The sequence below is a fragment of the Oreochromis niloticus genome, linkage group LG4 (genome assembly GCF_001858045.2).
Source record: "Oreochromis niloticus isolate F11D_XX linkage group LG4, O_niloticus_UMD_NMBU, whole genome shotgun sequence".
NCBI classification, from domain to species: domain Eukaryota; kingdom Metazoa; phylum Chordata; class Actinopteri; order Cichliformes; family Cichlidae; genus Oreochromis; species Oreochromis niloticus.
In genome coordinates, this window is record NC_031969.2 from 9,096,813 (window position 1) to 9,236,497 (window position 139,685).

At 41.8% G+C, this 139,685-nt stretch overlaps 4 protein-coding genes and 1 long non-coding RNA gene across 13 annotated transcripts; 3 read left to right on the forward strand and 2 right to left on the reverse strand.

Moving 5' to 3' along the window:
- The first annotated feature begins 23,023 nt into the window (after nucleotides 1-23,023).
- Nucleotides 23,024-25,352, forward strand: pde6hb (phosphodiesterase 6H, cGMP-specific, cone, gamma, paralog b). Its single transcript, XM_003443098.2, has 3 exons — nucleotides 23,024-23,127; nucleotides 24,186-24,343; nucleotides 24,435-25,352. Exons 2-3 carry the CDS (start codon nucleotides 24,201-24,203, stop codon nucleotides 24,550-24,552), a joined length of 261 nt encoding a protein of 86 aa, XP_003443146.1. The 5' UTR covers nucleotides 23,024-23,127; nucleotides 24,186-24,200; the 3' UTR covers nucleotides 24,553-25,352.
- A 3,699-nt stretch (nucleotides 25,353-29,051) lies between these two features.
- Nucleotides 29,052-33,812, forward strand: LOC100692696 (retinoic acid-induced protein 3). The gene is made up of 4 exons (XM_003443188.5): nucleotides 29,052-29,378; nucleotides 30,025-31,225; nucleotides 32,188-32,243; nucleotides 32,386-33,812. Exons 2-4 carry the CDS (start codon nucleotides 30,094-30,096, stop codon nucleotides 32,473-32,475), a joined length of 1,278 nt encoding a protein of 425 aa, XP_003443236.1. The 5' UTR covers nucleotides 29,052-29,378; nucleotides 30,025-30,093; the 3' UTR covers nucleotides 32,476-33,812.
- Nucleotides 33,813-36,210: 2,398 nt separating this feature from the next.
- On the reverse strand, nucleotides 36,211-89,472 carry LOC100692969 (RNA binding protein fox-1 homolog 2). Of its 8 annotated transcripts, XM_013270158.3 has the most exons (14): nucleotides 88,685-89,470; nucleotides 88,372-88,582; nucleotides 77,351-77,401; nucleotides 62,747-62,950; nucleotides 60,328-60,501; nucleotides 59,877-59,930; nucleotides 59,536-59,628; nucleotides 49,178-49,265; nucleotides 47,611-47,667; nucleotides 47,143-47,290; nucleotides 45,999-46,041; nucleotides 41,762-41,862; nucleotides 40,746-40,821; nucleotides 36,211-39,696 (listed from the first exon to the last, which is right to left on the reverse strand). In XM_013270158.3, the coding sequence occupies exons 2-14, from the start codon at nucleotides 88,570-88,572 to the stop codon at nucleotides 39,652-39,654; spliced, it is 1,335 nt and encodes a 444-aa protein (XP_013125612.1). In that variant the 5' UTR covers nucleotides 88,573-88,582; nucleotides 88,685-89,470; the 3' UTR covers nucleotides 36,211-39,651. The 8 variants fall into 8 exon arrangements, 7 of the variants coding, with proteins under 7 accessions (XP_013125612.1, XP_013125609.1, XP_005468512.1 ...); XM_013270155.3 differs by lacking the exon at nucleotides 45,999-46,041 and adding an exon at nucleotides 45,519-45,561 and having other exon boundaries at nucleotides 88,372-89,472; XM_005468455.4 differs by having other exon boundaries at nucleotides 88,372-89,470.
- A 24,301-nt stretch (nucleotides 89,473-113,773) lies between these two features.
- On the forward strand, nucleotides 113,774-123,165 carry LOC102078367 (jupiter microtubule associated homolog 2). Of its 2 annotated transcripts, none has more exons than XR_002061955.2 (2): nucleotides 113,774-113,900; nucleotides 121,505-123,165. It is a non-coding gene; the product is annotated as a jupiter microtubule associated homolog 2 (long non-coding RNA). The 2 variants fall into 2 exon arrangements; XR_002061956.2 differs by lacking the exon at nucleotides 113,774-113,900 and adding an exon at nucleotides 118,022-118,189.
- A 4,476-nt stretch (nucleotides 123,166-127,641) lies between these two features.
- On the reverse strand, nucleotides 127,642-131,082 carry LOC100693775 (zinc finger HIT domain-containing protein 1). Its single transcript, XM_025906629.1, has 6 exons — nucleotides 130,169-131,082; nucleotides 129,158-129,229; nucleotides 129,021-129,037; nucleotides 128,750-128,874; nucleotides 128,495-128,639; nucleotides 127,642-128,076 (listed from the first exon to the last, which is right to left on the reverse strand). Exons 1-6 carry the CDS (start codon nucleotides 130,331-130,333, stop codon nucleotides 128,055-128,057), a joined length of 546 nt encoding a protein of 181 aa, XP_025762414.1. The 5' UTR covers nucleotides 130,334-131,082; the 3' UTR covers nucleotides 127,642-128,054.
- Nucleotides 131,083-139,685: the final 8,603 nt, after the last annotated feature.

Below are 139,685 nucleotides of genomic sequence, written 5' to 3' on the forward strand. Positions count from 1 at the left end.
CTTTATCTGTCCTTTTCACCCCAGCTTTCTATCTTTTCTCTTTCCCTTTGTGGTAGTAAGGCTCGGTTACTGTAATCACATGTATGCAGCCACTAACACAACAGGCCAAGCAGTAAACCAGTACTTCATCTGCAAAGGACTTGTGACACGCATGCAGCTACTGGCACAAAGGGTCGAGCACCCATAGCTGGACCTAACAACCTCTGCGGGTTCTTTCAGATGTACATTCCCCTAGCTGTTGTCTTATTTTACATGGACACGCTCAGTGAGGAAAAGTGTACAGCTTCATGCGGACTGTGTCCACAAATAAGGACATGCACTGATAAAATGTACCTCGTTGTAAGTGTGAGTATTGAGCAACACATGCTGCAGACATGACATCAGGGTTTAGAACTAATAACAGCTCCTTAAAACCCGAGTTTTTGTGAGTTCAGATGCTGATTTAACTTGCTGCACTTCAAAATGTTCTCATTCACCAAAGTAAGCAAACTGCAGAGTGTGTACTTTGGACTTTTACATTGTTAGAGGGCAGCTTCCTGTGAAGCACTTAAATAAAGCCTTGGGATTTCTTAAAATTATTATTATTTTTAATTGAAATAAATTCTAAAATCACAACATCACAATGAGCCACAGATGTCTGAGTTTGGTGCCATCTGGCAAAGGTTAGTGTGCTCACAATCACAGTGAACTAATCTGGTAAACATGAGCTAGTAAGCTAAAGTAATCCAGAGAGAGATTGTTCTAGCAAGCAGTGCCAAACCCACAAGCTTGTCATTTTTCTGTCTGGGGATAGGATAAGGGGGGAAAAAGTAATATGTTCTAACAATACTGTTAACGAAAAAGCCTCTAAAAGTTTTACTTCCACCATCAAAGCTTAATGTACAAATATTCGCCATAGAAGAGCCTTGGTTGAGGTCTTGTGTTGTGTCAGGAGTCAGGATGTCTAGCATTACAAAATTACCTTTAACAAAGAAGCAGGTTCAGAGACCTGAAATATGAAGCAAGAATAGGGACTTGGCGAGGTAACTTCAGGTTTGACCCTGAGCTTTCAGCGTTATGAAGGTGGTGAAAGATGATACTTCGTCTTGGTAACTCATATGGCAGACCTAACTTGCTGCAGAGCTGATATATTTCATATAAGAGATCAGCCATTCTTGGAAGAGCCCTCAGATCTCTGTGCACAGGCAGCAGGAGGGTCTGAAGTTTTTGTCTTTCTTTGAAGAGCATCAGTTAGAAAAACAGTGTGAGGAATGGCTGTGTGGGAAGTAGGGCTGTGGGGGGCACAGCATAAACTCAAAATGCACCTTTATAACTGTCAGATGAGAAAATAAACAAAGTCCAAAACACAACCTGAAAACAAAAACCAGGGAACATGGAGCAGGTGAGCACACAGCACTGCGGGACAACACGACACGGAGACAGTTTATACACAAGATAATGAGGCTATGGGGAAAACAGGTGGGAGACACAGCAGGAACAAATCAGGGATAGCAAAACAAGGGGAAGTTAAATAAAATACAAACCACACGAGACCGCCAAAATAAAACAGGAAATCAACTGCACCAAAACAAAGACTTAGACATTCAAATTTAACATGGAAAGAGAGAAAGACAACCAATCGTGAGCGCAAGGAAATCCAAACAACATTAAGGGAAAACCATGAACATAAACTACTTCCCAAAACTCCAAAAGGTATAATCAACTCTCAAAACTCTGAATCCAACACTGAGGGACCATAATAGAGAATCGTAGGAGGAGCTTTGCTGCAAGCAAGTTTTCATTTTTAAAAAATCTTTAATAGAGACATTATGTTAAAACAGCGCAGCTTTCTCTTTCCTTGCTCACCATTTAAGAGGCTGCAGCTGAAAGAATAAGACAAAAGTGATGTTATGCACATCAAACAACAGAACTTGTTCATTTAACATGTAAATCATAGCAGATCCATTTACTTCATGTCCTAACAAAAGAGCTACAACTGACAAGTCTGTTAACACAGTCACAGCAGTGGTAGTAGTAGTGCTTGGTTTAATTTAACCTGTTAATTTCTTAAAAATGTTTTTATATTATTTTATATTATGGTTTGAGTTTCTTTGTAAAAAGTGCCACTCTGCTGGCTTTAGATTTATCCGTGTCTGTGATTGGTCACATGCTGTCAACGCCTCCTCTTTCACACGAATGCAGGCGCAGCTTCACAGATCAGGAAACTCTGGGTTGAATTATTGACTTGAGAACAACCTTCGTGTGACTGCTGAGCCAGATACTAAGGTAAGTGAAGCCAGGAAAGGACGATACACACTGGGTGTGTAGCACTTGCTTTGTGCTACAGAAGTTGCAGAAAAAAAATGCAGCTCCTCCTGCAGCCACTTGAGGCTGGATCCAAAAGTGAGCTCAGTCCCCACAAACTCGACCAACTTTAGAGATGAAATGAACATGTTTGCACCATGTTATTAAAATATGATTTGGGTTTCTACAGCTCATTTATTTCATTATAACATTTCATTATATGAGAGTGATTTAAAAAAACAAAACAAAATACAAATTTAAACTTCATTAAGGGTTTAAGTTTTGTATTTTTAGTGGTGGAGGGCTTTGAGTGAAGGGAGGGTGCTCACTGTGCCGCTGGCTACCCGTCTGGCTTGAACTCAGTTAAACTTAAAGCACAGAACTTTTTAATGTGAATCAATCTGCAATAAAGTTATGTGACATATATGTCTGAGCTTTTCTGATGTAAAGAGAAAATGAATGGAAAACATTCATTTTTGAAAGCTGGGATCGTAGTCAACATGAGCAATATTTGTCTATCTAACTATTCACGTTGCTACAAGATGAGTCATGAGGTCTATACCCCTGGTTTCCTGTGTAGGTAGCGCTCTCCAGTCTCTCTGAGCTGTGGCTGAATGTTAGGCTTCCTTTATAATAAACACCAACATGGGTGGACGGTGTGCACTTCACTTTATTTATTCTGTCCAAGGCACATGCAGTGTTCAGTAGTCAGCCAAACCATAAACAGCAGCATGTCGAAACCAAACTTTTGCAAGAAGCTTTAACACGGAGCTGAAATGTTGCACATAAAATGATAAAGTGCTATAACTGATAATGAAATAATTGCCCCTGATGCATCTATCAGCGTGTACTTGGGGTCTTGTAGTCTTAAGAAGTACTTGCATGCTCACTAAGAGAAGAGAATACACTTTGTGAGTACCTGTCTATTTACCATTTACAGTGCCACAGTACATATTATAATCCATATCAATGCACAGCTTTATCTATGCATGTATTTATAAGTAAAGTAAGCATAGCTCAGATCCCCTGTGCACTGTTTACAAAGTGTAGATATTATTGTGCAGAGGAGTGCAAGTTCAGCCTGTCCACAAAACCACTTTATTTATTCATAGCTGACTGTGGTATGCATGAAAAATGTATAATGCTGAGCTTTGACCAAAAATGCAGCAGTGAGAAACTTTATTAATCTGTCCTCTTTAACCTCCCCTGAAACTAGAAGTGGTTTTCACCTGCCTGCTGTGCTGAACGGAGGGACTCTCTGAGTGAAGTCCATATGCCCCCTACTGGTGGAAGAGAGTAATTACCAGTACACAAATGTGACTCTTATCTTCCTGTGTATTTTCAGAGCGCATAAATAAAACAGATGTAATACAAAGAGCTAGTTGATTGAACTGCAGCTGAGTGAGTGAGCTCACCTGCTGGTTCTGCAAATCCTCAGTTAAACCTTTATTTACTTAGTGTTTCCTCTCTCCAGTATTTCTTTTAAAATAAGAAAGCCACCAAGTGATCGCCATGAGAACCTTTATTTTCGACTGATTTGTGTGAGTACTGCAAAAACCCAGTTCCCACACAGTACCAATATGGACGTTTCTCCTTCTGAATTGTCTTCTGAGACTATTCCTCAGAGTCTTTGTATGTCTCTGGACTTTTATGCTATTAGACTCAATGAGTGCCTCGCTGTTAGTCTGTCTCTCCGGAGCTTTCCTGACCTCTGCCTGACTGCCTGAGAGCTGCTTGCTAGGACTAGTAATGAGATATTAGCACTGACAGCGGTATCTGGGGTGGGGTGGAAAGTGCTATTCCCTCTTCTCCTGGAGCACCATTGCAAAAGTTTTTTGCCTCTCCCTCTCAAAGGGAATCGCAGCATCTCTTTCTCATATTTTCCTTTACACCTCTTTTCTTTGTTCAGTCTTTCCCTCTCTGCCCAAGCCTGCCTCGCCTTTCTCCTTAATTTTCTGTACATTTTCTTTCTCACAATATATTCTTTTTTGCTCCCATCCTTCTGCGTATTGCTGCAATTTGAGTGAAGGAGAGGTTCTAATCCATATGTAACCATAAATACTGGAGCAAAAATGTGTCTGGCTCTTTGATGTGTGGTGTAAATATGCAAATAAATGTCCCCAGTGGACACATTTGTGGAATAGAGTAATACAGGATGGATGGCCTGATGTAAAAGGTCCCGGCATTTTAAAAATAATTTAATATTAGATTGTGGAGTTGCATTTTTCACTTTAGACGACCAAAATACTCTGTGGGGAGTTGGCAGGAACAGATTTGATAAAGCCATAAGCAAAACTCCCACACTGAAGGAAACACAGGGCTGCTTGGAGCCACCTTTTCAGTGTCATTATGTAGGTGAGACAGTAATCTCAGCTGCTGCTGAAAATTTGTTGAATGTCAGTAGTTCACACTGCAGCAGAAAACAGGCTGCAGAGCTGCCTCAGATGTCTTCCTGCCTTCTCTGAGATTGAAAAAATACATGTTAATATTCTCTAGTAATCAAGTGTCAGTAAATATTTGGTTGACACTCCAACATAGAGTAACACAAATTGAATTCAGGTAACAAACACCATATGGGCAGAAGTATTTGGACACACACACATTACACCTGCAGCAGCTCCACTGGTATTAATATGGATATGCTCTCCCTTCTTGTTGCAGCTATAAAAGCTTCTACTCTTCTGAGAAGTCTTTCTACTAGATTTCCGAGGGCGACTTTCCCCCCCGGATTCATCCAATCTCACTTCTATTTCATCACAAAGATCTTTGATGGGGCTGAGGTCAAGACTGTGTCAAGTTCTTCCATCAACCTCATCCAATCTTGCCTTTATGGACCTTGTTTTGTGCAGTGGGGCACAAGGATGTTAGAACAGAAAATTGACTTCCCTAAACTATCTCCCTTACTTCTAAGTTGGGAGTAAAGAATAGTCCAAAATGTCTTGGTAAGAGGCAGCATTAAGATTTCTTTTCACTGAAAGTAAGGTGCCTCGGCGAACCCCAGAAATACAACCTCATTGCATTAGTGAATTCACTGACTGTTAGGCAGAATTATATATAATCTTCGGGGTAATCAGGGGAGTGGAAAGAGCTGTGGAAATGAGACACTGGTGTAATCAAGGCAATCAGGACAAGGCAAAAGGGGACGAAGTTAAACTCTAAGTAGACGGACAAACTCCATAAAAACAAACTGATGTTATATAACAAGAACCAAAGGCTCAAAATGCTAAGCCATAAACTGGGACCAAACTTTAATGATGAACAAACTGTTTTATGTTGGAGTGTGTCAATATTTTGTATTTCTATACCAGCCAAATAAAATGGTATAATTTTGTTATTTTTGTATGACGGCGTTCTAGTTTTAGTTTCTGGGTGATGACGAGCAGTAGTAGTATTAGTATTTTAAATATAAGGGTAGTTTTGGCTGCTCCATTATTTCCCGAGGGGTCACCACAGCAGATGGAGCCACATATTAGATTTGGGGACCCCCTGAGGCTCTTTGTATTTCTACCCCATGTTGAACCGTCTATTTTTCACATGTAAGGCAAATTCTTTAACCACCTTTAGGGTTTTTTTTTTAATATATAGTGCTAATATTGTTTTGGATTTGGTTTTCAGATAAGATCCCCACTTTAAACAGCTTTATGACTTGACAACAAGAGATGTTATCAGAGCTGCTGAGTTGGAGAAGGACCATACCAAATGTGCTTTTCAGGGTCACTGGGTTTATTTTCCTGCAGCTCTGTTTTAGAGCCACAGCATGGAGTTGATTTTATAATCTTGCAGCAGTTCACAACATATAGACTCTATAATGTGTATACCTCAGCCTCCTGGGTTTTAATTACTGCCTAAAAGCAACCATCACATTGTTGCAGATTCCGTTAAGTATTAATGAGTACATTACCACACTGTGGGTTGGAAATGGGATGTTTAGCTAGCCGGGGGGTGAATACGGCCTTGTGCACACATGGTTCTGAATAATGAAAGTGAACAGATTGTGAATTTATGGGCTACAACTGAAGACATAAACATATAAATACACTTCAATCTCGTTCATTAGCAGTGCATCAAGCTATGTGGCAGAAAGCGGCACTGTAAGCCATCCAAACGTGCACGGTTGTTGAGCATTCATGTGTGACCGAGAGCAAGAGGGCAGATGCAAGCTCATGCACGCAAACATGTGTGGAAATGATTATTAATGAATCACAACATCTGCTTACTCACGAACCCCCCTCCAAAAAAAAAAACCTCCATAATTTTTTATCCATTAAAAAAAAATGTGGCTTTAATAAATTCCTTTTCACCCCAACCCAGAAATGAGTGCTGCATTCATCAGGGCTGCAGGCAAAGAGGAAACACAGGAAGCATGTGATGCAAAATGAAGCCGCAGGAAAACAGCTCTTCACATTGCGTGTGATAAACACGACCATGTGACGCTGCAGAATGTAAAATCACGTCAGCTCAGAGGGCTAATTTCCCCTCCGTTGGACTGCCATAGTAGTGTGAAGCCTCTGAACACTTGCTACACTGAGTGACCTTTCCCTTCCTTACTTCTCCCCTGTTCAACTCGCCTCTCCTACTTTCATCTCTTATTCTACATTCAAACACACACAATCCATTTTCTGTCTGTTCTACCCTTTTGCTCCCACCTTGCCCCCCCTTCTCTCGGTTGCTTTCTGCGCGTGAATTGATTTTCCAGGCAGTGTTGATCTTCAGTTTGAGATGTGTGTGATATGCAGGCAGTGAGGAATCCAATTACAGCAAAGGCATTCGTTCTCCTGATGTGCTGGGCCTCCTAACACACAGAGACACACGGTTTCCTTGAATGCAACCCTTATATTTCTGCTGCGGTGCAATGTGTGGGTACTGAAATTGACTCACATGGTGTCTGCATTTTCTTAAAAAAATTCATGTGTTTGTGCTGAGGTATGGTAGCTTACATACACACTGTAACAGACTGCTGTAAAAAATGCAGAAACTGTTCTTGGTGATGTTCTGACGCTCAATCTAACCAAGGGACAGCCACGGGGGCTGAAAAATTAAGGTAATGGCCAAAATGGACATCGCTGTTCCACCTAATCTTATTTTATAATCAGGCTAGAGATCAGCCACATATGAAGTACAAAGGTGGAGGAGGCGAGAACTCAAATGCCATTTAGGCAAACGTTAATTGTACCTTCAGACTCAGAATATCAAGGTCCATACCTTTGTTTTATGGTCTGACAATTGGTCGCCTTCACCAAAGAAACCTCATCTCCTGAACTGAAGTCACATTAAAATGTTAATAAATTTGCATTTATTCCTGACATTGTCACAATTACTTATTTTCAGACATTTCATCCTTTCTCCTGGGAGTCAGCTAAGCAACCACAGCTAGTGATAAGCTACCACGCATTAGGCTCAAGTGTCCTAATAGTCCTAAAACTCATGAACAGTTTGATTACATTCGTGATTTCGTCAACAGCTCACCTTACTATTGCTTTTGTGGATGAAAACTGAGCTTCACTGATTCATCGACTCGTATTGGACTCCTTTTGCAATGTTTTTTTAGCCTCTTCCTCTAAATAAATGTACCTAATTAGCTCGACTCGGCTTTTAGGGTTTTACATCAGGTGGTAGTACCTGGTACCAGGCCCTTTTTAGTACTTACTTAGCCCGTCTGAGTTGATCCAAAAATGTGACGTCAGCACATGCCACGGATTGCCCGGTCAGTGTCGTCACTCGATGAATCACGAGAGCGACTCTTTCGCAAAAACCAACTCCGTGGTCCCTGAGTTTGGCAAAAAGTCGTATGCCTGTTATTCGGTCTGTAATTGCCTCAACATCATCTATTGTTGTTTTGTTGTTGAATAGAGTTGAGTCGAGTCGAGCCGAGTAGGTACTAATGGAAAAGAAGCTATATTGACATCTGAGGTAAACAGCCCACACTCAGCGCGGGTGAATGCTGACCACAGTCCTTTGTCCCACAGCGGACACCACAGGTAGGATTATGCATTTGAATTTGGAGAGGAAAGAAAACAGAACTCAGTTGGATGCAGTCTACAAAATACTGACATCTAGTGGTGAGATTTTACACAGTAGAACTTTAAACCTCCATTCCTGTTACTGGCCACCAGGGTATGCAAACACAACCACGCCTACGGGATAACGGCGTGATAACGATTGACTTGACCGTTAACGTTTGGTGCTGACGTTATCGGCACAGTTGCTTCTTTTGCATCAGACTGGAAAAACACATTAAATCTTTGGAAAATTTTATATTCAACTATATGGACAAAAGTACTCGACTTACTACACAGTTTTGTCAGTGCAGACAACACAGAGTCGGCTTTTACGAATTGCGTGCCAGGTATTTGGCGCCCTGCTCTGTATCTTTACATGACAGTTTCTAAAAGAAGAATGGGAGGAGTTTTCAGTTATCAGCCCCTTCTCAGTTTGGATTCAGGTGACAGACACCCACTCTACTTTTAAGACTCGGGTCAAAATGTGTTTATATACCACTGCAGCATGCATGCAATTTAAATTTTTGCCTTCTCACTCCTATTGTCTTCACTCTTTGTATTTTCTCCTATTTCCCTGTGCTCGCTTTGTCTTTCCTTTTGTCTTCTTTTCTTTTTGTTTGATTGTTGGAGTTTTCTCCAGTAAACAGTGGCATCTTTATCTTACACTATACAGTTCCTTGAGGCAATTGTTGGTGCGATTTGGCACTACATAAATGAACCTGAAATGAAGTGAACACATCACACTAGGCATTGTAAGTAACAGTTTCCTGCTGGTAAATCTAGGTGCCAGCATTTTCCTGTAATTTAACCGTGTATAGGTGTGTGTCAGTGTGTGTGTGTTCCTGTTGCTGGGTTACTTTAGCATCAGTAGCCTCTGTTAATTACCACTAATACTAATTTCCATTGCTTTTGAGCCAATGGAGGCGTCATCCACCTACACTGTCCTGTCCTCTGTCATGACAACGTCACGCTCTCCCATTTGGTGATATCCAATTAGTCTCTCCCTCTGAGGAGAAAATGCTCCAATCTAATAAGTGTCCTTTCTTAATACCAGTGGAAGCCTTAAAGCCTAGATTACAGCCACAGCTCCCTCTGTTAGTCCCTCCCCTTTCAAACCTACTGCGCCTCACTGTCACTGTTTTGTCTCTCTATCTGGACCTCTCGCTTGTTTCTCTACGCCAACTCTGAGGAGTTGGCTCAACTAATATCACTTACGTGGGCATCCTAAAGTGTGAAGGAAGATTTGTTTTTTTCCTTTTGCTTTTCAGAGGGATGAAAAAAGCGAATGTTTCCCGAATCAGGTCGGGTGTCTTCTTAGCTCATGTGGTTATCTGTCTTTTGCAGGATTCACAGCAAATTTTGTTCTTAGGACTCATGCGCACAGTGCAGATGTGAAGCATAACATATAAATGAGTTTATATGCTTCTCACTACAGTTGAGTTAGTCTGCTGTGCCCAGAGGGAGTAATCAATTAAAATGTGAGTAATGAGGAAATAAGATGAAATATCAGGCATTCAGCATGGGCTTAGAGTGATGAAAAATGGCACAGGAGGCTGAAAAGCTTTTGAAGAAGACAAATGAAACAGGAATTTGGTATGTGCTCGCAAATTAAGGCCCATGCATCAGTAACCTAAGCATTTCTGTAATTCCCGTTTCTTCTGCTGTAATAATGATTTCAGATTTATCTTTAAATAAAGAGGAGGGCAGTGTAAAACTCAACATTTCTTCAATTTTGCATGCTCGCCCCGTTCTCCCACTCTGTTTCCTCCTGAGTGAAACTGCAGCTTTCTGCAGTGTCATGTTGGTTTGCAGGTTGTATATACAGTTCAGTGAAAATGCATTTGCCTCCCTCAATATTTCTTGTATATTTGTCACAGTTAAATGTTTCAGGTCATCAAACAAATTCTAACATTAGGCAAAAATAACACAAGTAAATATAAAATGCAGTTTTTACATGATGAGGGAAAAATGAATTCAATCCTGCCTGGCTCTGCTTTCTAAACCTAATAATTAGTTGTTATTCAGGCAAGCATGTTTCCCATCAATGTGGAGGAATTTTGGCTCCGGCTTCTTTGCAGAATTGTTTTATTTCATTCACACTTGGAAGGTTTTCCAGGATGAACTTCCTGTTTAAGGTCATGCCAAAGCATCTCAATACTATTGAGTCCAGACGGTGACTGGACCGTTCATCAAAACCCTTTTTAAAAAAAAGCCATTTAAAGGTGGACTTGCTGGTTTGTTTCTGAACAAAGTCCTGCTGCATAACCCAAATACACTTGAGCTTCAGTAAGCAAACTGGTTGTCAGACATCCTCCTTCAGCATTTTCTGGTAGAGAGCAGAATTAATGGCTCCATCAATTACAGGAAGTCGTCCTGAAGAAGCAAAGCATCATCAGTCCATCGCACTACCACCACCATGTTTCACCTTTGGTATGATGATCTTTTGGTAACATGGCGTCTTAGTTTTAGGCCAGATGTAACGGGACTCAAACTTTCAAAGAGGTTCAGCTTTTGTCTCGCTAGTCCACAGGATATTTTCCTAAAAAGTCTCAAGATGGTTGTTGACAAACATGTTTTCTAGAGAAGAGGCTTTCTCCTGGCAACTCTTCAAAGCAATCAGTCATTTTCTAACCTTTCGTTATCCAGTGATGAAAACTCTCTCCAGATACAATATTGGAAAGGCATCAGTATCTATAAAATAGATAAAAAGCCATCACATGGCTCCGGCTTTTTATGCCATTGATATTTGCTGTAACCCACCTGTTGTACCTTCATCAGATAAAATAAAACTGTACAGCATGCACATGTATCTGTGAATTCCTTTCTCACAAAGATGTTGTAACATTTAAGAGAAGTGAACAAAACAAAAAGTCATCTTTTTACAGCACCGCTGCAGTATTTTCTCTTTTCTGGCAATTATTTCCGATTCATCTGACATCAAAGCCGAGGTCCTGTCTGCACTCGCTTCCTCCGCTCTGCTCGTAGAGTATGTGATACTCTGTGTTCAGTTTCTGCCAGTAATTTGCTTTTCCTTCACCAAGATTGAATCCAATCATCCTCAGTGTCAGATCTCACAGTGAGGGCCTACACACAGAGAAAAATATTAACCATTAATGTGTGAATGGCTTTTGAAGCAACAGTAATGCAGGGGAAAACAACCATAAACACATGAAATCAACTATTCATCTTTTTTTTGTGCTCTTTTGTAAGTAACAAACTGGAGGTCCTGCTTCAGAAAGCAGGAATCAGCACATTTTATTGCAACATGAATCTTAATGTTTATTCATCTGTTTTACATTCTGCTTTTTCCCTAATGGCTGCAGGATAGCCAAGTCCACTGCCCTCTTTCTTCCCTAAATGTTTTCATTACTGCCTCAGATGAAATATGGCACATCATTAATTGCAGCTCCACATACTTGCTCCTGGACGTGTAAGAGCTGCTAAGTCTGCCAGACAGAAATAACAGGAGTTTATGGCAGGAAGGACCTTGACTCAGCTGTGAGCTGTTCTGCATTTATGCACCGTAATTCCAATTTTAAGACTCAGTGAAGGAGGAAAACAAGGAGACTTCTCTCATTGAGTGTACTATGCATGGGCACCAGAGAGTCAGAGGAATCACTGATTTTCCCCATAAGCCGGTAACACCATGCACCAATTTATAAACAACAAATTTCAGTATGTTGATGTCAGAAATCATAAAACTGCTTCATGGAGTAAAACATTTTTTCTTCACACAAATATAAGTCACTTTGTTACCAGCAGCCTGTCTCATTTAATTGAATCTATGAAAAAGGCCAAAGATACTGCAGTGTGACAGGCGTAAAGTAACATTTTTGTGCCAACAAGGTGCAAAAAGCTATCAGACAAATCTCTGAATGGTGTGCAATGGACAACAGGAAGACAAAAGAAGAAGTGCCAGACCTAAAAAACTACCAACAGCAGATGAACAGTATTTGAAATTCATGTTCCAAAGGCCCAATAATGGCGCTTCAGTTGGTCCATCTACTGTTCACTGACGTCTCATCAGAAATGATCTGAATGGAAGGCAAAGAGAGAAGAAAGACTACATGACAAGAAAACTGCAGGCTGTGTTAAAGATTAAAGGTGGTCCTACCAAATATTGACTTTCAAGCTAGTCAGAATTGTACAAACTGTACAAACCATTTATGTTTGCATCCAACTCCCTTTTTGTTTTTAGCAGAATATAAATAGATGAGGGGTTACTAAAGAGTTTTGTACTTCATTTGTACAAAGGAGAAACGGAAAACTTCAGGAATAGCTCTGGAAAATGTTTTCAGAAAGCTCTCATGACGACAAACCGACGTAAGCCCGAGTAATGAGATTCAGGTCAATCTGCCCATCAGAGATTTCTTCACAGTGTCCAGTTAGTTCAGCACAGTGGCTTCTTAAAGCGTTACATAAGAGTGTCACACAATGGAAACTTCTCAGTATCCTTGGAATAGACTCTAACAATCAACAGGTGGAACTCTGTGCTGAGTACTGAAATAAAACCCGTGAATGTTCACTGTAAAAACAAGAAACGAAGATCTGAAAATGGCCCTAAGTGATGAAAATACAGGGAGAGAGCATGCAGACCGAGACATAAGTACAGACAAGTTGACATTAAAATACTTTGACTTGCAAGGGACACCGAAATATTCTTTGAACGTTTATCCGTGAGGAGATACTCAGCAGTTGGAGTCATTTAAATGGAAATATGAAAAGAAACTGATAATTATGCAGAAAGGAATTCATTTATTCACTATAGGCAATTCTTTGTATTAAAGAAATGTCTTTGTTGCATGAACATTAAAAAAAAAAAAGGCTAAAACTGGAGGGATTTTGCACTTCAAAGCTTATAGGAGCATAGCAGATAGAAAATTGAAATGCATGATGTGTTTGCATGAAAGAAAAGTCCTTGGTTGTGTTTTAAATGAATTACTGTAAGCCAAGCTGTGGAATTTTAATCTATAAAGAGCTGGAGACTGAACTGGAATTAAATGAATTATGCAAAAAACACAGCAGCAAGCACATTTGGAAACATTTTAATATATAAATATAAGAGTAATAATAAAACAAAGTGACCTTTTTCATGAATAATCCAACCAATGGCACGTGTGAAAGCAGCCTTTAATCAAAAATGATAAATGTGGCGACAGGTAAAGAAAACACAAAGGTTGATGAGAACAAATGAAGACAAGAGAACAGAGGGAATGATTTCAGTATATGGAAAATATCAAAGGTGTGACAAATAAAACTGAATAACATGAATAAAATTAAACAGGAACACAATAAGGAAAAAAAACATAGAAAGTAATTTCAAAAGAGAAAACAGTGATAAGCACTGCTGGTTTCAAGTTGCAGAAAAAAGCTTGAAATTGCTCAGATTAAAAACTGAAATCAAACTTACTGCACATGTAAGTACCAACGTCGAGGTTTTGCAAAGATATAATACATCGATAATAAAGTTGAAGTCCAGGATTGTATGCATGCTCTCATAGGACTGGTGTTTAACAGTGTTTTGCACAACCATTTCTGCAAAAGAAATGAACTTTAGTAACCTATATCAACTGATGGTTACATGCAGGAAGGTTATAATATCCCATAAAATAAGTAATGGCTCAGCCACTCCTACAAAAAAACAAAAAAAAGTCAGGGTTGCCCACCGGCCAGATACAAGTGATACAGTCAGAATGTGTGAACACAGTGTGCAGCGGTATTGAGGTCAGAGGAGGCTGCTGCTGTCAATAATCAGCGTGAGCCAGTGCTGAGATGGGATTAAAAAGTGGTGCATGTGTAAAGTAGGTTATATTGAATCGGTTGTGCATCACTTGCTCTACAAGTGTCAACACCAATCCCGTGACTTCATATTCACCAGTAAACCAGACGGCCTCAGCTCTTTGCCCTTTTTCACATGAGCTCATGCTTGTTATGATGCGGTTCACGCGCAAGTCTATTATTTATCATGGAGAACTATTACGCACAAGTTTAAACCGATTTTTATATCTCTCCCCTTCAGGGCTTAAACGGCTGCTCTTTACACTTTCTGTTTTCGAGGCCAGTGAGGACATGTTTTTATAATAAAAGAAAAAACTTTTTGAATGAGCTGCTCCTGTGCTCTGTCACTCCTTATCTTATGCCTGCGATGATACAAGCTCAGTTTACTTACTCTAATTAGTGCAGATGAGGCCTAAGATTGCTCTACCTTTAAGGCTTAAAAAAATCTAAATGGACGTACGGTGGCCCTGAAAGGTCAAATGCACTGCACTGTAGAAAAATGCTGCAAAAGCACACAAAACACAGAGAAAGTGAGACAATAATGTGACAGCCCAGCTATTTTTTTTAAAGGCACATATTCCACACAGCCTTTACTTCAGTGTCTTGATGACATTAGGGTTGGATGTCTGTTAATGTTTTAAAATTCAATGACAAAAAGACTGAGGTGATGGTTTTTGGTAGCCCCACTGAGACCCCCAATGTCTATTTAGATTCCTTGGCCCAGTATGTTAAGCCAACTGTCAAAAACATGGGAGTCAAAGTGGACTGTGAACTGAAGCTTGACAGTCAGATTAAGGCAGTTGTAAAATCAAGCTTCTTTCAGCTCAGCTGGTTAAAATAAAGCCAATTCTTTTACGGCAGCACTTTGAGACAGTTATCAGCATCTTTGCTAGCACTCGGCTGGATTATTGTAATGCACTTTATATAGGGGTCAGCACATCATATATTACTCATCTACAGAGGGTGCAAAATGCTGCAGCTCGTCTTTTAACTGGCACCTTAAAGGTTGAGCAGATTTACCCTATTTTAGCTTCACTTCACTGGCTGTCCATTCATTTTAGGATTCATTTAAAAATTCTTTTATTTGCTTTTAAAGCCCTCCAGGGCCTAGCCCCATCTTATCTCTCTGAGCTGCTACAGCCTTATACTCCCACCAGCTCTCTCAGGTCAGCTGATCAGCTGCTGAATGTACCCAGGACTGAGCGTAAACTTAGAGATCGTGCTTTTGCTGTAGCAGCTCCCAAACTGTGGAACGATCTTCGTTTAGAGATCGGACAGGCTTCTTCCCTACCTGTTTTTAAATCACTCCTGAACCCGCCTCTTTACCCTGACACCGTGTGAGATGTTGGCGTTAGTTTTATTTTTGTTGTTTTTAGTTGATTCTATGCTGTTTTATCTTGTTTTTTAATATAGGGCTGTTTTATTTTTGATGTTTTATGTGTTTTATTTATTTATTTTTCCTGTTTTCTTTTATTCTATTGTTTTTAACTTATTTTCTGTACAGCACTTTGGCCCTGTGCTGGGTATTTTAAAGTGCTTTATAAATAAAATTGGATTGGAATTGGATTTTTTTCTTCCTTACAATACACTCGGTTTCTTTTAAGTGTGTCTCAGTGCGATCCTTCACAGCTGTTCCGTCACATATTGTGTCATCAGAAAGACATCAAAATATACAGTGAGATTTGTTTTTGTCTTCTATTGTGTTTTATTTTAATTCTATTGTGTTTTGTGTGCTTTTTCAGAATTTTTGTATTTGCTGGTATTTTCTTCATTTGTTTCACTTTTCAAGGCAACCGTATGGATGGGTAAAAAAAACCCAAACCCCAAAATAAAAACATATTTAAAAAACACTGTGTAATAATTGTTATGAAGGAAATTACTTTTTGTATCTATAAAGTTAGGCATTTTTACTTCCAGCGACTGACTCGCGTTTGGAACCGGCCTCTTGTTGCCAGTCAATGAACTGAAACTTACTGAGTGGGTTCTTGGAACATTTTTAACCCTCCACATAAAATTCTGCAGATTTAACTTTCTCCATCTATCTGTAACCACAAAACTAAACCATAGCTGCCAAGTGCCAACCAAGGCTGGGTATATTTCAGCCACTAGCAGACAGAGAGAGTTGACTGGAAGCCAAATGAATGTTAATATAGAGTCTCTTCCCTATTTCTTTAATTCTGTCTTTTAAAAATACTCATATTAAAAATAAAGTTTTGGGTTTTTTTGTGTAGAGGCGGGTGATAGAAGATGGTTCAAACTGTTTTTTTTGTCTGGAATTTAAACATAGAAATATGTCCTGGACACAAAGTGTAAGTTCAGCATTTCAGTGGCGTTTCAGACTGTGGTTTATTCCCGTCTAGACATTTTCGATTAAAAAAATGCACGCCTGGAATAGTTACTGATGGTCCCGGAGCTTTCTGTGTGGTGGGAACCAAACCTCCATACATCCCAAAGATCACATGTAGTGTACATCTGCGCTGTGTACATCCAAACTCGAGGCAGCCGAACACACACTGGAATTCAGAAGGATCATGAAAGAGCTGACCTGTCTGCTGAAGCCATAAATTTGACAACCTTTAAAATGCTGCCTGTGAAGTTTAACGTACTGCAAAGACTCACACACATGCACGCTGAAGTATTGAGTCATAATGCTGCCCCAGAGCTACTTTTCAGTTCCAAGCCTGTATGCTAATTTAATTAGTAGTCTTGGTATTAAGTGTTAGCAGTGAGTATTAGCATACAGACAAGAAAAGTGTGGACACTTGACACACTGACCTGTAAAAGAAATCAAACCTGTGTGTAGCTGCTCTATGGTTCAGTCTGGGTCACTGTTATTGCCTTTAACTGAGGAGTGGCTTGTTAATACCTGCCCTGATAATATAATGAGGCCACAGGTAAACAAGCTTAGATGAATTAGCTGTACTCACAGCAAGGCAAGTGTTGAAGAGCTGGTTACCAAATTATTTAACTTTGTGTGGAGAACAGGGATCATACCAACAAAATGGACTTTAGGAATAATTAAACTTGTATAGAAAATTACAGAGGAATTGCGCTCCTTATGTCTTTTGTTTATTTATGTAAATATTCAGTGTCTGACTTCTACTTTAACCACAGTGGGTTTTCTGGGAGAGCAAGCTGGTTACTCAACAATCTTTGTTTTACATAATGTAACTAGTTTGTATGTGCACTGTAAGAAAGACTGCACTGTGCTTTGATTTATTACAGAAAGAGCTTTTTAAATGAGCGGAAATAGGTTTATTAATAGGTTGTGTATAACTTATAACAAAATGCTTACTCATATGTGAGTAAGCATTTTGTTTGGACAATCACAATAATGGGTTTCGATAAGGTGATGATTTTATCTCCTTTGCTTTCTGGAATTATTTAAAATATACAATAAGTCGATATCATAAGGGGCTGTCATTGATTGGCTGAGGAATTTAGAGTGGACAGGAGTGATGATGGTGTGGAGGTCTATCTAAGACTCTTTGGGCTTCTGTATGCAGATGATACAGTTTCATATTTTGAAGCTTTTCATGTTAAATTTCTGAAGAAGTTAAATAAAAAGTCTTAAAATTAAGAAACATACCTGATCGCTCAACAGTGTCAAGCTATTATGTTTCATTATTTCTGTGCATTTAAAGTAAGATAAGATAATCATTTATCCTAAAAGTTGGAAAATTCCCAGGATACAGCAGCCAACAGTAGGTAAATTAAAACTTTCTATAGGACCTTTCAAGATAAACATCACAAGTGCAACAAAATACCAGAGCATGAAAAAAGGGAAAAAAACAAAACAATTTATGAGAAATAAATTAATATTATTTCTCATATTTTAACCTATTTTTAGTAAATTAGGTTATTTAACAATAAAACAGAATAAACAAAACAAGATAAAAATCGAAATGTGGAATAAAAAACTGTGAAAAATTCAAAAGAAAAAAGTGAAAACAAATCATCATCATTAAATACAAATAGAAAAAATGGTAGAAGACAATTTAAAAGGTGGAATGGCATAAGGAAATCAACAACAAAAATCAAAATAAAATAAATACGGTTTGAAAAGCAATAAAAATAAAAAACAAAAATTAATCAACACCACAGAAGCAGATGGGTAATCCAAGCAAATCAAGTCACTGGTAAAATAAAATAACTACCAAACTACCACAAAGAATAACCGAAGGGCAATGACATACATGCACTGAATGTATGTGTCTCAAAAAGGCGAAGATTTTAAAGAATATTAGAATATTACAGTCTTTGAACTCCCTCCAGGTCAGTGCTTCTGAGGATCTAACAGAGCTAATGTGGAGCAGTGGAGGAGTGAAATGCATGGCTTCATAGACAAATGAAAAGACCCTAAAATCTACTGTTTAATGTCCTAAATGAAACAAACCTGTGTTTCGCCACCTGTAGAGTAAGATCCACACTTACATTACACAGCACAGAAGTGCAGTCTGTGGTAAAGAGGCCAGGTCTGTCCTCCTTCCCTTCTTCACCCTACATACATTTAAAGAAGCTTAGCCATTGTCGTGTCCTCCTTTAGGAGCAGGTGCATGCATTGGTGCAACTGATCATTGCACTGGATGTGATCACCCCCATATTCAGACCATTTAAAAAAAAATTCTGAGAGTGCCCTTTACATTGGTTACTAAATCTAATCTTTAATAACTGTGAGTAACTATGAGTATTGAAAATGTGTCTTTGGATTTATGTCATTTCAATGACAATTCGCTGTTATGTTTTGTTTTTCTTTTTAGTCATGCCAGCAGGCTGTATTAGAGGAGGCTGTGTTGTTAGTCATCAGCTCATCATTCGTCATCACTGGATCGATCGCTGTTTACGGTCCCCAAATGATTCATTCAACTGACACTGGTCATTTTTTGAGACCCTAAGAGGGCATGGAAACATTTTGAGGTTGTGTTTTATTAAATTGAACACAACAAAAAGCATCATGTCCAATATTTATTTATTTTTGTGTGTGTGTTTTTACACAGACATAGATGCTCCTTGAAATAACTAAATTTATGAGTAATTAATGAAGTTAGCTGTGTTGTGTTACATGTGTTATAGTGGGAAAACCATCCCTCTGGAGACATATCAAATGGATGTTGTGAAAATGAGAGGAAATACATTTTCCAAAGGAAAAACACAATCAGGTCTGTGTGTGTGTGTATGTGTGTGTGTATGTGTGTTTACCTGTTTAGATATCTTTGTGAGGACCAGAAACTGGCATACCTGTGGGGACCAACAGTGAGGACACACACGCCGGTCCACGAGTTTGAAGGCATTTTTGAGGCTCAAAATGTGGTTTTAATGTCAGGGTTACAATTAGGTTATGGTTAGGTTTAGGGTAAGGGTTATGGTTAGACATTCATTTTTGATGGTTAGGGTTAGGGTAAGCAGCTAGGGAAAGCATTATGTCAATTAGATGTCCTCACTAAGATAGCTAAACGTGTGTGTGTGTGTGTGTGTGTGTGTGTGTGTGTGTGTGTGTGTGTGTGTGCCTCAGACAACCTCAGCATGTAATCTTTCTTCTTTGTGTCACTGTGATGTTTTTTATGCAGAAATGTGGAAACAGCCAGATCTTCAGACTTGCACTGGTTACATGTATCAGGTTATAACAGGCAGCGTTACAGCAATTATTGCGAGCTTTTCTCTTCATTGTCCCTGAGCTCTATATTTACAAATAAGGCACAGTGTAATCTATAATCTTTTAATACATGAAATCTCTGTCTGTCTGTCAGTTAACTCATCAAATCCCTGATGAGTTGTTGCTCAACGATGAGCAATCAAACTTGGCACACCAATACACCTCACCCCCCTGGTTCTTATTAGAGAAGATATTATGATGTAATAATGTTGCAGAGCAACCACCTAATAGAGACTAAAATGACCCATTTGTAGTTTCTGCGACTGTAAAAGTTTCTAAAAGCCTCATATTAGTTTAATTTCCCCACAATAACATCTGGTTTAAAGTGTTGGATAGACTTATTTTTAATGTACAAATTTACACACCAGGTTTACAGTATCCATATTACATTACATTGTGAGTTTTTCAAAAGTTTAATGTCAGACAAAATAATTAAAAAACTGTATAACTGCATATGCGCATAAGTATTTGGATTTCAAACCATGTGAATCAGTCCAGACCACAAAAATCTGCTTTTTTCCAGCATTTTTGTGAGGTGCATGTTATTAATATGTACAGGTAAACCATAAGGCCTATGATTTTTTAAACTGTTTTCAGGGTGAGCAAGCTTAACAGTTTGCTAATAGCATTCAACAGGACAAACAACACTGTAGCATTAGCATGTAAATGACTAGTGTTATTAATAACAGGCATATGATAAAAGATGAAGGCGTCAGCAAAGAGTGATGGATAGTGAGAGAATGAGCGAGCGCCACTGCTTGCATAAAATTCAATTAATTGCTGATTTGAGGTAATCCATACAAAAGAACATATTGTCAATATTTTAGCATGCCTCAAGACTTCATCAATCATGTTCTCATTTCTTATTGAGAGCTCCCCTGGTTCCTCTGTGAGTGCACAGGATGAAAGTCTGATCTGCTGAGCCGGCTCTCAGTTTACATGTTAAAATATACTTTTTTTTCTCCTGCCATCAGCCCTGTGAGGTTCATATTTGTGACTTTGTTTCGACAGCTGGTGAATGGATCATGGTGAAGATTGTCCCCTTCAGACTGAGACGACTCCTTGACCTTCTGAGCTTGTCAAAAACTGGTGACAACCTCGCCTATTTTTAATATTTATGCTAATGTTACTCCACTGATAGCTTAAACTAGTAAACATACCTGCTTCACAACCCAGTCACCTCAGAACTGTGTGCTTGTTATTCACCTTATAAACCTTCAGCTTTATGTGTATTTGTGCAGCCTAAATGGTGCCATTTTGGCTCAGTTGTGTGAAGCTTGGACATTTTTCCCATGTCATGTTTGTTCTGATGAACAGAATCAGAAATATTTGAAATATCCATCCATCCATCTTCTTCCGCTAATCCGGGGCCAGGTTGAGGGGGCAGCAGCCCAAGCAGAGAAGCACAGACCTCCCTCTCCCCAGACACCTCCTCCAGCCTGTCCGGGGGAACACCAAGGCATATTCCTGTAATAATCTACAGAAAGACCTGAACTCGTCAGAACTGCTTAGTACAAGATAATTAAAGTCCATTTTAAAGAATCAACAAGGTAGTTTCTCCTGATCAGTGCGACTGCTCTTAAACACATCTCGATGACTGCTAATGATCTGGATGTTGTGTTCACTGTCTTGTATTGTGTGTTGCTGCTCTTTTCCAGGTCTCTCTGATTTTTTCCCCTTTTATTTAATGAAAAGATTTTCAATTTCAATCAGATTTTTACTTGTTTTTGGATAAATATAGGAGTGTATGTCTGTGTGGTTACATACCTCTTGATTTTAAGTTAAATTTGCAGAAATTAGACGATGTCTTCCTATGTTTTGAGATGTGGTTGTGTTGTGTCTTTCTCTTATTTTATCCCACTTCCAAACACTCTTATCTGGGATCCAACCTTTAGATCAACACTTTCCACACACAGCCCGTATGGAAAAGAGAGAGAAAGTTTCTCTCTCCCTCAAACAGTAAATATTTATATGTTATATATATAAGTCTCTCAAGACTTACACATCTTGTGTTATGATTTATTCATGCAAGTTTTTTCTTATGTGAAAGTTTTCATGAGCAAATCTAAAGTATTAAATCCACTGTGGACGTTCTTTTCCAGATGAGTGAGGCTGAATTAATAAAGCGGGCCATTTAAATGTTAATAGCTTAGAGAAGTGTAGATTAAGAATTGCAGTTTTTCCTGTCATTTTCCTCCCTCGGGATATTGGAATAATAAAAAAAAGATATCAGGTAGCCACCCAGCGAGGCTCAGTTTAACATTTCCTCTTATTTCATCTCCACTCTGTAGAAAAAAATATTCAGAAGCATGAAGTCGAAGGTTGCTCATCTTGCTCTTTATCGAGTTCTAGATTTTTTTATGTTCATTAAATAGAAAAGAACTGGCAGGAGGGAGGTCTTTTGTTTTTTATTGGTGTTAATGAGTTCATTTACTGTTCAAGTGGACCTCCCACGCTGCTGCAGGTCTCTGAGAGTGAAGCTGCCAAACCCACGCTGTGAAGGTTAGGACTGAAACGGTTGTGTAGTTTACTCTGATTCCAGGAAAACCTGTTAAACCAAACATGGCTACAGAAACTTAATGTGTAAACATGCTGTCATTTTCCACGCTGACATTATCAAATTCCCACAATAAAACTGAAAGGCACTTCTTTTGCTTAAATCTTAATGCCGTTATGCTGTTTGACATCATGTGTAATTAAAGGTAAATAGTTGAGTTTACTATGATACTTCTTGGTATGATAGAAGCATCATTGGATAGTCTAGAAAGGCTGGATCTTTGACTTTGGGCCTGATTCAATAAGTGGTTTTAAACAGTGTAAAGAAAAAAGCTGCTTATGTAATAGTCATTTGTTGTTTTTTCAAATTTCACACCTCTCATATTAAAGTTGGTTTTAGTGTATTTGAGCTGTTGGTATGGTTAAATTTCCTCAAGGTCGTGTTGCTCTTTGTTTACTTGTGTAGCTGCACAGACCAACATGTGAAAACAACGTCTCACATGGACCTGAAACGCGACCGGCTGTCTTCTCACGACAAAGCTAAATGCAGGCGTGCTGGGGTTTAGAGGGATAAGTGAGATAAAGATCCTTCCAGATTGATCTTTGACTGTCTGTCCCAGCAGGCTGCACCACCTCCATCCCATGGCAGGTAGGACAGCAGTGGGGCGGGGCCAATGGGAACAAGGGCGCTGAGAATCAGGGACAGAGGCGGGGAGGGTGGGGAGCAGAAGATCCTGGATGGGTGGAGAAGTTTGGCTGACCTTCTCTGGTGACCATGTGACTGGAAAAAGGCTGATGTGGGGATTAGAATTAATGGTATAAAAGTGCAACACAGACGACACACTTCACTTACTCAAGGAGCAGAGAGAAGCAGAGAGAAGCAGCTCAGAGCAGCGACTGGGATATCTGTGACTGCAGGTAAGTGCAAACTCTGCTGCTGCAACTTTATTGACTTTGTTTAGTGATCAAACTGCCAGGGTGGCGCTATAATGTAACATATTATAAGCACAAAAGTAGCAGTAGAGATTGTACATGGATAACTGACAGCTGGAAATGATAATTTAGTGTGATGATAATGTCTCTGCTAAAATTGTAAACGAATACAAGGAAAGTAGGAAGAAATGGACGGTAAGACAACAAGGCAATGAAAAAATAAAATCTACATCTATTCTGGGCTAACAAAGACACACTGGATTTGCAAAAAGTCTTTTATAAAAGCAAGTCTTTAAAGACATGAAACTTGATGGGGAGGACACGCGTTTGCAATTTCTAAAGCCCAGTTAAAAGAGGATTGACTTCAGGGGCAACAATCAAAGCAAACAGATGGTCGTGAGCCTGCTGGGCAGCGTCTCTACATCACCGTTCAGCTGAAAGATCAGGAGAGCCTCTGCATCCACAGGCTGTCTGTATCTGCTGGTCCTGATGCAGGTGGTGCATAACTTCGAGTTACATAACATCACAAGCCAGGGTGTTCTTCCACCTCTGTCAGAATGCCTTAACAGTGTTAGCAGTCAGAGGAAAGGGGGGCTCAGAAAGGACACGGCTTAAGATGAGAGCAAAGGGAACAGGCAGGGATGTTTTGTGCAAGGGGTTTTCAAGAAGATGCAGTGAAGACAACAGCATGATGTGATCTGACAATAGCAGCCTCACTTATTCAGCCAAAACAACAACAAGATTATCAAAGTTAAGACAAACTTATTTTCAAGTCTGTCAGATGGATGAAAGAGCAAATGGAAGAGTTGAAGGTCAAGAATGAAGGTCTTCCCCTTATTGCACATGTCATTCTTGCTGTCCAAGAAGGGCAATTAGTCCACTGTGGATTACAGTGGGATTAGAGCTAATCTGTCTGTAAAGCTAATCTGTGTAATCTCCATGGCTTGGCACTGAGCGCTGGAAGCAAACAGGATTAGCACGAGGGCAGCAGGAGGCAGTGAACTGTTTGCGAGGCTTTATCGTAAATGTCTTTCTGCCTTCAGAGATCCACAGTAGAAATGAACGCCAGCCCCCCAGCAGGAAGCGCCCTGGCCCCCAGTGGAGCCACAGGCCCCACTACGCCCAAGAAGGGGCCACCCAAGTTCAAGCAGAGGCAGACACGCACATTCAAGAGCAAGGCCCCCAGGCCAGGCCAGAAGGGGTAAAATACAGTTTTTATTATATTTAAATGTATAGATTAGGGAACAGATCAGGACTTTGGACGCTCACCTCTTTGTTTCCTCTTTCTCCAGCTTTGGTGATGATATCCCTGGCATGGAGGGTCTTGGCACAGACTTCACAGTGGTGTGCCCATGGGAAGCCTTCGGCGACATGGAGCTCAGCGACTTGGCCAAATACGGCATCATTTAAACCCGCTGCCTCCAGCCTTCCTCACCTGCCTGCACCTCTCCTCTGTCTAATCCTTTCCACCTGGCCTTCTCTCCACCTCAGCTTGGCACGTCGTGATAAGGCTGCCAGCAAACCCCCTAATGCCCTCTCGTCTATCTACCTCTTGCTTTGCGCCACTAAGTGGATGGAAAGCATAATGATGTTCTTATTTTTATATTATTATATGATACTGTTTACAGTATATATACTTGAAATGAAAAGACGAGAAAACCATCTCCACCTACCTTTTTCCTTTACCCTTCATCCACCTAGCGTAGTCTCCTCCTGACTCCTCACCCCTCCTCATGTGGACTTCCCTGCCTCCCTGTGCCACTCCCGACCCACAGCAATGGATGCAAGCACTAGTCAACGCTAGCTTGTATTTGCTTCTAGCTGCCTGTTGAAATGTAAATAATTTGTTCTAAGCGTTAAACCTTTTTACCTTATCTTCCATCTTACCTTTTGTACTTCCTCCCTCTTTTGTTTTGCATTGTATTTTCTACTCCTTGTGCACAAGGTTGTTGTAAACACCAAGGGATGCAGTGAGAGTGTGCAACATGCTGTGATGGTGAAAAACTACAATGCTCTTTCACGCGATCATTGAGGAGGAATTCCTTTTTGTCCTGCTCTCCATCTCTTTCTCTCCTTGCTGCTACCTGCACTTCCCTCCTTAGAGAAGTTAAAGGCATATATGTTTGTGTTTGCAAACACAATATTACGGAAGATGTATTGTGAACTGGTATGTCCTAATAGCTGAAATAAAAATCAGTTTATTTTCACTACTTTTACTACCCTCGTCTTTTTTTCTGAAAGACAGAGTAACATGGCATTTTTTTAAAATCAGTAAAAGAAAAATTGGAAAAATAATATCAAATCACTAATAAATCATAGACTGTACATAAATGATGGACCTGGCAGCAGACATCACCCACTGTTTTGAGAACTACTGCGATATAGCCTCGATCTAACCACTTTGACTGCAACCTAAAGCGTATCTTGCGTTATCACCCATTTCCTGCTGAATGGGAGCAACAATTTATAAAATGAATGACATATTGTATAAAACAAGGTTTAAACAAGCATTTATTGAAGAGATCAATTGAGGAGTGGGATTTTTTTCTCTTTTATACCTGGTAATCAGACTTCTTTTTATCAGCCAATAAGAAAGAATGCTACATCAATTTAAAATACTACAAAAGAAGGACATAAATAATGAGACATCCTGCTTTGAAGCCTCAAGATGAACATTTCTTTGTCACCATATTGGTAAACAGGAACGGTGGCTCTGACTATAAACACCATGCACCCATTGGCTGATGATTTCTGATTGACAGGTCAATGATATGTCTTCCTGCTAAACAGTTTAAAGTGGTTACGGTGGTCCCTCGCTATAACACGGTTCACCTTTCGCGGCCTCGCTGTTTCGCAGATTTTCTTTGTGCAATTTTGCATGCTTTTTTTTTTTTTTGCAAGTGCATTGTGTTCTGCGTCCTGATTGGCTGTAGACCACTGTCAATCAGTCTCCTCCGTGCCGTGTCTCCTGCACAGTGTAGAATGCGTTCAGCTTGTCCAACTTACATAAATCTTCAATCGCTAGCAGTCTGAAGTGCTGCACTGTATGTTTGTAAGTTTTCTCCCCAACAAACACAACAATGTCGATTAAACATTTTGCACCATCAAAGACGACCGCGGGTGCCTTTGGTTTCATCCTATAATACTGGGCTTATTTTTCTACGAAGGTTTGAACTTTGACAGTGTTTAAACAAGAGAGAAAAATGTGAAAATGTCGATGCCTGTCTGAGTGTATGAAGTGTGTAGTGTATAACAATAATAATAATAATAGTTGTAAAAAATAAAGCTGGCTACTTCACTGATTTCACCTATCAGGGGTTATTTTTAGAACGTAACTCCCGCGATAAATGAAGGACCACTGTATTACTTAAATTTTGTTATGTATTCTTAATATAGATATCAAACCTTATCAAACACTGTCGAGCACATCATTTTACAACAGTAACTAGAGTACACTGTTGGTATACAGTTTGAATCAGACCTATCTGATAGATTCCAGTTTTTTCATGTAAACAAGGAGTCCGACTTCTGTCCTGGCACCTCTTCTTTTTTTTTTAAACATTATACATGCTTTGTTTAGACAATATTATTAGGAAATGCTGCTTACATTTTTATTGCTATACAGATTACACAAATTAATTAGTTAAACTACAGGAATGTCTTAAAGATACAAAGGCCTGGATTACCTCGAAATCCCTGCTTCTAAATTCTGACAAAACTGAGGTTTTTCTACTCAGCCCTAAGAATCTAATGATGTCTAACCAGATACTTACTCTGGATGGCATTACCTCGGCCTGCAGTAACACTGCGAGGAATCTTGGGGTCATTTTTAATCAGGATATGCCCAACAATGTGCATATAAACAGGTATGTAGGACTGTTTTCTTTTATCTTTGCAGTATCTCTAAGATTAGAAACATCTTGTCTCAGGCTGGACTATTTGTTTCCTTATTTTCAGGCTGTTCTAAAACCTCGCTAAAAAGCCTCTAGTTGATCCAGAATATTGAAGTACTGATGCGGTAGTTTCTGTTTGTTCCTGCCTCTCTCTGCTCTCCTTTTTCATCCCTTCATCTGGTTGGAGCAGATGGCTGCCCCTCCCCCTCCCTGAGCCTGGTTCTGCCGGAGGTTTTTTCCTGTTAAAAGGGAGTTTTTCTTCTCGGTGTCTCCAAATGCTTGCCCATAGGGATCTTCTGCACATTGTGGTTTTTGCTCTAATATTGTAGGATCTTAACCTTACAATGTAAAGCACCCCGATGCAACTGTTGCTTTGAGTTGGTGCTATATAAATTAATTAATATAAGTTAAAGAAAAATAAAATGAAGAAAATGTATTGATGAAAAATAAATTATTGTAAAATCTTTGTCTCGCTTCATTTTCTCTCCTTGCTAGAGAACATGATCACAATACTCATTAGACTATTTTAGAGATCCCTTTAAACACTTGGTGTCCTTTAAAGCAACTTGCATGCTAAACATTATACAGTATACAAAATACATTGTATAACTAATGAAACTTATTTGCAGGCTATTAAAAACACTTGATGATGTTTTGCTTACAGACAGCAAGTCCCGAGTTAAAAGCAAATATTTGTGCTCTCACATGAAAAATGGTTATTTTATTTGTGTTTGCCAGGCAGAGTTTTTATGTACTCATTAGCACAGCTAGGAAGATTTTTGGTGTTACAGCCGTATCAAAGTCTGTAGATTACAAAAAACTGGGGTACAAATCCACCACCCATCACAAAATCTCACTGTATTTAGATAAAAAAAACTAAATGAAACATTAAAAAAACAGAGAAACTAATCAAAATAAATTAAAATTATCTACACTAGAAGACTTTTTAGGCTTTGGTGAATATGTTTATTGAGACTGGTATGACTACATGACAGTGAGTCAGCTCTTTCACAGTGTGACTGACTGTGTTTGAATTGTAATAACCACTCCAAACGTCTTCAAACTTGCTCCTGGCAAACATTAGACATCAAAATGCTACACCCAACAGACTCTAAAGTGAAACTCGCAAACAACCGAAACACAACTCAAAACAAACACCGTTGAGGATGTTGTGTAGAGTCTCACTGTAAACCTCGACAAGGTCGCAGTACAAGGAAACCTTTGGGTCACTAAACTTGGATTCGGATTCCTTGGACTAATAAAACTGGGAATATGCTCCATCATTGCTCTCCATCCAATGCGAGAGAGTTTAATCAGATTCAAGTTGGTGTAGAACCTAAAATACCAGGTTACCTTCTCAATGTATCAAGAAAGGCCCCAAAAAGTCTTAAAAACACAGTTTCTGTCAGCATCCTTCAACAATGTCGCTCTTCCCAGACAGCGGGGTTGCCGAGTGTCTAATATGCACACAGACACTCCATGTACAACATATTGGTGCCTTTGAAACGTTTATTTGAAGGAGACGTTTACATTGGCCAACACCCGTGTGCACACACCCTGCTCCTGCGACAAACCAGCTTACAAATGGAAAAAGCCCTTCTGGGCTTTAGAGCAAAGTTTAGTTGAAGAGCGATTTAAGCTTCAGCTGAACACACCCTTAAACAATGTGCGTGTGCAGGCATGAGTGGAGGTGTTACGTATGGGCTTGTAACAGTGAAAAGCGTTCTCTGTTCCTGATGCAACCCTACCTGTGGCAAACTCGCCAATTTCAAGTGTTATGGCGTTGATTTACTAGTAACCAAGGAGACTGCTGCTCCTGTTCTGTATCCAGGTGATGGCGGGATGAGTCAGGCGGGCTCGCCCTAACGCCCTCGATTCTTACCCCTGCTGAGCTGTGACCCTGCACCTCAGGTGAAACACATGACCACGTTATCAACAAATGGGATGCAAATTCTTATGGGAAATGAGATTCATAAATCTGGGAGGTGTGACTTCTCATCGCTTCCAGGTGTGCGGGAGCCCCACCTTAATCACAGGGAGGGACGCAGCGAAGCACAGCAGACGGGAGGGATCTAAAAGCCACAAATTTGTGGAGGTACAGGTTTCCAACCTTCTAAGCAAGTTGAAAACAATCCTCTCTAGTGGTGCTTTTGGACCTCGTCCTTTTTTCCCCCCTTCTCCCTTGTGCTCATTTCTTGCTGGCAGAGAAATGAGCACATCATCAAGATAAGCGGTGCACAACATCAACAAGAGTTTACCGCAGCTTGAACGTCAGACTGAGACTTGTTGAGCGTAATTCGGAGGAGGTGGAACTGCTCATACTTGCATCCCAGAGGATAAAAGGTAAGTGCATTCGATAAAGGTTGGGTCAGGCTTGAATCTATTTATATTTCGATTTGATGTCTAATAATAGACAAAATAATGTTCGGAAGGGGTAAAAATCACTCTAGCCCCCCCATCACTTGATGGGGCAAAGTTGAGGACCCGAGGCCTTTTTATCCTGTGCTAAAACTGCCGAAAAGGTCATATTTAAATCTCTGGTGCTGGAACAAAGACTCCACTGTGTAATGCGGGAAGTGCTCCTCAGCTATCACAAGTGACTATCTGACTGTCTCTCACCTCTAATCTTAACTGGTTATAACCGGCAATCGTGTTGTGTGACGGCGCTCGCTCCGTCTCCTTTTCTGTCCCGGCCTCGCCTCCATGTTGCAGCTGGTTTTACCTCCAAGCTTTGCCACGGCTCACTCACTTCCCTGCTTTGTTCTGGCATGTTTATACACTCCCTTCTCCTCCTGTTCTCTTCACTCGAGCTGCTGTCAAACCTCTTCTCCCTTTTGTCTCTTCCACGTTGTGACCTCTGTCATATTAGCTTCCATTTCTCCATGCTTGATTTGCAGACTTTTAATGCGTTTCGGACAAACTTCTCCTCCCGACTGACAGTTTTGCAGTCAAACATGCGTGAAATTTATTTTACTCTTTTTTGTTTCAGGATTAAAGACCTGCCACATCAAAGGACAGTTACACAAAGGAGGACCGAATCCTCGTGTGGATTACTATAATGAATATGGCCCTTTCATCCAAGAACCTGAAATCCCTTTCCCCCGTCCTGTTCCTCTTTTATGCCCCTCTCACCTGTCTGTGCCAGTCAGCCAACAGCACCTCAACCAGTACCACAACCACCACCACAACCATTTCCTCAAATGTTACATCCCTGGTCGGAGTCCCAGGCTGCCGCGACGGGCTGCATCCCATGTACAGGTATCTGTGTGACCGCCGGGCAGCATGGGGGATTGTGCTTGAGACCCTGGCCACTGCGGGCTTCCTGCTAAGTATAGGGCTCCTCTTAACCCTGCTGATCTGGTCCCTGTGTGCCTGCATCTCATCCCGCCATAATCGCAACAGCAACATCGGAGGCATGGTGGCCTCCATGTCCCTATTCCTGTTGGCCACGGCGGGGATCTTCGGCATCACCTTCTCTTTCATCATCAGTCTCACCCCCCAGACGTGCCCCACTAGGCTGTTCCTCTTTGGCGTGCTCTTCTCACTGGCCTTCTCCTGCCTGCTGGCTCGCTGCCTTGCTCTGTTGGGCTTCGCAGCAGCTCGAGGCTGGGGAGAGCCTGCTGTGGCTCTGGGGCTCTTCACTGTGCAAGTTATCATCGCCACAGAGTGGCTGATCATCGTGTTGGTCCGGGATAACAAGCGCTGCGAGTACAGCCAGGAGGAATTCGTTATGCTACTGATCTACGTCCTGTGCCTGCTGGCTATCAGCTTGATCCTTTCCCTGCACCTCCTGTGCCGCAATTATTGCACTTACAGCTACAGCTACACAGGACCCATCAACCAGCAAGGGAAGCTGCACAGTGGGCTGGTCTTCGTCACACTGCTTCTCTCTGCCTGCATCTGGGTGGTGTGGATCACTATGCTCACCAGGGGGAACCCCGAGCTGGGCCGTCGGCCAAATTGGGACGACCCAGTAATTAGCATTGCCTTGGTAGCAAATGGCTGGGTGTTACTGATTGGGCATGGGTTGTCCCAGGTCGCCTTCTTCTGCAATGGGGAGGTGAAGTCCAAGAATCTCCCTTTGAGCTTTGCAGGATGGACCAGCCCCAATGCTGATATGCCAGGACTAGCAAGCCAGAAGGAGGGGAAAGACAATGGAAGCTTTGAGAATGACTTGGAGAACAAGAGAGGTGAGATGCTGTTGTGTTGATTTAAAAAAGTGTGAATTACGGTTAGATGATTAGGGACATATAAAGATAATATGATTATTGAAATTATCTTTTGAAATCGATTATTTAAATTCTCACCACATTGTTAGCCATGTTTGGTTGACTAGCAATCCAAGAGATATCTCATTTTCTTTGACAAAGACCTAAAAATACCAGTAAATATTCATATATGTACAAAAGAGCTGGTAAACTAGAATTTTAGCATTTAAGGATTTATACTAAGTGATGTGTATGGAAGAATTCAGGATCGACCTGACAGCTTAAAAGATGCTCATCAGTACAAGCCTATTATTCTCAGGATTTTATAGGATATGATGATGATTTAATAACAGGCCACCTGGGATCCACTCGAATCGGCAATGATTATTTCTTTTTAATCAATTTAATGCCCCACTTTTTTGCATGAGTCACTCCTCATCAGGCTTCCTCTGATCATAACACAAAGGGCCACAAAGCAGGAACTACTCATTTAAAATCAATTGCACCAGTCAGCATTACTCATTACTTAGTGTTAGGTGTAAGTACTTCTTTATGTCTCCTTAAGTAACGTGATGTGTCCTAATCAAAATCTCAGTGGTTCCTTATAACTTCCTCATTAGTTTACTACTACTCCTTAGATTAGGAGCCAAATCAACATCATCTAACTAAAGTTTGCGTGCACCACAGGTCCATAAAGGATGTTGTTTCGTCTCCTTCCTGGTCTCATTTTAAAAGCGTAAAATCCAGGAAAAAACACAATAGATTGAATATGATCGATAAGGACACATTAACCAAATGGCTTTCCTCAAACATGAGGTAAAAAAGAACCCAACCTTAGAAAATGACTTCTGCTATCTGTCAGCTCAGCTCTCACTGTGCGCCTTTATGATGAACGCATATAATGGCTCTATAAGTAGCTGACTGTGTAACGCGTCTCCCTTCAGGCCGGAGAGCGGAGCAATCGCTGCGATCGCCCTACGAGTCGGGATTCTCCATGACGGTGAGTACTGAAGGATAAACCATCCGACTCCTGCCAGTCCAACATTCAACAGTGTGACCTTTTAACTACGTGACTGAACTATATTGTAGGATTAATTGGGCTTTATCGAGGGTATTAATTGCAGCGACGTTGTGTGTTTCAGGAAATCGACACTGACAAAGATTACACCATTCCTCGCCCTCAGACCACCAACTACAATGAACCCTACGATGAATATTATGGACGTGAATAAAACCTTATCTGAATAACGCCTTACACACACACTCGCGTAGCCCACCTCATGGCCTAATTTGTACTTTAACGTGCAAAATGTAAATATTTTTAGTATTATAAGAAATTGTGTTTTAAATTTGTTAGTAGGATTTAAAATAATATGCCCCCCCCAAAAAAGAGCAGGCTCGGCAGCATGACTCATCTGCTTGAGTTTCATCATCGAGGCTGGACGGGTTCAGATAGTCCAGCTTTGTTCTGGCAAACCCACGGGACGAATTCTCTACAGTGGGGCGTCTCAGTCACGGTGTGTGTGCTGCTACTCGGAGATGGCAGATAATAGCCCTGAGGTGACAGGAGGCGTGAAAGTGTCGCTCTGAAGGTGCCAAACTGCTGAGCGGAGCAGAGACATCCACGAAGGAACGAGAGGACAACTGAGAGGAACGAGAAGAGAGAACGAGGTGAGAAAGGAAAGGAAGGTGGGATCAGACGAAATGAGACAAGACAGGAGGAGATAGGACAGGAGACCAGTCAGCGCTGTGGGAGGGCTCGTGCCATCACTGATCAGCATCTTCATATTCAAAGTTACGTCACAGTTACACGTTTCTGCAAAACAACTGGAGTGATGTAGAAAGATACAACATAAGCATCTTTTTTTCCATAACACTTTAGAATACGGCCTGAGGCCAAGTGCGTAATTCCTCTGTGATTAAACGGAATGTCAATACTTTATTTGAAATTATGACGCAATTATATTTACCTACAAATACTTAAAGGTGGACACACAAGAATAAGGGGGTAACAAATCAGGGTTTTACAGGAAACGAAGAAAAACTTATACTGCGAGTAAAGCTAGTAGTCTGTAAGTAATTTTAGTAAATGTAAGCAGTGCACAAGGCATTATGAGTCGTGCACAGATTCTGCAAATGTGATGGTATTTGTTTTTCTTGTAAGGCAGAACAGTCCTTAACACATTTATGTTGGTAAAAGAAAAGCACAATCGAATAACAGAACATCCACCGTGCAAATCAACATAATGAATATTAAATAAACAGGCAAGAAAGGCAAGATTAATCCACTCCATAATACAGCCTGTGCTGAAAACTACAGCGTGTTTATGACGTATGATTGTTTTTGTTTGTTTTCTGTAAAAACCTAACTTGTTCTCACCTTATTCTAGTGTGCCTACCTCTAAGTATTTGTAGCTAAATGTAACTACATTGTAACTTTAAAAAAATGCACTAAAATTCCATTTAATTCCAGGAGAATTACGCTCTTAGTCGCATATTATAAAGTGTAACCTTTTTCATTTTACAAATGCTTGCATAATGTGTTCAATAAAAAAGACTTCTACATAAAGCCCTTTGTACTTTCAGAGGTCATTTTTTTAATGTCCCTTTAATAATTTGAATGCCTTCTTGCAGTAAACAAACACGTGTTTATGGGAGCCGCCACCAGGGGGCAACGTCGTACCAAGTCATAGTAGATGACTAGGTAGATGTAAAACCTTTTTAGTAGCAGCATACTATCATAGTCACTGTTTCATTTACAAGAGGCAGAATGTGCAATAAGAAATTCATCCCACTGTAATACACGGGAGAGAAGATGATTCAGTGTGCCATTTGTTTTTTTGCCCCCTCCCTTCCTCCCTCCGATGGCCTGCAGTGATTTGCCATCCACAAAAGGTCAGTCCCCCACTTCAAAAGATGCAATCTCTCACACACCTCCTCCTCTGTCAGACAGGCTTCTGCCTATTCTTCCAATTAGCCCAACTTCAATTACTCAGCGAGAGCATGCCATCAAATTGGCAATTGGCCTCTTGTGCATTAGTGCAATTAGCAGGGATATGAGGTTTCCTGCCACATCCAACCCATTTACGGCCATTAACTCTAGATGCAATTAAAGATTGTTCCAGTTTGTTTCCCCCTTGGCAGTGATGAGCAAGTTTGGAGGTGGTGGAAGAGCTTATCACACAGTAAATTTGGTCTGGAGGAGCAAAAACAAAAAGAAAAGAAAAGTCGAGTTAACTGCAACGCAGCACAGCTGAGCTGTGTTAAACGGTGGGCATGTGGCGCCTCCATCAATCATCCGGCTCACGCCCCGCAGAGGAGGCCACGTTTCTGGACGGTCTGAGGAGGGATTCTTTGTAAGCTTGTTATCTAAATATTGCAGCATTCAGTTGACTCCCCAACTTCTCATGTCTAATGAGAAACTCCCTTATCTCTGCTTGGTATAGGGTTTTTGTTCTATTTAAAGAAAGCTCGCTCCTGATTGGACAACTTCACTTTAGACAAACACTGCAAAGAAAATGATAAGACTGACACAATCATGGGAAGGAAATAACATAATGGCTGCCAGCTCAACAAATCCAGAACCCTATCTGAGAATGTGCTCTATCACCTCCTGATAACCGTGAGGTACGAGGGTCACTGCATCAAGAAGAAAAAACGGGAGTCAGTGAGTGCCTTTAATCTGACCCCCCCCCTCCTAGAATAAGCTGGCTTTTTTCTATAATAACTTTAGTATATAGAGTGCTGTGCAAAAGTCTTTGCCATCTCCTCTTTATATTTTGATCCTTGGAGCCAGACTTTGTCATTTATTAAAGTGCTCTTGAGCAAATAGTTCAAGCTTTCTGAGGATCTTTCAAAGTGTTTCTTTAGACAATGCCTGCCTTTTTCACAACAGGTCTGATGGAGTGATGGATCCAAATTTGACATTACTGGTCCAAATTGTTAATATCCAGAGAAGTCGTCAGGACAAATGTATAACACAGAGTGTCTACAGCTGGCCGTGGCTCTGACATGGTCAGCCAGCGGTGTTGGAGCTTATCAAAGCTGAAGGAAACTGTGGATGCAGAAAAGTGCCACGAGCTTTAGATCAAAATGTCTGATTGGCAACGGCTTCATTTTAAAGCATGACAATGATCCCAAACAGACTGCCAATGCAGTAAAAGCAGACCTGGATAGAGAAAAACACAGTGGAGCACCGTCAGTCATGGATTGGCCTCCCCCAGAGCCCGGACCTCAACATTACTGAAGCAGTGTGGGGTCATGTTGACAGAGAACAGAACAAAGCCAACATCCCAAGACGACCTTTGAATGTCCTTCAAGAAGCCTGGAGAACTATTCCTGAAGACTACTTAAAGAAATGACAAGAAAGCTGCCTGAGAGAGATCAGACTGTGTTGAATAAAGGTGCTCACACCAAATATCGACTTTCAAGCTTGTTAGAATCGTACAAACTCCGTTTTTGCCTTATAGACTGTAGTTAAATGTATGTTTTCACAAATCACTGCACCTATTTCGCATTTCCTAGCAAAATATTTTAAAAAAGGAATGAAGGACAGCTCAAAACTTTTGCACAGTACTGTATGCAATTCTCAAATTTGGTTGTTTGGGGAAGAAAAAAGCTCCTGGCTTCAGATTGTGATGCAGAGTGGATGTAAAGTTGATTCGGTTGCAGTTTTTAAACAGAGCTTAAATGTGTTTTTCAACCCTCAGCTTCATGCAGCTCTCTCCTGCACTTCAGAAATAATGCACAGCAAGCATCTCCAGTTTCCAACCCACCTCTGTGTACTTTAAGGAACTACAGCTCGGAAATTGTTCAGGATTTGCGTAGTTTCATTAAATACACTAAATTTACTGGAGGTCATGTGGGAGCAGAACTGAGTGATCGTATACGGAGCGAGAGGCAGGTATGAGTGCGGGGGCCTGCGACACTAAAGGCCAGAAAAGCTAATAACAAATCAAAGACGGGTATAAAAACCAAACAGTTTATTATTATATACATTCAATAATAATGAAGAGAATAAACAGAAGGCAGACACAAGAATGGCAAAATAAAACATTGTGAGAAAATACATGTCACTTACTTAATTTTTAAAAAAAAATCACTTGGATAAATGAGCCTTTGAGAGCATGTGACGGGGAGGAGGAAAGGGAAAAAACTTCACATGCAATTTAAACCCATTTATTAAACTGCTGTACAAAAACTCCCACTGGGTTGACTTCTTGAGTGCAGTGCAGGGAGTCGGGGTGTGGGGTGTGGGGTAGGGGGGCATCGGCAGCCAGCAGCTGAGGATGACTTTTTTTTCAGTCCGTGTCCCTCGAGCGCACCTGTGCGGTTACTTCGCAGCTTTTCAAAATAAGATTAACTCCCAATTAGAGGAGGCAAAAAACCAAAACAACAACAACAACAAACAAACAAACAAACAAACAAAAAAAAAAGAGCGAGCGAAAGCAGCTGCGCCGCGGTCACTGCTCAACAACGGCGCCGTGACTGCAGCTTGTTGCCAGCTGGATGAGCGAGGCGGAGAGCTTTCTAAATGAGCATCTCTGTGGGCAGGTTCATAATAATAACACTAACACGGCTCTGTGCAGAAGCTTTTCACCGGGGTGGACTAATGCTGTTATTCTTAACATTTTAAGGGTTTTAATCTTTTAAAAAAAAAAAACCACCGGGGGGGACAGACAGGTGATTACCACGAGGACCACACAGCAGAGAGCATAGATAACCCAGATTTACTGAAGTGGACTGGATTGACCCCCCCACCCTCCCCCACAATCCAGACACTGTGCAGAGCCTGAACCGAGAGCAGCCGTCACTCCTGTCACCCCGCATCACACATCATTCCAGGTTTCTCTCTCTTTCTTACTCCCCCCGCTGTGTAAACGCGCCACGCTCCACCTCGTCTTCCTCCTCCAGCACTGCGATTTGAGTTCATGCACAAAAAAAGAAAAGAAAGCCTCGACACCCTTCCTCTCTCGCAAAAAGCATGCATGCATAGCAACACTTGTGGTAATACTTGTAAGGAATAATAAGAAAAACAAGGAGGTAATGCTCATCAAAAATACTCATTGGACCCACTGCACACAGTTTCACAATCATACAAAAACAAAATAACCCCCCACCCACCCTGTCCTTGCACTGTACCACCCCCCTTCCCCCAAAGAAAGGAACAGAGTGAGAGGGAGAGACAGTGGGGGACGCTGTGATTCTGTCAGCTGATGATTAATGGCTCAGCTTCTCACCTTCACCATCACTGCCACAAAGTCCCTTCACTGACCGCCCACACATTGTTTCATTGTTGGGGGAAAAAAAAAAGGAAAAAAAAGGTGGACACTGCTGGGTCTCTGGACCCCTTTTGACATCGTGCTGCCCACCCCACCCTCCCCTCCTAATTTACTTTGTAATTTGGCCCTGCAGGAAAATGCACTTTGAAATATCCTCTCTGTCTACCTGCCTCTCTGTGCATCCCTCATGACTCCATCTGCTCTGATTTCCCTTGTCTGCAGCAAACACCTCTGCATCTGCACTGTGTGCTCATGTGTTAGTGCAACAAAAAAAAAAAAAAAAAAAGCTAATAAATGACACTTAAGACCAAATTAAACCCAGCAGCGTCATTATATTCTGCAGGTTGGATTAAAGGTGTATTCCCTGTCTTGCAGACATTGCTTTTATGACATTTCCCAGGGGTGCTGCTACAACGCTGTACAGCTTCAACCCACACATTTAAAAAAACATAAAAATACAGCTAAAGGCTAAAGTAAAGGCAGAAAAACACAAAAAATAAAAACAAAATACACAAGGACACACAAAAAAAAGAAATGTGCTTTCCTCTGAAAATCTTTGGAACCGAAAAAAAGGCAAATAATAGCAATAACGACAACAACCACGTGAGAGTAAATGCAGATGCAACACATACAGGTCCTGCTGTGCCTTCAGGTGCACCAGGAAAGCTTTGAAACTATTCAGAGTGAACCATCCCAGAGAGCATGATGAGGGACTTAAGAGTTACATAATGATGTGGAAACCTAGTGAAAACACTGCATATAAATAGAGACAAAACCGATAATGAATCCCGTCTCTGTGCTTCCCTGCACTCTCTCTGTTCTGCTGAGTCAAGATCAGACACCATTTCCCGAACGATGGTCAGGAGGGATCGGCGTCCGTTCGACTGACAGGTTATTAGTTTCCCAACGCGGGTGGTGCGCGGGTGCTGAAGCTAGTTCCACTCGTGTCCTGGGGATCTTTTCGATGTGATCGGCAGGAACGTCTGACGGTTTAGGAGATAGAAACGAGTCCTTTATTTCTCCTTTTGGAAGAAGCAGACTTGAGGACGAGGCCTTTAAAAAGACGGTCATGAGTCGCACTTGCAGTAATGACTGGAGTATGTGCAGGCGAGCATTAAGGACAAACAAACTGAAACTCACTGAGCCACGTGGTGTTTTTTGTTTGTTTTTCCCCCCATGATGACACGTCTGTGGCAGGCAAAACAAACGAGGTGCTGCAGAAAAAAAAAGATTGACTTTTTTTCCTTGTCTTTTTTAAACAGTTTCTTTGTGTTTCCTTTTACATTTGGCCGGGACGTTTTAAACGTTAGAAAAATGACCCCCCCCAAAAAAAGACATAAGTTCGAAGTTATTAAGAGAACAAAAAAAGTGGTTTCTGTCAGAAGTTTCCTCCAGCTGAAAGTTGAATGTTCCAGCGTGGCAAAAACAAGAATAGCTCCTACATCCTCTGCATTTGACTCTTTTTTTCAGTATTACATGATGCTAACATCAGAAGGATGTAGGGGGGAGCAGCTCTATATCAACGTAGTGTTTAAAAACAGAAGTACCTTTTTCTAGTATCATTTAGTGAAGTCTGACACTAAAGGAAAGTGTAGAGGAATCTATACTTGGTGTTAAATGTAAGAGTGTGTGTGTGGTTAGGTCTGACAGGGCAGTGGATAAACTGGAAGTTCGGATATTTTTAGGGACAAAAAAATTAAAAAAGATTTTGTAGTGTGCAGGATCTCATAGGAACAACAGCAGTCTGTCTCCTTCCACATCCTGTAGTGTTTTTTCTTAAAAAAACAAAAACAAAACAAACAAAAAAAGCATCCCAAACTGTGTCCTGTTGCTCCAGCTCCAGCTCTTTATACACGGGATACACTCCTGGCAGTTTTGTTGTTTTGGGGGTTTTTGTCATCGTTTCCATGTCAGTGATGGACACAAAAGTACAGGAACTGAGTTTGAGTTGATGATGTGGCAATGACTTCTCTCGCCACAAGACAAAAAAAAGGAAAAGAAAATAATAAAAGGGGTTGTTGCTATAATCTGCCTGCAGAAAAAAAATGGAGGGGAGCTCCTGCCAAGCAAAGAGCCTGAAAAAGGGTTTTGGACCAAAGTGAAATTCCTTGGATGTGATTTGTGGTTTTAGTAAGGAGCAAACCTACTGTATCCCGCCCGGTATAAACTGGCCTGAAAGACACAGAAGGGACAGCAGAGTCATGAAAGTAGACCTATACACATAATTTAAGAAGAAAAAAAAAGGAATGCTGAATGCATCTATAAAAAGCTGCTATTACACCGTTTACAAGAAACCTACTGACTGAACTAGAATTCACCCAAGACCACAAACGCCTCCATTTATTTGTTCTTCAAAAAAAAAAAAAAAAATCAGTGGCATAAATGTGGCGCAACATCTTGCAAAAAGATGGACGAGAAAAAGTCGAGTGAGGTCACGACGTAGGATTTTCAATTCATGATTAACACGGTCAAAAAAAACACAATACTATCATCAAAACTAGAATATACCACTCAAGTACTGTCAACACTAACATATGTTGATCCTCTCTTTAAAAATAAAACCCATTTTCTTGTTCACTTACACAGATGTTTGTCAAATATCACAGAATCACTGCATCGTGATAACTTCGTTATCTTATCCAAAACCCTTCAGTTGATCCAAAACACTGCAGTGACGAGAAAAGACACATAGTATTTGTCCTTCTCCTGACACACAAAGTCTTGAACAGTCAGGCCCCATCTCATTTTAAAGACGTCATACTATCGCATTTTCCCAGTGGAGCTCTTTGCTTTCATACTGCAGGCTAACTTGGTGTTTCTAGAGTTTCTAAAAGTAGAATTTGAGGCAAAGCCTCCAGCTTTCAGGCCCCTCTGCTGCTGAACCAGCTCCCAGTGTGGAGTTGGTAGACAGTGACCCTCTCTATTGTTAAGATTAGTCTTCAAACTTTCAGCCATGGTTGGATCAGGTGACCCTGAACCATCCCTCAGTCATGCCGCTGTAGGCTCAGACTGCTGGCTGACTGACGTCACCTTCATGCTCCCTCCACTTCCTTTAAACAGGGAGTTCTTCGTTCCAACAGTCACCTCATCAATAGGTTGTCATGAGCTGGTGCTACATAAACAAAACTGAACTGAACTGAACATAATGTGGCACTGAGTTATTCCATTATTCCCTCCCTACTATTCTACTTATGTTGTAGAGCTTGTGTCCGTTTACTCACCATGGCTCCCACGCCGTAAGCAGCAGCCGCCGGAGCTAAAGCGTGGTATGGATCTGTAGTGTACACCCGGCCATAACTAGCAACAAAAACACAAGATTACTTAACAAGGTCAAAAAACGTGTGGCAACTATGAACTTGTCTGTTGTCCCGTTTTGGAGAGCTTCCTTTCTAATCCCCCTTTGAACCCTAAGAGGCGCCCTTAATTTTGAAACTTAAACACACAGGTTTAAAATCCAAAGAAAGATTAAATGCACCTTTTGCAGTTGCTTCAACACAAACAGAAGTGGATGATGACTTTTTTATGCACAAAAATAAAACTGGTTGATGAGCATCTGTAGAAGAGCCCATTTTCAGTCATTTATCAAAGTTATTTCCTCATTGTGCTAAAAACCAGGCAATTGCAGCATTAATCCATCAAACACTTTAAAATCTATTTTATTTCTATCCAGCTAAAAGCTTCGCATAGGCCAACAGCACGTCAGCTAATGCAAATCAACGTCCTGCCATGCAATACCTGTGCGCTGCCTGACATTAACCAGCCAGCAGAATTCGATTAACTCTAATAAAATTAAATGAATGAAAAGCGGATGAGGGGAAAGTCCTAGCACAGTCAAATGATAATTCTTCATGTCAACATTTTGTTCTTTACCCTCCTTCATCTTTTCTGCCTCTCCTGTGCACATAAGGAGCCACACATTGTGCAAACATTGGCTTTAAAGTGCAAATGCTCCCCCCACCGCGTCCCAATGACAAAACCCCTCAGATACAACATTACATACAACTCTTGCCGGCTCTTACTGTTATCTTATCAAACTGTTATCCAACATAAGTGAACCTTAAATCCCCAAACTCTATTAAAAGTTTTCTCTCTTATCCCAAAAAAATAAATAAATAAAAAAGCCCCCAAAACACAATGAAGGATCAGAGCCTTTCAGAAGATCAACGCTTCACCTCGGGAGCTCTGCCGTAGAGTTTAGCGTGTCTGTGTATATTTGTGTGTCCTGCCTTGACCTCACCTGTCACTGTAGGCAGCAGCTGCAGCGGTTGCCCCGGTTACAGCCGCAGGCTGGGCGTAGCGATAGGCGGCGGCGGCGGCGGCAGCAGCCGGGTAGCCTCCCTGAGAGAGACACATACAGCAGAACTAACTCGCACGCCTCTGAGGAGGAAGATACCTGAGCTACGGTGTGTCAAGGAGGGGGGCGGGAGAGATGCAACAAACTGACATTTGGTTCAGAAGTTACGAATACTTTCTTCTGTGTATTCAGAACACAATTACTTTCTTAGCGTGTACGATAGATAAACATACAGTTTGTGTCAGTATATTGCATATGCATAGGGGGAAAAGGAGGAGGTGGTGGGGCGTGATGGAGGAAGTGTTTTATCAGTGAGACAGGGAGAGGAAATTGGACTGTCGAAGTCGAGTTAGATTGTATTATTACCGCTACGGGAGAGGGGGAGGTAAAAAACAAGTAGTGGAAGACAAAATGCTCACACAGCTGAGGCCATATAGAACCTCAGTGTCTTGGGAAGATTAAAGTAATGAACAGATACATCAAGAGGACTCCTACAGTTTTAAGGACACTAACGGATGCTAGTGTTGCATTTCCAGTGGTGATGGAGAGTATTTGCTTATGACAAAAACAATATTTGTTATTAGAGGTGTTTCTTTTGCATGGATTTAGAACAAAGACAACAGAGAGAAAGACTGAAAAAAGAAGGAAACAAAAAGGTCACACACACTGACACACCCACACAAGCCTAGACTGACACTAAAATCATCTCCTTGCACTGAGACTGCATGCATGACCCAAAATTACAATCCAGACCTCCTTAAAAAAAGAAAAACAAAAAAAAAAAGAAACAAAACAATCCCACTGCATTTGGACCTGATCAGAATGGAGAATATCCAAGCACAACAGAAACATCCCAGCATTCTCTGTGATGGCTACGAGACACGGAGCAGAGGGAGGCAGGTGGGGTACAAAATGTTTATTAGTGGGAGAGAGCAAGGCTTTCTGGGTAAGCGGAGGGAAAGAAGGAGCAGTAAAACAGCACGCCGGCATGCAGCAGCTGATCAGCACATGCTTCAATAATCATCCTGGGGGTGTGCAGTTAATTCAGGAAGAGACCATGTTCTCCATTTCAGCTTGAGCCCCCTCTGGGCAGAAGGCTTTCAGGGCATTTCATACCACTGACTAACGTTCACGGGACACTGCTGTGAAATCACAGGCTCAGATTTAGAAACAAAAAGAAAAGATTACAAAACAAGGGACTTCTAGTTTATGATAATCCAATATGGTGGCATCCAATTGGAAATATAGTTTGTGTTTTAGTTTTTGGAAAACGCAGTACAGTCAAAGGTTTAGACATACTTGTAAAAGACATCTATGGTATATTAAAGCAGTACTGGGGCAATTATTTCTGCAGCCAAGTTTAAATAAACGTTTTTAAATAAAGCTGATTACGTGAATGCATATATTAAAACAACCTTTCTGAAAAAAGTAGCACTAGAGTATCTGCATTCACCGCCTTATGAAAAAGGTGCAAAATACAATGATTTGTAAATCATTTACGGCTTATTTTCGATATAAAAAATGAATTATTGAAACTGAGGAATGTTGCACCATGTTGCATCACCTTGTCCTGTAAAAAAACTGTTTTGTGTCTGGACTGCAGGGAGGTCAGTTTAGCACCAGAGGGGTGTACTATGAACCATGATTAGTGGCTTAGTGGGCCATGTCGAGCTTCGAGTATGCTTTAAACTACATTCTGCACCATATACTGAGTAATTACTTGACAGATGTTGTACTTACTGAGCCACTAATCTACCTCGTTAGCTGTGAGATATTCCTTTAGTTGGTTTTCTAGGGTTACACAATTTTCCCAATCATTTGTTGTACCTGCTCCAAAACAAAACAGAAAAGTTTGGTGCCTAAAATTCAAAACTACAAATTTTTCAAACTACATTTCTCTGTGTCCTTTTAAGCATAAACGTTAAATCATTTACAAATCATTGCATTCTGTTTTTATTCACATTTTAGGTCAAACGTTCTAAAAAAAACGAGTGGTGACAGGTCAAAAAACAGAAGCAAGGACAACCAGATTTCTGCTTGGTGGTGATGTGGAGGGGGGAAATCTCAGCAAACCACTTCCTGCTGAGTTATGATCCGAATCTCTAGATTCAGCATAATTTTCACTGAGTAAATTAGAGGCCTCAGTAGATTAAAATAAACAATAAATAAAGGGACATTGCTACCATATGAGCATGCTCAGTCCTCACCTCATCCCTGTGGTTTCAAAACAACCTCATGAGACTGACTCGGGCTAACCTGTATTGTACAGTCATGTGAAAAGCAAAGTTTTTACTGGACTCTATGCAGTGCTGCGAAATGTTCACTGTAGTGCTTCTATTAAAGCCTGGATTATGAGCTGCTGGCCAAGTAGTCATACCGGTTATGCTTCTTGCAAGTGCGCGGCCTGGGCGCACGTGTAGTCGGTGTGTTGTGATGTAAATTATCCACGGACGAGTCTGCACAGGTCCTCACGCTAATCGTGTGATGATATTCAAGTTTGGGTCTATGCATTTGTGAAATAATGTTACATCCCAGTTATATTTGTTTTTGTGTGGACTGAAACATGTGCTTGTGAGTCCTCAAAAGTTAAACACAAATCACTCGTTTGTGCACGTTTGTAAACCTTTTGAGGCATATTTCTCTCCATATAGATTTTTGGCCATAATCCACAGCACCACGTTTTGTGAATTGGGTTTCTCGGGCACCGTGGAGTCCCCGAAGCACTCATCAACTCCTCTGTATACCAAAGTATTCTAGAGTCAAATGAGAGGCCATCTGACTGCTAAAGCTTGGCTCAAACGGATCATGGAGCAGGACAAGGAGCAAATCAGCAGAATGGCTGAAAAAAGAAAACTATGAGCAAAACGCCTGCAAATCTAAATGAATAAAAGCGACGTTGTGAAGAAAAACAGGCCAAAATTCCTCCACGACGATCTGAGAGCCTGATCTCAGTAAACAGCTGAGGGCACACAAGTTATTGCTAAAGTTGGTTCTGTAAGCCACTGAATCAGGCGGATTTCTTCACAGGACTGACCGAATGAAAACTTCTCTTTTCTACATGACTGTAGGCCACTGATACTTACTAAAAATACAGTCAGCTTTTGTAGTTTATTTTTGACCAGTCTGAGTTTTCCTTGTATCTACTGAGGGATCTAAAAAAGAACATTAAAAAAAAAACCCTCACTTGTTTTTCAAGTGACATAAAAAGTCGATTTCCTGCCATCTTAAATAAAAAGCAGCTGTAGAAATAATTGACGAGCCCAAACTGCAGTGATATAAGTGTGTCTGACAAGTGAATGCAAACATTTGACCACAACTTTTACAACTGTATGCATACTGTCATCTTTTCCAACAAGAGAACAAAGTAAGAGCAAGTGTCATTTTCCACCAAAACTAGCCAACCAGACAAAAGAGACCAGGTTCTCTTTTGAGCAGGAAAAAAAGCACTCCATACAATTTAGTACTTTTAGTTCAAAAACAAAACAAAACAAAGCTCTTTCCCACAATTGGAAAAACAAGAACAAAAAAGAAAAATCAGTGAGTTAGTAAAAGAACAAAGCAAAATTCAAAGCAGCGGTAATTTTTAAAACAACTAAAAGACAACATGTTCCAGATCAGATCAGAAGATGATTCATAAGATCAGAGGAGGTAGTACAGTAAAACAATGCACACTCAGGGTTTGGTGTTGAGTTGACCCTACCTGAGGCAATCTGGGACTAAGGACTGAGTCCTGAAACACTAGTCTATAGAGAGAACAGAAACAACCGTTGTCAACCTGGATACACACACGCACGCACACACACATTCACTGACGCACGCTGCCGCATCCGCCTACAGAGCAGCCTTTGTAGTGGTGTTGTGGATCCCATCGCACGATGTCATTTATTCAGTTTTATTTCATTTTTAAATGAACACAGCTGGTGCTCAGTTGTGTGATAACCAGCACTTTTGTCGACGAAAAATAACGCTCATGCACAAAAGACAAAGGATCTTGTGCAGGTATGTGGCATTTCGTGCTTCTAAAGAGTTCTTCACCATTCACCATTATGGAGGCAGCTCTGTGCAGCGCATGACCGGACACACATGCAGAATCACCCCAAGAGGGAAAAAAAAAAAGAGCAGGAGAAAGCCGTGAGGGAGGGACAGAGATGGTGTGTCGGTTGGAGGTGAATTTACTTACATATAAGTCTGCGGCTCCGTAAAACCCATCCTGATACACCACGCTGAGAGGAGGAGGAGAACATGGGAGGGGGAGAGAGGGAAACAGAGTGGAAGAAGAGCAGGAAGTGGAGGGTGCAGTGCGAACAGAGTGGTGCACGGTCCCAGAAACCCAGGGTGGATGGAGGTCACAACACAGCAAAATAGAGAAAAAGAGGGACCAGGAAGAGAGAGGGAGAAAAAGAAAGAAAGAGGGAGAGAGAGAGAGAAAAGTAGTTATTTCACACCCATGCAGCATGCAGAGGAAATACAAGTTCCATTTAAGCTCCACAACTGCATCTCAAAAACATTAAACGATACACTCGTGGGGCTAATACATAAAGGTTATTGAACTGAAATGAGACCATAAACGGCTATTGCTCCCCAGATAGTAGAAAACCTGGCCAATAAAGGCCACTATGAATAGATCGTTTCATGAGGAAACGATGTCTGGGAGGTGTAGTTTTCAGTGGAGCACGTATGGAGAAGGTATTTCCTGCATCCCCACCCACCCCACGCACAATTTCATCTTGTTTCGCTTTATTTAAATGTCATGTACTGACAAGCCACTGGTCAATTTGGCTTTGAACTGAATACGATCGCAGTCGCAACCCCCATTAGCCAATCATCGCAGCACAGCAACGACATGCACAGTGCACGCACACCGAGGGAACAAAAAACACAAAAACAAATCATGGTAAACATGAATAATCTAAAGCAAATCTGTGCACAAGGTGACTGCTGCTGTATAATGTCTGCATGTGGTCTGTGTGTGTTTATGCAAATCTGCTGACGGTAGGATCTATGTGTTTATTCAAATGAAGCTTCAATGGTGCAATCCCATCAGTGTGTCACACTCCACTGAATAGCTTGTAAACGGACTGACAATGTGCCAGTTGGACTGCTGAAGAGAGTGAAGTGTGAATAATGTTTGAGCATGAGGAGTGAATGAGCACAGCTGCGTTAAGCAGAGACCTGGTCAAATAGAATTTGGAAAATGACTCATGAGGTGATGCTCGGTGGATTTACCGAAGCACTAAACAAAACAGATCCTGATTTTTTTTCTATACCCAGAATGAGCTTCAACACCAACAGCTCTTGTTTATAAAGAGGCAGGTTATCCTCACCCAGGATAGGCAGGGATGGCGGGCTGCGGCACAGCGGCCCGCACAGCACTGTAGACGGGCCGGCCTCGGCCCCGGAGGTGGGCACCGCGAAATGCCGCCGCCGCTGTTGTGGCTGCTGCTGCTGCTGTAGGGTAGGGAAACCCTGGAACTGTAGGCAAGGAAGCAGATAAGGAGGGGTGACAGGAGAGGATTAAAGGAGGAAAGATGACAACGCAGGTAGGAAATGGGATGACAGTATATAAAATGAGGTGACACTCGGAATGAATTGAAAGAAAGGCAGAGGAACATTCCAACTATAACACAGAGGACTGTATCAATAAAACTGTCAGTGAGGAAAAATGCTGGGTGAGCAGTGCATTAATACAGATTAACGATCACAGTGTGACTAAAATGTAAAGTAGGGCTGTCACTCTCTACAGCCAGACAGACCATTTTTAGTGTGGCTGTAGAGACAGAGATGGGCCTTACCTGCGTAGATCTCTGGTCCATACATAGCTCCCACCACTGGACTCAACTTCCACCCTGCTAATAGTCACACAGAGAAGGGAAAGGGCAAATAATAAACAGGGGCCGTCTTTAAAGTGTTCATGCCTGTCCCATGTAAAGTGCTACCCCTCAGCTTCCTTGTAGAAGCACCTATGGTATGATAACAGTACCCCATCTGTTTTTACAGTAAAAATGGGTTATCCAGTATATCACATATGGTGTAAACTGTGGACATGTTCTGATATTCACTTTTACTGCTGTCATCAGCTGCTTGCTATAAAGATCAGTTGCTGGTAAATCTACAAGAAGAAGCTGCTATTCAAACCTCCTGTTTGCAACGGGCAACCAATCAAAAGATAAAGAATACAATTCTTGTGCGTTTTGTTTTTCTTAAAGAGAGAGTGGATGAACTGATCGACTGCACCAGGACCGATTATAAAATAGATTTTGATTATTAAAGTTTCTTTTGTGAACTGTGAATGATCTTATAAAATCCTAAATAATATGGCACCTGATTACTTAGCAGATCTCTGTCTGTATAGCCCTAAGAGAGCACTAAGATCATCGGGTCAAACCTAGGTCTTGGCTGAAGTCCAGAGGAGACGGTGCCTTTGCCATTGCCGCACCCAAATTATGGAATAATCTTCCTCTTGACATTCGCACATCAGATTCTCTTCAACCTTTTAAATCACGTCTAAAAACGTACTTGTTTAACCTGGTATTTAAGGCTAATTAGTGTGATTTTCATCTGGCTCTGCATTTATATTATGCAATTATTTTATATCTGTAATTTATATTTTATATTGTAATTTTATCTGTATCATGGTTTTACTTTGGTGTACTTTGGTCTTTAAATGTGCTATTCAAATAAATTTGATTTGTTTGAGTGTTTTCACACCTGTAATTTGTTTACTTTGGTCTGAATCAGTTCATGAGTTTGTAAGTTTGTAGCCTTTTCCTGTAGTTTGGTTTCGTTTCAAAAAATACATCACTTACAAACGACGTTCAGTGGGACGGTCAGGTGTGTCTGAGGCAGGAGCAACAAAAGTAAACATGGGGAATATAGATTCATCTTACAGCTTGTTGCTAGCTCGCACTGTGACCGTTTGTACACTCTGTGCATTTATGGTAGCTGCTGCATCCCAGAATGCAAAGCATACCTCGCTATCACTCAAACTTGCAGGTTATTGGTTCAGCTCACATTCACACTGTAAACAAACCATACAGTCCACCGCCTCTGATGCATCTCGGTGCAGTTGTTTTGGTCTACACCTGAGTGCCAATTTGTTCGCATCTGCTCAAACGACCCCGCAACAAGTAAGAAAACGGTGCCAGAGTCCGATTCAAACGGACTAAAAACCACAGTACGAACATGAATAAGAACGCAGAGCTGGAAATGAACTTAATGTACTGTGAAGCCTTTTCCTGTAATTAGCCGGACACACGGCAACGCAGAAGATGAATTCTCTATTCTCCGCATGTACCTATGATGTTTGGATTATTAGACAGGCTTAGGTTCACTGTTTGTGCACATTACTGTGTGTGTTACCATAGGGTAGTGTGCTGAGAGCTTCTCCATTAGGATAAGGGCTGACCATCTTCTTGTTAGTCATCACTCTGGCGGTGGCGTTATTCACCTGGGGGATGGAGGAGCCGACAGTCAGAGGCACAGACACAACAGCTCAGCAGAGGAAAAGTAGCACATAGTCTCAAATGTAAATCTCAAGGCCAGGGCTGATATGCGTGGTGTTTTATACAGTAGATTTAGAAAGCCTGCTGCTGTGATGAGGTATTATAATAGTCTCTGCTCATCGTGTGGCTGACTTTGTTATTAAAAAGGAAATAGCGGTGTCATTCGGGATTATGGTTAAGCAATTTAGTTGTGCCAACATTGTAGCTTATCTTCTTCCCCCAATCAGCCTTTCCTAGTCTGCCACATTTCTTTATTATAATAATTATCATCAAAATGCACCCTTGAAGGTCAAACAATACTTTCTTCTGCTGGCACCACATGTTAAATATTGTGCACACTATAGAGAAATCTGCCTCTGCAGAATAATGAAACACAACATCACAGGCTGGAAAATAAAAGTGAGTGGTGCTGCATTTCATCAGCGACGAGGCTGCTAACTCTTGTTTATGTAGCGCGTGTATGTCTGTGTGTATAACTGGATGGAGATTGTTAGGGGACTTTTTAGTCATCATGCAATAAAAAGCAGGTTGCCCAGTAGAGATTTAGTGATTCGCTATGGACAGATACAAGGAGTGCCACTGGTGACACTGGTTGTATTGCTGATGTGCGCATAAACAGGGGTGGGGATACAGCAAAGGAAACTGAGCTGTACTTATTTTTTGGCAAGTACTGTGGCTTTTTCTTTTTTTTTTTAAAGGGGTGTGCGTGTTCTGTGCATGCTCGCTGACATTTCAGACTAATGCTCCGGCCTTTCAATCCAAGACGGCTGATAATCTCCTCTCTGAGCTTCAAAGGCTCCTACTCCGGTCCCTTGATCTATCCTCATCTTCCTTTGATGGGCTTTAAGGGAGGGAGATTGTAGCTCTCTGTAATAACCCATACTGTCCAAGTGTGCTGTTGAAGTTGCACATTTGACTGTGTGGCAAGCTAAAGATTAATGACCTTTTGCCTAGCGAAGAGCCTCTGCTTGTGTGTGTGAGAGAGAGAGAGCGAGAGAGCTTGAGGAATGAGAGTGCTTGTGTGCGCATGCACGCTTCACTCCAATTTATAAGACCATTAAGGCTGCCTTTCGCATCGCCCCTCTCAGTGAGTCATGTTCTTTATCTGCAGAGCTTCATTCAAATGGAAATGAGGTTTACCTCATTTTTCCCTCATTGCAAATGACAAGGTCAGTGGCAAATGATTCAATTAGCCAGGCCCGGCTACCTATCTGACACAACTGTGTGCTGGTGTCTGAGTGGAAACACTCTGAAATCTCAGTTTAGTCAATGAATCAAATTTATGCAAACGTTTGTGTTACAAGAGGGAAAATTTCCCAGAGGCTTTAAGCTTGAAGGTAACACTACACTTAAGGCCATCACACAGCGAGCGCACTGCAAAAAAAACGACACAAAACTTTTTACTATATGTATATTCAGTATCAGTGTGTTTTTTGAGCTACAGTGCTCTTTTTGCCAAATACAGTGATCTGATTGGTCAGATCTGTTTATTCGCATCTGAAAAATGTGAAAAATCGGGCTTGTTAGGCAAAATGCTTCAAATTCATCCAGTGAAATCACGCAGTCAGTGTGAACATCTCAATTATGAATAGATGACTCTAAAAGATTTTTAGCACACAATATATTTGGATGGATATGCTGTGTGGAAAGGCCTTTACCCTGTAGCAACGGAACATTTAAGCTATGCTAATAATCTATTTGTTTACTGAAGTTTTGCAAGAAACGTGACCTCTAACCATGTGATGTTAGCTTGTCCGCCATTTTGGACATGTGACAATCACGGTGGCAGTGTAGGATCAGGCCAATAAGGCCTAGAGTTAGATCCACAACCATCTCACAGCCACAAGTCACAGGAAACAAATGAGCATTCCCCAGTTCAAAATGTTGCACCTTTTGAAACATGTTTGTTGCTGCATGAAGGCAAAAACTTTGCCATTTCGGATTAGCACTTTTTCAAGTTTAACTACCACGTTAGCCAGTATTTGCAGACAACCATGAAAACCTGCAGAGAAATGCGTCAATCTCCTAGCAACCAAAGCAATCACAAGGTGTTTGCATCTGAAACCTCCATGAACCACAGCCAAATCAGTCGGGGAATACATGTTTCTTTAGCAAATGCCGGTTGTATCACATCCAAAAGGGCGGACAAATCTTCATTTTTCCAATATGTGCATGACATTGCATAAGAAATCTAAATATATAGTTATTTTGTGTGTGTGTTTTTGTGTGTGATTTGTGTCATGCGCAATTAATGAAACTGGGTAAACGGTCGGCAGAAACACATGCAAATCAGCAGAGACCAATATGGAAGGCAAATCTTAAGTGTTAATGATTAATTAAACATTCATCCTTTCTCAGCCCACTTTTGCCCTCCCAGTCGGACCCGGACAGTAAAACCAGACAAAAACAATGTCACATTTCCATATGAAACCAAACTTGTGGGGTTTACGTACCTAAAAAGAAAATTGTTTTAAAAATAAAATTCAAAAAAGAGGGGGAGAAAGAGTGGGGTGCAAAAACATTTGTTCGACAAAATTAATAATCATATAACACAGAAATTACACGCAGCCAAATACGGGCGCATCACATGACCAAGAGTGAGTAACAAACTAAAAAAGAAAAGAACGAACAAAATTTAAAAAAACATTTTAAAAAAGGAAAATTTCAGCCAATCAGCAAGCGTCGGATGCAGCATAGAGACCAATCAAAACAATCGCAGCACTCCCACACCAAACACGTACGAGACGAGGATGGGACGGGAAGGTTAAGAGTACGGGATGCAAAAGTGAGAAGTAAAGAGACAGAGCCAGTCCATGTACAAAATAAACAGGAGAACGTAAAGATGGAGTGAAGAAAAACCAGAACAAGGGAGAAATTTTTACATGAGCAACACACACACAGAAAAAAAACAAAAACTAATAACAATTACTGTTTAAAATAAAACATATATATATATATATATACCAAGGTGCATCATTCAAATAAAGCAATCAGTTTTGGTGACCATTCTCCTGAAAATCTCACTGTATGTGGTGGGTTGAGAAACAGAGCACCAAAGGATGGAGGGAGGAGAGCGAGAGAGGGGAGAGAAGGAGAGAGAGAGAGAGAGAGTGAGAGAGAGGAGGAGAGTGAGAGAGCAATCCTCATTCCCAAAAAAGGAGAGAAATAAAATAAACACGAGACACTATGCCAGGCATTAAAACTGTGTGTCACAAACTGAAAGACCAGTACACTACGACTACTACTACAACTACTAACACACAGACAGTCCACTACAAGAAAACCAAACCAAAGGAACAAAAAAGAAAAGTAAACGAAAAGGCAGCATAATAGAGACCCAAAAAACAGCAAGGTAAACCCCATATCGGTTTAGAGATGCATATGGTTACACAAAACTCGCTGATTCAGTAAGTGATAACAAGCTGGACGGCTGCATCAGCTTTTCATTCACTCAAACTTGTTATTGTTAGTTTATTGTAGGCAGTCACTTTAAAATGAGTTGCACCAAATAAACTACCTCTTTTTTAAATGAAACATTTAAAATCTAAATAGAATAAAATACTAAATTCACAGCTAAACACTCCCAGACGTTGCTGTTGTGTAAGAGAACCAACCATTGACTGCATGTAACAGAGTGAAACCAAGTGCATCTTTCCAGTGGCCAGCAGGGGGCGATGCCTCTGGTCAGAATTTAATATGAGGAAATTAAGCTTACTTAATTATTAAGAAATACTAAGAACTATATAACATATTTAGTATATATTTACATTTAGGAATACTAAATATGATGTTCACTTATGGTCCTATTTGGACTTAATGGAAAATCTAACCAGCACTTAATGTATTTAGGCATAGTCACGGTTACCTGCTGGTTCAAACTGAGCGTCACAATGAGGTAGAAATGTGATATAAGTGTCTTTAAATGTGGCATGCTTGTTAGTGCCAGGCAGGCTGAGTATTTCACAGAAACTGCTGATCTACTGGGATTTTACAACCCAAGCATCTCTAGGGTTTATGCAGAATGGTGTGCAATGTCCTCCGTTTTTCAGTCTGATCCAGTTGCTGCTGTTTTCATCTGTTATATATAGTTTAACTGCCAAAACCCCTTCCAGCTATCTCGTGTGTGAACTGTTTACATGAAAAACATGTAACTTTAAAAGGTATACCACAAACATCTGTGAAGTTCCTGTTAAAAAAAGGCTAACAGGTCTTAATTGGATAGCTTTGTAACAAGTTTTAATGGTGCAACCCATTTTAGTTAACTGCCGGACTGAAAATAAGAAACTTTCCAGCAAAACTTGTATGAAAAACTGGTGCGACTGTGTCTGGATGGTTCCTAATGGTTTTACTTGTACATCAATTAAGGAAAACATCCCAATATATATGTATATTGTTCCAATTGGTTTTTTAACGTCAAGGCAAAGCCAGTGTGCTAGCCTCGGTATGTACATTTGTGAAATCTTTGCCTTGGCAGTAAACACAGAAAGGGCTCTCCTGGCATAGCGACTGTCTGCAGTATGATATGCCAAGATCCTGCCTCGCCACATGTTCAGCATTAGGCCTCAGCCTGTGTGAACGTCAAATCATTTTTCAAAACACTGCGTCCAATTGGCAAATATCTGATAAATGTGCTCTCCCCGAAAAGCAGACAGACCGGTGAAATTAAAGAAAAAAAAAGAAAAGAAAAAAAAAAAAAAGAACAAAAACTTGAAAACCAGGGTAGCCTTAAATTGCCCTGCAAGTTCTGCATTCAGTCAAAGCGATCGTAGGCAGCACAGGGAGCAAAGCTTTGTTTCATTTCTGCTGATTTTTTTTTATTAATCAAGAAAATGGATGCTATATGCATTGAGTCCAATGGAGAATTAATAAGATGGGATTGTAGATAGCCGTGTCATTGCAATAAAAGAGGAGGGTGATTACATTCGGTCATTCCCAGTGAGGTGTTAATGACGTGGTGGAGGAGGGAGCGAGGGGGTGGGGGACGGCCATGTGGAGGAAATATTACTGCTAAAAAGGATCAGGTCTGTTGGAAGATGCTGTGTCAGTCTGTTTGTGTGAGAGTGTGTGTGTTTGTGATACTGCAGTGTGCACTGGAAAATGACACAATACCAATAAGGCCTCACACTGCATGGGCCTATCGCATTAAAAGCATCGGTATAGAGAAATGTAAAGATTAATAGTGTTAATGTAACAATAGATAAATACCCATTTGAAGGGTGGGTGGGAAAGGGGATCAATTTTAGTGATAGATGTTTGTACACAACTTACCGTTGCCGTAGAAACAGCGAGTGGTTACCGTGGAGACTGACAACAACACACAGAAGTCGTCAGGGAAACAGAAAAAATATAATAAATAAAGGAACAAATAATCCCAGGAACAAAAGAAACCTAAATGCCCCTCCCCGCCCTCCCCACCAACCACCACCTCATTTTGCCCCAAACCTGATAGCAGCATAGTTAGAGCTCAGAGTACGAGAGAAAGAGGAAGGGAAAGGAGAGAGGATGCTAGCTCTCGATGCTCTCACCATTGTAACAACAAACATGTGGCAGAAAGGTGTTCAGTGCTCTAGAGAACATGGTCCAGAAAAATGGAGGTAACTGGGGAGGGGGACCTTAGCCACAACTAAGGAGCAAATGGAACACCTCCAAGGAAAAGAAAAGCAGACACCAAATAACACCACCCTCCATCGTTAGAGCAGAATAGCAAAAGTCAGTTTATCGCTGCCTGGGTCTATTCCAGTCAAAAGGGCAAGCGGGGACATTTTTGGATAGAAATGGACTGATTCTTGTGTGGCAAAGTTACGCCACAGAAGGAAAAAATGTGTGTTTGGACACTGAGTGACTATAATTTCCACTTTTATCCAGTCACCACAAAAGAGCACACTGAAGGACAGTCAAACAAGAAAAACTAGATGGATGAAAATAAAATAAGGCAAAAAACAAAGAAAACCGACCAAACATCTTTTCGTCTATTCCAAACTAATCAATACAAAATGACAGGAAGACAAACGTGACTGGCAAAAAGAGAATGAAGGGATATTGAAGAGAAAGAACAGAGCAGACACACAGCGACAGATCAAGGGTTGAAAAGGGCAAAGTGCAAACTCTCTTTCCCCGTTTCTTTCAACCGCTTTCTTCGTAAACACACACATGGACACGCTCACATTTCATTCATTAATCTTGGCCGCGGTGACTCATGCAGTAACAGAAAGCTCAAATAACAGATCAAATACTGTGTGTGTGTGTTGTGTGTGGGTACGTGCGGGGTGGGGGGCCGTGGTCATCTATGACAGGTGAGCCTTCGAATCAGACCGTGGCTGATCCTGTAACTTGCATTCGAGTTCATTCAAATGAAACTCTCACGGGGAAACGACTGATTGAAGGCCCAACTGTGTCTGTTAGAGGAGCGTGTGGCAGCAGCACCGTTTGGTGAGAATATGCGTTGTCAGGCATGCAGAAACACAGACACAACTGCTTCTCGTCCCTTTTCACCCGCACACATCCATGCAGCGATGACGACACTCCTCGGGCTCGCTTGCACCCCCGACTCAAATCCCTACTTTGCATGCAAAGCTGCACCGTTCGTGGCACAGAGAGACACACGTGTCAGCCATTCTGTGCTCTTGTGTTATATCTGACTAAAACTCTGCGCCGCGGAGGAGCCTTCACTTCCCATAACACTCCAGCAACACAGATCGATCGCAAACGCACAATTCTAGAGCGAGGGTTAGTGAATGGGAGTTTGCAGGGTCCAACATGGTCTCCGTCTCAATACCATTTCTTCTATGGATGGGTGAGGACCTGTAAGATATGTCCCCACCCCCCCAATTTGTATTTCCTCCAAATCTCACAATAAAATGAGCCAAACTTGCAACAACTTAATTTTGTGTGTTTGATCAAAGTGTGCTTTGATCATGATTATTAGGATTAATCAAAAAGTTAACAGCCTAGCATCAAACATCTTCACCCTAAGACGGTCCCATGTAAATAAACAAAGAAGGAAACATTAAAAATTAGCTCCCTGAACCATAGAAAATTGCTCTGTGCGACCAGCAGCTGTTATTCACACAGAGCAGAATCCAATCATCAGCCAGAAGCACATTTAGGACAGCTGCATTGTTTCAAAATGTGCGAGGCGCACACCAGATGTGTACACCAGCCTAAAAATAAAGTGGACCCATTATGTTCATTCCAAGCTCTACCAGAGTGGCTGTGTGATTTACATTAAAAAATATATTTTTATTTATTTTATTCCAGCCCTATCCTTATTCATCCTATCCCTCTAAGCTGACTTTCTTCTGATTGGCTGCCCCTCCCAAACAGCAGTGGTCTGCTTGAGATGACCATATAAGGATACAAGCTTCTGGCTGACAACATACAAATCAAAGACAAATAAAAAAACAAAAAAAAAAACAAATATCTGAACAGTGAGCATTGAGAGGACTTTGATGCACAGGGATGACACTAAACCTTATTATTTGAAACTTTAGCTATGTTTAACATAAGCATCCACCTTTAGAGACAGAAAATAAGAAAAAGAATAATAGGCCCCCTTTAATTATTCTGTAACTGGAACTGAGACTATGATTGGACCCAAATCAACTCCGCTTACAGCCACTAACTACAAGTAGAATAAATCCGTGATAGCACGTACAACATGTGACTAAAATGTAGATGAAACAACACGTTAATGACAGCCAAAATGGTACAGTCAGACAGATGCTTGGAGTGTGGACTGCTTTATGTCAGGGCATACACACAATCAGAAAGACAGCCATGGATAGATAAAGATGTGCATGTTTGCAAGTGTGTACAAGATCCACATTGTCACAACTATATATAGGCCTATAGCACTCAGTGGTCTATATATAGAGTAAATGGTGATGAGATGGGAAGAAGCAGGTATAGACAAAGTGAACTGTAGTTGGGCCACTTACATGGATACATTGGAAGCATACAGGAAACTGACTTCTTCAAAGCGCAGAGTTTTATTCCAGACAAAGAGAAGTACAGTGTAACTTTAAGTACAACAATTCTGTTTCTACTCTCTTTCATTTAATCCACATACATGCACTCTATGGGGAGCTATGAAGGAAAACAAAAAAGAAATAAAATAAGACTACCCAATTCCACTTGCATGCACCAAGAATAAAAACAAGCCAGCACTCGACTACAGTACAGCATTCCTTTATCAATCATTTAGTCAAAAATCAGTCTAACAATTCAGCTAATCAAGCCTTTCTCCCCCAGTAAGTGAAACAAGCTATAAGCACTCAGGTGTAACTCAGTTCATGCCAACCGAACAAGTAAATTAACAGCCCGTCACCAAAACTAATTCAACAAAATAGCCATACATAATAAACATGCAAGAATAAACATCCAGCTGTCAGCAGTACTGCCTCAGCGAGGCTCCAGATTTCCAGATTAAAATATAAATCATGCACAACTAAATCTACATCAGCTAAACCCAGGCCACTGGATAGCAGTAAACTCTAGTCACACACGTAATAGTGAAATAGTTATGTCTAAACAGTCGCACAGGCCTATATTTCAGAGTTTCTGAATTATAAAAGAAACGTGAGATTTCACTGTTGCTCTTTTACCATATTTGTCTCTGAAAACAAACTTCAACAAACTCTGAAATCATACGACCGGTTGAAGCGTGAGTTACTGCAGCGACATCTGCGAGAAAGGAGAACTGCCAGAGAGCATTGCCTGAAATAGAAATGTCCGGCCGTTTCTCCTTGGCTGGAAGAATGTATAAACACAAATCCACTGTTTGTCCTGCGCCAGCCTTTTGTCTCTTCAAGCCCATGCACCATAAACAGACAGAAAGAGAGAGGCTGCTCTACAGACTCCTGCTGCTGACCCACCATGCGGCTGATACGTGACTCACTACGAGGCCATCGCTGCTACTGGAGTTCAACAAAACACATGCAAAGTGACGACTGAAAACAAAGATGTCTTGCTGTTTGACAAAAGTGACTTACATCATGCAAAAATCTGGGAAGAGTCACAGAATCGGGTTAAAGCGATGCCAGGAACGACACAGGTTGTTGATATACAAAAGGAAAAACTGATGCATGGTAAACTGGCTCCATCAGTATCCATTCAGCTTGCTGACTGACTGAAGGTGGAGGTGGCGGAGGGGAATATAATGTTGTACCAGTGGATGCAGGTGGCTGTTTCTCATTCTCCACCACACTGCAGCAGAACTGAGAGTACATAACTAAAAAGGTTCCAGCCTCATCCATCATGCAGGAACTGCCTTGCACACACCCACACACAGACAAACACACACACACACACACATACTCGTCACAAGGAAATCACCACAGTAAGCCCATGCACAAATCCTGGCTTACAATGGCACAAGTCAAGTGATCCAATATGGATAACTGGCTGATTGAAACCCCAATTAAAAAAAAAGAGGGAGGGGGAAAAAAAGAAGAACTCAATTAAAAAACTAAGCACATGCTTCAGGTAAAACATGGGAAAGATGTCACGCAAAAAACACACAACCTCAAACCACAAAAACCAAAAAATAAATAAAATCAAGTGTACATTTCATCAGAAAGAACCCAGACTTCCATAAAGTGAGCATGCGTCAGTGTTGCTGTGATTCCCAGCATGCTGCTGTTGCATCAGGAGCCAAAAGCTGTCACAACCACTTAGCCACAGCACCGGGAGAGGGGAACACAGAAGGATTTCTCTATGCTGGGGGAGAAAAATAAGAGCATCTGACAGCAATCTGCCATGCATCGTCCTTTCACTGCGTTCCACTTGTGCCCTCCGGTGCAAAATACACAAATCTCATTCCAATTGTTGCACGAGAAATTGTAACGTTAGCGTGGCTGCAAGTTGTGCATCAGTTGAGGGGGGCAGGTAAAAAGACAACAGGTTAATATACAGAAGGCAGGGGAGGAAACACTTCAGAGGAAAAGTACCCAGCATGCCTTAGTGTAGTGTTCTTGCACCCCTAATCATTCCCACCACAAAAACAAAACATCAAAATAATAAATCAAGTCTTTTGGGTTTTAAAAACAAGAAACATATTGCAGAGGACCGGTGTGGGATACCACTGGGCTGCATCAGAGCATATCACTAAAGGGAGGACGGGAGCTAGCTAGCACGTCAGTGATCAAGCAGAATTATGGTGGGAGTAGAGAGAGGAGACAAGAAAAGAAGGAAGAGAAAGGGAGAGAGGAAAATTACCTCAATCTTACGACCTTCCACCAGTGTGCCGTGGAGCTTTTCCCTGGCTTTCTCTGCGTCTGCGCTGTTCTCAAATGTCACAAAGCCAAAACCCTGTGGTACGCAGCAGAGGTTAGAGAGGTTGATGGTGAGTGAGGGGCATGTCAGAAGGGATTGCCGACCGGTAGAGGAGAATCTGCGGGACGCATTCTGACACTGTTAAACAGATGACTTTAGTTCTGGAACAGCGATTTCTCACGCGGACTGCTAATACCACATGACAAATAGTCACAGCTACACAGGAAATCATTCAGCAGTAAGCCAGTCACAGTATCGAGTATCGTTGCTTGATGCGCACTTACCTTTGAACCCCTCTCATTGAAAATAATCTCAACATCCAGGATCTTCCCAAATTGCTGCGAAGAAATTTGAGGAAAGAAATATTAGCCAACAAACTTAAATCAATGAGGGATCTCACGATTCTGTTCTTAATTAATAAAAGTCATTCAGGGCCATGTAAAGCCATCTGAATTAAAGCTACTTTACACTAGGGGTCACTGTTACACAAAAGACAACATTTGCATTTTAATGTGCATTTCTTTGCGTTGAACTCTGCTCCATTTCTTTCCTCCTACTTTGACACTCATACAAACACGATGACACAGATAAGAGAACACCCATCAGTCTCCTTTCTTTATGACCGTTTCACTCTTTTGTCTGTCGCTCTGAGGCAGCCCCTTATATGGAGGTCGCAGGGTGTCATGACTGATTTATTGATCCCCGCCTTAAAAATGAGGCTCCAACAGTTCTTACCCCGAACATCTGCCTGAGGTCTGGGTCCCGGAAGCGGAAGGGGATGTTTGAGACATGGAGGCGTTTGGGGGTCCCTTTGGCCTCTGTCGAGTCTCCTGCTGAGCCTCCCGCTCCTGTGCCTCCTGCGCCGCACTGTACACCCGCCTCACCCTGAGACGTCTCCTCTGTCTTTACCTGTTTGTGGGAAGAAGAGGAGAGCGAGACAGATGGAGTCAAGTTATAGCGCCGTATAGATTGGAAAGAAGATGCAGAACTCCATCTGTTTACAGACTCGATATCATTATGTATAAGATAATATTTTAAATAATTAAACATTTATATTTATATTCAAAATACATAACTGGATCATAAATGAGCAGTATGGAGACAAGGTTAAGAAGACAAGGCTGAGACGGTTTGGACACATCAGAGAAGATTTATGGATGTAGAGAAACAGAACATGCAGAGAATGCAGAAGCAGCAGCAGCAGAAGAAGAAACAATGGAGAATAAACCAAAAGGGAAAAAAAGACAAGCAATTTATTTTTATTTTATTTAAATGCCTGTTGCATCAACTCCTCTCTCCTTTCCTCTTCAGTATGGCAAGTCAAAGAATTCAAAAGTTACAAAAACATAAAATACAAATATGACGCTACATATCTGGTCAAGCTGTGGTAACCAGAAAATACTGCCCTCCTATCCAGGTGTGAGCTGCATGGTGAGTTGAGCTTTTTTATTTATATAATATTCAATTATATAACTGTGCAAAAGGGTTTTTAACATATTGGTAAACAAAAAAGAAGACATGAATTTGAATAATGAAATAAAGATTCAATGTGAGTCTTGATACATTCTTATATTTAGATGAAAATCTACTCATTAGCTCAGTAGCAACATGTTAGATTGTTGTTATTTGATCATCATATCAATAAGTGTACTTAACATTATGTATTTAAAGTTAAATTTAACTGAGAGGTCAAAATGTCAGACATCATCATAAGAAAGCGTGTTCCTCAAAGAGGCAGCGGCCATGTTCAGAGGCACTGATGTTATCAGTGGGAAAAGCTCCTCCTACTTCTAAAAAAAATAATAAGAAGAAACAAAATATCTGATCAAAGTTTCTTAAAATAACATGGACAAAGTCAACTATGTGAAAATAACAAAGAGCGCCCGTTGCATTTTATGCCTGTTTTCTGATAAGATACACGCAAAAAAGTAAAAGCCCGTGGGGATCGTGAGTCCAACTTGACTGGCGGTTTCTCGTTTTGATCAAGCGTTTGGGGTTTTTGGCCTCAGCTAGTAACCCAGATGGGAGGGACTAGGAATGAAATCAACAATGAAACAAGCTGAGAAATGAGAAGAGGTGCGTCCACACAGTTTTGCCGGCAGCCTCGCTCTTATGCCTGTCTACACAGGATGTGTTCAGGTTTGTACGTAATTAAATGTTTGTAGAAAGCAGTCACCCAAATTCACCTATCCTGCAGTCTAAAAGTTTAGACTCAAAGCAAAAGGACAGTTTTTTGCATCTGCATATAAAGCGAAAAAGATTAAAACAGAAATGTCCCAGTTTGATCAGATGAAGATGAGATAAATGCTCATTTCATGCCAGTATCTTTAGGGAGGCAATGTGATCATATTGACATTTAGCAAATGCAGTGAGCCGTTTTTATTTTATTAGATTTGGCTGTTAACATTCAAATGCTTGCTAAGCTAATATAAACACAACATGGGAATTTAGATCCGTAGGTCCTTGCTATTAAAACTAAAATCACCTGATGATGATGTTACTGGTGCTGGAGAAAAGTCAGCTAACTAAAGTGAGCACAAACAAATAAAGGTGTATGACTGTAACAGTGTCGGTAATGAAGTCTGCTGAGGAATGCCAAAAACTGAGCAGGCAGCTACTGTTACCTCAGATTTGAGAGAGTTAATATTATTTTAGCAGCACAGCGTGTCGTGGTTTATGAGATGAATCATTATCAACTTGTAAATTCTGAACACATTTTAATGACCATTAAATCACTGTGGTTTTTATTTTCTATAATAATTAGTCAACAAAACACACCTCTCAGCTTTTCATGTATTCATGTATTTTGAATCTGGGGTTTTTGGAGACATGAAGTATAAATGTGCAAAAAGACAACATAGAAAAAACAGGTTCAGACATTTTCCATAGTGGATATTTAAGGTATACGGTTTCATTTCCAAAAATGTTGTAATACAGTTCAGTGGACTACACACTGAACTTAGAGGATAGTATCACTCGATCTGATACCAGTTTTTGCTATAGAAACTATCCATATTTGAATCACTCCGCCCACCTCTACAAGGTGTATATATATATATGTATGTATGTATGTATGTATGTATGTATGTATGTATGTATGTATGTATGTGTGTGTGTGTGTTATATATATAGGGAATGAAATTGTGGTGCTTACATTGCTGCTGTTGTTGTTGGTGGAGGTGGGGGCTCCATTTGCACCAGCCCCTACCTCTGCTGTACCTTGGCCTCCAGCACCAAACATGGCCCCAGGGCCAAACTCTGTTCCCGGTAGACCGTTTTGAGGAGGGGGTGGAGGAGGGAATGCTGTAAAGGGTGGGGCCACCAAACCCTCCTGTCCTCCTGTCGAATCCTGAGAGCCCTGCGGGAGCGGGGGAAGGAGGGGGAGGGGGGGAGACAGAGACAGCTTAACATATATTCTCAGTGAGCTTTTTACAGCGACTGCAGCTCCCTGACGGAGAGAGAATGAAGGGGTTAAAATCCTGCCTATCAAATTTCACTCTCTCTCTTCCTCTCTCTCTCCTTTACCACGCAGTCACTGCTTCATTCCCTGCCTCGCTTTACCTCCATATCTCTGACAGGCATGTGTTTTCAGTCAGCCGACCATGAAATATTTACAGCAAACACATCTATTATTAGGGCAGTATGGTGGCGCAGTGGTTAGCACTGCTGCCTCACAGCAACAAGGTCCTGTGTTTGACTCCCAACATCTACCTGCGGCCTTTCTATGTGGACTGTGGGTAGCCCTGCTTCCTTCCACAGTACAAAGTCATTATTACTGGGGTTAGATTAATCCAGGTGTGAACGTGAGTGCGAATGGTTGTCTCCCCGATAGACTGGTGACCTGCCTCTCGCCCTATCCCAGCTGGGATAGGCTCCAGCCCCCCAGCGACCCCGATAAGGAGGGGATCATCTATTATTAAGTCGCGAAATTTGATACAAGGTTTGAGATACAAAGATGCTTCTAGGATGGATGGACGAGTCGGTAGATAAATACCAACAGCGGCATGTAAACTGTGACATATTTACATACACTGCTGCATTGTGTGACTACTTGGGAGGATAAGCTGTACTTCAGATTAGATGTGTGTAAGCAGGAGCTTCACTGCCTACGGCTCTGTATCAGCAGCAGGATCACCTACAGATTCTTTATAGCTGCTGCTGCTCCGGCACGCTCAGAAATACACACACACACACACACACACACACAGACTCACACACACACACACACACATATACCTTTATCTTGTGTGTTTGGGTGTGTGGTGACTCTGCACTATTGCTTGCTTCAATCATTTCACACACTCAAGGGCATTTACAGCAAAGCCAGAGTAAAAGAAAGGTAGGGGATGGACAGGGAGACGCAGAATGAGTAGGTAGGCTGAAAGAAAAGATGGATTTATTTTTTTATTTTTTTAAAAAAAGGCCATCAAGTTTGGGGTCAGGGCTGGTTTTTCTCTACCAAGCTAGGCAGGATGACACACCGCATCCAACACCATTAACCACTGGTCTGGTCTCTGCCATGGGCTGTATCTGGGCTGGGTGACGCCTAGAGACACTCTGTCTCCAGACAGCCTTTTTAATTAGGCAGAGTAACTAAGATGCCGCAAAGCAAATGGGCTCTTTCCCTTTCTCTAATCCTATAGCCTGACTGCTTACTGTTCTTCTGCAGTGACAGCCGCAGTGGCTGTAAACAGTCAACTGAGGCTAAAAGGCCCATCTGCAACACAAGCAGCTTCCTGGAGTCTGAGCCCAGCTGATAGTGGAGGAATCAGAGAAGACTGCGTATTCCACAAACAGGCTGGAAAAATCTGGGGAACTCATCCACTACCGTTCTGACTGCAGGAAATGCACGTTAGGGGGAAAAGAAAAAAAAAAAAAACAGTGTGTTTTGCATCCAACTATGGTCTTCGTCACCTTGTGATAAAGACGGGCCATCAAAAACCTGTTCAAAAAGAGACAGCGCACCATTAAAATTTATTAGCTGGGCCTTAGCCTGGCTATGTTAAATCAAAGCATAAGTGTTCTTGTTAGGGCATGTGAGCTCATAAACGTGCAGTAGCCTGTGTTAAGCCACCAAAGGGTGTGTTCTTCAGGCATATCCCGACCCATGGCTGAGTCACAAAAACACACTCATAGTGCTGGGCAGAAAGGAGGAAGACTGAGTGAAGAAAGGAAAGAGTGACAACATAGCGAAGAGGAAAGGGGAATTAGATCGGGCCTGAAAAAAACTGGACTACGTGCATTTATGCAATGCTAACAACTCAAGCTGCCGTAGTCAGCCAAAGACAGTCACACCTACTCGGCAACCAATGAACTGCTTTTGTGATAGGGGGAGTATTTTTTTTAGTCTACATTACTATAAATACTCATAAAAGCTATTGTTATTTTAAAGGGAATCCCTAACTATTTTTCCATGTTGCTGAGAAAGCAAGTTTCACATCCAGTTTGGGCTGCTGTGGACCTGCTGCTACTGCCTGCGGGGCTCGGTGAAGCTGTGGCTGCATGCGAGTGTCCAAACACATTCAAACAAACCAATCCTGAAAGCCTTGAGCGTTTCACACAAACATTTGTAGAACAACACTGACAGGTTAGCAGAGTGCTTTTGCATGATAGGTTTTGTTGTTTGCTGAGCTGTGATGTGCAAAAGTTTACACTTGACTTTTTGGTCATCTGTTCTCACAAAACACAGCCACACTGACTATTTCCTTTAACGTGGTGTCAGTTAGTTTGCAAACAGTTTCGAGCGAAAGGTCTGTAGATGTAAAAATGAATTAAAGTAGCAGTCACTGTTAGGCTGTGCCAAGCTTAAGAGTTGCGAGGGAAAGAGTTGTAGGAAAATGTTTGTGTGACGTAACCTATGAGCAACGCTGTTGCCTGGATTTATGCTTGTTCTGCATTATGTGTTGATTACAGTGTGGTCGTGTCCCACTGTTTTATACGCGGTGCCAGCCACGACAGAAACAAACGAAACTGGGATTTTTTCCCTCCTGTGTCCAGGGGAGTTGTCTCCCTCATCTCCTCCCCCAACTGGTCGGAGCCCCTCCATGAGCCTGGTTCTGTTGGTGGTTTCTTCCTGTTAAAAGGGAGTTTTTCATTCCAACTGTCACCAAGTACCGATAACAGGGGGTCATCTAATTTTCAGGATTTTCTCCCAGCGACTTGAGGCTGTTGAGACTGTTGCTATCGGCAATAAATATCTATATACATTTAAAAAATTGAATTCAACAGGAATTTGCTGACATTTCTGAGTATTTAAATGATTATTTTTTCACATATTGAGATGATGATTCTCTCACTGATAAATTCAACAAATATGTGGTGAAAAAGTAGCCAGAAATGCACAGGAGGAATTACCGGTATTGAACGGGTCAATCACAGTATCTCCGGATGACGTCGACCCCACGTCTAGTTATATTTGTAGGAAGGCTACGCAGTAGCTATGGCGTAGACTTCAGGCTGAAGCATAAATCCACAGTAATGGCAGACCAATATTAATTTGGTCGGATGAGAGCATATCAACCAAACAATGGACCAGCTGACCTCTTCTAATGCCCCCGCCTGCTTGTAGCATAATTAGTCATACGAAAAAAGCATCTTGAAGTATTGTACCATTCATCATCCTGCTGCTGAGGCTTAACAAAACAAACAGAGTGCTTATGACCATGTTTGTGGACTCAGACACCAAATTAAAAGATACAGTTTTTTTTAAATGAATTATTGGATAAATAAATGAACTGGACTAATAAACAGGACAAGGAATAAAGCTGTCAGTGGATCCAGATCAGACTGGATAAGACTACAGTGTTAGGGTGACACAGGCATTCCCGACCCGCTGACTAGGAAGCAGTGCTGCCCTACATGGCAGCGTCACATATTGAAAAAAGGAGAGGGGGGGGGGAAGGAAAAAGAAAACAGTGGAAAAATGAAAGGGGGACTTAGCGGGGAGAGAGGAATTATAGGAAATAATGAGACACGGCATTAGAGTTACGTCTGGTTTCAAGAAAAACTTTCCAAAGGAAGAATTTTGACGCTGTAAGATAAGATTAAACAGGATACGCTTCTTATTAAAGTGTCATGAAAAGCAATCTGAGCAAAGGTGAAAACAGAGTAGCTTCAAGTATCAGCTGAAAAGCTCGCAAGGCCTTTTTAAAATTAAAATCTGATATCGCAAATAAGAACGAAAACCATGACCTATTCATCCCAAAACACACAGTGGGCGATTTACTCGAGAGACCCGAGGCTGTGTTTTTACATACACACAGAGAATTATGGCAGGGGGGACGGGGGGGTCACCTTGTAACCACCTGCACCAGCCACAAAGTCAACACCCTAATTGTGATGATGCTGAAAAATTCATGACAATTTGTCTATTGCAACTATCTACTAAGTTGTCTGGCTGAAGGCAGAAATACTACTCACAGACTGTTTTCCAACTGCAGTCCATCTATTTTTCCTTTCCCTTCAGCTGAAGTCAGTGTGCCTGTGTTTATCTCCCCCGTCCACCCACCCTTCTCTCTCTTCCCTCCCTTCATTCTTGACTGCCACGCTTGATGAAAGCAAGAGGGCCATATTTTTTCGCCTTCTTTCAAACCCACTGGCTCTCTCTCCTCTCCAGTCACTCAAAGCCCCAACTGCACTGATATGTCCATCAAAGTGCAGGCCACAGCCCCATCTCCTTATACAGCTGCCTCTATGCAGACGCTGCTCTCTCTTGAATGTGTGCCAGTTGTCATTTAGAGGTACATCCATAGTGCACTGGCTCACATCCAGAGGACACATAGATAGATATCTGGCAACAAAAGTGCCTCAACACAGAACCTTAAGTCGAAGCTCCTGTTCCATATGCTGCAGCCATAACTGTAATCAGAAGCAGCTCGTAGCTTAGACGTAACCACCGACTCCTGTTAAGGCTGTCAGGAGCTTCCGGAGTAATCAACGGCGAATATTTAATGCTTTGGTTGGAGCTCTTGAGTGGGAGAGCAGTGGGTGGGGTGCTGCTGAAGACGATGAAAGCAGGACACGCAACTTTATATTTAATTAAAAGGCATTTTCTCTTAAGGACTCTGGTTTTATAACCACAACGTCGTCTGACAAAAATGACCACACGCAGCTTTGCTATTTTTACGACTGATTTAAAATTAGAAACAACCTAAAAAAAGAGTCTTTTATTTTTTATTAATATCACACACTGCACTGCCTCCATTTTGGTAACAAACTACTAGAACAACATTGCACATGTGCAAACGGTTCATTCACAAGTCTGCCTTTTTGCTTTCCTCTGCCAAAAACTGCACAGAGATGACTAACAGAGAGGTGCACCGTGGCAGGAGAGAGTGACCCCATGCTCGACAGCTAGAGTTGTTGCTAAGGAGGAAAAAACAAACTCCAAAGAGTTGTCAAGTTTGGAAAAACTAGGTGAGCTAAGTAACTGAGTAACGATCACGGTTGGGGATCAGGGAGATATCCAAGCTGAGGTGGTGTTGATTTCCACTCGTTTAAAATAAAAAATTAACATAAGCCAAATCCAAATACCAAACCTGCTGTATGAACTACAGACTAACCCCACGCTGTCTGTCAGTGTCAGCGGCTCCACAGCTCTGCTGAGATCTGTGACATGCAGCCTGTCGGTTTTTGACAGCTCTGATCAACATCACCATCAGTATCATTACCATAATCACACAGACTTCTCTCAAACACTCGCACTCACCTTGGGCGATGTGTCCTAAAAATAACCAACCAAAATTGTTTTCCTTTAGAAAAACTGCAACAGTCACGCAAACAGAAATTAAAAGTTTAAAACAAACATCGGCTTGTGTATTGTGCAGTAAGTTGGCCTGCGCATACAATAATGCATCATGTGCAAGACTGTCAGTGTTTTTATGACAGCTGTTGATAAAGAGCAGCAGGACCGCCATCGCTGTGCTGAAGTAAAAATGATCACCATCTGAATAATTAGTCAATTATATGATGGGCGAAAAATGAATCACAATAACTATCGAGATAATCAATTAGTCTTCAATAATAATAATAACACGTTATTAGGTTCCATTTATTTAGATGACTGGATTTGATGCTTTAATTGTCAATAATGACAGTGAGTTGATATTTAAGGGTTTGGACTATTGATCAGAAAAAAATATATTTGCAAAACAACTTTTGGCTCGGATGAAATCATAACTGGGATTTCATTTTCTTTTAAAAACAAAGCATCAACTGAACTGCAGAATAATTAATAATGAAAGCTATGTTAAACTCCCACAGCAGTGACTGAGGCTATAATATGATTTTATAACGATTTAATAATATTTTTCCAAAAATATTTAATATTATGAGCAATTTCAAGGGCAGTTTAAATTAAAATATAAACCATAAAATTTCATTAAATCCCTCACTGAGATATTCCAGTGAAACCCAGCCATGGAGGCCTCGAGCCAGTGTTGGTCCCAAGCTCAGATAAATTGGGAGGGTTGTATCAGGGCGGGCGTCCAGCTTAAAAATCTGTGCCAGATCAAAAATGCGGATCGTGAAGAATGACCTTTCCGTATCAAATCGGTTGAAGCTTAGGCTGAGCAGCAGGTCAGTGGAAAATATGCCACTGTTGGGAAAAGACAAAGGGTGGAAGAACAGGATGAGACGGAGGCAGATGATTTACTGTGTGGACCCTTAAGGAAGCAGCCAAAAATGAAGAACACTGATGTATTTCAGTGAGGAACTTGGATGCAAATTTCAGGTTAATGTGTCCAAATTCGGTGCACAATCTTTAGCTAAAACACTGTCTGCAATCGTTCTACTGCATGATAATTCAGTCCAAACACACTTAATCTGCCCATTTCTCAGCCTGACATTTGATCTGCTGCATTATGCATTTCACCAATTTCCAAATCATAATAATAATATTTCGAGGAAGTATGCTGACATTTATGTCATTATGGCACTCAGCTCATCACTGCACTTAACACTTAAACAATTAAAGCTTCCCGAATCGTTCATTCCAACCGATTTACAGAGCATTCAGCAGTAAAATCATCTGTTAAACCTCGATTACTGACAATTTGCAAACAATAAAAGGACCAATAAAAATCTAAAAATCACCATTCGTCAAGTTCAGAAATCGAAAATCTTAATCTACTCTTGGGTAAATCTTAGATTGCCAGTACTGAAAAATGCTACAAGATGGACCATTCGTTCCCTGCTGCCATACCTTTTGCAGAAGATGATGAAATGTAAAAGCCCAGCAGCACTGACTTACTGCTGCAGTGTAAGCTAGGGTATGGTGTGTGTGCAGACACCCAGTGTTACACTGCTGTTTATCATGCAGGGGAAGGTAACCTAGGAGATACAGTACCGCATACATTTCGGCTTCTTCTGCACAACGACACTCGTGGTGTTCTGTGTGCACGTATTTGCTGTGAGGTAACATGCGGAGTGCTTTCACACCTCAACCCGCATCGCACAGGCCTCGGGCAATGGCATTTAGAGCAGCAGCATTAGTGTCGGACAGCATCACGGTGGCTTTTACAGGCGGTGGGAGAACAGTTAACCCTCAGGTGGAGCAGTTTCACACAGTGCATTAGACCATCAATATGGAGGACTCTGGCTCAGTGTTTATTTTGGTAACATGCACGATGTGTGTCCCTCTGTAAAATTGGAAAATTAGTTTTCTCTGGAAGTTTCTATTTTGAGACTTGCAAAACACAAAGAAACACCCATAATCCAAAAAGGATAACAATAATGAATAAAGCTAAGCATGCAGCTACCTAGAATAAACTGTCTGCTGGTGTACTGTGATACTCTCAGCACAAACACACAGGCAGCTGTCTCCCACAGACAAACATGCACACAGAACCCTGAGGATTAAAGACTTGGGTGTGAATCCCCTGCAATTTCCCTGAAGATCTGTCGCTGCATGGCACTAACCGAGTACTCTCTTGCAAACAGAAGACGTTTTAGGACTGGCACATAAGCAGCCGAGTTGGAGGACTATGCGCTGCTGTGCCGCTGCAGAGTCACATGATCGTGTCCAGTGTGCAACACAAAAACGGGCTGCCAATTAAATGCCTCGACTAACACGACGCATGGCCGGGCAATGCAGCTGCAAACAAATCACCATCGAATTTAAATTTTGATTCAAGTTTGATCTTTTTTTCCCCCCATGCTCAATAAACTAAGACATAAACATATTTTTGGGCCTACATGAGCAAAACAGCTGGAGAGCTTGGAAGCTTTTCATCATTTTGCATATTTTTCAAATGCAGGCTCATACAACTATAGACCAGTCTAGTTTTGACACAGTAAGAACAAAGTCTGCTGCCTAATTCATCTGCTCCTGCTGTTTGTGTTTGTTGACATCAGCCTCATATCTGCAGATACCTGCTGGCTAGCTCGCGTTAGCTGCCCAGCGGGTAGGGAACGAACAGACTGAACAAAGTCTAATCCACACGCTGATCAGTTGACCCTCGTGGCTCGAACCACCATCACCAGATAAGGTGCCCCGCTGGCAAAACAGAATCCGAGAAATGAAGCGCATTTTCCACCAAATGCACCGTCCAGCTAGTCAGATCCAGTCAGTGACAATTTCTAACTGAAGCTAACTCTCGCTATGGCAAACCTTTAGTATTCCATCAACTGCACTGCGGTCACTAGCTGATGTTTATCCACAGTATGCTATAGAGACGTGTCACCCAAAATAGAGAGCAGTGCCATAAATTTTGCAGAAGCCGGTGTGCCTGGTGATGTGTCACCTCCAAAGTGCATTCCCCCATGGGACTAAGGCACGGCCCCCCCTGCTCTCACACCCTTCAAGTCATTACCTCAATCCTCCATTTGGTGCTACTCTCTTTAAAAGACGAATAACGTGTTTGCCTCGCAGCTGCGCAAGCTTGCAAAGCAAAGAATTACAGAGGAGGGGGGAAAGAGAAAAACAGCAGAAACACGGGGGGAGAAAGAGACGGCTAGTGTGGGAAAATGAGAGTTGATCATGACGCTTTGGAGGTCTGGAGGGAGAAGTACCTTCACCGGTTTTTGGGAGTCTTATATGCAATCACTGTGTCATCATATGTGCACAGTAACACAGCAGAGGTCTGTATTTACATTCAGCCTCAATGACCATAAAAGGTTGGCTCTCGCACTGCTTTAGTGTGAACAGCAGCAGGGTTAGTAGTAGCGTCTTTACTGTAATGCTTTTTTTAAGAGCTTTTAAAGAAAAATGTATAGGTTAGCACAACCTTGCAGTCACTGAACAAATTTTGAAAAATAAATATAAAAAACTACAACGCCAGTACTGAATTTTACAGGAGTACAAATGACATATTAACTGAGAAAAGGTCGGGAGAAAAGCAAGGGAAGGAAGTTCAGGAAGGAGTTTATCTTTATTTTGAATTTTGAGAATTAAGTTGAAATGTCAAAAATTTAATTTGACATTTGCAGACTGAAGTTGAACTGAAAAAAAATTACTAAAGGAGGTTTTTTTGCATTTTGAAACAACAGAAAGAAGAAATGTCAAAAATAAAGTTGACATTTTCCGACTAAAGTCACCTCAGACAAGTTGACCTCATTCTTAACATTTCCATGTTATTCTCAAAATGCAAAACGACTTCCTCTGTGATTAAAAACAAAAAAAATACGCTGCTTTTTCCCACACTACAAATGTCGTCCTGCTCTGTAAAGTTTTCAGTATTAACTCTGGAGTAGCTACTATTACTGTAGCTATTAAGAATATACAGATTATGCCGTGGACCTATGAAGGGTTAAAATGGATAGAGTTGAGTTTTGCCATTAGAAAAGGAGGGGGTGCTAGTAAAGTACTCCAGGAACTGCAGTGTGTGTGTGTGTGTGTGTGTGTGTGTGTGTGTGTGTGTGTGTGTGTGTGTGTATATAAAGTAACAACTGTGCTTTAGCACCTGTCTTCCTCAATCCAAAGATGAAGTTTAAACCACATGGACAGCTTGAAGAAAATCTCAGCCTCCACCCCTCTGCAAGTGACATGACACGACACGACACCACACAACGCACACACACACATCCATATGGAATATAATCTGACACTGTGTGCAGTCAGCATAGAGAAGGCTCGCAGTGCCCAATGTACATACATGTCAGCACAGGCAATCCAAGCAGCAGTTGCTACTTTGCGTCTGCACGCGTGTGCCTCACAGACATCTCCCCCAATTCCCGACACCCGCCTCGAGGCCCAAAGGAACCCAAGACCAGAGAGCAGGACATGCTAGAACAGAGCCAGAGAACAGCTCTCATCCTCAGGCTGTCTTTGAGCTAAAGTAGCACAGACACGCCCACCATATGTTAAGAGCAGCCTTGCGCACAACACATCAACTGTATAAACATTATAATCTTTGGTGTTAAGTAACTATTAATGCAACTGCGCTGATACCCTGCAAGCACACGCTTTGCTCCTGTGTATCGTCGGCACTTCAGTGCCACCAGGACAAAATGCTGTATGGTTAACAGAAAAAAAAAAGCAAAACTAAAATGATTCGTTTCTATCAAAACAATCACAGATGGGTGCAAAGAGTTAAAAAAAAGTGAAATGAGCAGAGCTGCAGGGACAAGCCCTGCTGTCAGCCTGATGCTCTGCCAACTATCTGAAAAAGGCCTTACCTGGGCCAAGACACCGCTAACCAGAGCAGGCCACACCGTGAACAGCAAAGCAATTACTGCTTCATCACGGCAAATTAAAATAAATAAATAAATAAATAACAACAAAAAAATCATTTACAATCTATCTTGTTTTGCTAGTTTGGCCCTCGCGATACTAAAAAGCCACCTCAGAGAAAGAAGCTCTTGCTTGAGATGCGAACTCACCGGTAGCATAGCTTGGTAGTACAGCCCCATCATTGTCTGATCTAAAGGAACAACTGCTGACCAGCTTTCCACTTTCCCGTTCCTTCTCCTCTCCTTTTCCGTCTGTGTCTCTCGTTCTCCTCCTATTCCTCCTCTCCCGTGTCTGTGCTCCAGGACCATGAGCTGACGATGGCTTCAGTCCACGTCTGCCTCACACATTCAAATTCTCCCTCGTTCACTCCCTCTTCCTCCTCCTCCTCCTGCCGGTGTCCCTTCTTCTACTTCTCCAGCACGCGAGCCTCGTCAGCCTGTCACTCTCTGCCTCGCTTTTGCTCGTCTCTTCGGCCCTGCTGCTCTGATCCCCCTCGGGCCTTTCCGTCTCTCTCCTCCTGCCAGCCCGAGTCTCTTCTCTTCTTCTCTCTTTGCTCTGCGTCTGTCATTCACACACTCGCCTTACACGTCCTCCTGCTCTTCTCCCCCCCTTTGCTTCCTCTTGTTCCCGCCCCTCTTTTTTAAAACTTTCCCTCCCTTTCAGTCTCAATCCCTCCTATCCATCAAAGCATCCATCCTTCCATATAGCAATCTAACCCTGTGTCTGGATGGAGTCAGAAAGCTGCTGTTGTTGCCGTCTCTTAAAGCCCCCGGAGAGAGACAAGAAACGGGAAAGGAAGAAGATGCTGCCTTCTATCCACGCACTGGCTGCCTGAGAGTACAGAACACGAATGCGACCCCCACTGCATTGCAGCTTTTTTTTGATGATTTATTTATTGCGTGGCAGCCTGTCAGCTCCAAAAAAGCAGTGGTAGGTAGGCCAGCCGGTAGACAGCTAGGTAGCTAGCTGCGTGGGTAGGCTCCTAGATCACCATCTCTCTGCTGCAGCTGTCTTCCTCACACAGATGGAAGTCTCACAAAACTGAGCGAGCGCCAGCCCCGATTCCACTACCTAAACCTCAACCTGAACATTACGCTGCATTGCACCTTTTTCTTCTTGGCTCAGTTCCGTCACTTTCCAACACTGTATTGTTAGGAGGCGTTTAATTTGCAGGGATGAGAGTGCAGTTCCTTGCGCTGCATTTTCAAATGGGAGGGACTGAACTCTGCAGGGGGAAAAAAAAACAAAAAAAAAACAAAAGCCCTGATGCCAAGCATTCAGACATCTGCTGAGTCTGGCTAGAACTGGGTCCGGAGGGATGGAGGGATGTTGGGAAGGAAAGATAAAGTGAATGGACAGAGGTGGTGGTGGTGATGGCAGAGAGAGGGGGTGAGACGGAAAAGGAGCTGGGATGAAGTAGAGGGGGACAGGGACAGAAGGGGGCAATGGATGTGAGCGAGAGATAACAGGATTGAGAGATAAATGGATAAAAACGTTGGGTGGAGGGGAAAAAAAAAAGAGCGAGGGATGACAGGATTAGGGCTGTAAGTGAGGAGGATGAGAGGATGAATAGGGGATGATCCTGGGATTAAGTACACAGGCTGAAACACTGCGATAAACACATGCAGTCACACACAAACACATGCACAGAGCATACACACACAGATGCGCTCTGATCATATCCATGCTGCTGCACCTTGGCTGGAAAACAGACACACATGGATTCAAACAAAGGGCTATATCCATCCAGCGCTCACCAGCTCGTCCAAACAAAGGCCTGTTCTCCAAACACAGTATCTACAGATGATCAGCAGCCCTGCTCAACTACTCTGCAGGACATTTTCAGAACAACTGCACCCCGTGAGTGTAGGTTATTACTTCTACTGATAAAGGCCAAAGAAACGCTTAGGTGTGCTGGTTTGTATGTGTGTTTTTAACTGATCACTGCTGTGATCTAAACATCAGGAAACCCGGGCCCCAGAGGACTGCGGACCCCCCCCCACCCCACCCTTTACAGTACAGGAGACGTATGGCAGTGGCGTCCCCAGTTAAACGTGTTCGTGTTGACGCGGGCAGACCTGCGGGCAGTTCAAATGTGCATGAATAACATAAGACAGACGCATTACAGAGACAAATGCACTGCAGCGGTGAACAAGCCAATCTTGCTAAGCTAGGCTTGGCTAACTCCATTTGCATGATAACCAGCAGTGTGCTGGAGACTCCTAATGTGTGTGCTCAAGGGCAGAATACATTGACAGGGACGACTTTTTAAATCATTTATAAAACAAATGCAGAGGTATGCCGTGGCTCTGAATTTAACACCGGGCGAGAGGAGTTCACACACGCTGCAGATCAGAAGTGATCTCTCTGCCCAGGTGTTTGTCTTACAAACAGATGGACTCGGGCAGAGGAGAGCCGAGACTGGAATGCAAGCTTGCTCTAACTAAGAAAATGATTGTGTGCCCCTGCGGGCAAGCCATCTTAAATAACTTGCTTCCATTTCAGTTTTAGCTCTGTGCCACTTCCCTGCTTTATTTCTCATCTTCCTGTCTCACCTTTAATCTCTTGCACAACATTTGTTTTTAATCGTCAGGTTGACATCCATCCAGAAATTGTAATAAATTTGGTTTGAAGCCCGAAAGCCTGAAATTCTTGTGGTGTCTCCCCTCGCGTTCTCCGAGAGCTGCACTCCCACGAGAGATGTTACCAGGGGTAGAGCAGGAGTGGAGTGCAGGGAGCAGAGGAGGGAGAGGAGACTAAATGAGAGGATGAGGTCTGTGAGAATCTCCATATTGTGATGCGAGGAGGGAGGCTGGGGGGCGAGAAAGCTCACAGGCCAACACTTCCCTCCTGTGGCACTGCCAGAGAGCTGCACGTCCCAAAACACAGCCCTCAGATGCACAGATGCGCGCACGAAGACAAAAAGCGCACACACACACGCACTCATAAACACACTCAAATGGCACGTGTGCGCTCACACACACGGGCACTGAGCTGGTTTGAGCTGCTCAATGCGCTCTGCTGCTTGGAGGTAGATAAGAAAATAGTCAGCAACCCTGCCGCTGCACATATAAGGCACTCATTACTGACAGCAATATGCATGGTGAGACACTCAGAATGAGAACGAAACGGAGAATATGAGAGAGAGGCATAAAGACAGAGAGAGAGAGAGAGAGAGAGAAGTGCGAAGGGGATGTGAACGGCGTTGTGAGAAAAGCCCCGCATACAGAGCGTGCAAGGCTTAGCCCGAAGAAGGTGATAGAAAGTGGAGAAATTATGCTAAGAATCAAGTCTTTGAAAGAGAAGCTCAGTCATCACTGGTTTCTCTTCCATCGATTCCTCGAAGAGACACGATTTATGAGCTACCAAAGGTGAGCGAAGGCTTTCATTACCGTCTAGATAATAATGTGGTAGTAAAAACAGACTGAATCCTGCTACATACGTGAGTATGGTGAGGACAACACCACTAGTTTTTACTGGGCAAGAAGAATGACATGACAGTGGACTATCACGAGTGTAACTTTCAATTTAAAATGGGAGTGGGCAAATCCGTCTATCCTTATCATATCCCAGTTTACAAGTAAGATCAGGCCTCATCCTACTCTAAAGATCAGGCTCAGACAGTGTTTTCAACTCTTGCTCTGTGTGACGTCAGTGAGAGCGGCTATCGCTCATAGGGACACAGTTGTGTCCAACCTTGTGCCTGTGAGGTGCAGCCAATCAGAATAAAGCTGGCTTAAAATGGAGATCAGCTTGTTTTAAAGGGGCTGCACCGAGTCGAGCGTCTAAGATAATCAGAGATCAGTTTAAACTGTAAATCATGCAAAACTATTTTAACAGTGAACAAGAACATGGAGGTCAACATAAACATAACAGGTCCCATTTAAAGAATACCAAAATGCTTTATTTATCCTATGAACAAACAGTGTTTGATTCAAGTGGACATCACAAACTCACTTCCAGCTTTTTACCATCAGACGACTGAAAGCAGACGTACTGTTGAGTAAGTCAAGGATTTTGTATTTCATTCATTTTTTTTTTTTGCAATTTACTGTAACAGAGATTTGCGAGCAGTCACTCGTCTCTTACCTGACTGTGAGGTTGGTATCCATGGAAACCGGGATTTAAAGGCTCATTGTTCTGCAAGAGACAACAGGAGGGATGAGAGCAGCGTAAGTGGCTGTGCTTTTGAGAAGTGAGTGGATGCAGCAATGGCGCTCCAAAAAAACTTGTGCGTTTTAGATGAGATGCGTTCTTGGACAAAAAATCTCAACCTAACTTGTGAAAGCAGGAGGATTTATACTGTCACAACCCTTTTCTGTAATCTAAAAGCACAAGTCAAAGTACTTCAAGCATTTTATGAGACCTTAAATGACACCCGAACACTAGCAGGGGAACTATTTTGCAGTGCTTGTTGTTACGGACTAAAGTTCAAACGAGCAAAGACGACGTTCCCCTGTGGGAAAACAACTGATGAGTGAATGAAGTTAACAGTTAACAGTCTTGTAGATGCCGTGACTGATGAACCATCACTGCAGCTTAGCAAACTTTTCTATCCAGTCCCACCAACCAATCAAAATCCATCGAGCCCATCCCTCATTGCCCCTGTTCAGAAACCAGTGTTGTGGTTAATTGCTCTGTAATTACTTTTAATTAGATTATTTCTGTCTCTTTCGCTCTATTTTCTCTGTGACTATTATTTTCCCCCCTCTGTGTCATTTTGCCCCGGCAAGAGGAGCCATTGTTTGCTACAGAGCTAGGTGAAGAGGAGGGGGCAAAAATGAAAAGACAAAAAGGAGGGGGGAGATGGGGGAGGACTGGAACAATGGGGAAAGTTAACTAAACGATGATATTTTGACAGCAGTGAGAGAGATCACTCCGGTACAGTCTAGCCTGCTGGCATGCCTCGAAGAGAAAACATGACCGCCTAGCGAGACTCATGCCTCTGCTCTCGATAAGGAGCTGAGGCATGAGTCTCACTGGAGGGAGAAAGCGGGAAGGGAGGAGGATAAGGGGAAAGGCCTGAGAGGGGGGAAAAAGAAAGAAAGATGTGTGTGTGTGTACATGTTAGAGGGTGGGGGTGAGTTTGAAGTCTTTTTTAGAACTGCTGATGTTTTCATTACATTTAATCAGCAAAATATTCCAAATCCATGTGCTGGTCATCACCCCCCTACACTCTGGCACGAACGCACCCCTCAGTTCGGCCGGCAGTTCGAGGGTGGGCCCCGTAATGCCGCAGCAATGAGAAGGGGCAGATTTGGCTTCTGAAGAGTGTCAACAGAGTTAACCCCCCGGCCCTGACCCTGATGCTGCCTGCCGCGGGAATCGCTCCATTACTTCAAACGTTCATTCGGCCAATCGAGGGCAAGCCTGCGTGAGGAAGAAGGGGCCGGTAGGACAGCAGCGTTTTGCGTAAACAGAAAGACAAACGGCTTTTAATCTGGAGAGGTTAGAGATATGAAGGCTAGGACCAAAACACAGATGTGATGATGATGATACATGAGAGAATGAAGAAACGGAAAGAAGTAGTGTCTAGACAGAGAGGGGGATAGAGGGAAGCCAAATGGGGAAAAGAGAGTATGATGTTTTGGTTAAAAAAAAATAAATAAATAAATATGGACCAGATGTAAAGAATGGAAATAAGAAACCATTTCTTTTTTTCTTTTGATGCATGAGCTGTAAACTCTTAACTCTGGGCGGGTCTGTCCAGACTCGGGGCCCGTCCCCCCCCTTGCTTGAAACAGCCCTTTCTTTGTCTCCTCTCCCCACTTCCTGTTTCATCTGGAACCAATTTCCCCCTCGTGCCTCGTCCCCAGGGGGATCACTCTCCTTGGTGCGCCGCGCTTACAGTGGGAATGGGCAGGCTTACATCGAAAGACATACTGACTGCGTGGCGAGCTGTTGCTGCTCAATGCAGCGCACATGGAAATGCAGTAAAGGAGGGCCGTTCAGAGCAGAATTTAAAGTCCACAAAGCCCCAGGCGATGTCGGTGGGAATGACAAAACTCTTTCCTTTTTTGAATTAAATAAAAAAAACAAAAAAAAACAACCCACACTGCAGTGTGTTTCAAAAAAGGCCTGAAGTGACGATGCGGTTTACAAAACTGGAGCTGCATTGCTTATTTATTCTTTAAATGGTGGTAATTTAGCCATAAGAGAAAAAAAAAAAACAAAAAACAAAAAAAAAAAAAACACCCAACTACTGGTGACTAATGACGTAAATGTGCATTCTCATCACACTCCCAGTCAAAGTAAGGGTGTAGGCACTGCACTACCAAGGAGGACAACTGGAATGTCACTGAAATCCAAACCAAAATTACCCGTGACCATCAAATTGCAGAGTTGCTGCTGGTTCTACTTTGGGAAGAAAAAAAAAGCGAGAGAGAAAGAGAAAGAGGAGGAGGAGTTTACGTAGAAGAACAGAAGGAGGGGAGAAGAGGGGGAGGAAGTTTAGCAACATCTGGAATCAATCTGTCTGCAAGAGAGGAGGGACTGGAAGAGACGGATGGGGAGGAAAGAAAGAAGCAGCAGAAGAAGAAAAGAACCAGATGAAAATAAGGACAGACACACAGGAGAAAGAGGAATGTGGGTAATAAGAGAGCCAAAGCCAAGAAAGGGGAGAGAAATAAAGCAGTAAAGCATTCGCAAAATGGAGACAATGAGTCATAAGTGAAGAATGCCATGTGATTTATATTTTCTTAAAGCGGGGTGGGGGAAGGAGCTCGAGGGGTTGAATTTGATACCTAGTTTTTACAGACTCGTTAACTACCCCCACACAAACCCAGGCACACACAAACACACACTGCCTTTGCCATATGGCTTTACATCACGTGGCTGCTGAAAGGTATACAAAAGTTTATTCCCGACAGCTTTTTATGAAATAAATAAAAATGAACGCAGCTGTGTTGCTTCGCTCGGTCTGAGCCCGTGTAGGTTCAGAGTTGTGCTTTCATGCCTCACTTCTGTAACTTTCCATTAAGTTAATTCCATATAGTTTGCGAGCGAGGAGGAGCCTTTGAAGGCGCCGGCCGGCTGACTGTGGAGGGCTTCAGTCTGCGCTGGCAGGGATCAGCAAAAGCACAGAAAAACCAGTCACACGCTCATAAACACTGACTCGACAGAGGGTAAAAACTAAAGGGCGTCTCTCTTGTTTATTTTCTCTCTCTCTGTCTCTGACTTGCTATTTTAAGAGAAGGAAAGAAGTTGGGAAGTTGCTGGAGCAAATGGGTAGGAGCAAGGGAGGAAGGGGAAAAAAAAGGAGCAGCAGTGGTGAAGGAAGACAAAATGACATGAGGTCAACAGATGGTGAGAGGGGAGGGAGACTGAGGGGAGAGGGGTAATTAGGCAGTCCGCTGCAGGCTTCCAGCGGTCCCAAACAGAACAGCCCGAGGAGGTGGCTTTGTGGTCTCATATCACCAAATGTAAGGGAAAAAAAAAAACAAAAACACCTGCTCCCTCTAAATCATCATGAAAAAGACTTTTCTGATATATCTGCTGCTGCATGCCTATGGTCTGACACAGTCCTTTGTAGAAGGTGTGGCAAAATAATCTAGGACGGGTGATTTGACATTGCTCAAATGTCAGAGCTATGCTAACATCTGATCAGCTCCACAACCAGCTCTATCAAGTCAACAAAACCCAACCGTGGAGGAGGAAACGGAGACACCAGCATACTGTAATATAGAAACTGAAAAAGAAGGAACACACAGAAGATGATGTGGAGAAAAGCGCACAAAGTGATGGATATGTTGGACTCGAGACGGGTATATTAAAGCTGAGAGACGAAGCTCAGAATGACAAATGCATTGGAGGTAGTCAATATGTGAGGACATAAGGACAAAGACCGAGAGGAAGCGCAGAAAGACAAGATGAAACACAAGCTTTCCCAAGAACTGAAGGCTCATTTATCACAACGGCATCTTTTTCACTTTACAGACCAAAATGTGCCCACACAATGGCACCGCTACAACTACCCGAGTTTCTCTCTTTTAAGCGATGTATTTTCTAAAAGAGTAGGAGTCTTCGACACCTCTGATGTGAACTGGACACGTTTTTGTTTTTTGTTTTTTGGTGGTTCCGACTTTAATAAAATACAAAGCTTGAGGGCACTTTACTGGGTGGATTTATTGATGACTGTTTCCTCTGTACCGACTGTGTGGATTGCTAATAAAAACAGATGACCTGGAGTTAGGAATTATGCAGGTCCCTGTAAGTCTCCACATGAAGGTTCCTGCACAAGAAAACACTCATCTATAGCTGGACCACATTGTTATTTCACTGAGTTATATTATCTGTTTGCCCATCTGTCGATAAAACAGTCCTAATCTTGTAAACGTGATCTCTCTTAAACGCTGGCACACCTGCACGTTTAAACTCGGGGAGAAACCAGTCAGATTTGGGTGGTTAAAGGTTAAGAAAGGATCTGCAAACTTTACCACCATAGGAGATCATTTTTGACCAAAGAAAAATCTTATCATTATTTGGTGCTCATTACAATACTACAAAGAATACTGGCCTTGTTTCACTTATAAAACTACTACAAAGTGGAGGAAGAAAAATTCCATTAGCATGTTTAAGCCTCCTTTGAAACAGAGTAGCTCTAAAGCTCTGCAGGCCAGCTTTGAGTCCGCTTTAAAAACCACACTGAGAACGTATGATTCATTATCCTGTTTTTATGCAAATGAATCAAAAAAGTGGGCTACCTTGATAATAAACAAAACATTTAGGAGCCTCAAAGTTTTAAGAATAGCAAAAGTTAAAAAAAAAAAAAAAGTGAGAGAGGCCAGTTTCAGTTTAATTTTGGCTAAAGACCAGCCGCAGCTCGAGTATACCGGTGCAGCGTTGGCGGTGAAAACAAACAAATCTGTGCACATACTGTTAAATTCTCCATTTTCCTCTTCAACTTTTCTTTTTTTGGATTTGGCTCAGGACTTGTCATGTAAGTGTATAGACCCATGCTAACTACTCAAGACTACCTTTTTTTTTTAAATTACAAAAAAGTCTGGCCCTTTGGAAGCGAAATATAAAGAAATGGCTCAAGACTTTTGCACAGCATCAAGAACACGTGAAGGAAATTTCACTACATCTGGAACAAGCGTCACCTTTGAACTCAAGAATGAACTGATTTGATTTTACTGCTCAATGGTCCTACACTCCTCTACCTCACAACTGTTTATCCATTCATTCCAAATTATGATGAGATTACAATCAAACATCTATTGGGACAAAATGGTGGTGTTTAAAATAACCTTCTAAAGGCATTTACAATTTATTTGAAAGGTCAAATGTCAAGTTTGGACAGACAAGGCAGTTGTGTAACTATCTAAATATTGCAAGTGCCAAAAGTGTTTGCTGGACAAATGTCCTCCAGTTAGTGATTTAACAGATGTGAACTCCTTGTTGCCTTTATCACAAAGTAAAGCCGAGAATTTAAAAAAGACTTTATGAATGTTGTAAATAACATAACACAATAGCAAAAGGATCCAACTGTTAATGTGGCACAACTTCAAAGGTCAAACTGTGAATTAACTGGTACTGGACTAAGCCACCAAGTTAAACGCAATTCTAGCAAAACCAAAGTCCATATAAACAAAAAAAACGCCAAACAGAATTCTCATACATGCAGTCAGTCCATTTTACAGAGCACCTCCATCTGAGCTCTTCAACTTTTATTCATATGGAATGTGGAAAATATTAAAAATGTCTTTAAGCAAACAGTAGCACCTGTATTTGACCATTACATGCATATACTTTTAATCATGCATAAGCATCTTTTACTGTGAGTAAAAGTACCTAAATGCAAATAATTTATCTGAAAAGTGATCAATTATGTTTCGCACCATAAATTCCACCAATAACCTGCACAGGTTGCTTCACTCTTCTCTGTCAGATCTAATTATTGTTTCAGTCTGCCGAGGCAGAGCTTTTAGTGCACTGTGGACATGCTTTATGCTGTAAGGCCTCATTAATAAAAGCTTTAAAAGAATTAAATAAAAATCAAAGAAATACAAAACTATTGCAGTGCATTCAGCTGAAGTTGGGAAAGCTCACATAGCAAACTAGGGTATCATTCATAGACAGCTGTGATGGGTATTGTGGCAGCACATCGCACATGACCCCCATGTAAGGGAAGCACTGAATTGACATTTGGCTGTATGTGTGGGAGGAGATGGGAGCACATGTGACAGTTTGGGGGCAGCCTTGGGGAGGAGTTATGCTGGGTGGGGGAGCAGTGGCATGATGACTATAAAGGGAGCACTAGCATGAAAGTGCCATGTGAAGGAGCTGAAATCAGGAAATCAAGTGAGAGAGAAAGGGATCTCAAACCTATTCTGATCTTTTTATGAATGGTGGCGTCCTTCTTTTGTCTGCTGTCGATGCTTGGGTAATAATGCTGTTGCGTAGTGAGCTGAGCTGAACACAAGAAGGGAGGGAGAAAAGAGGAGTTGAGCAACTGCGTATGGGGAATTTTAGCTTATCATGGCTGGTTCAAAAGTCAAGGGTGAGTCCACTGTGCTGTGCTGTGGCTCAAAGTTTAGCAGCAATCATTAACAGCTGCACAGCGCCTAATGCGAGACCAGGTTAGGACTGTGTGTGACCCTCCGCAACACATGTTAGCACATTAGTATGTGCCGAACACACAACTGGTCCCACACCTCCCCGTCCTCCTAACACTTTCCACTTCTGGGGATATTTCTTCTTAGCATAATGGCAGCTGCTGACTTCTGGCTGCTTGTGACTAATGATTTTTTTCATTATCATTGAATCTGAGTGTTATTGTTATCTCAAGTCATCTTTTAAGGCTTTAATAGTCTTAAAATTGAAAAATGTGCATCGCAATTTAACAAAAACACTCAGTCCCTTTCAGTTTACAATAATGTATGGCAGAGAAAGGCAGCAAATCAACCCAATTGGAAGGATGGAAAAAAGAGGAAACTACTGATAAATCATGATCAAACAAAAACGCAGATTAATCTTCTCTTTGCTTATTACTTGCCAACTAATCATTTTGTTTCTTCCATACAGGGTTTCCTATTGGCTCACTGACACTGTTCCCTGTCTTTGCATTTCTTTTTTCATCACTTTTACTAACCACTAATAAGTCTAGGTGTGCCAGTCAAACGAAGTCAGTGTTAAATCCTGGGATTATGCTCACGTGCAAACACGCAGGGATGAATAGTTGTTCTTATTGCACACTTTGGGGATGCATGCACAGAGGGTGTCTTAGTAGTGCCTGCAGCGTGTATGCGACAAATTTGAGGGCACGCAGATGTGCACATGGAGCCTCGTGTTTACCACATTATGACAACAATGTAATCACATGGACACAGGCAGACCTTTGGATACATGCAACACACATGTAACTTGGCAGCACTTTTAATAGATTTTAATAGCTAAAAGATTTGGGGTTGATCAGCTTTTACTCGACTCGCTGGGGAAAGCTTCAGCCGGAAGATTTTGCTGTAGCTACGTCACAACCACAAACCCCTCCATAACCTACAGCGCAATCTGAAGCGTACCTGCCCAGAAATGTCACTACAGATTGGATCGGCCCATTATTGTGATTGGCCTGTTCAGCACAATTGATTCATCTTGTGCATTTTCAGCTAGTCTTTCAATGCAGTTTATGAATTTTTCAGTGAGAAAATAACAATCATCGTCTCACTATAAGAAATAATAATCATAGCACATCATAATATATGGACTCACAAATGTCAGCAAAGGAGAGAAGATCACCGAAACTATTGGAATGGACATGAGGGAAATACACAAAGACCAATATTTTTGCCCATGATACACAAAAAAAAAAAGAAAGAAAAAAAAAACCCAACAACAACAAGCACGGGGACCCAGGAGCGAATAAAGTCCACAACCACACTTTAATTAACACATAATGAACCAACACAAGCATAAATGCGAGCAACAACGTTAGCCACTTACATGATTTACGTTGCAGACTTGACAAAGACCCCCCGCGGCAGTCTAAAGCAGGCCTTACAGTAAGCTCTGATCAAAACTCCTCACACATGCAGAGAGAAGCACAGAAACTACCGCCGGCAGAAATAACAGATGCAGCAAAATTTTACACTGCGCTAAAATGAAACAAGGGCTTATTAAACTACTTAAACAAATTGTTAAATGCTCAGGTTTACATATTTTTAAGATATTTATGCATTTTTATTGTTTTTGTCCTGTGGCTTTGAGGGCCTAAGGGGAAAAAAAAGGAGGTGCAATAACAGTGGGTATATGTAATATTGTCGTGATATCCAAGGTTCATGAGACTTTAAAGTTCTTGTTGCAATTTACTTTCTTGCCTGGGCTGCGAGGGTATTCCTTAATGTCTCTTTTCTCAGGCAACCATCAGCTCTCATGTTCGCAGCTGCTCAGCAGACTTAACTTTACCTTCACTTGTTCCACAGGAAGTAATGATTCTCAGTGCTTTGGATGCTGCTTGTGGTGAACATTATGAAGCAAAAAACCGTGTGCTATCAGTTATAATCTTTTTCAGTGATCTGTTCATACATACCGCCCACACCCCCCACCCCAACTCCACCCTGGCCCCATTAAAGCGATCGCTCTGGTTAATGCCCTCTCCTAAATGAGCTTTGATCTCGTTAGCGCGACACAAAGCCTCTTTACTGCCAACGATAGGACAAATCGGCTCTCCGAGAAACGCGGAAAGAGGGAGAGTTGGATACTGTACTCCCACTACCTCAGCGCAGACCACAGTGCTGCCTCAAGGGGAAGCATCAATAAGACCAACAGAGCGTACCAAAAATACAAAGAAAGAGCGTACAGGTGGAGATGAAGCTGAGGGGAAAGGGGGAAAAGGGAAAGGGGAGAGAGGAAAATAAGACAACACAGCTGGGAAAAAGAAATGGATATTCCACCGATTTGAGTGATGGGAGACAGGCTGAGAAATGAAGACATTATCAAAGATGGCAGCGGGGGAGATAGATGGGGTAGCGCAGAGGAAAGAGTGAATCGGGGGTGGGGGGGTTTGCTTGCCTCACTGGCACGCTGAAAGCCTGCGAACCAGGAGTCAATTAGCAATCTGGAAATATGCCTGGGGGGAGGCAGGAGGGGGACAAATCAGAGGACAGATAAGGGTGGGGGTGGGAAGGGGTGCAGTTTGTATGAGGTGGAGCGGGGGAGGAGAGCAGCAACAACAAAAGAGAGGAGGCTGCACTCTCATTTATTATTACAGTCCTGATTTACAGTCAGCCTGGAAGGTCAGAAGTATACCAGCTCGAGCTCACTGCGGGAGCCCTACAGTAATTGCTGGGTGCATTTAGTTCAAGGGACATCCACTGGAGTCATCATCTCCATCGCGAGCAGCCATGCAGCGCCCGAGAGCTACTCGATACATCCCCTCAATGTCATTTTCCGATTTATTTATCCTTTGCATAAAGTGTCACTGGGCTGATTATCATCATTCAGGCCCTGTCCTCATGCTTATCTCTTCCACAACTGATGGTGTCATGCCTGCCATCCATCACTTCCCTCGCATACTTTATCATGCCGCCTGATGGATGCAAACTAACGGCTCAGATTTTCACTCTGCCCTCCGTCTCCTTTATCCCACCTCCACACCCCCACCCCAAAATCCCCACATCTATCCATCTATCAGTCCCCAGTCACACCTCTTTCCCTCTCCTCTAATCCACTCGCACACTATGCCCAATTAAACCACGATCCTTGCTTTCCTCTCTTTATCCTCCACGTGCAACCTTCGGTGCACTCTCTTTCTCTTGCTGTAGCCTCATCCTCCCTTTTATTCCATTTACACGACCCCACCCCGACCCCAACAATCAATACAACCGATGGGCAGCGAGAATCCACAACATGCCGCCCTGCTCATTGTCACATCATCTTTGCCAGCGGGCTATAACCTTTTGCCATCATCAACATCCATCCTCTGTGAGGCTCACTGAGCATCACAGCATCACACTTGGACCTTTCTGTCTTTGCAGTGGGTCAGCTGCACAGCCCATTGAAGCATTTTACCAGTTTCCCCGGGATTCAATTACCTGCAGACGACCTCAAGTCGTTTCCGCCTGCCCTTCGACTACCGTTAGAGCAGTTTTCCTGGTCTTTAAAAAAAAAAAAAAAAAAAAAAAAAACAGACATCAGCTGAAATTTTTCTCTTGTACTATTGCATTACGGGGGCACTTCAAAGCATGTGTGTGTAGGTGTAGGAATGATGCGTGCTGTGTGTTTGCAAGAGAGAAATAAATAGCAAGAGATCCAGGCAGAACAAGTGAGAGGTGCACCCTTCGCCTCGGCAGTTCTTTAGTTTACTGTAACGTACACAGGTTGGTCCGGGGAGGCAGGAACGGTCGCTGATGCTTTGCTGTCTCAGCATTTGAGTCATAAAAGCAAGGGAAGACCCGTGTTAAGGAGGCCCCCCAGAGACCCTTCGCTCCTTCAAGCTCAAAAAAAGGCTCTGTTCTTTGTCTTTCTCTGTGGTGACCCCTCCCCCAATCCTTGTCTGCCTCTCTCTTTTAACACCTAGCGACAATCTGGGGGGGGGGACACGGAGCCATTAAATGCCCTCCATGTGTGTGTCAGGACTCACTGACAAATTATCCGCACATTTCAAAGTAATTTCATCCACATAAGTATAAAAATACAAAATCCCTCGCAACATGTGACAAAGCATTGGTTTACCTTCTGTGAGGCAGGCATGATGAATGGCTCTGATCTTTGCCGTGGTGTCTGGGACTGTCATAGCAATGGAGCCTGGATCATATTACCTTTGTCTGGTTTGGTCAGAGCAGCACCAAGAGGAACAAACAGCAAGCCTCGATAATCACAGCAAGCAACGCGTTTACTACTGAGACACTTTTCCTGCGTTTGGCTTGTTTTAATTAAAGGATTTGCTGTTGCACCCATGCATGATTATCTAGAGGGGGAAATGCGTGGGGGGGGGGGCTGTCAAAAACATCATCATCCTTCCTAGCTGATGCTTAGAAACAAACAGAAAAAACAGCGAAGAAGGAAAAGGAGGGCGGATGATACTGAGTTCAGTGAGCAGCATTTGTAACAGATGGAAACAAAACGACACAGATGTGAGAAACATATCCTTTGTGTTTACACTGCATTCATACCTGGCCAATGTCACCAACAACACTCCCGGTCCCGTCTATCCTTGGTCTTTTGCACTCCGCCCCGGACAAGTCAGTGAGGGCAGCGGCAGTCTGAGCGTCGGGCTCCGGATCGCCTCTCTTCATCCCTCGGACCACGGCTGGACCCCCGGCCGCGTTTGCATGGGGTCCGGCTGCTGTATCAATGTCCCTTTCCCGGTCCATTATTCCCCGACTAACGGGTAGCATAATAGATGCAACGTCGGTCGACATTAACATTGGACGGGAGACAGTCACCAGTCAAAAGTCTCTTTGGCTTTTTCTTTTCTTTTGTTACCTTTGCCTTCTCCTTTGGGTTTGTCAACGGCTCGATATTCACAATGGATTTGGCTTTTCCCAGACGGATAATATTGAACGGATTTTCATCAATATACACAAGCTTACACTGTTTATTGTCTAACTTAGCCTTAGCTATGCGAGACAAACCTTTAAAACCATGGCAGAATCAAGCAAAAAGGACATTAAGTACAGTTGTCCCTCTCTTTTTCCCCCCTGAAAAAAGAAAAACGACGACAGTGTCCTATTTTAATAAAGATCACACGTCCGACTCTCGGATGCCTGACAAGCTAATTAGCTAGCTAACATCGGCTAGCCTGCTAGCATTACATTCCGCTAGCTCTCTTTATAAATGTGGCTCGGAGAGCACACTCTCGCTGCCAAGAATAGAAAATGTTGGAAATTAGCTTCGAGTAATACTACTCCTTCTGCGGGGCCAGCCAGTCACCCTCTCCTCTCGCCCCTAAACGTGTGGGGTTTTTTCTTTTGCAGTGAACTCCTCTGTGGTTCCTACCAGCTTTCCCCTTGAATTCTCTCCCTTCTTGTCCGTTCCCTCGCCTCGGTCTGCTGTGGATGAGTCTTGGCGTGCGTACCTTGGCTACCGACGAACACGATTTCCTCTGGTCTCAGTCCCAGTTGGTGTAACTCGTAGTGTGGAGGGAGCGCGAGTGCGCTGATCTGCGGTCAGATTTGCCCGTGAACACCGGGCTCGCGGACAGGGGGGAGTGAGGTAAGGCGGGCTGGTCTGAGGTCTGCCTTTCCTCGGTCTCCTTCTCCTCCTTTTTTCCCTCCTGATCCCACCACCTCACAGCTCCCTCCTCCTCTGCCCTCAGTTATTATGTGTGCCTATGACAAGAGGCACACATATTACTATTCGTCGGATTTATTATTATGTGTGCCTATGCCAAGAGGCACACATATTACTATTCGTCGGATTTATTATTCTTATTATTATTATTCTCCATCTTCCGCCTAAATTTCGGCACGTATCACGCCCCGCAGTTTTGAGACAAGCTTCATATATGTTACCTCATTTTGTGTGGCCGGATCTGGAATGGTGTGCTATGACTTTTGGTGTTTATGAATTTTATAGTTTTTTAAATATTAATATTTTAGTGAAAATTTTCCCGCGCTCCTCTGCCAAACAGTTTTGACATTAGGATTACATATCTTAGATCATTTTGTGCGGCTGGAGCTGGACTATTATGTTGTGACTTTTGGTGTTTATGACTTTTATAGTTTTTTAAATATTAATATTTTAGTACAAATTTAGGCCAATTCATCTTTTGGCGCCAAATAAACAGACTTCATTTGTGGTGTCTTGGCTCTCTCTAGTGGTATACCGGGAGTAGTACAGCCGAAAAGATTTATCCTTGTGTTGAAAACTCCATATCCCACAATTCATAGCACGCCTCTACAGAGTGAACAATGGCGGCCACCACTTCGTTTTATATGTCTTTTATTCATGTTTCTAGGTCACAAAATAAACTTTTAAGATATTTTCAGGCGAGAATGTAGGTGTGTAAACTTCAAATATCTGCTTGTTTTATCAAGACATCCCATATTTAGCGACAGTGCTCTGACGACGTCGGTCCTGCCTGACAGCTAGCCGGCTACCTAGCTAGCTGCCGCACTTGGCTGCAAATGGATAGCGAGGGGACTCTCTCTGTCGTTTCACCTCCCCGGTCTCTCGCAAATGCTCGCACAGAATCGGAGTTACAGCTGGATGTGGAAAAAATAACTGAGTTGTTTGGTGGTGCTATAATGCGGAGCTACAACAGTGGGCAGCTATCCACCGGTGTATGACAGAAAGGACATGCCGCGACCGCCGATCGACCGGTGTTTGCTAATGCGGAGGTCAATCGTGGATCAGGGAAAGCGAAGGCAGGAGCGTGAGGTGAACTGAATTTCAGGTAAGAAGTTATGACCTGCACTCTATTTGGGTCAGATATAAACCGAGTTTAGGTGTAGTTTATTTAGCAGCAGTTCTCTTATGTGTTGCTGATAGCCGGCTAGCTAGCTAGCGCCGCTAGCATAGTTAGCTAGCACCGCTAGCGACCCTTCATGAAAAAGCACCCAGGCTTGGCTTATATTGAGGCGGGTGAAACTCGTGTCAGCACCCGGTCGCTCGCCGACAGTATGTGTTTTAGCTGGACTTATTTTTCGTTTATATGGACCGATGATTTATTTATTTATTCATTTTAGTAACGGTATAAACAGTGAAAGGTGGTGGATTGGCCAGATGTAAACTTCAAATATCTGCTCGTGTTACCAAGACATCCCATATTAGCTCTGATGTTTTCGGTGCCTGCAAAGAGCTAGACAGGTAGCTAGCTAACCCGAGCTGGCTGTCTTTTTGACTCAGGGTCATAGCTGGACTTATTTTTCGTTTTTATGAGCCGATGAGGGTTTTTTTTTAGTAACGGTACAAACAGTGAAAGGCGGTGGATTGTCCAGATGCTGGTCGATGTGGAAAAAATAACTGAATTGTTTGGTAGTCGCTGACGCGGAGCTACAACCGAGGGCAGCTATCCACCGGTGTGTGTCAGAAAGAACATGCGGGGAACGAGGCGGCGAGGCGACCGCCGATCGACCGGTGGTAGATCGTGGATCAGGGAAACCGAAGGCAGGAGAAGCAGGCGGCTGCCGGTCGGAGCGTGAGGTGAACTGAATTTCAGGTAAGAAGTTATGACCTGCACTCTATTTGGGTCAGATATAAACCGAGTTTAGGTGTAGTTTATTTTCGTTGTGCTGACTTTTTACAATCAGTTATAATAACTCGTACTGCGTGGTAGCTAGCACGATGGAGTTTCTATACAGCTGTGTGCGCACTAAGTTACTGATGTTGAACTTTATGACAGCCTCCCCTGTCATTCTCTCGCCTGTTCAAACTTCAGTCATGAAACTGATCAATGATCGGCTTTTCTCTCTTGTTTGTTTATCGCGCTAAACAACAGCAGCACGTTTAAGCTTGATCAGCTGTTGTTAGAATTCATTTGATTTTAATTTCTAGTATCAGCTGATGTTTGCTGGAGCCACAGCTGTAGAAGCGGCTGGTCGAAACCAGGAGATGACCTTACTGAATCATCAGAGCTGAACTGGTGATGGAGAAACAGGTTTACCTTTTTTTTAGGTGACATGAATGAGTTGAAGGGAAGTTATGAACTGTTTCTGAGAGAAATAAACACCAAGCTCCTTTTTTTATTTAGCTGACAGCTGGTAAATGTGCAGGGGCGGATCTAGCAAAGCTTTTGCCAGGGGGCCAGGTAGGGCATTAACAGAGAAAGGTGGACACAAAGATATACTTTTCTTTCTTACTCTCATACAGGGAGTGCAGAATTATTAGGCAAGTTGTATTTTTGAGGAATAATTTTATTATTGAACAACAACCATGTTCTCAATTAACCCAAAAAACACATTAATATCAAAGCTGAATGTTTTCGGAAGTAGTTTTTAGTTTGTGTTTAGTTTTAGCTATTTTAGGGGGATATCTGTGTGTGCAGGTGACTATTACTGTGCATAATTATTAGGCAACTTAACAAAAAACAAATATATACCCATTTCAATTATTTATTTTTACCAGTGAAACCAATATAACATCTCCACATTCACAAATATACATTTCTGACATTCAAAAACAAAACCAAAACAAATCAGCGACCAATATAGCCACCTTTCTTTGCAAGGACACTCAAAAGCCTGCCATCCATGGATTCTGTCAGTGTTTTGATCTGTTCACCATCAACATTGCGTGCAGCAGCAACCACAGCCTCCCAGACACTGTTCAGAGAGGTGTACTGTTTTCCCTCCTTGTAAATCTCACATTTGATGATGGACCACAGGTTCTCAATGGGGTTCAGATCAGGTGAACAAGGAGGCCATGTCATTAGTTTTTCTTCTTTTAAACCCTTTCTTGCCAGCCACGCTGTGGAGTACTTGGACACGTGTGATGGAGCATTGTCCTGCATGAAAATCATGTTTTTCTTGAAGGATGCAGACTTCTTCCTGTACCACTGCTTGAAGAAGGTGTCTTCCAGAAACTGGCAGTAGGACTGGGAGTTGAGCTTGACGCCATCCTCAACCCGAAAAGGCCCCACAAGCTCACCTTTGATGATACCAGCCCAAACCAGTACTCCACCTCCACCTTGCTGGCGTCTGAGTGGGACTGGAGCTCTCTGCCCTTTACCAATCCAGCCACGGGCCCATCCATCTGGCCCATCAAGACTCACTCTCATTTCATCAGTCCATAAAACCTTAGAAAAATCAGTCTTGAGATATTTCTTGGCCCAGTCTTGACGTTTCAGCTTGTGTGTCTTGTTCAGTGGTGGTCGTCTTTCAGCCTTTCTTACCTTGGCCATGTCTCTGAGTATTGCACACCTTGTGCTTTTGGGCACTCCAGTGATGTTGCAGCTCTGAAATATGGCCAAACTGGTGGCAAGTGGCATCTTGGCAGCTGCACGCTTGACTTTTCTCAGTTCATGGGCAGTTATTTTGCCCCTTGGTTTTTCCACACGCTTCTTGCGACCCTGTTGACTATTTTGAATGAAACGCTTGATTGTTCGATGATCACGCTTCAGAAGCTTTGCAATTTTAAGACTGCTGCATGCCTCTGCAAGATATCTCACTATTTTTGACTTTTCTGAGCCTGTCAAGTCCTTCTTTTGACCCATTTTGCCAAAGGAAAGGAAGTTGCCTAATAATTATGCACACCTGATATAGGGTGTTGATGTCATTAGACCATACCCCTTCTCATTACAGAGATGCACATCACCTAATATGCTTAATTGGTAGTAGGCTTTCGAGCCTATACAGCTTGGAGTAAGACAACATGCATGAAGGGGATGATGTGGACAAAATACTCATTTGCCTAATAATTCTGCACTCCCTGTATAAAATATTTAGCTTTTATTAAATAGTTATCTGAATCTTACAACCAAAGTTTGTATAATAATACACAAGATTGGCTGTAGACCATTGTTCATCATTCAGAACACTGTGTAAAAATAACAAAAAACAAAAAGTGAATGCAAAAGTGCATAAATATTTGTTTTACGTGTTTGATATGTGTGGCGGGGCGTGGTCTGCAGTGCCGCTGCAGGGGAGGTGGACCCACCTGAGGGGCATCTGCAATCACACCTCTCGGGCGTAGTCTGTGCTCTCTCGGCTGTTTTTTGGGTGTGTGTCGGGCTGTGAGTTGAAAAGCTACAGCTGGCTGGGAGGGTACACCAACCATGTGTGAAAAGTGGTCCATAACGTAATGCTTCAAAGTGTGTTCGTGCAAACATTGTCGGGGTCTGCCGTGGTACAGAGGGACTTCTGCTTATGAACCTGTGTGCACAGCGTCTGCAAATCGGGGCTGTACAAAGTGACCTCATCTTTACCCAAAACTGTAAGCTGTCATCTGTGAGGCGCGAGCGGTGTTTGTTTTTACCATAATTCATGGTGGAGAATGGCTGCTCTTCTGAGTTTTGCTGTCTGTAGCCGTATGAATGGAAAACTACACAGATTAGCAGCGGCATAGGCACACATAAAATTTCTTCTGAAATTTTCGCTTTCTAGTTATGTGTGCCTATGCCAAGAGGCACACATATTACTATTCCTCGGATTTATTATTCTTATTATTATTATTATTATTATTATTTTCCTTTTTCCGCCTGAAATTTTGCAGTGTATCTCGACCCGCAGTTTTTGGACAAGCTTCATATATGTTACCTCATTTTGTGCGGCTGGATCTGGAATGGTGTGCTATGACTTTTGGTGTTTATGAATATTATAGTTTTTTAAATATTAATATTTTAGTAAAAATTTTCCCGCGCTCCTCTGCCAAACAGTTTTGACAATAGGGGTACATATGTTACATCATTTTGTGCGGCTGGAGCTGGGCTAGTATGGTGTGACTTTTGGTGTTTATAACTTTTATAGTTTTTGAAATATTTAGATTTTAGTGCAAATTTAGGCCAATTTCTAGGCTCCTGAGAAAGATTCTGCTTTTGGCACCATAGAAACAGACTTCATTTGTGGTGTCTTGGCTCTCTCTAGTGGTATACCAGGAGTAGTACAGCCGAAAAGATTTTATCCTTGTGTTGAAAACTCCATATCCCACAATTCATAGCACGCCTCTACAGAGTGAACAATGGCGGCCACCACTTCGTTTTATATGTCTTTTATTCGTGTTTCTAGGTCACAAAATAAACTTTTAAGATATTTTCAGGCGAGAATGTAGGTGTGTAAACTTCAAATATCTGCTTGTTTTATCAAGACATCCCATATTTAGCGACAGTGCTCTGACGACGTTGGTCCTGCCTGACAGCTAGCCGGCTACCTAGCTAGCTGCCGCACTTGGCTGCAAATGGATAGCGAGGGGACTCTCTCTGTCGTTTCACCTCCCCGGTCTCTCGCAAATGCTCGCATAGAATCGGAGTTACAGCTGGATGTGGAAAAATAACTGAGTTGTTTGGTGGTGCTATAACGCGGAGCTACAACAGTGGGCAGCTATCCACCGGTGTATGACAGAAAGGACATGCCGCGACCGCCGATCGACCGGTGTTTGCTAACGCGGAGGTCAATCGTGGATCAGGGAAAGCGAAGGCAGGAGCGTGAGGTGAACTGAATTTCAGGTAAGAAGTTATGACCTGCACTCTATTTGGGTCAGATATAAACCGAGTTTAGGTGTAGTTTATTTAGCAGCAGTTCTCTTATGTGTTGCTGATAGCCGGCTAGCTAGCTAGCGCCGCTAGCATAGTTAGCTAGCACCGCTAGCGACCCTTCGTGAAAAAGCACCCAGGCTTGGCTTATATTGAGGCGGGTGAAACTCGTGTCAGCACCCGGTCGCTCGCCGACAGTATGTGTTTTAGCTGGACTTATTTTTCGTTTATATGGACCGATGATTTATTTATTTATTCATTTTAGTAACGGTATAAACAGTGAAAGGTGGTGGATTGGCCAGATGTAAACTTCAAATATCTGCTCGTGTTACCAAGACATCCCATATTAGCTCTGATGTTTTCGGTGCCTGCAAAGAGCTAGACAGGTAGCTAGCTAACCCGAGCTGGCTGTCTTTTTGACTCAGGGTCATAGCTGGACTTATTTTTCGTTTTTATGAGCCGATGAGGGTTTTTTTTTTAGTAACGGTACAAACAGTGAAAGGCGGTGGATTGTCCAGATGCTGGTCGATGTGGAAAAAATAACTGAGTTGTTTGGTAGTCGCTGACGCGGAGCTACAACCGAGGGCAGCTATCCACCGGTGTGTGTCAGAAAGAACATGCGGGGAACGAGGCGGCGAGGCGACCGCCGATCGACCGGTGGTAGATCGTGGATCAGGGAAACCGAAGGCAGGAGAAGCAGGCGGCTGCCGGTCGGAGCGTGAGGTGAACTGAATTTCAGGTAAGAAGTTATGACCTGCACTCTATTTGGGTCAGATATAAACCGAGTTTAGGTGTAGTTTATTTTCGTTGTGCTGACTTTTTACAATCAGTTATAATAACTCGTACTGCGTGGTAGCTAGCACGATGGAGTTTCTATACAGCTGTGTGCCCGCTAAGTTACTGATGTTGAACTTTATGACAGCCTCCCCTGTCATTCTCTCGCCTGTTCAAACTTCAGTCATGAAACTGATCAATGATCGGCTTTTCTCTCTTGTTTGTTTATCGCGCTAAACAACAGCAGCACGTTTAAGCTTGATCAGCTGTTGTTAGAATTCATTTGATTTTAATTTCTAGTATCAGCTGATGTTTGCTGGAGCCACAGCTGTAGAAGCGGCTGGTCGAAACCAGGAGATGACCTTACTGAATCATCAAAGCTGAACTGGTGATGGAGAAACAGGTTTACCTTTTTTTAGGTGACATGAATGAGTTGAAGGGAAGTTATGAACTGTTTCTGAGAGAAATAAACACCAAGCTCCTTTTTTTATTTAGCTGACAGCTGGTAACTGTGCAGGGGCGGATCTAGCAAAGCTTTTGCCAGGGGCCAGGTAGGGCATTAACAGAGAAAGGTGGACACAAAGATATACTTTTCTTTCTTACTCTCATACAGGGAGTGCAGAATTATTAGGCAAGTTGTATTTTTGAGGAATAATTTTATTATTGAACAACAACCATGTTCTCAATGAACCCAAAAAACACATTAATATCAAAGCTGAATGTTTTCGGAAGTAGTTTTTAGTTTGTGTTTAGTTTTAGCTATTTTAGGGGGATATCTGTGTGTGCAGGTGACTATTACTGTGCATAATTATTAGGCAACTTAACAAAAAACAAATATATACCCATTTCAATTATTTATTTTTACCAGTGAAACCAATATAACATCTCCACATTCACAAATATACATTTCTGACATTCAAAAACAAAACAAAAACAAATCAGCGACCAATATAGCCACCTTTCTTTGCAAGGACACTCAAAAGCCTGCCATCCATGGATTCTGTCAGTGTTTTGATCTGTTCACCATCAACATTGCGTGCAGCAGCAACCACAGCCTCCCAGACACTGTTCAGAGAGGTGTACTGTTTTCCCTCCTTGTAAATCTCACATTTGATGATGGACCACAGGTTCTCAATGGGGTTCAGATCAGGTGAACAAGGAGGCCATGTCATTAGTTTTTCTTCTTTTATACCCTTTCTTGCCAGCCACGCTGTGGAGTACTTGGACGCGTGTGATGGAGCATTGTCCTGCATGAAATCATGTTTTTCTTGAAGGATGCAGACTTCTTCCTGTACCACTGCTTGAAGAAGGTGTCTTCCAGAAACTGGCAGTAGGACTGGGAGTTGAGCTTGACTCCATCCTCAACCCGAAAAGGCCCCACAAGCTCATCTTTGATGATACCGGCCCAAACCAGTACTCCACCTCCACCTTGCTGGCGTCTGAGTCGGACTGGAGCTCTCTGCCCTTTACCAATCCAGCCACGGGCCCATCCATCTGGCCCATCAAGACTCACTCTCATTTCATCAGTCCATAAAACCTTAGAAAAATCAGTCTTGAGATATTTCTTGGCCCAGTCTTGACGTTTCAGCTTGTGTGTCTTGTTCAGTGGTGGTCGTCTTTCAGCCTTTCTTACCTTGGCCATGTCTCTGAGTATTGCACACCTTGTGCTTTTGGGCACTCCAGTGATGTTGCAGCTCTGAAATATGGCCAAACTGGTGGCAAGTGGCATCTTGGCAGCTGCACGCTTGACTTTTCTCAGTTCATGGGCAGTTATTTTGCACCTTGGTTTTTCCACACGCTTCTTGCGACCCTGTTGACTATTTTGAATGAAACGCTTGATTGTTCGATGATCACGCTTCAGAAGCTTTGCAATTTTAAGACTGCTGCATCCCTCTGCAAGATATCTCACTATTTTTGACTTTTCTGAGCCTGTCAAGTCCTTCTTTTGACCCATTTTGCCAAAGGAAAGGAAGTTGCCTAATAATTATGCACACCTGATATAGGGTGTTGATGTCATTAGACCACACCCCTTCTCATTACAGAGATGCACATCACCTAATATGCTTAATTGGTAGTAGGCTTTCGAGCCTATACAGCTTGGAGTAAGACAACATGCATGAAGAGGATGATGTGGACAAAATACTCATTTGCCTAATAATTCTGCACTCCCTGTATAAAATATTTAGCTTTTATTAAATAGTTATCTGAATCTTACAACCAAAGTTTGTATAATAATACACAAGATTGGCTGTAGACCATTGTTCATCATTCAGAACACTGTGTAAAAATAACAAAAAACAAAAAGTGAATGCAAAAGTGCATAAATATTTATTTTACGTGTTTGATATGTGTGGCGGGGCGTGGTCTGCAGTGCCGCTGCAGGGGAGGTGGACCCACCTGAGGGGCATCTGCAATCACACCTCTCGGGCGTAGTCTGTGCTCTCTCGGCTGTTTTTTGGGTGTGTGTCGGGCTGTGAGTTGAAAAGCTACAGCTGGCTGGGAGGGTACACCAACCATGTGTGAAAAGTGGTCCATAACGTACTGGTTCAAAGTGTGTTCGTGCAAACATTGTCGGGGTCTGCCGTGGTACAGAGGGACTTCTGCTCATGAACCTGTGTGCACAGCGTCTGCAAATCCGGGCTGTACAAAGTGACCTCATCTTTACCCAAAACTGTAAGCTGTCATCTGTGAGGCGCGAGCGGTGTTTGTTTTTACCATAATTCATGGTGGAGAATGGCTGCTCTTCTGAGTTTTGCTGTCTGTAGCCGTATGAATGGAAAACTACACAGATTAGCAGCGGCATAGGCACACATAAAATTTCTTCTGAAATTTTCGCTTTCTAGTTATTATTATTATTCTTCAGTTTCCGCCTGAAATTTTGCAGCGAAACTCGCCCCGCAGTTTTGAGACAAGCTTCATATATGTTACCTCATTTTGTGCGGCTGGATCAGGAATGGTGTGCTATGACTTTTGGTGTTTATAACTATTATAGTTTTTAAATATTAATATTTTAGTGAAAATTTTCCCGCGCTTCTCTGCGAAACAGTTTTGAAAATAGGGTTACATATGTTACATCATTTTGTGCGGCTGGAGCTGGACCAGTATGGTATACACTTTTGGTGTTTATGACTTTTATAGTTTTTGAAATATTTAGATTTTAGTGCAAATTTAGGCCAATTTCCATAGAAACAGACTTTATTTGTGGTGGGTTGGCTCTCTCTAGTGGTATACCGGGAGTAGTACGGCTGAAAATCTGTATGCTTGTTACAAAACTCCATATCCCATAATTCATAGCACCCCTCTGCCGAGTTAAACAATGGCGGACACCACTTCGTTTTATATGTCTTTTATTCGTGTTTCTAGGTCACAAAATACACTTTTAAGATATTTTCAGGCGAGAATGTAGGTGTGTAAACTTCAAATATCTGCTCGTTTTATCAAGACATCCCATATTAGCGACAATTCTCTTAAGTGTTGCTGATAGCCGGCTAGCTAGCTAAGCCGCTAGCTTAGCTAGCTAGCGCCCCTTCGTGAAAAACCACCCAGGCTTGGCTGATAGTGAGGTGGCTAAAATTTGTTTAATCGCCTGATCGCTCGGCAAGGGTCTGTGTCTTAGCTGGACTTATTTTTCGTTTATATGGGCCGATGATGCTGGTCGATGTGGAAAAAATAACTGAGTTGTTTGGTGGTGGAGCTACAACAGAGGGCAGCTATCCACCGGTGTGTGACAGAAAGGACATGCCGCGAACGAGACATACAAGGCGGTGAGGCTACCGCCGATCGTCCGGTGTTTGCTAACGCGGAGGTCAATCGTGGATCAGGGAAAGCGAAGGCAGGAGCGTGAGGTGAACTGAATTTCAGGTAAGAAGTTATGACCTGCACTCTATTTGGGTCAGATATAAACCGAGTTTAGGTGTAGTTTATTTAGCAACAGTTCTCTTACGTGTTGCTGATAGCCGGCTGGCTAGCTAGCTAGCGCCGCTAGCTTAGCTAGCTAGCGCGGCTAGCGACCCTTCGTTAAAAACCACCCAGGCTTGGCTGATAGTGAGGTGGCTAAAATTTGTTTAATCGCCCGATCGCTCGGCAAGGGTCTGTGTCTTAGCTGGACTTATTTTTCGTTTATATGGGCCGATGATGCTGGTCGATGTGGAAAAAATAACTGAGTTGTTTGGTGGTGGAGCTACAACAGAGGGCAGCTATCCACCGGTGTGTGACAGAAAGGACATGCCGCCAACGAGACATACGAGGCCGGGCAGGCGATTGCTAACGCGGTGGTCAATCATGGATCAGGGAAAGCGAAGGCAGGAGCGTGAGGTGAACTGAATTTCAGGTAAGAAGTTTTGAACTGCACTCTATTTCGGTCAGATATAAACCGAGTTTAGGTGTAGTTTATTTTCGTTGTGCTGACTTTTTCAATCACGTACAATAACTCGTACTGCGTTCTAGCTAGCACGACGGAGTTTCTATACAGCTGTGTGCGCATGTTGAACTTTATGACAGCCTCCCCTGTCGAAACTTCAGTCATGAAACTGATCAATGATCAGCGTTTCTCTCTTGTTTGTTTATCGCGCAAAACAACAGCAGCACGTTTAAGCTTGATCAGCTGTTGTTAGAATTCATTTGCTTTTAATTTCTGGTATCAGCTGATGTTTGCTGGAGCTACAGCTGTAAAAACGGCAGATGTCCTTACTGAATCATCAGAGCTGAACTGGTGATGGAGAAACAGGTTTACTCTTTAGGTGACATGAATAAGTTGAAGGGAAGTTATGAACTATTTTTGACAGACAAATACAGGGAGTGCAGAATTATTAGGCAAGTTGTATTTTTGAGGAATAATTTTATTATTGAACAACAACCATGTTCTAAATGAACCCAAAAAACTCATTAATATCAAAGCTGAAAGTTTTTGGAAGTAGTTTTTAGTTTTAGCTATTTTAGGGGGATATCTGTGTGTGCAGGTGACTATTACTGTGCATAATTATTAGGCAACTTAACAAAAAACAAATATATACCCATTTCAATTATTTATTTTTACCAGTGAAACCAATATAACATCTCCACATTCACAAATATACATTTCTGACATTCAAAAACAAAACCAAAGCAAATCAGCGACCAATATAGCCACCTTTCTTTGCAAGGACACTCAAAAGCCTGCCATCCATGGATTCTGTCAGTGTTTTGATCTGTTCACCATCAACATTGCATGCAGCAGCAACCACAGCCTCCCAGACACTGTTCAGAGAGGTGTATTGTTTTCCCTCCTTGTAAATCTCACATTTGATGATGGACCACAGGTTCTCAATGGGTTCAGATCAGGTGAACAAGGAGGCCATGTCATTAGTTTTTCTTCTTTTATACCCTTTCTTGCCAGCCACGCTGTGGAGTACTTGGACGCGTGTGATGGAGCATTGTCCTGCATGAAAATCATGTTTTTCTTGAAGGATGCAGACTTCTTCCTGTACCACTGCTTGAAGAAGGTGTCTTCCAGAAACTGGCAGTAGCACTGTGAGTTGAGCTTGACTCCATCCTCAACCCGAAAAGGCCCCACAAGCTCATCTTTGATGATACCAGCCCAAACCAGTACTCCACCTCCACCTTGCTGGCATCTGAGTGGGACTGGAGCTCTCTGCCCTTTACCAATCCAGCCACGGGCCCATCCATCTGGCCCATCAAGACTCACTCTCATTTCATCAGTCCATAAAACCTTAGAAAACTCAGTCTTGAGATATTTCTTGGCCCAGTCTTGACGTTTCAGCTTGTGTGTCTTGTTCAGTGGTGGTCGTCTTTCAGCCTTTCTTACCTTGGCCATGTCTCTGAGTATTGCACACCTTGTGCTTTTGGGCACTCCAGTGATGTTGCAGCTCTGAAATATGGCCAAACTGGTGGCAAGTGGCATCTTGGCAGCTGCACGCTTGACTTTTCTCAGTTCATGGGCAGTTATTTTGCGCCTTGGTTTTTCCACACGCTTCTTGCGACCCTGTTGACTATTTTGAATGAAACGCTTGATTGTTCGATGATCACGCTTCAGAAGCTTTGCAATTTTAAGACTGCTGCATCCCTCTGCAAGATATCTCACTATTTTTGACTTTTCTGAGCCTGTCAAGTCCTTCTTTTGACCCATTTTGCCAAAGGAAAGGAAGTTGCCTAATAATTATGCACACCTGATATAGGGTGTTGATGTCATTAGACCACACCCCTTCTCATTACAGAGATGCACATCACCTAATATGCTTAATTGGTAGTAGGCTTTCCAGCCTATACAGCTTGGAGTAAGACAACATGCATGAAGAGGATGATGTGGACAAAATACTCATTTGCCTAATAATTCTGCACTCCCTGTAAACAGCAAGCTCCTTTTTTTGTGTAGCTGACAGCTGGTAACTGTGCAGGGGCGGATCTAGCAAAGCTTTTGCCAGGGGGCCAGGTAGGGCATTAACAGAGAAAGGTGGACATAAAGATATACTTTTCTTTCTTACTCTCATATAAAATATTTAGCTTTTATTAAATGCTTATCCGAATCTTACAACCAAAGTTTGTATAATAATACACAAGGTTGGCTGTAGACCATTGCTCATCATTCAGAACACTGTGTAAAAATAACAAAAAACAAAAAGTGAATGCAAAAGTGCATATATATATTTATTTTATGTGTTTGATGTGTGTGTCGGGGCGTGGTCTGCAGTGCCGCTGCAGGGGAGGTGGACCCACGGGTGTAAAGTCTGTGCTCTCTTGGCTGTTTTTTGGGTGTGTGTTGGGCTATGAGTTGAAAAGCTACAGCTGCCTGTGTGGGTACACCAACCATGTGTGAAAAGTGGTCCATAACATAATGCTTCAAAGCGTGTTCATGCAAACATTGTTGGGTCTGCCGTGGTACAATGGGACTTCTGCTCATGAACCTGTGTGCACAGCGTCTGCAAATCGGGGCTGTACAAAGTCACTTCATCTTTACCCAAAACTGTAAGCTGTCATCTGTGAGGCGCGAGCGGTGTTTGTTTTTATCATAATTCATGGTGGAGAATGGCTGCTCTGCTGAGTTTTGCTCTCTGTAGCTGTATGAATGGCAAACTACACTGATTACCAGCGGCATAGGCACACATAAAATTTCTTCTGAAATTTTCCCTTTCTAGTTTATTTATTTTTTTCCCAGTTAATATGAAAATTGCACTATTTTGCAGGTCGTGACGATGCCAAAAAACTATTTTTTTTTTGCGCCTAAAATTACCTAAAATGTTAAGCAGAAAATAAATAATCATAATAATAATGAATAATAATAAAATATATAAATAATAATGAAATATCTCAAAAACACAAAAGCCACATTTTACTATTGAAGAACGCATTATTAATATTATTTATTCATTTATTTATTTATTTATTGTTATTGGGAGTCAGCTACTTCCATTGTAACAGTTTTGTAGCAAAATACGCCTCCAATATTTGCAGAAAGGAAACCTGCATAACCACATAAATGAAAACACGCAGCTAATAGCCAAAGGCCTAAAGTACTTAAATAAAATGGGAAAAAAAAGATTAAACAAATCAATCAATCAAAGGAGCCCAAAACCGGCCTTTCCACTTTCTGTTTTTAAGCAACGCTTCACAGCACAGTCGTGTTTCTTAATGTTGTTGCGCCCCCTTGTGGGTCTTCAGTCACACAGCGTCCGAAGGGAAACAGCTTTCATCCTGACTCCTGGGCTTTGATGTTATATAATTCAGACAAAATGTAACACTTATCAAATACAGTTGCTGATGTGAGGAAATGTTTACAGTGACCAACCAACAGAAAAAATAAATAAAAATACTTGAGCCATAAATCCTGCACTAGCTCCTCACTTCACCTGACTGCCTTAAATCAGATGATCGCAGTCACTTTCTGCCCAGCTGTCTGTGTCTAAATGTGTGTCATGATGGAGGTATTGTATGTTTATGTGTGTGTGTGTTTCCCTTCATCTCTGTGACTCACTCTAACGACACCTTTGTCTCTACCTGTCTCCCTGCCACCCACTGAACCTGCAGTGATTGACGGCAGTGAGGTCACATCACTCCTCCCTGCTGCTTGTTTCCTATCAGAGGCAGAGGGAGCCATTACTCAGCTATTACTACCGACAGAGACCTCACGGGTTGTGGAAAAATAGACCAAAATATCTGTTACGGGAAATGACACTTTCCTGAAATCATTCTTCTTGATCTTTTGATTTTCTCTGCCCTGTGACCTCCAGCTGGTTAAGAGATCACAGGGCATTTCAGGAGGAGGATTCGTTACTCATTTAACAGATAAGAGTTTTTTGTTTGAGTTTGTCTGATTCCTGCCTACTGCTATTTATTTTATATTGATGTCACTTGCTGAGGGTAGCAGTAGGCATAATTTTTTGCAGATTTCCAGCTACACTTACTGGCCACTTTATTAGGTACATCTGTTCAACTGTTTGTTAACACGAGTACCTGCGCAGCCAGTCACATGGCAGCATTTCAATGCATTTAAACATTTAAACAGGTGAGTACATTATGTCACTCAAGAATGTGAGTTTGATTGATGGTGACCTTTGATCTCGGGACTTTCCCTTTGACCTTTTGACCTTTCTGGAAGCTTGTCAGGTGTGAGAAGCGTGACCAATTGCCGCCACAAATTTCCTACCACACAGAAAGGAGCACAGCTTTCATCTTCTACACTTCTTTCTTTTGACCGTGTAACAAAAAGTTTGTTTTCTCAATAATTAATTAGGTTTAATTAGGTTTATCAAACCTTGGTCTGTATTTTGATTTTCAGTGTGAACTTGTATAAGCAAGGAATCACTTTCATCTTTTATACTTTTTGTTTTATCCTAACACTTTGGAGAATTAAGCCTTATAGAAAGACCTACTTGTTTTTAGACACTGATCTAAAAGGTAAACGTGTGTGTTAGGAGCAGCTTTGTTGGATTTGTTTTTAACTTGGTTAAACATAGTGCGACTATTTTCTTAAAATCATAATTTTTACAGGTTTTAACTGTGTGGCCTTTCTGTTTTTCTGGGAAAACGCAGGCCAACTTGTGAGCTGAGAGCGTGCAACTGTCAGCTTTGCTCGTTTTATGTCCTCTGTTAATGAAACTGAATATTTTATGGATCTTAATGTTTAGAGACAATAACAACCCTAACCCTAACCCTGGGGTCAGTGTGAGGTTGTGTGGCAGATCCCAGAAGAAGCTGAGGGTCCAGCCAGTGGACGGAAAGACCAGTTGATGCCTGGACACGTAATGTGCAACAATTGTAACGTCATTTCAATTTTAAAACTACCTTTTCTCCAGTAAGGGTTACGGTGAAATTTAAGTTGTTCTTTTGTGTGATTGCACACTGGCCACGTGAGGACCTCCTAGTAAGATGTTCAGCAGAAGTTTCAATTCAGTTTTATCAATACATCACCAGATTACAACAACAGTCACCTGGAAGTGAGACTGTTAGTCACACAAAGTGTGTGCAGAAAGTAATTTGCCAGTTTAGAATAAATCAAATGACTCAATTAACATTTATGGTTTTATTTACTATTACACCTTCTTTTCTCAGTCCTCTTACATCTATCACAAAGTGTGGACAGGCTGTATGGAGGACCGTACCTTAACTGTTAAGCTCACCTTTTTTACATATGATGTCTGTGTGCATTGCTTATATAATGTCAGCATAGAAAGGAATTTATGACTTATCTGTTTTTCTTTTCTCAAAGAAAAGACAGAAAATTTCACAATATGTGAAGTTTCAGCCCAGTTTCTCCAAATTTACATATACTTCTTTTTAAGGCAGGGTGCTTTTACAGCAGCATTAGCTCAGGTAATAAAAATACAATCAGCACACAGACAGGAAGTGGACTTTAACATTCGAGGTTCCGCTCAAGGCTTGCTTAAATGATGGGAACCATCTCATGTACCTTTTTTTTTGTTGTTGACACAATGCATATACCAGTATCTGTCTGTTAACTCTTTCAACAAAGGTGACAGAACCTTTAAGTATCTTTTTTGTCAAGCATCATGCTAAAAAGTGGGAAATACACTAAGGTGTCTGGCAAAGAAGTAGCACCACTCACCAACAAGAATGCGCTCCCTCACAAGGATTTTCAAACGGTAAATACCAAATAACTAACAAAATTTAACCACAATGTTCAGAAGCACTTGTCTCTGTCTAGCAACAGCAAAAACAACAAACATGGCCACCTCGCTTGACTGCAGCAAAGAGTAAGCTTGTGCACATCTGACTGGTGCACATGACATTGTGTACTTTAATGATTTGAGTTCATGGGGAAAACTGAAATAAAGTTATTGTGTACTGTAAACTTGAAGTGACAAATGTATGCTAACAACACAAAATATTACAGGTAAATTAACTTTTTAAACATTTGGAGTTAACAGATGCCCAATTTTTTCATCAAACATTCACTGTTCTCTCTTATAGCAGAGGACAAAGAGACAAAGAGAGATGTGGCATCATACCAACATCAGCACTCATTTTGCATTCATTTGCACAGTTGTAGCCCAGTATCATAGCAGCTACGTATAGCCCACAAAGTAAACCAATGATTCGATACAGTATTTGAGCATTGAGCTTTCTTAGTAGGTACAAGGAATAGACTACAAAACTGGAAACCAATGATTCTTATATCAGAATAACACGCTGTCATTCATTTTACGTTGCACATTTTTAATTGGATAAATATTTAATAACTTTCATACTTTATTGTTAGGAATTGTCTTTTATCATTTTTAATCTCTGGTATTTATTTTTCATTATTTTTCTATGTATCTTTTCAGCATTGATTATTTTAGAATCCCAGTTTTTCATTTTGTTTGATGCATTTGCTATTTTGATCTTGCTATGTGAAGAATTGTGGCTTTCATATCTGCAGAGGTGCAATAAAAATATTTACAAAAATTAAACTACGGTTGATGTCTTTATCAGTACTGAGATAGAAACATGCGACTGTAATTTCAAGAAGTTCTGATCTTCAACTTCAATTCTGAGTTTATGACCAAACGACAGGAAAGTCTGTCGAATCAGATCCAGATTATTTCATCTGAATTTCTTTACAATGAGACTGAAATGTCTCATTTCAGTCACCGACACAAGAAAGTACACCTTATTAAGAATATAAACTTTCATTATCACACCAAACAGATACATAACTCCTGGAATGCAAATCATTGCTAAGCCTATATACTGTATAGCTGAAAGTAATGCAAAGTAATCCAAATACTGACAATGATATTTATGTATATATTTATTTCAAACATATAATATATTAAAAAGCATGTAAGGAGCATGAAAATAATTGACATGGAAAAATAAAATGCTCAGATAATTAAATATATTTTTTTTCCTTTTAAAACAAACAAAACAATTGAATCTCTCAGTTTTAAGATCTTCTATATCCCTGTAATTATTATCAATTATACTGCATATACTGTATATACAAATTTTAACAAAGCATCGACAACAAAAATCTTTTTTTTAGCTGTGATACCATCATATCACAGTTACTCTGAGAAGATGCATTTCTGTATCAGTGTCTTCAGGCTCCATATCAAAATAATGTACCTTAATTTAGTCATTTGACTCCCATATCTTCTCAAGAATTTGCATGCTTCAAATTTAAAAAGTTCCCAATTGGTACAAAAGGACTTCTCTCTGTTAGCTTTATTCCAATAATAAACAATTAATTTATTAATCTGCATGTTAACCATCTTATCTTTTAGTAAAGAATTATTTAACTTCCAATAAGAGAATTTATGAGGTATATTATCCAGTGTAAACATTTGGACGCTAATGTGAATTGCTCTATGATCAGTGAGGGGGGTGGCAAGTATATTAACACTAATATTATCTTTATCAATACAGTCAGAAACAAGCCAAAAGTCAATACGTGATTGCCTGGATCCTGTCTTATTGCTCCAAGTAAAGAGTCTATCGTCTGGAAATTTTTCTCTCCAAATATCCACAACATCAAATTTTCCCATAAATTTTTTAAAGTTTGTACTGTATGAAGACTGCTGCCCTGGAGGCCACCTATCAACCGTATTATCTAAAGCAATGTTAAAGTCTCCACCATTTAAGAGAACTGAATTTGGGTATTTGGAGAGCCAGAAAGTAATTCTTTCTTCTAAGGAGTCAAGTAATTTATCATTTTCAGTTTTATTATTGTAACCATATATATTTACTGCAATGAAAGTACTGTTATTGTGTCTGATTATTGAGCAGAGGTAGTGTCCTAAGCTGTCACAGTCAGAATGTAACCTCACATTCTGACTGAGTGGAGGTAACCCAGAGTAAGAATCCAGTGAAATATTAGCATCACCTGAAACAATTTTCTTGTAATAAAATCTTAAAAATACACAATTTCAAAAATACAGTACAGCAATTTTATTTTTACTTGGGGATAAGGTCAGGTTGAACAGAAATGTACAGTATAGTGAGAAGACAATGCTTTGGTAGAGAACGTTTTAGTCTATGGCGAGGAAAACGACCTCATCCATCAACACGGACAAGACCAAGGAATTAATACTGGACGTCAGGAAGAACCCCCCTCCCCTGCAGCCTATTATCATCAAAGGGACGGAGGTGGAGAGGGCCAAAGGCCACAGATTCCTGGGACTGCAGGTTACATCAATTCAATTCAATTCAATTCAATTCAATTCAATTCAGTTTTATTTATATAGCGCCAAATCACAACAACAGTCGCCTCAAGGCGCTTTATATTGTACAGTAGATCGTACAATAATAGATACAGAGAAAAACCCAACAATCATATGACCCCCTATGAGCAAGCACTTTGGCGACAGCGGGAAGGAAAAACTCCCTTTTAACGGCCATCTGCTGCGACCGGTTGGGGTGAGAGAAGGAAGACAGGATAAAGACATGCTGTGGAAGAGAGCCAGAGATTAATAACAGATATGATTCAATGCAGAGAGGTCTATTAACACATAGTGAGTGAGAAAGGTGACTGGAAAGGAAAACTCAATGCATCATGGGAATCCCCCGGCAGCCTATACCTATTGCAGCATAACTAAGGGAGGATTCAGGGTCACCTGGTCCAGCCCTAACTATATGCTTTAGCAAAAAGAAAAGTTTTCAGCCTAATCTTAAAAGTAGAGATAGTGTCTGTCTCCCAAATCATAACTGTGAGCTGGTTCCACAGAAGAGGGGCCTGAAAACTGAAGGCTCTCCCTCCCATTCTACTTTTAAATACTCTAGGAACAACAAGTAGGCCTGCAGAGCGAGAGCGAAGTGCTCTAATAGGGTGATGTGGTACTACAAGGTCATTAAGATAAGATGGGGATCAGACCTGAGCTGGACTCTTAACACCACAGCAACAGTGAAAAAAGCCCAGAAAAGGCTTTATTTCATTTGACTGCTCAGGAAAGCGGGCATGAACCACCTCCCTCTCACCCAGGCCCACAGAGGACTGATAGAGAGCATCCTCACTGCAGGCATTACTGTCTGGTATGGAAACACCACACAGGCAGAGAGGAAGGCTCTGTAAAGAGTCATAAAGTCTCTGGAGAGGATCATAGCAACAAAACTTCCTTCCATGGACTCTCTGTACGCACACCGCTGCCGAAAAAGAGCAGAGAGAATTATCAGGGACTCACACCACCCAGCTCACCCTCTGCTCAGACACAAAAACTGCACATACAACCTGAGACACAACAGAGCGGACAGCATCATCACACACAGAACAAGGTTTTTCAACAGCTTCTTCCCCGCAACTGTCAGACTGATGGCAAAACACAAAAACACTTAAATTAACACAGCACTACCTCACCTTGCTTCGCATGTGCAATGTGATAAATCACTGACTAATGTGTAATATTATGCGTGCAATACTAGGAAGTGTATTACCACCCTCTCTCTACAGTGTTTTTGTATATAGTAAATACTATGATTGCTCCATTCCTTGCTTTATTCCTATTTTCCTTTTTTAAGTTGTTTTGTTTTTATCTTGGAAAAAATGTAACTTGACCTGGAGAGCTGTGCACAAGAATTCCAAGAATTTGGTCCTGTGCACAAATGGCAAATAAAAATCTTGAAAACATATGATCAACTGTTACAGAATATGTAACATTTTTTGTTATTTTCAATTTTCAAAACCAACCCTACTGAGGCTCAACTTAATCTAAAAAATGGGGTTCTAACACAGCAAGGGATACCTGATAAAGTGGCAGGTGAGTGCATGCTTGTTATTTAAAACATAAGAATGTTATATGTTATCAGTGTCATTAGGCAGTTGACTACAATAAATAGTTTTTACAACTCGGTGCTGATAATTCAGAAGTTTTGATAAGACCAGAAAACACTGATCTCTATGATGAGCCTTTTTCTAAGGCCTTTTACCCCAGCTGAGGCTCAGTGTTATTCTTCATCAGTTCTTGTTAACCTACAATCATTAAGATTATAAAATAGATTAATAAAAGAATAAATAATTGGATAAGTGGAAGAAAATGTATGGATGGAATTTCCCAAGGATTTAACATAACTCAGTGAGTCACTCACTTGAGTAGGGTTGTGGGTTGTCACTTCAGCATGCAGTCAAGTTCTGTACTCTTGCTAATGACCTACTAATTTTATTCAGTTGTGTTGCAACACGGACACATGGAAAAGTTGCAGGACACCGGCCTTTCTGCTTCCTCTTTTTTTTGCTTTTTTTTTTTTTTTTTACACTCTTCCTGTCTGCTCAGGATCTTCCCTTTTCTGCCTTTGTTTTCTCCTCTTCCGCCTTCTCCTCCTGCAGTGCTCCCTTCCTTCTTTGCAATTTCACTTTCCTTCTTTTCCAGCTGTTTGTTTTAATCTTCTACCAGTGCTTTCTGGATTTCCATCAGCTTTGCTGCACTTCTAATATCCTTCTTTCACTATTCAGTTTCTTTCATTGCTCTGAACTTACCAAGTTCCTCTTTGTAGGACGCTGCAACCTTGGTGAGTTCTTCACCTGTCACCTTATTGTCGTACAGGTTGCCGCACACGGTGGCCCTTTCAGCTGGCAGGCTTTTGATTTGATCTGCATTGTTCCCAGCAGATGGCCGCTCCAGCTATGTCCACCCCTGCGTCTCATTTCCCCTCATTACCTTGTGTGTGTTTATAGTGCGTGTCTGCCTATGTTCCTTGTCGCGTCGTCTGCTTTACTCTGTGTATTTTGGTATTCCTCGTGTCTCTCTACTGTCCTTTCCCTGCATGTCCTCATGTTTTCAGGTTTGTTTATTAGCTTTCCCAGTTTAGGCTTTAGTTGCTCCCTGTTCCTTATTTCCTGTTTTGTACTTCACTTTCGTTACAAATAAACACTCAGTCGCACCCCAGCCAGTACCTGCATTTTGGACCCTTTTCTCACTACACCACACGACTGCTGCCCCAGCCGTGACAGTATTTAATTAATTCATTATGTCAATGTTTAATTAAAATGTGAAATAAATAAATAATTAATTAGATGTGTCAATAATTAATTATTTACAGCATAAATATGTATTTAATTAATTAATTGACCCATTTAATTAATTTTTTAATTGTGTATTTAATTAATTCATTTTGGCAGTCCTGGCAGTCCATAACTGTAAAGACAGCATCATTCCTGCATGTGCTACTCCAGCCCATGTCAAACATTGTACCATGCTAAATGACAGCTTTTTCTGGCCACAAGTTTAATATTGAGAATAATGAGCCTTCTTTTATCAGTGGTTCAAACTCACATAGTACCTTTAAACTACAGACTACATATACTCAGTCAAGTAACATGTACAGTGACAAAGCATAATCTGTTGTTATTGACTTTTTAAAGAAAATGTGTCTTCTTGGGCCACATATGAGTAACTCAACCAAAGGAACTGGTGTGCTCAAATCTAAATTACTTAAGAGTGCGATAGGCGCAATATTAGGAACATCCTACATCAATGATATCATGCAGAACGAGAAGTCGATTAAAAAAAAGGATAGGGTCGTAGGGTGGCCCTAAGAGGCCAAACGGACTGCAACCTAAGAAAAACGCTGCAAAAGCACACAAAACACAACGGAAATAGGAAAAACGACAACGGAAATAGGAAAAAAACAGATTTTCAAAGGCACAAGGGAAGTGTTTCTGGGGAGAAAATAACCCGACCGACCAGTTGCAGGAAGCCAAAACAGGGTAGGTGTGTTTTATCAAGATTCATATAATACTGATGGCGGATTTTTAGGCTAATAGTTAGGCTAAGACACTTACCGCTCATCTTTTCTTTGCTCACAAAACCAATAGATCCTCCACTTCTGTTAAGTGTCTCCCAGGGCAATTCTTGGCTTATTATGGTTCCTGCAAGTGGTCCATCGGGTTATTGTCTCCAGACGGACCAGAGGGTGAAGAGGTAATTTTCTAAGTGGAAACTATAGCGGTGTGATTTATTGACTATATGGCAGCTGTAATACAACCATTACACCAGTGGAGACACAGAGAGGGGGAGAACATTAGGGAGAGCGAATGAAAAGGAGAGGAAAGGGACATGGATACTGTACATCACAGGTGTCGAACTCCAGGCCTCGAGGGCCGGTGTCCTGCAGGTTTTGGATGTGACCTTGATCCAACACAGCTGATTCAAATGGCTAAATGACTTCCTCAACATGTCTTGTAGTTCTCCAGAGGCCTGGTAATGAACTACTCATTTGATTCAGGTGTGTTCACCCAGGGTGTTATCTAAAACCTGCAGGTCACTGGCCCTCGAGGCCTGGACTTCGACACCCCTGCTGTACATGGAGGGCACGCGTAAGAAGTACAAAGAATAGATAACTTCAGGTGACGTTTGCAATCTTATCATTCGCATCAACTGATATAAGAGGGTTTTTTTCCAAATTAAATTCCTCTAGCAGAAGCCTTTAGTTAAAATATTTTTGTATTCATATTAATAACAAATGAATTTTACTGATTATTACTCTGAGGACAGCCTGCGTTCCCCCTAGCTGCACAGAAAATGGGCAAAAACTTTTATCTGGTAGGACCAAACAACTTTAAAAAGCCACAAGCCTCTTTAGTAAGCTGCAAAACATAGCTTTTGTTTATCATCAAAGCTTTAAATGCAGGTCAATTTGTGGCACAACAAAAACCGGTTCACATGACCACTCCACATCCTTATAAGCCTCTTAAGAATTAAACTAATGTCTCAATATTCTGCATTTTTTAATTGTCTCCTTTCTATCCTCTGTCTCCAGCGGAGTGTGGTTCTTCAGTCATAAATAATGAAGGGATACTGCTCTCTCCAAACTACCCAATGAACTATAACAACCACAAGTGCATCTACAGCATCAAGGTCATAGATCTTAACGCTTCAGAATATGCATGACATGAGTTTTTATTGAGAAAAATAATGGTATTGATCATTGGAAGTATTTAAGAGATGTCAAATGTCTTCAAACCTTTGTGAGGGCTTGTCACCTGCTATGTGGGTCATTAGTGCTAATTTTGATTTGATCTCAGGTTCAAGCTGGGAAAGGAATCAACATCTCTGCAAGAACCTTTCATCTTGCCCAGGGCGATAAACTCGCTCACACATGCACACATTTGGTCTTTGCCCTTGACAGATATCAGTGCCAAACACAGATCAGCAAAATAAATTAATTAAATCAGTTCATGCTGCATGTGATGCACCCAGTGTGCATTTTGCTGTTGTTACAGATTGACGACGGCAAAGACAACACAGCCCATTTTCCCATTTACTGGCTCATCCATGTTGGGGTTGACGCTCATTTCCACTTCAAACCACCTCTGGTTGGAATTCTACAGCGATGCAGAAAACACAGGAGAAGGATTCAAACTGGTGTACTCAAGTAAGTTAGCAGTGAACACCACTGTTTAGTATAGAGCTAAGGCCCAATCTGTTTCTCCAAGACTTCATTGAAGATTCATTCAGGAGGTGGCAAAAAACCCCACAACAACATTTCAGGTTCCACTTGCCTCATTTAAGGTCAGAGTTCATGAAATGGAAGTTTTAGAGTGGCCTAGGACTTAAATCAGATTGCAATTCTTTGGCATGACCTTAAACAACTCATGCTCATGCTTGAAAAGCCTCCATTGTTTCTGAATTAAAACAATTCTGCAAAGACGAAACTTGAAGGCTCACTGCCAGGTATCACAAATGCCTTATTATACTTGATGCTGCCAAAGGTGGTATAACCAGTCATTAACTTATTAGGTTTAGCAGACAATGACATTTTCCCACAGGGCCAGGCAGGTTTGGAAATCTTTTTTTGCTTAATTAATAAATTAATCATCATTTAAAAAGCATATTTTGTATTGACTCTGCCAGTATCTTTGTCTAGTCTTTGAATTTTTTTGCATTATCTGGGGCAGATGTACATACATTCTAGCAGTATGCCTCAAATTATTCACCAGTTAGATGCCTCATGACAGCTGCTGATTTCTGACAAATGCAACAGGCTTACTAGAACAGTTTAACTCTAAATGGATGGATCACAGAAGGAAAAATGAAATTTTCCACTGAACCGATCACAAGAAACATGTCACGTTTGATTAACAAAGCTTTCAGCATAGGACGACGTGGTAAACATGTGTTTTGATGTTCAACAAAGCACACCCACATTTGGCAGTGCCCTCTTAGACGCACAGTTGGAATTCTAATTGTTTAAATGGTGTCATGAAGAGTGATCGCTTAGTATTATTCACTTTGAAGTGTCAGGATCCTGGGTCTGACCCAGTGTTGAGTTTCTTGTGTCTCAGTGTTTTTGTGCTATGATGTATGTTCTAAGTTCTCTTTGTTGCCCCAGTTTATTCTATAGTCTAGTGTCTTGGGTTTCTTGTATTCTGTTTAGTTTTCTGAGTAATTAGTAGCTGCCCTCTGTGCCTCCTTTATGTTGATCTCTGTGTTTCTTTGTTGCTCTGTCTCCCCTGTCAGCTGTATCTCCTAGTGCAGTCCACGTCTCTGTGTTACATTTCCTGTTTTACTTTAAAGGTCTGTGTCCTACGTGAATATATTGTGTTTCGCTTCCCTTGGCTCTCGTTATCTCTGATTGCTCCCACCTGTGCTCCCCTTCTGTGTCTCATTCCCCTCGATATTTCCCAGTGTATTTAAGGACACGCTGGAGAGATTATTGCCGTTTCTCAATTCTCAAGTACGTGAGTACGTACTCGCATTCTCGGCGAGTACGTACTGGCCGAGAACGCACGGGAGTACGGACTCGCCAAGAACGCGAGTACGTACTCACGTACTTGAGAATTGAGAAACGGCCTTTGTCTGAGTTTCGGACGAAATGCATTCTGGGATATTTAGCTGTACCAAGTCCACACAAGTCACCACCGATGCATGCTCGATAAAACGGGCGGAGCAAGAACACATCCGGGACTTTTTCGCGTTCTCGGTTTGATGCGTACTTCGAATTGGAACAGTACTTGGTCTCCGACTGATGACGTATCACGAGTACACGAGAACGCAAGTATGCACAAGTACGCATATTGAGAAACGGCCTATATCTCTAGGCTGGCCTGGAAACACCTTGGTGGAGGTGGCTGGGGAGAGGGAGGTCTGGGCTTCTCTGCTTAGGCTGCTGCCCCTGCAACCCGGTCCTGGATAAGCGGAAGAAGATGGATGGATGGATGTTTTCAGTTTACCTCTCTATTGTTGCTGACTTTAGCGATGGCTTCTGGAGAAAGTCTCTCTTGGATCAGAATACCAACTTTTGTCTCTGTTATCAATCTGACCATTAATCTGCATTCAAAGAACAAATTAGGGCTTTACTCGTGTTGCCAGCTCACATAAAAGGCATTTTAAGGGCGTTTATCGTGACGCAAACACAAACTTCACCAACCATACCGATTATTGACCAACCTTTTCTTTCTCTGTGCCAAGCTGAGCTTTGCTACAGTATTAAAGCGCCCTTAAGAGCGCTCTCACCTTAAGCATAACCAGGTAGTCGTCATGCCGCTGTATCTTGAGAATGTTTGACAAAGCTGTAACTCCTGCTTTGAAATCTGGAGAAACCTGGAAAAACAAACACATTGCGGTTTTAACTCTTATCCTGCGAAGATTTAAAGAGGGAAAGAAGAAAGAATGGCAGAACGGAGGAAGCTCAAGTCAAAGTTTTACTTACTGTCGAGGTTAACCAGAGGGTCCACGGCTTTATCACTGTTACTGGAAGCTGCCAGGGGCTGCCAGTTTTTGTACTTCTCCACTGTGAAGAGACACACAAAACACGCCACTGATAAACAGACTGACTTGCACTACATTAACGGGGGAGCTCACACTAACGAGTACAAGGGTAACAATTTGTTCTTCTTATTCTGCAATAAAAGGAGACATATGATCTGACTCTGAGCAAACAGTATTCCTGTTGTAATGTCTCCATCTCCTGGTCATCATTGGAATTTCAACTAGTGACACAGATTAAAGTGACACAGAAAATTTTTGTTCTATTGACACCAATAAAACAACAAATGTATTCATGTAACCTGTTATATGCACACAACTTAAAGGGACACAATAATAATTGGTGATACTTTTTTCCATGCAAATGACTGGCCAGTAGGTAGGTAGCAGTTTTGTACACATCATTACTTATCCTAACCATAACCTGCTGAAAGACAGATTAGGTGTGGGGCACATAACCGTGTTGATGTGAAACCCCTCTGCAAACCTGTAAATCCAGATTAACCCTCAGGATATCTCACTAAACCTCTGATCTGTAGCACAGCTCTCTGCACGTTTCACCATCTATTAACCGCACAGAGAAGGCATCGTTTAAATGTTTAAAATTTTCTTATTTTCTTTACGAAAACAGTATTATTAAAGTTTATCATGACTGGGCCGAGTGTCCTCTCTTTTTGGAAATCAAAATATGGTCATCCTATGTGTGTGTGTGTGTGTGTGTGTGTGTGTATGTGTGTGTTTTTATTTCGTGTAAACTGCACATTTATAATTAATTAATTTAATGCACAGATAAACGACTTCATCTAAACACTAATCAAAACTAGCTAAAATTATTAAAAATGTCGAACATAAGCAGCTTGTACAATATGTGCATTGCTGTTTTCGTAAAGATACCTTTGTCTCACACTGAACATACATGTTCTACATTATTAATCTGGCAGCTCTCAGTCTCCATACAGACAGGACACGTTGCAGCGTAATTGCAGACAGGTGCATGGGCCTGAGCTCCGCCCAGGCAGAATGATGAGCGGAAGAAAGCAGCAAAACAATAAACATATGTAGCCTTGGGGAGCCGGCCAGACACCGGGACCATGACAGAGTGCAAAAATTTTATACTTGACAACACAAAAAAAACCACACAACAAAAATCAGAATGTGTTTGTGATTTGGATTTTTATTTAAAGGTGAATCCTTTTTTTCTTTTCTTTTTTTGTCAGGTTAGACATTTTGATTAATTTCATTGAAGTATACTTTAGTTTTTTTTGTTTTACTTTGATGCTATAATAGATGTTTTTAAAATTCAGTTATATTTAATATTATATAGCATCATGGCAAAACAACAGTCTCCTCAAGCTGCTTTATACTGTAAGGTGAAAATACTACAGTAAAAGCCAGAAAACCCCAACAATACAATGATCCCCTTTGAGCAAGCACTAGGCGACAGTGGGGAGGAAAAACTCCCTTTAGGAAGAAACCTCCAGCAGAACCAGGCTCAAGAAGGGGCAGCCATCTGCTGCGACCGGTTGGGGGTGATGGAAAGAGAATATAGGGAGACAAGATGAAGTATACTTCTAATGGCCTGTTACAGGGGTGGCCAACTCCAGGCCTCAAGACCCGTTGTCCTGCAAGTTTTAGATGCGTCCTTGATCCAACACAGCTGATTTAAATGACTAAATTACCCCCTCAACATTTCTTGAAGTTCTCCAGAGGCCTGGTAATGAACTGATCATTTGATTCAGGTGTGTTGACCCAGGGTGTTATCTAAAGCCTGCAGGACATCGGCTCTCGAGGCCTGGAGTTGGCCACCCCTGGCCTGTTAGATTATTTTTGATTAAATTATTAAATACCCCCTTTTGAATTTTTAGCAGTTAATTTTTAACAATCAACTGGTGGTAATCCATCGTCAGAACTGATGAATCGTGGTGTTGATGGAGACTCTACAGGGGGATACACTGGGTAAGACATTCCTACATGTCTGCCAGGGTGTTTTGGAAGCACTTGAGTAGATTTAGTTTGCACTGGAGGTGGACGAGGTTTAGTCTCCCCACAACATCTCCCCATCTCACTTCTACGGACCAACAATGCGAGCTTTTCTCCTTTCTGTTTTTCTAATTTAAGCTTGAGTTGAACGTCTTTCACTATAGATTTTAGATGACCTATCTCTTTTTCTCCATCGTAAGCCTTTTTGATAATCTCGTTCATTGGTCCAATGAGCTCCTGTCTTTCTTTGAATAAAGCGTGTTCGAAAGTCTTTACCATATCATTGTACTTCTTTTCAAACGATTCCAGCTCCCGTTTTTTATCTAGTAAAGCTGTCTCTAGACCCTTGCATCTGGTACGTAGACCGCTCAGCTCTTTCTCAAGAATCTCCTTCGTTATTCCAACAAAGGGGATGCCTTCCACACCGTCTACGTATTTCTTTTTCATGTTGAGGAACATATGCCTAAATTCCACCTTTTCTTTTTCTCGGAAGTGAGTTGCATGCGGAAATGCCTTTCCAAAGGACAAAACGCACTGGTACAACTCCTCTTGGAAGTAGCGCTCTTTCTTCTCCAGCCAATTCGTCTTGTGTATAAATTTTTCCCTTTGTTTTATTATGTTGCGCATTTTGTCCTCCAGCACCACCTTTTCACTCAGTGCCTGATTGTGTGCCGTTTTCACTTTATGCCTGTCCATTGCTGTCTTTCTGTGTTCTTCCTTTTCTTTGCTTAGGGCCTTTTTTAGGTCTTCATTTTTCTTTTTCAAAGAAACAAGTTCATCTTCGACCACAGCCTTCATTTTCTTTTCAAATGCAAGAGCCCTAATATTTCTCTGACATTTGCGTTTCATCTCCATATGCTGGGCCCTTTGTTCGTCTATGACTTTGCTCATTTCATCTTTCTCGTCTGTTAACTCTTTCACAGTTTCATCCTTTAGTTTGTTTTCGTCCCTTAGGTTTGTATTTTGTTCATAAAGGCCCTCGATCCAATACTGCGAGGATTTATGTTCGTCCTCGCGGTCTTTAACTGCACTGACAGTCACACCTTTACTAACGTCTATCTTACTTTCAAGCTTTTCTATGTAGTGATCATAAATTCCAATGACCGTTTTTAACTTTGTTTCTGCAGCATAAGCTTTGTGTTCGAGTTTTTGTGTGTTTTCGTCATACAATTGCTGCATCTCATCTTTCTGCTCTTTGTGGCGTTTCAATAGTAATTCAACAACTTGGCTGTTGTGAAATTCCTGACGCGCAAACTTTTCTCTTTCAGTTTCGAGCAGTCCTTGCAGTACCTCCACCTCTTCTTCATGTTTCTGTTTAAGTTCAGCCAGAGTTTTCTCCGTCTCTGCGCGGAACTTTATGAGAGCTTCCTGGTCATCGGTTATGGAGTTTAACCTGTCAGCGATAACTGTCCTGTCGTCCATGACCAAAGACAGCATCTTATTATTCTGCCAAACGTCCTTGTTTTCTTGAGTTAGATCCTCGACCCGTCTCTTATTGATTGTAAGTTGTTTTTTGCAGTGTTCAAGTTGTTTTTTGCAGTGTTCAAGCTCTCTTTTAAGCTTTTCAACTTCACTAGTCATTGGATGGAGTTTGGTCGAACTGGCTGGTCGAACTTGGTCGACCTGGCTGGCATGTGTTTCTTCTTCTTTTTGACTTTTGCCTTGATAACGGTTAACCATTTTGTTCCAGATATTAGCATCTCTGCCTTTCTTAGGGTTTGAGCTCATTTCTGCTTTTTAACTGCTGTATCTCTCTAACACTAACAATAACCACCATGAATGTTCACTAAACTTTCATAGTTGCCCCCTATTTAAGGGTTTTTGAATATCAAAGGATCAAAGGATCAAAGGACTGTCATTAAACGTCACCACGTTCCGTGACGTAATCGATTTCTTGCGTTTTTTTAAACAACAGATTCGACCAACAACTCTGCCTGCTTCCTCAAGGTTGGTTGATAAACAATGTTCGCTCTAAGCCAGCGGTCCCCAACCCCCGTGCCTCGGACCGGTACCGGTCCGTGAGTCGTTTGGTACCGGGCCGCGAGAGTTGAGGCTCAGGTGTGAAATGTATGGTTTTCAGGGTTTTTATCGGTTTTCAGCGTTATTTTGTTATCGTTTTTATCGTGAACTCGGTTTTCCTGGGTCTTTTCACGTGTGTTATGAATAAATCTTCTTTTTTTTGGTACCGGCACTAGTTTTATTTTGTTGTATTTATCCGCGACACCTTGTCGGGCATAAACCGGTCCGTGGCGCAAAACAGGTTGGGGACCGCTGCTCTAAGCTGCGGGCACAGAAAATCTGCGTTGCGCACGAAAAAAAATCTAACCTGAATTGAAATTAAAATAAATACGTTACCAATTTATTCTGTTTTGCAGCGTGAGTCAGTAAGTGACCGATGACTGGCTGCTCCAGCCAATGATGCGATTCACATTCGTATAAACGCAGCTAATCAACGTCGTTGACAGGCTATGACAGCGTCCTTATTTGCCGACACCGGTGTTTTAGCTAGCAAAGCGGCGTGGCTGATGGGGAGAGAAGTCACGTCAATGACAACGTGTACAACCATTGGAGATGTGAGCAGGACAGACGGAACAATTGACGGAAAACGTGTGGACTTTATAGCAGTTTTTAAATTGTGTTGATAGGCCACGTAAATCCAGAGTTATGATAAAAAATATATGCAGTGTTTGTTTTTTTTCCTGAATACTATCGTTGTTTAGCAAAAACAAAACCAAAAAAACCCCACCCTTTCCTATTGGTGGAAAAATGTACAATGTCGACCAATCAAAAAATGATATGACAACATGGCATTTAGTTGTTTAGGAAGTTAGTTAATGAGTCAGTTAATGAGAGAAAAAAAACAAATTTTCGGTCTATTTATGTTCACAGTTGTGCATTTCCTCTGCTTTACTGCATATAGCTCCATGCAAACAATGAAAATGTGAGAGAGTCTCTATAAATTGTCCCCCATCTCTGCATTTTTTTTTAAAATGCTTATTAGTTCCACTTAGATCTCAAATGTAACAAATACGTGATTTAACCCTCCTCCAGTTAGTGAACTGGACTTGAAAATGGCAGGGCTTGTGGTGTCTTACATAAACTCAAGCTTTCTAGCTTTAGATGATAAATGGCTACTCCATGCTCTTGTCTAATTATGATCACTTCTGGATCCAAAAAAATCAACATGGTAGTGTCCATCACACTACACACAACACAGAGTGCAATAACCAGGGGGTGAGGTCACAGTGGCTGTGTCCAATTTGATATCACATGTCAGCGTGTTTGTTTCAGTTCCTCAAGCTCCTGAAGCCAAAGCCAGCCAGCCTGAGGCGAAAGAACAAACACCCCCAGCCGATACACCAGCCAAGGAAGAGCCACCCGCTGCCACTGCCGTCTCGGCACCCTCGGAGCCTGAGCCCACGCCTTCCTCATTTCCTGATGACACTTCGCTGAAGAACCACGAGCCTCATCTGGGACCCAAGCCTCGCACCCACAACAGGGTCCTCAACCCTCCTGGAGGAAAGTCTAGTGTGGTGTTCTACTGATCTGCTGAGCGTGCCACCTCTCCCAGTTTGTGTCCATTAACCTCTTTGTCTGCTCCCCTGTTAATCTTCTCTCATTCCTACACTGCTTTTTTGATGGTCATGTGATCTGTACACCTAAATGCAGCCCAGTTATTGTTGTTGTTCACACCTGATGCCTGGGCTCATAAGTTGTCCTCAACATCTTGCATTTTCATCCCCCGTTTCTGACTCCCTCCCGTCTGTCTTCTCCTTGAAATTCTTCTATAATGAAACCTGCATTCATTACAATCACCGATGAGTCAGCTGAATGGCTAGCTTATCACTTTAACTGTAACACTGTTCAGTCTCAACTTTGCAGTTACCGTTTTCATCATTTATGTTACAAGCATTTGTAAGTGCAATTTGTTTGGAGGCAGAATCGTCTGATTTTTGCGTGTGTGAGAACATTAAACATTAAACCGTTCTTGAGATGCAGAAATGTTCTGCATCTCAAGAACGGTTTAGAGTTTGGACTACTTGCACAATTTTCCGCTTTAAACTGAGCTGCAATTTGGTTTGGCTAAAAACTTCACAGTAGACATTTGCCCAAATTTCTGGGAGCTTTCTGGGGTCAACACAGCTTCTCATCAGTTTAATATATGAAGTGCCAGATCTTTATTGCATGTCCACTTAATTTCAGAATTTAAGAAACAATCCATCAGCTTGGCATCCTTTCATCTCTCTAGCCTTTTAGTTAATTATGCCTTACTAAAAACGTGTACAACAGAGAGCACAATCTGTGATTAGGAATTGAAACAGCTGTTTACTCCCCAGATGTTTCTGTGTCCTCAAAGAAATTCCATTTTGATTTATGTGAATGTATTGTGCAGGTACTTTCTCTGCTTTGCCCTCACTGCTTGCTTTATCTGAGAACATCTGCCTTCTTTTAGCTTCAGGTAGGCCTCAGTTTATGTTTTAAATTAAAATGCTTGAAGACAAAGTGAACTCTGGACAAGCGTGCGGCCTACCTGATGTCCAGGTGGGCTGGATGATAATCACATTTTCACACTCCTCTCGGGGCACATCCGTGGTGTTCTGGTGCCAGCCTGTCCCCTCCGTTTTTTGTGGGGGTTTTTTGTTTGTTTTTTTTCCCCCCACATACAAAAATGGCCGCTTCTGCCTGGAGGGAGTTTTTTATTTTTGCTTTGCAGCCACACAGGATCTGTATGGAAGTTTTAAACATTTCTATTTTAGGCAATTTTATTTTATAATATTTTAGATGACAGCACATAAAACTGTGTGTGTGTGTGTGTGTGTGTAAAAACAGATGTTCAGAGGTCTTGCTTCATGGTATCGAGCAGCCCACACAAAACAGGGTCTTTATGTTTTAATGTAAGTGCTGATGTAAACCACAATGTTCAGCAAACATCTATCAGGTCATTGGACTTGTTAAAAAAAACATGAGGAGCAATAACTCCATGACTGCTCTTCTTCTATGTGGGATATATTAAAAACTGACAAGCTGTTTGAACATATGATGTGAAATCAATTAATCTGCTGGATTTGCTAAAAGTTAAAATATTTATACTGCTTTGGCTAATGGGTTTTGCACATTACTCTTAACTTATTAAGTGGCTATTAGTGAGGGTCATAATAATCAATTCAACTGAGTAATGGGCTGACTAAGTCTATTTCCAAACTAAGAGAAAAAGTCAGTGAACATATCCGTAGGTTTAGGTGTAGGTTTAATCCATTTCTGAGAAAACTGAAGAGCAGAAGTGACATTGTGTCTTCTTACTTGGATTTATCCAAATTCATGTAAGTTTCAGTCTGTTCAGCCTGTTTTTGTGTAGCACCAAGCAGTAGACCTAAACCTGGATGTGCTTCTGGGTTCTGCCTCTAATGAAAACGGACGAGTGTAAAATGCAACCATTGTTTGTTGTTTGCTTCCACCTACTGGGTGAAAAAAGAACTGAAGCTGTAAAAAGCAAACAGACATTACAACAAAGTCAGTATTCCTAATGATAGGCTTCGTTTTGTTTCAGTTTCAGTTCACCATACAGCTTATCAGATTGTTTTCCATTTACAGTTTGATATAATAGCTTTTTAGTACTACTGATACACATATCGTTAATTAATTACTACCTTTTTCTTCTGTTAGAGCAGGGGTGTCGAACTCCAGGCCTTGAGGGCCGGTGTCCCGCAGGTTTTAGATCTCATCCTGGGCCAACACACCTGAATCAAATGATTAGTTCATTACCAGGCCTCTGGAGAACTTCAAGACATGTTGAGGAGGTCATTTAGCCATTTGAATCAGCTGTGTTGGATCAAGGATGCATCTAAAACCTGCAGGACACCGGTCCTCGAGGCCTGGAGTTCGACGTCCCTGCGTTAGAGTAATATTTTCTTGAGCTGTGTAACTGGATTTGTTCAAATATAGAGGTAGTTTGGATTCACTTGACACAGGAGCCATACGCCCTTTCTGCAGTTTCTATGCTTCGTTAGCTTGTTTTTGTCTGCATTGTTAATCCTCTCCTGTGCAAACAAAAGCCCAAGCTACACTTGTCTGACTGACAGAAGGTTCAAGAGAAGGACATTTGCTCTCAACTCTTTCCCTGTTGAAATGTTATTCCAAGGAAGTGAGTTTCCTACAGGGTATGGAGGGTTAGTATGTGTTAATGATTTCAGTGTCACGCAGGGGAAAGTAGCATTCAGTGGAAGCTTCTCGTTGATTGTTTTAAATCCAGATATGACCCTTATTTGTGGCGCATGTTGATATACAGTCAGCTCTGGAGTTAGTATCAGTGATCTGGTTGTAAAATGAGTAAATACCGCCTCAGATTATCACATATTGCACTACATCTAAGTTTATTTAGCAAAAGTTGAGTCAAAAAGCAGAAGCAGTATGTGAAAAACTATACTCTTACTGTTTCCAAAGGAATTAAATGGGTAAGAAGCAGTCATTTGCTGCTAATAATTTAATGCAAATTTGCAAACTTTAATGCAAAGTTAATGCAAGATTTTTTAGGTTAATTGAAAAATCTAAATTGCCCATAGGTGTGAGTGCGAATGGTTGTCTGTCTCTATGTGTTAGCCCTGCGACAGACTGGTGACCTGTCCAGGGTGTACCCCTCGCCCTATGACAGCTGGGATAGGCTCCAGCACCCCCCGCGACCCTGAAAAGGATAAGCGGAAGTGAACGGATGAATACGATGTTGGGTGAGACTGGGTGGATTTCTGTTTATTGTTTTGAGAATATGAGGCATAGTTTCAAGAAATGTGTTTAAGCAATCGAGAAAAACTGTAAAACACTAAAATCTCATTTGTGTTATGATAAAAGTCTTTAATCAAACAGAATTCAAATATCAGAAACATTTCATATGTTGAGTTAAAAATGAATCATTGTTTCAACAATATATCTATTGTTTTCATAAACAGACAAAAGACAACAACAATCTGCTCCTCCCATTCAACACATGTCAGTCCATATCCCAGCAAACTAAATCATCTCCATTTACACACATCAAATCGAAACATGAGCCACTTGTAATGATTAAAAACTTGACAGAATTTTAAATCTGGTTTGGGGAGTCATTCAGTGAGAAACAGTGAAATGATTTTCAATGTGAAAAGGTGGACAGCAGGAACAGTGAGAACTAAAAAAGAAACAAAGGGCTTTGGAACCACGAGGCAGCAGAAGGACAGCTGCAGTTTAACAGCTTCAATTCACTGACAGGAAACAACATGAGAAATATCATCATCCTCAACTCATCTGCTCCACTGACACTGACACCTTCAATGGCAACACCTTCACATCATCCCCAGTTTGAATAAATGGAAACATCCTGTGAGCGAAAGTGTGTGTGAAGGTGTGTATGTGTGTGTTAGTGTCGGGATCAGAGAACGACAGCTTTCCTCTGTTCCAGTCCAGATTAACTCTGATCCTCTGGAGCTTCTTCTGAACTGAGAGAGCAGTGAATCCAGCTGATGGTGAGCGTGTTGAGTATTTACCTAAACAGAACATTACTCCCCAAAATCCAGACTCTGTGTTTCCCTTCCTCTTGATAGACTCTTACACACCAAGCATCCAGCTTGTACCGTCTCCAACCTCGACATCCAGCTGTGAGTCCCTGAGTTAAAGCCCTCAGAGCCCAGGACAGAATAGAACCAATCAAACCTCTCTGGATTATCAGGAAGCCGCTGCCTCTCTCCTTCTCTCACGCTGGTCAGATCTTCAGACAGGATAAGGTCTGGATGAGCAGTGTTTGGGTCCAGAATGAGAGGAGTGTAGGAGACCATGTCCTTCATGTTGTTCCAGATGTTGAAGGTCAGGTTGCCCAGGTGTTTGGCTCAGTCTATCAGAGCTCCTGAGGGCAGCTGTGGATCATCCAGCAGGGGGCAGCGCTGGACTTTTGTCACTGCAGCCTTGTAGTTGTGCAGGAATGAGACTCCTTCAGCTCTCAGCTCCTCTTCTGTGGCTCTGACTGTGTCTGAAAGAGCTGCTATCTCTCTGTCCAGAGACTCCATCTTCTCCTTCATCATCCCACTCTTCTGCTCCTCTTCCTCCCTCAGTGCGGCCAGCCTGGCCTCCTCTTCCTCTGCTAGAAACTGGTGAAGCTTCTTAAACTGCTCCTTAATCTGCTTCTCTGTGTGCTGGGCCTGGACCTTAATGTGTTCTGCTGTTTGATCAAACTTCACTTGAACTTCTTCACAAACCTTTAACTTCTTCTTTAAGGCCTCCAGAGTTTCCTGAAGTTCCTTCTTGTGTTGTTGTGCAGCTTCATCGATGGGTCTGAATCTGTGCTTGGTGTGTTTTTCTGAGTCTCTGCAGACGAGACACACTGGCTGCTGATGGTCCAGACAGAACAGTTTGAGTTTCTCAAAGTGCAGACTGCAGAGAGCCTCTGAAGCTCTCTGATCTTTCTCCTGTAAGAACGACTCACACAGGTTCTTTAAAGCCAGGAAAACGAGAATGAACAGCTTGTAGAACTGAGGGATCATATACATAGATAAGAACCGGAAAGGGCATGTTTGGAGGAGTGCGCCTGCTCCTGAAATTAAGATATTTTATCTCCAAAAATGTGTGAGTGTCACAGCAGAGTGCAGATGTTTGTTGCAGGTCAAAAAACCTTTCCTGAAGCTCAGAACATAAAGTGTGACTCAGTGTTGCAGCTGTTGGGCAGCTTTTGTTTCAGACTTTGTTCTGGTTATTTGTCAGTTTCCCCAATAGTGGGAGTGTTATCCAGTCACGCAAAAACAGGTGGTGTTTAGATGGATTCACTTTGTTACAGATCTATAAAAGTGAAATAGATTGTAAACGTGTGTTTTTGGCTCCTCTCACTAAACAACCAGCAGTTACTGCAGGGCTGGGCAACTCCAGGCCTCAAGGACTGGTGTCCTGCAGGTTTTAGACATCTCCCTGGGTCAACACACCTGAATCAAATGATCAGTTCATTACCAGGCCTCTGGAGAACTTCAGGACATGTTGAGGAGGTAATTTATCCGTTTAAATCAGCTGTGTTGGATCAAGGACACATCTAAAACCTGCAGGACACTGGCCCTTGAGGCCTGGAGTTGCCCACCCCTGAGTTACTGTAACTCTTCCATCAGACCAACACCAGCATCAAACTCTGACACAAACAACAGCTTAGATGGAATTTAACCTTTGACTTTAAGTCCGCCTCTTTATTCTCTGAAGCAAAGTATAATCAATTTGAGTTTGTAAGAAATGTTTAAAACTTTCTGCTGGAATTTTTTCAGTCAGATGTTTGATGGTCAGGTGGGAGGTGTTTGATGAAATAATGTGGAATGACTTGTACTTAGAAAAATCTCAAGTGATGTGAGCGGCTCGTAGAGACAGAAACATGACTGCAGATGGATGCAGTAGATCGAGTCGCTGATATTTCCAGTCCTGGATCAGGAGACTTTGTGTGAAGTCAGATCTGATTTATTGAAATATAAAGAAAACATTAAAGTTACAGATACACAGATATTTACAATTAATCTGATTCTGTCCACTCAGATGATGATGATGATGCAACAAACCCAGGCATGTCTCTTCATTTGCACCCTGAGCTAAGTTTTGACAGGTAAACAAAGAACTGACAGTGTAAAGAAAAATATACAGAAATACTGAAGCAGCCAAAACTCCTGAGTGAATCTGCAGTCCTGTGACATCACAAGCAGCCTCCTGTCCACCTGCACAGGTGAGTCTCTGTCCAGCTGCTCTCACAGCAGCCAGCGGAGCCAGAAAGGGTTCAAACTCTCTTTATGATGCAGCTTCATGCATCCCATATGCAACCCTCACCTCCATCACCATGGCAACAAGGTGGTGGGAGTTAGAGCGTCCACTTCAAACACCTGCAGAGACACACAGGAGAAAAAAAGATGTTGTTAAGCATGAACTCTGGTCAGGAGATTTTCCAGTTTCTTTAGATGGTGACATCACAGCACCTCCAGCTGTGAGGTCAGAGAGCGTTTAAAGTCTGTTTAGACCTGCAGCTCCCTTTTCAGTGAGCCTGATCCTGCAGATAACCTCCGACTCTTAGAGATGGTGGTCCTCGTTCTGCTTGTAGTGGTTCAAGTTCTTACAGCGACCCTGCAAAACTGAACCAAGACCGCCAAAGTGTCCATCCAGTCACAAGAGGCGGCCCTTTTTGGAGAAGTTGCTCGCTGACATGAGGTAAACTTCTGACCTGGTACATCGTCATGGTAACTGGTGCTGAACATCTATCTAACCTGAGCAACCAGATCTCTTACAAACATGTGGTATGTTTACCTCGTCTCTCTGTGTGTGCACAGACACTTGGTGCTGCAGTACCGCCCCCCGCAGGTGGTGCAGGTGTAGTGCGACGGGAACCCGCAGACGCAGCAGAAGTGATGTGCAGTTAGCGAGAATGGCGGGCTGCCACTGACAGGTAGTTAGGCTCCGGCTTCTCTGAGAGATTCTACCAATCAAAGGAGAGGGGACAGTGGGTCAGCTGACGACCATCTTTCAGCCAATCAGAGAGAGGAGAGAGGGCGTGTGACTCACCACCTCCTCCAGCAGTGTGGTGAAGTTCTTCCTGAAACTCTGCTTGAAGTGGTCTCAGCTCCTCCAGTTTGAATACCAAAGTATCATTAGGAAGGATGATGAAACCCGAATTGCTCCAGATGCCTCTGAATACAAGAAATGTCAAAGCTGTGTGAACAATGTGAAAAGTTCTTTGAATACTTAATTAGAGTAGAAAAGTACTTTATAAGTACCAGCCTATATACAGCTACTCAAGTTTCAAGGAATAATGATTTCAGCTGCTACCGTGTACCTCTGTAAGACTTTCTGCTAGTACAAGAACACAGTAGAGATATCTAAAGAGCTTTTATTGTGAAAGGGATGGTCAGGAAGATGCCCTTTTGTCAAAAGTGTAGGTTTCATGTGCAGATCAGAGGGTGAAAAACTCACCTGGTTCTTCAGACTTACTGAAGGCAGGTAGGCAGGCAGTAGGACCTGGGGGAGGGAGGACAGAGGGTCATCCTGGAAACACAAAACAAGATGTCATCGCTGAGCAACATTACAGACTGTTTATTAAAGATGGGGGCAGTGTTGTAAATCTTCATTCTTTGTCATGACCAGCAGGGGCTGGGGAAGGAGAGGATTTCACCTTTGTCACTTCCTGTTTCTAAACAACAGAGAGCTTGTTCACTTCCTGTTAAATCCCAGCGCACCAAAGCTGGCAGTAACTCACTAAAAGTCAACATGAGTGAAGAAGTTATTATTTCCAGAGACCTCCAGTGAAGCAGGCTTTCATCTTATCCAGGTGACTTCAGGGATAATCCTGGGTTTTTTGTACTATGAAGGTGGGTCACTACTTCCCGGGTAAATCACCATGGCAACTTATAACTTATGCTCTGAACTTAATGTGCTGCGGACCAGGTTAAGTTTCAGATTAGAGATCAACAGAAATGAAATCTTCACTATTGAAGAGCCGTCTGTGGAGCAGCCCGTCAGACATACATGAGCCAATCAGCATCACTAACAGGTGGACATATTTAAAATCTTTGTATTTCATTATACCAACAGCACGTTTATGTATATTCATTCACCACTTCTAGTTTCTGTAAGACCACAGGGAGCAGCTGGAGATGGTGAAAGAGGGTTAGAGGGTCGTGACCTCTGACCCTGACAGAAGCAGAACATCAGTGATCTAGCAGCTCATGCGCCTTACAGGTTACTGTAATGTGTGACATACACAGAGAGAGCTCTAAGCTTTCTTCTGATTAGTCGCCTGAACTGCACAATTCAATGTTAGAGGATTTCTAAAGAAGTCCCGCTTAAAATCTCCACCTGTGCTTGTTTCTATGTGAATGTGAGATGGATGAAGTGAACCCAGTGTACAGAGTGAAGCTCTGTGTGGATGTTAGAGTTCAGTGAGAGCAGAAAAGCTGTCAGTCAACTTAAATCACAGACACGGACCTGGAAGTTGTCTTTTTCCAGAGCCTCCAGCTGACGGGCCAGCCTCCTCTGTCTGGTGGCTTCATCCAAAACTCTGCGCTGACCGGCCTCCACCCGAGCTGTTGGATACAAACACACAGTTTCCATCAGTCGGTCAACAGTTGGTATCAGTGACAAAAGTCCCATGGACTCAGCTAATTTCTATAAAGTTCTGTGTAGTTTTTCCAGCATGTAAACCAAAGGGAAATCATCAGGACTGCTAATCGTGATTCAGCACACAGTCGCCTCACAGAGGTTCATTCTGAGCAGGAGAAAACAGCTGAAAGCTCAAAGGCTCAGCAGTTTAAGGGATTTCAAACCTGCCACAGTAACAGCTTACAGGTCTGCAAAAGTTTTAAACACAGAGTGTGACCATGAAAAGCTCCACTGATGGTGATGTTTTCCCTGTCGGCTTCATTGTCTCTTCATGCTCAGTGGGACTCCTGGGAGGAAGCTTTCGATGCACTTACAACAACATAATGTTCACAATATCTCTCTGCTCCTCTCCATGTGTGAGGGGGTCCACTCACAGTGAGACAGAGAGCAGGGAAAGGAGAAAGTAGCAGAAAAGCCTGCTATCAATTTAGGCCTGGAAAAAGTTGGATGTTGTGTCCCTGAATTGGCCTTTAATAGTAGTTTTAGTGTTTCCTTTCAATCAAACCAAATCACGCTGTGAAAACATTAAATTTATCTCATTCTGTTCTCGTATTATTGTCTGAAAGATCATCAAACAGGATCTGAACCAGCTAAATACTTAACTTAAATTCGCTTCACAGCTGGAGCCAAAAAAACATCTTTTACTTCAGTAAAACACCCAAAATCCTTCAGGTGGTCCTGGTTAAATAAACCACAAAGTAACATCACCTACGGTCGATCCTCTCCTTTAAGTTGGATTTTTTTTTAATAACTGGACTACAGTGGCTTGCAAAAGTATTCGGCCCCTTGAACTTTTCCACATTTTGTCACATTACAGCCACAAACATGAATCAATTTTATTGGAATTCCACGTGAAAGACCAATACAAAGTGGTGTACACGTGAGAAGTGGAACCAAAATCATACATGATTCCAAACATTTTTTACAAATAAATAACTGAAAAGTGGGGTGTGCGTAATTATTCAGCCCCCTGAGTCAATACTTTGTAGAACCACCTTTTGCTGCAATTACAGCTGCCAGTCTTTTAGGGAATGTCTCTACCAGCTTTGCACATCTAGAGACTGAAATCCTTGCCCATTCTTCTTTGCAAAACAGCTCCAGCTCAGTCAGATTAGATGGACAGCGTTTGTGAACAGCAGTTTTCAGATCTTGCCACAGATTCTCGATTGGATTTAGACACCAGGCAGGTCAGGGATAAAGTTATTGAGAAATTTAAAGCAGGCTTAGGCTACAAAAAGATTTCCCAAGCCTTGAACATCCACGGAGCACTGTTCAAGCGATCATTCAGAAATGGAAGGAGTATGGCACAACTGTAAACCTACCAAGACAAGGCCGTCCACCTAAACTCACAGGCCAAACAAAGAGAGCGCTGATCAGAAATGCAGCCAAGAGGCCCATGGTGACTCTGGACGAGCTGCAGAGATCTACAGCTCAGGTGGGGGAATCTGTCCATCGGACAACTATTAGTCGTGCACTGCACAAAGTTGGCCTTTATGGAAGAGTGGCAAGAAGAAAGCCATTGTTAACAGAAAACCATAAGAAGTCCCGTTTGCAGTTTGCCACAAGCCATGTGGGGGACACAGCAAACATGTGGAAGAAGGTGCTCTGGTCAGATGAGACCAAAATGGAACTTTTTGGCTAAAATGCAAAACGCTATGTGTGGCGGAAAACACACTGCTCATCACTCTGAACACACCATCCCCACTGTCAAATATGGTGGTGGCAGCATCATGCTCTGGGGGTGCTTCTCTTCAGCAGGGACAGGGAAGCTGGTCAGAGTTGATGGGAAGATGGATGGAGCCAAATACAGGGCAATCTTGGAAGAAAACCTCTTGGAGTCTGCAAAAGACTTGAGACTGGGGCGGAGGTTCACCTTCCAGCAGGACAACGACCCTAAACATAAAGCCAGGGCAACAATGGAATGGTTTAAAACAAAACATATCCATGTGTTAGAATGGCCCAGTCAAAGTCCAGATCTAAATCCAATCAAGAATCTGTGGCAAGATCTGAAAACTGCTGTTCACAACGCTGTCCATCTAATCTGACTGAGCTGGAGCTGTTTTGCAAAGAAGAATGGGCAAGGATTTCAGTCTCTAGATGTGCAAAGCTGGTAGAGACATATTCCAATAAAATTGATTCATGTTTGTGGCTGTAATGTGACAAAATGTGGAAAAGTTCAAGGGGGCCGAATACTTTTGCAAGCCACTGTATTTCTTTTTAACATGTATATGTTAGAATAAAACCCTGCAGCTCTATAAAACAGTAATAATAACATTAAGATCACTAACAAAAGTCCACTCTCAGTCTACTTTCAACCAAAAGGCAAATAACCAAACCACATGAACATCTAATAAAAGATATAAATATTGAAACACTGATCCAACATTATTTTTGATTGACGGATCATTTGATTTTACACTTTTACCTGAATGTGGCTCCTTTTTTGAAAAAACTTCCTTATATCCCTTATGAACCTGGCTGTTTCTCTGTACACAAACACACACACAACCGGAGTTTTAAGGTTTATGGGCATTCAGTCAGTTAGCTAGTTAGTATCCACTTCAAACAGGACAGTGGTAACAACAGCAGGCTACGGACAATTTTAAGTTTTAGATTTTAAATTGGCTGTATACATTTCAGTGGGAGCAACAGGACGGTCAAATGTCGCTGATTTTACTACAGAGCAGGACCGATTGTAGGGTAGCAAACATCGTCGGAAAACATGTTTTCAACACTGCAGGTTACCTGGTGTAATGTTTTTCAGCTAAAAAGAAACATGTTATGACTCCTACCTAACTTTATAAAGAGTAACTGAAGGTTAAATGCAGCTAATATGTCCCGTTTTAAGCCAGGTACCGCTCTGCTGCGTCTGCTGCCGCTCTGGCAGCAATGGAGCTTGAGCCAGAGTAGGGGAGAGCCGAGCTGGAACAAACCATTTTGGGGGGGGGGGGTGTTATCTATACTTTTGTTGTTAAAATGTTATGTCTCAACCAAGTACTGTACTGTATGGTTTTTATATTTTAGCAGTGTGTCACACAGACAGCAAATATTGTCCAAAAAAGTAAGAAATCTTTGGGGTGCTTTGATTCATTGGGCTAAAATCGCCCCTGTCCAGCACCATCTTTGTTCACGTCCTCTGTACGGTGGCCGCGGAGGTCCCTGTCAAAGCAAACGAGGCGCGTTTGTCATCTGGACCGCTCACAGGACAATTAGAGGGTGAAACCTTTTTGATGATTTGATGACTGATCTTCATATTACTGTTTTCTGAAGTGAGTATTTTATGTTTGTTATTTTAGATAAAGTTTGAGCGTTTTCTTCAGTCTGTTGCCACCTGGAGATGAAATATTGTACTCAGTTATAGTGGACACATTGGCCAATGATGTGGTGAATGATGGAGCTGCCAGGCTGGAGGGAAAGAGGAAGACCTCAGAGAAGATTCATGGATGTAGTGAAAGAGGTCATGCAGAGGGCTGGGGAGAGGATTTCCAATAGATCCTCCACCCGCTACTGAACCTGACATGTAAGAGGAACCACGAAGTCACTGAGCAGCGATTATGTAAAAGTCTGTGTATTAGTAAAACACATTTAATTTCATAAAAACATCATAAAGTTTGAATTGCCTGAGCCAGGGCAGAGGATAGTAGCCAGTAAGACCAAAACTGAAATCACCAACCAAGGTTGAGGACACTGGTTTGCTGATATCACCAGCCAAACAGAGGAGAGCAACTTGCTGACATCACAAGTGGGTCAGAGGAGAGTGGCTTGTTGAAATCATCAGTCAAGGAAAAGCAGAAAACACCAGAAAGCGCAGCGGAAAGCGACTTGCTGACATCACCAGCCAAGCCAGAGGGGAGCGATTTGCTGACATAACCAACCAGGGCAAAGGTACAGTGGCTTGCTAACATCACCAGAAAGGGCAGAGGAGAGCGACTTGCTGACATCACTTGTCAGGGCAGAGGAGAGTGGCTTGATGACATCACCAGTCAGGCCAAAACTGAAATCACCAGCCAGGGCAGAGGAGAGCGACTTGCTGACACATCCAACAGGGGGAAAGGACAGCGGGTAGCTTACATCACCAGTCAAAGAAGAGCTGAAAACACCAGAAAGCGGGCAGAGGATCGGCTGGCAGATCCTCTGCCCTGGCTGGCTCCATCTGAATGGATATAAAATCAAAAAAGGATATAAAATGAAGGGTGAAGAAAACAACCTTTTTTGTTTGATTGAATGAATTAAAATAACTGCAAGCAAACTGGTGACAAAGATACTTGGACAGGTTGTCATATTATAGAACTACAGAAAATAGAGATGCAGGCTGCCCAGGTGGAAGCTGTGCCCGAATATAGTACTCAAGTAATAGGAATGTAATATCTAAAAGGTCTGTGCTCATCTGAGCCTTCCAGCTAACTGAATTAAACGTGTAAATGTAAATGTGTCGAGGCATACAGTTTGCTCATCACTTTTATGTATTGAGTATGTGGGTCAGAGTGAATGTGGATAGAGAAAACATATTATCACTTCTGATATATTTAAGTTAAGCACCAAACATAAGTGATCAGGCATTCTCATAATAAATTAGAGAAAATGCTGCAAATAAATATTTCTGCATTTTCTGCATTTGTGTGACTGAAATAAATTGAAAATGTGTATGCAATTTCACTGCTTTAAATATTTGGCCTAAATAATTTTGGACTCAATCAGCATAAACATGATGACCTAACTAGTGACACTGTGTCAACTGCGACCGACACACACACACACACACACACACACATATGACTTCGCTGGTTTCAGCTGCTGGTTGTTAATGTTGTAGACAGATTACACACCTTATGTCAAAATGAGTGGTTTATGACCCCCAGTAAAATGATTTATGACCCAGGAAGTAATAACGGAAATAAGTTTATGGCAGTCAGTGCGACTCTAGATTAACCAATTATAAATAGATGTAGCCCAGATTCTCCAAACTCCTACAGATACGGTCTTACAGGATTCATGATCCCTAGAAATTTAAAAATGCTTCTTGACACAGCAGCCAGTGTGGGTAAAATGACAATCTGTCTTACTCGAGACATATTACTTAAAATAGAGGTGGCCCTAGATTTTACCAATAAGAAAAAACACGGATCAATAAACCAATTTCAGAGAGGCAGGCTCTGGCTTCGACCACTGAAACATAGGGGGATGGCTTTGATCTGACCAATGAGTCGAATTTACAGCCTTCCCACGAGGGAAGTTTTTGAAATCAACCAAGACAGTTTTGTGGACTTTGCAGACTCTCCAGAAATACACAAGTCCTTACCAACTGCTCTGCAACCCAGTGTTTCTAGTCCCCTCACCACATTCAGGCTTTTTTTCACTTAAAACATCGCTTTTTGAGATATTTTTGATGAACCACCAGAACCATTTTACCTCCCAGTTCAGAAGACTCTGCATCTGGATCTGAGGAGAGCAACGGGGATAAATGATTGTGAAGAAGCGACGGACATTTGCACGTCTTAGATAATTGTGAGTTATTGTGTCTGCTGATGACAAGCACCAAGTTTTGGAAGAGGCATACAGGCACTGTGGAAAAAAGTAAAGGTGTGTAAGTTCTCTACAGCTGTTTTTGTGAACAATTTGCTGCCTATATTATGCTTTGAAAATGTGATACATGCAATGTGATCATCATAGAACATGATTTTTAAAAATTTTTTATTCTTGTGCTTTGAAAGTATGTCAGATTTTCATAAAACACTTATTTGTATGTTATAATGTTTTTCTTACACCGTGTGTAATTTTTATAGAAGGTTGTTCATTGTATTAATGTGTAATTATGTATCTTTGATAAATAAAATATTTAATCTTGTATTTGTTTACTTTGTGGTTATTGAATAAAAAATTGGTGACATATTGCACAGATAAACACAGATGCCTAAAATAAATGTTTGATGGAAAATGGAAACAAGTGTTGTGCTGCTAAACTTTGAGGTTCTAAGTCACCAACATTTAAATAAGAAAATGCTAAGAGGAGACTAGCAGCCCTGAGTCTGTATGTAAAGCATGGAAACTCCATAGCAGTGATATTTGTTCTTACATAGGTGCACTTATTCTTTGTTACAGTACTTTACTGTTCCAATGAAACAAGAAGATCTCATTTTAAAGTCCATTTTTTGGCCATCCTGTGATATCATTTGCCATATTCTCTTAATATCTTAGAGCTATTTCCAGGGGCAAGAATGTTGATGTTAGATACTGTTTAAAATCAGGTTGTGATCTTAAAGTCACTCTCACAGCACTGATTTTAGAGCAATGTGCAACAGTTGTAATGTCAATTAGAATTCCAAACTGCCCTTTTCTCCAGTCAGGGTTATGGTGAAATTTAAGTTGTTCTTTTGTGTGATTGCACATGGCCCATCACAGGACCCCTGTACAGCAGAAGTCTCAATTCACTTTTATCTATACATCACCAAATTACAACAACAGTCACATGGTAGTGAGACCGTCAGTCACACAAATGGTGGACAGAAAGTAATTTTTGAATTTAGAAAAAAATAAAATGACTCAATTAACATTTAAGGTTTTATTTATTATTACAGATTTTTTCAGTGCTCTTACATCTATGACAAAGTGTGTATGGACTGTATGGGGGACCGTACCTTCACTGTTGAGCTCACCTTTTTAAAAATATGATGGCTGTGTGCATTACTTACCAGTGATGGGAATAACGGCGTTACAAGTAACGGCGTAACTAACGGCGTTACTTTTTTCAGTAACGAGTAAACTAATTACTATTCCTATCGTTACAACGCCGCTACCGTTACTAACATGAAAATGCAGTGCGGTCGCGTTACTATTTTTCAACAAACAGACAGTTGAAGCTGTCTTCAGCTTACCGCATCTTATATCAGTTGCACGGAAGTAGCTGACTACATAAGTAATCTGGGCGCTACAGAGTTAAGCAGCTGCGCGCGCTCCCGCGGACGGCAATCACTTTCCGGCAGACGATCACTTTTTGGCACAACAGGAAAAAGTGATCGGGAAAAAAAAACAGAAAAAAAATGAGCAAGCACTTTGGCGACAGCGGGAAGGAAAAACTCCCTTTTAACGGCCATCTGCTGCGACCGGTTGGGGTGAGAGAAGGAAGACAGGATAAAGACATGCTGTGGAAGAGAGCCAGAGATTAATAACAGATATGATTCGATGCAGAGAGGTCTGTTAACACATAGTGAGTGAGAAAGGTGACTGGAAAGGAAAACTCAATGCATCATGGGAATCCCCTGGCAGCCTACGTCTATTGCAGCATAACTAAGGGAGGATTCAGGGTCACCTGGTCCAGCCCTAACTATATGCTTTAGCAAAAAGGAAAGTTTTCAGCCTAATCTTAAAAGTAGAGATAGTGTCTGTCTCCCAAATCATAACTGTGAGCTGGTTCCACAGAAGAGGGGCCTGAAAACTGAAGGCTCTCCCTCCCATTCTACTTTTAAATACTCTAGGAACAACAAGTAGGCCTGCAGAGCGAGAGCGAAGTGCTCTAATAGGGTGATGTGGTACTACAAGGTCATTAAGATAAGATGGGGATCAGACCTGAGCTGGACTCTTAACACCACAGCAACAGTGAAAAAAGCCCAGAAAAGGCTTTATTTCATTTGACTGCTCAGGAAAGCGGGCATGAACCACCTCCCTCTCACCCAGGCCCACAGAGGACTGATAGAGAGCATCCTCACTGCAGGCATTACTGTCTGGTATGGAAACACCACACAGGCAGAGAGGAAGGCTCTGTAAAGAGTCATAAAGTCTCTGGAGAGGATCATAGCAACAAAACTTCCTTCCATGGACTCTCTGTACGCACACCGCTGCCGAAAAAGAGCAGAGAGAATTATCAGGGACTCACACCACCCAGCTCACCCTCTGCTCAGACACAAAAACTGCACATACAACCTGAGACACAACAGAGCGGACAGCATCATCACACACAGAACAAGGTTTTTCAACAGCTTCTTCCCCGCAACTGTCAGACTGATGGCAAAACACAAAACACTTAATTAACACAGCACTACCTCACCTTGCTTCGCATGTGCAATGTGATAAATCACTGACTAATGTGTAATATTATGCGTGCAATACTAGGAAGTGTATTACCACCCTCTCTCTACAGTGTTTTTGTATATAGTAAATACTATGATTGCTCCATTCCTTGCTTTATTCCTATTTTCCTTTTTTAAGTTGTTTTGTTTTTATCTTGGAAAAAATGTAACTTGACCTGGAGAGCTGTGCACAAGAATTCCAAGAATTTGGTCCTGTGCACAAATGGCAAATAAAAATCTTGAAAACATATGATCAACTGTTACAGAATATGTAACATTTTTTGTTATTTTCAATTTTCAAAACCAACCCTACTGAGGCTCAACTTAATCTAAAAAATGGGGTTCTAACACAGCAAGGGATACCTGATAAAGTGGCAGGTGAGTGCATGCTTGTTATTTAAAACATAAGAATGTTATATGTTATCAGTGTCATTAGGCAGTTGACTACAATAAATAGTTTTTACAACTCGGTGCTGATAATTCAGAAGTTTTGATAAGACCAGAAAACACTGATCTCTATGATGAGCCTTTTTCTAAGGCCTTTTACCCCAGCTGAGGCTCAGTGTTATTCTTCATCAGTTCTTGTTAACCTACAATCATTAAGATTATAAAATAGATTAATAAAAGAATAAATAATTGGATAAGTGGAAGAAAATGTATGGATGGAATTTCCCAAGGATTTAACATAACTCAGTGAGTCACTCACTTGAGTAGGGTTGTGGGTTGTCACTTCAGCATGCAGTCAAGTTCTGTACTCTTGCTAATGACCTACTAATTTTATTCAGTTGTGTTGCAACACGGACACATGGAAAAGTTGCAGGACACCGGCCTTTCTGCTTCCTCTTTTTTTGCTTTTTTTTTTTTTTTTTACACTCTTCCTGTCTGCTCAGGATCTTCCCTTTTCTGCCTTTGTTTTCTCCTCTTCCGCCTTCTCCTCCTGCAGTGCTCCCTTCCTTCTTTGCAATTTCACTTTCCTTCTTTTCCAGCTGTTTGTTTTAATCTTCTACCAGTGCTTTCTGGATTTCCATCAGCTTTGCTGCACTTCTAATATCCTTCTTTCACTATTCAGTTTCTTTCATTGCTCTGAACTTACCAAGTTCCTCTTTGTAGGACGCTGCAACCTTGGTGAGTTCTTCACCTGTCACCTTATTGTCGTACAGGTTGCCGCACACGGTGGCCCTTTCAGCTGGCAGGCTTTTGATTTGATCTGCATTGTTCCCAGCAGATGGCCGCTCCAGCTATGTCCACCCCTGCGTCTCATTTCCCCTCATTACCTTGTG

Excerpts from the sequence above, each read along its gene's own strand:
- pde6hb (XM_003443098.2), top strand. The coding sequence starts at position 24,201 with ATGAACGCCAGCCCCCCAGCAGGAAGCGCCCTGGCCCCCAGTGGAGCC. Across the intron at positions 24,344-24,434 it reads CCCAGGCCAGGCCAGAAGGG|CTTTGGTGATGATATCCCTG; the intron begins GTAAAATACAGT and ends CTCTTTCTCCAG.
- LOC100692696 (XM_003443188.5), top strand. The coding sequence starts at position 30,094 with ATGAATATGGCCCTTTCATCCAAGAACCTGAAATCCCTTTCCCCCGTC. Across the intron at positions 31,226-32,187 it reads TGACTTGGAGAACAAGAGAG|GCCGGAGAGCGGAGCAATCG; the intron begins GTGAGATGCTGT and ends GTCTCCCTTCAG. Across the intron at positions 32,244-32,385 it reads AGTCGGGATTCTCCATGACG|GAAATCGACACTGACAAAGA; the intron begins GTGAGTACTGAA and ends TGTGTGTTTCAG.
- LOC100692969 (XM_013270155.3), bottom strand. The coding sequence starts at position 88,626 with ATGTTAATGTCGACCGACGTTGCATCTATTATGCTACCCGTTAGTCGG. Across the intron at positions 59,931-60,327 it reads ACCTCAGGCAGATGTTCGGG|CAATTTGGGAAGATCCTGGA; the intron begins GTAAGAACTGTT and ends ATTTCTTCGCAG. Across the intron at positions 47,668-49,177 it reads TCTCAGCACACTACCCTATG|CAGGGTGGAAGTTGAGTCCA; the intron begins GTAACACACACA and ends TGTGACTATTAG.
- LOC100693775 (XM_025906629.1), bottom strand. The coding sequence starts at position 130,333 with ATGGGACTTTTGTCACTGATACCAACTGTTGACCGACTGATGGAAACT. Across the intron at positions 128,640-128,749 it reads CCACACTGCTGGAGGAGGTG|AACTACCTGTCAGTGGCAGC; the intron begins GTGAGTCACACG and ends AAGCCGGAGCCT. Across the intron at positions 128,077-128,494 it reads TGCACACACAGAGAGACGAG|GTGTTTGAAGTGGACGCTCT; the intron begins GTAAACATACCA and ends GTGTCTCTGCAG.